The sequence below is a fragment of the Hypomesus transpacificus genome, unplaced genomic scaffold, assembly GCF_021917145.1.
Source record: "Hypomesus transpacificus isolate Combined female unplaced genomic scaffold, fHypTra1 scaffold_42, whole genome shotgun sequence".
NCBI lineage: Eukaryota > Metazoa > Chordata > Actinopteri > Osmeriformes > Osmeridae > Hypomesus > Hypomesus transpacificus.
In genome coordinates this window covers 2170005-2292928 of record NW_025813938.1, presented here as the reverse complement: position 1 = coordinate 2292928, position 122924 = coordinate 2170005, and the positions used below count along the sequence as shown (strand labels likewise).

The 122924-nt window shown below is 49.3% G+C and overlaps 12 protein-coding genes across 18 annotated transcripts in view; 8 read left to right on the top strand and 4 right to left on the bottom strand.

Annotated features, from left to right (window-relative positions):
* Positions 1-7643: 7643 nt before the first annotated feature.
* Positions 7644-11140, bottom strand: LOC124464894 (tetratricopeptide repeat protein 28-like). The gene is made up of 2 exons (XM_047016801.1): positions 10876-11140; positions 7644-8123 (listed from the first exon to the last, which is right to left on the bottom strand). Exons 1-2 carry the CDS (start codon positions 10903-10905, stop codon positions 7818-7820), a joined length of 336 nt encoding a protein of 111 aa, XP_046872757.1. The 5' UTR covers positions 10906-11140; the 3' UTR covers positions 7644-7817.
* Positions 11141-13258: 2118 nt separating this feature from the next.
* On the top strand, positions 13259-16803 carry LOC124464885 (L-serine dehydratase/L-threonine deaminase-like). Its single transcript, XM_047016789.1, has 8 exons — positions 13259-13322; positions 13915-14084; positions 14464-14503; positions 14701-14840; positions 15079-15170; positions 15551-15778; positions 15917-16041; positions 16152-16803. The coding sequence occupies exons 2-8, from the start codon at positions 13932-13934 to the stop codon at positions 16346-16348; spliced, it is 975 nt and encodes a 324-aa protein (XP_046872745.1). The 5' UTR covers positions 13259-13322; positions 13915-13931; the 3' UTR covers positions 16349-16803.
* A 1740-nt stretch (positions 16804-18543) lies between these two features.
* LOC124464777 (probable E3 ubiquitin-protein ligase HECTD4) lies at positions 18544-57301 on the bottom strand. Of its 2 annotated transcripts, none has more exons than XM_047016611.1 (75): positions 56618-57301; positions 54104-54642; positions 53239-53328; positions 52995-53122; positions 52564-52672; positions 52175-52313; positions 51578-51748; positions 51105-51297; positions 50794-50955; positions 50539-50652; positions 50281-50421; positions 49932-50167; positions 49459-49601; positions 49055-49125; positions 48838-48943; positions 48616-48736; positions 47875-48003; positions 47036-47160; positions 46741-46894; positions 46499-46599; positions 46178-46382; positions 45930-46049; positions 45325-45429; positions 44986-45149; positions 44440-44685; positions 44133-44325; positions 43729-43833; positions 43513-43601; positions 43257-43423; positions 42578-42713; positions 42332-42476; positions 41769-42082; positions 41169-41353; positions 40571-40724; positions 39932-40212; positions 39403-39592; positions 39047-39128; positions 38719-38921; positions 38370-38505; positions 38011-38193; positions 37570-37734; positions 36587-36756; positions 36130-36245; positions 35910-36013; positions 35520-35681; positions 35236-35384; positions 34737-34816; positions 34283-34446; positions 33946-34183; positions 33332-33468; positions 33106-33232; positions 32871-33008; positions 32405-32541; positions 31894-32054; positions 31537-31718; positions 31121-31326; positions 30792-30922; positions 30270-30475; positions 29889-30068; positions 28353-29728; positions 27952-28159; positions 27530-27753; positions 27157-27302; positions 26796-26893; positions 26439-26562; positions 24976-25166; positions 24417-24563; positions 24207-24326; positions 23938-24093; positions 23319-23422; positions 22786-23007; positions 22439-22605; positions 22112-22307; positions 21457-21679; positions 18544-20652 (listed from the first exon to the last, which is right to left on the bottom strand). In XM_047016611.1, exons 1-75 carry the CDS (start codon positions 56762-56764, stop codon positions 20516-20518), a joined length of 13314 nt encoding a protein of 4437 aa, XP_046872567.1. In that variant the 5' UTR covers positions 56765-57301; the 3' UTR covers positions 18544-20515. The 2 variants fall into 2 exon arrangements, with proteins under 2 accessions (XP_046872567.1, XP_046872568.1); XM_047016612.1 differs by having other exon boundaries at positions 47881-48003.
* A 1091-nt stretch (positions 57302-58392) lies between these two features.
* On the bottom strand, positions 58393-62026 carry LOC124464851. Of its 3 annotated transcripts, none has more exons than XM_047016729.1 (4): positions 61284-62026; positions 60891-61023; positions 60328-60462; positions 58393-59498 (listed from the first exon to the last, which is right to left on the bottom strand). In XM_047016729.1, exons 1-4 carry the CDS (start codon positions 61801-61803, stop codon positions 58589-58591), a joined length of 1698 nt encoding a protein of 565 aa, XP_046872685.1. In that variant the 5' UTR covers positions 61804-62026; the 3' UTR covers positions 58393-58588. The 3 variants fall into 3 exon arrangements, with proteins under 3 accessions (XP_046872685.1, XP_046872686.1, XP_046872687.1); XM_047016730.1 differs by having other exon boundaries at positions 60355-60462; XM_047016731.1 differs by having other exon boundaries at positions 59313-59498; positions 60387-60462.
* Positions 62027-64606: 2580 nt separating this feature from the next.
* Positions 64607-71486, bottom strand: LOC124464911 (rabphilin-3A-like). The gene is made up of 15 exons (XM_047016831.1): positions 71361-71486; positions 70915-71044; positions 70603-70686; positions 70204-70411; positions 69110-69292; positions 68534-68701; positions 67152-67231; positions 66928-67002; positions 66593-66702; positions 66100-66226; positions 65945-66001; positions 65347-65501; positions 65125-65206; positions 64918-65014; positions 64607-64795 (listed from the first exon to the last, which is right to left on the bottom strand). The coding sequence occupies exons 1-15, from the start codon at positions 71387-71389 to the stop codon at positions 64665-64667; spliced, it is 1716 nt and encodes a 571-aa protein (XP_046872787.1). The 5' UTR covers positions 71390-71486; the 3' UTR covers positions 64607-64664.
* Positions 71487-82334: 10848 nt separating this feature from the next.
* Positions 82335-88125, top strand: vps33a (VPS33A core subunit of CORVET and HOPS complexes). The gene is made up of 13 exons (XM_047016728.1): positions 82335-82446; positions 82673-82738; positions 82867-82994; positions 83130-83316; positions 83610-83726; positions 83854-84028; positions 84172-84365; positions 85166-85292; positions 85477-85544; positions 85693-85830; positions 86242-86379; positions 86591-86759; positions 87482-88125. The coding sequence occupies exons 1-13, from the start codon at positions 82345-82347 to the stop codon at positions 87673-87675; spliced, it is 1803 nt and encodes a 600-aa protein (XP_046872684.1). The 5' UTR covers positions 82335-82344; the 3' UTR covers positions 87676-88125.
* A 3989-nt stretch (positions 88126-92114) lies between these two features.
* Positions 92115-94423, top strand: LOC124464860 (transmembrane emp24 domain-containing protein 2-like). Of its 2 annotated transcripts, XM_047016741.1 has the most exons (5): positions 92122-92470; positions 92944-93136; positions 93318-93338; positions 93700-93807; positions 93903-94423. In XM_047016741.1, exons 1-5 carry the CDS (start codon positions 92291-92293, stop codon positions 94025-94027), a joined length of 627 nt encoding a protein of 208 aa, XP_046872697.1. In that variant the 5' UTR covers positions 92122-92290; the 3' UTR covers positions 94028-94423. The 2 variants fall into 2 exon arrangements, with proteins under 2 accessions (XP_046872698.1, XP_046872697.1); XM_047016742.1 differs by lacking the exon at positions 93318-93338 and having other exon boundaries at positions 92115-92470.
* Positions 94424-94930: 507 nt separating this feature from the next.
* On the top strand, positions 94931-97726 carry gtf2h3 (general transcription factor IIH, polypeptide 3). Its single transcript, XM_047016804.1, has 13 exons — positions 94931-95042; positions 95314-95393; positions 95504-95610; positions 95720-95862; positions 95998-96060; positions 96153-96182; positions 96276-96304; positions 96387-96461; positions 96768-96821; positions 96905-96973; positions 97077-97212; positions 97394-97430; positions 97521-97726. The coding sequence occupies exons 1-13, from the start codon at positions 95033-95035 to the stop codon at positions 97585-97587; spliced, it is 900 nt and encodes a 299-aa protein (XP_046872760.1). The 5' UTR covers positions 94931-95032; the 3' UTR covers positions 97588-97726.
* Positions 97727-97931: 205 nt separating this feature from the next.
* On the top strand, positions 97932-102075 carry LOC124464895 (rab5 GDP/GTP exchange factor-like). Of its 2 annotated transcripts, none has more exons than XM_047016802.1 (9): positions 97932-98097; positions 98645-98829; positions 98919-99049; positions 99203-99354; positions 99484-99553; positions 99736-99871; positions 100175-100269; positions 100562-100818; positions 100929-102075. In XM_047016802.1, the coding sequence occupies exons 2-9, from the start codon at positions 98666-98668 to the stop codon at positions 101364-101366; spliced, it is 1443 nt and encodes a 480-aa protein (XP_046872758.1). In that variant the 5' UTR covers positions 97932-98097; positions 98645-98665; the 3' UTR covers positions 101367-102075. The 2 variants fall into 2 exon arrangements, with proteins under 2 accessions (XP_046872758.1, XP_046872759.1); XM_047016803.1 differs by lacking the exon at positions 97932-98097 and adding an exon at positions 98123-98425.
* A 293-nt stretch (positions 102076-102368) lies between these two features.
* psmd9 (proteasome 26S subunit, non-ATPase 9) lies at positions 102369-104625 on the top strand. Its single transcript, XM_047016779.1, has 6 exons — positions 102369-102539; positions 103321-103420; positions 103543-103736; positions 104032-104133; positions 104212-104300; positions 104407-104625. The coding sequence occupies exons 1-6, from the start codon at positions 102414-102416 to the stop codon at positions 104432-104434; spliced, it is 639 nt and encodes a 212-aa protein (XP_046872735.1). The 5' UTR covers positions 102369-102413; the 3' UTR covers positions 104435-104625.
* An 861-nt stretch (positions 104626-105486) lies between these two features.
* Positions 105487-112141, top strand: cfap251 (cilia and flagella associated protein 251). The gene is made up of 20 exons (XM_047016780.1): positions 105487-106072; positions 106219-106359; positions 106540-106649; positions 106753-106861; positions 106947-107027; positions 107155-107232; positions 107327-107371; positions 107489-107691; positions 107811-107999; positions 108303-108553; positions 108792-108943; positions 109269-109442; positions 109719-109897; positions 110009-110123; positions 110251-110414; positions 110683-110773; positions 110864-111007; positions 111173-111404; positions 111511-111612; positions 111740-112141. The coding sequence occupies exons 1-20, from the start codon at positions 105821-105823 to the stop codon at positions 111883-111885; spliced, it is 2958 nt and encodes a 985-aa protein (XP_046872736.1). The 5' UTR covers positions 105487-105820; the 3' UTR covers positions 111886-112141.
* A 160-nt stretch (positions 112142-112301) lies between these two features.
* LOC124464874 (MLX interacting protein) overlaps positions 112302-122924 on the top strand; it is an 11600-nt gene continuing 977 nt past the window's right edge. Inside the window, exons 1-17 of one of the 2 annotated variants that reach the window (XM_047016773.1) lie at positions 112302-112950; positions 114493-114599; positions 114754-114839; positions 115053-115142; positions 115372-115407; positions 115905-116145; positions 116388-116477; positions 116667-116755; positions 117062-117848; positions 118353-118459; positions 118560-118659; positions 118887-118999; positions 119364-119471; positions 119561-119688; positions 120176-120299; positions 120675-120804; positions 121892-122924. The exon at positions 121892-122924 is cut by the window's right edge and continues 977 nt beyond it. In XM_047016773.1, coding sequence (XP_046872729.1) covers positions 112634-112950; positions 114493-114599; positions 114754-114839; positions 115053-115142; positions 115372-115407; positions 115905-116145; positions 116388-116477; positions 116667-116755; positions 117062-117848; positions 118353-118459; positions 118560-118659; positions 118887-118999; positions 119364-119471; positions 119561-119688; positions 120176-120299; positions 120675-120804; positions 121892-122013 — 2775 coding nt within the window. In that variant the 5' untranslated portion in view covers positions 112302-112633 and the 3' untranslated portion in view covers positions 122014-122924. Of the gene's footprint in view, positions 112951-114492; positions 114600-114753; positions 114840-115052; positions 115143-115365; positions 115408-115904; positions 116146-116387; positions 116478-116666; positions 116756-117061; positions 117849-118352; positions 118460-118559; positions 118660-118886; positions 119000-119363; positions 119472-119560; positions 119689-120175; positions 120300-120674; positions 120805-121891 lie in introns of both variants that reach the window. The other variant, XM_047016772.1, reaches the window with a different exon arrangement.

Sequence of the window (122924 nt, the reverse complement as noted above, 5' to 3'; positions counted from 1 at the left end):
TTCTCTCTGGGTTTTCCTGTGAGTCTTTTTTGAGTGTCTTAGGTTGGTCCAGGAGCAGTTTCGATGCGCATGATATGTGATATGTTTCATATGTGAGCATAACAGATTGCGTCAAGCCCTCTGTGACACGGCTTGTAAAAAGCGCTGTACAAATCAAATTTGATTTGATTTGACCTTCTCTACATCCACCGCCGCCCCCTCTCAGATGTCTTGCAGGGACCTTCGCAAGATCTCGGTTGAGGCGAGTCTTGGGCAGATGTCTGAATAATGCAAGACTGTTCAAACGTGGGTGGGACAGCTTTTCTAATAACCGAGGATAAGGCCGTTAAATAGAATTTTCTTCATAAAAAATGTGGTGATGGAGGGTGGGGACCAATTTGCGGTTTTCTAAAAGTGGGCGGGACAGGTCTAATGAAGCCCCTGGAATAATGGATGCCAGGAGACCAGACGATCCATTGTGCTGACTGTGACTGCTTATGTCTGCCACTGAAAGCTTTTCCTGTTTTCCAGGAAAAGAGAGGAAGAGAATTGGAGGAGGCATGTGAGTGTTGTCTGGATGTACCTCACCAGGGGGAGACTGCAAGTCTGTTTGCTGCCATCTGCAGTCAGAGACCATCCTCTTGTTGTCTTGATTCTCTCTCTCACACAGTCTCCCCCTGTCTCTCACACAGTCTCCCCCTCTCTCTCTCCCTCTCACTCCCTCAGTCTCGCCCTCAGTCTCTCCCTCAGTCTCCCTCTCTCTGTCTCTCTCTGTCTCTCTCTGTCTCTCTCTCTCTCAGTCTCTCTCTCTCTCACAGTCTCTATCTCTCTCTCTCTCTCACACAGTCTCTCTCTCACAGTCAATATTTCTCTCTCTGTGTCTCTCTCTGTCTCTCTCTCTCTCTGTCTCTCTCTCTCTCTCTCTCTCTCTGTCTCTCTCTCACAGGCACTCTCTCTCTCTGTCTCTCTGTCTCTCTCTCACAGGCACTCTCTCTTTCCCTCTCTCTACAAAACTCTTCTATTTCTCCACAGCCGGAATGACGACACCTCAGAGAGAACGACAGTAAGACTCACAGTTGTGATACCACAGTCGCCTCTCTCCGTTGGAGGGGCTATACGTTATAATTAATATCACACCCTAATTATGTCTTCAGGATGGGGACTGTATCTAGCGCGTGTCAAGCTAATTGCCTGACCACCTGAAAAATTAAAATGCCTTTGGTTGAGCACCAGAACCTGTCTCCATAACCATGAGATGCATTTGTCAGCCACACACACACACACGCACACACACACACACACGCACACACACACACACACACACACGCACACACACACACACACAAACACGCCACCTGCATTCCATGGTTCGTCAGCTAATATGTCTCCTGAGGCGTTTCCATTTGCTGTTATTGTGGCTGGTGTTTTTTTTTTTCTTTTCTATAAAACTCATTACAGAGAAGGAATTATAGGGGAAGTATCTGGGTCCTGTACAGAGACACTCAAACAGCTAATTATAATAACCTGACACAAGTGAGTTATTCAGCTGCCTCTAAACAAGGGAGGAGATCAGAGAGAGGCACTTAAGATGAATGGATTAGGCTGCAGGCTATTACACTGGGAGACGTCACAACAGAAGAGAAAGATCCTTCTTTTAGGCTGTTTGGCTTTCTTACGGACGCTTCTTCATATTCCCACACAGCCGTGATGGAGGAAGGAGGACCATGAGATTTGAATTTGAACAAACATGTCAGCGATTGCTAAGCATCCATCTTTAAACGTCTGTGGTAGCACGTTGCTAAGCTGCTTATGAAGTAATGATCTGTCATGAATCACACATTTCAGTGCATGGGAGTTAACTCTAATTACTGTCGAATATTGACCTTAAATGCTGGGCTCGCAATGGGAGAAAGTCACGGCTGAACTCAAGCATGATCGCGGCCAGGGTCTTAGTTGTAATTGAACGCAAGTGACACTTGGAAGTTTGCTTTAAATGAAATAATGACCTTCCAGGCGTCATTTAACGACACGTTCAGAAACACCAACACTCACTGGCATCCAACGGCGCAGCTCTCCGGAGTGACGTTGACACTGACGGCCGTCTCAACCCACACGCTGTCCACACAACTTAATCCTGGGTGTTTATGAAGGACAACTTTAAGGGGGAGAGAGTCAAGAGAGTTGAGAATGTGAATGCTTTGAGCCCCCTCCCCCTCTCCCTCTCCCCTCCTCTCCCCTCCTCTCCCCTCCTCTCCCCTCCCCTTCCCCCTCCCCCCCTCCCCCTCCCCCTCCCCCTCCCCCTCCCCCTCCCCCTCCCCCTCCCCCTCCCCCTCCCCCTCCCCCTCCCCCTCCCCCTCCCCCTCCCCCTCCCCCTCCCCCTCCCCTCCTTTCTCTGTCCAATAAAACATGAAAGTTCCCCAAAAAAACGACCTTAAAGGGAGAGTGTCTGCTCACATGTCCAGAGAAGGTGGCCTGCCACCTGGAAAAGGAGTTAGCTGCATCTCCTCCCCCCACCCCACCCCCAAATGCTGTTCCACTGAGCTCCACCCCTCCCCTGGTCTCAGTAACAGCTCTGCAGTACGAGAAGGGCTGGATAAACCTGGTTAAGAAGTGCCGCAGTAACCTTTGTTGTTGATTGGACAGCGCCAGTAGCTCAGTAAACACAAATCCATGCTGTCCAGACCTAACTGGACATCATCAGGGTGAGATCATCTCCCAGCTGAGCCTCCTACTGCAGCTCTCCCCTGGACAGCCCGACGTTGCAGCCAATCACAGCGGGAGGTCAGGAGAGAGGCCAGCCTCGTCCGTCCGCTCCTGTTACATCATCTGACACCAGGCTCCTGGTGGGCGTGGACACGCCCCCCGAACCGTCAAACACCACTGTGTTTTATTTCGTTCAGGCGTCGACCTTAAGTCCCGGTTTTCCAGCGTAAGTACCTCTATCTCTCACACACGGTGATGTAACCAGTCTGGTCGCTGACGACAAAAGCAGACAGGGATGTTGCCGATGCAAAGGTAGAGGAGGGGGAGGTGGAGGGGGAGGGGGGGGGAGGAGGAGGAGGAGGAGGGGGAGGAGAAGGGATTGGAAGCCATCGCCTACACACAAGGCTGATAAAACACAGCAGGGTGGAAGGGCCAAGATTTTAAACCCGAACGAGGAAGTTCTAGTCAATCTTCCAGCCGCTCGTCACGCCGTCACATGTTGATGTAGCTGATGAACGCCAGTCATGAGGTCGTCGATAACGTGAGGCTTCCATCTTGCATCCATCATCCACATGGCTGATGTAGCGTTGGAAGACTTTAAATTGCAGGCTTGGTGTGCGGTTGCAGTTTCAACTCGCCAACACACCCACGACAAGATTATTCTAATACTGGTTAACGTACACATCTAGCAGGACTGAAGTCTCCCTTCCCCAGGGAACAGCCAAGCTGGCTGTTCCATGTCGTTCCACACTGTTTCCAGACAGATAATTCCAGGTTTGTGCCCACTAGCGCCAGCCTTCCTGTAATTACATGTTATTCATTTGATTTGTTCATTAGTTCAATCCTTGGCTGGGTAGAGCCTAACTGGGACCCTCTTATTAGTGGTTCATGACTCTCTCTTTCACTCTCTCTCTCTTTTTTTCTGTCTTTCGCTCTCTCTCTCTCTCTCTCTCAATCTTTTCCCCCTCTCTCCCTCTCTCTCCCTCTATGTATGCTGGGTTCTGGAGCAAGGGGGAGGGTCGGGGGGGGGGAGAGAGGGATCAGAGTTCCAACTCCTGCCCTGGCACTGGCACAGGGAGCCAACATCCACTCTGGGAGAAAGACAGGAAATGACATCACGGTCTGACTTCCTTTTCATCCAAAAAAGAAGATTGGAAGCTTCCATTCGGATTTGTATTCACCATGAAGGCACTGTGTGTGTTAGGAACCACTGGGAGGAGCCACAAACAACCACAGATACAAAACCTTCTATGTTCTCTCCCTTTTTTCATACCTGGAAGGTAATTGGTTTTGCACCAATACATACAAAACAGAAATAGATACAAGACTATAAAAAAAAACACAAGCAGCCTACATAGGGCACATCAAACGAGGGAACAGTCGTCCCAAGTTGACGTTTCTAATCGTAGAGTTACATGAAAAAGTAAAGAGCTCACGTACAAACACAACGGACCGACAAGCTCCTCGACGCTCCACAGAATCAAACGCCCGAAGCCCGCAACATGTGACCTACCTACTGCTCCTGCTCTGTCCCAGTTTCCCCGGAGAAGAGAGATTGGAGTAGAGAGACTGGAGCAGGTCAACGCGGAGGGGGGAGATAAATATTTCAGTGTGGGAGGAGAAGCAGGGAGCCACAGAGGGCTGGAAGTCTGGCCCTGACATCTCAGGAGCTGTTCTTTATCCTCCTCACACGCCGAGATCAGATGAGAGCTGGTTTAACACGCTGTCACATCAGCACAGCTGGATTACACACAGGTGGGTCTCTCTCACATGAAAGCAGAGCGGAGTTTGCGTTGGGTGAGGGGTGAGAATTGAAGGGTGAGGGGTGAGGGATGAGGGTGGGTTGTGGGTTATGGGTGACAGGTGATGGGAGAGGGGTGAGGCAGTAGAATCAGGGCGGGTTCTCCCTCCCCTCACATTCCGCCTGGCAGCAACAGGCAGCAGAACCCCAGCACGAACACCACCACTGTGATGAAACAGCCTCCTGTATATTCCAGCCCACACCGACACACAAAACAAACAGCCCTAAAACCAGCTCCGCCTCCCAGCCCCCCCAGCTTGAGGGACAGGTGAACCAACACACACACACACAGGAGGACAGCTACTGTTACCACTGTAAGTCAAGGTAGGATTGAGTCCCGTGCGGGATCTGATTGCATCTTTGCTGGGCGGCAGAGTGGCAGCTCGTCACTGTGGACGGCAGCTCCGCCCGGCAGCCCCGCCTGCCTGAGGAGAATAAACAACCCTGACAAGAGGATCCCAATCTAAGACGCTGAGGGAAGGACCCCCTGACACAGGCTGCCAGCCTCCCTCGACTCCCTCCACATCCCCCCTCTTTTGCCAGACTCCCCTGTTCGCTCCTGGTCTTACCCAGCCTCCCCCTGCCTTCTCCAGCCTCCCTTTCCTGACCAGCCTCCCCCTAGCCTCCCCCCAGCCTCCCCTTCCTCCCCCAGCCTCCCCCTGCCTTCTCCAGCCTCCCTTTCCTGACCAGCCTCCCCCTAGCCTCCCCCCAGCCTCCCCTTCCTCCCCCAGCCTTCCCTTCCTCCCCCCAAAGTCTCTCCCTCTCCTCCCCCAGCCTCCCCCTGCCTTCTCCAGCCTCCCTTTCCTGACCAGCCTCCCCCTAGCCTCCCCCTAGCCTCCCCCCAGCCTCCCCTTCCTCCCCCAGCCTTCCCTTCCTCCCCCCAAAGTCTCCCCCTCTCCTCCCCTTCCTCCCCCTCCTCCCCCAGCCTCCCCCAGCCTCCCTGGGGGCTGGGCTCCCAGGCTTGTGAGCAGCAGCAGCAGCAGGGCAGAGAGCACGTGACCAGGCTGCTGTTGGTTTAACCTGTCACTGCAGCCTCTGAGGGCTGAGTGAGGGAGCAGATGGAGGAGAGGAGTGGGCAGGAGGCCAGATGTATCACCTGAGACACTCACACACACACACTCAGACACACACATGCATGAATACACACACATGCATACACACACACATGGATAATGGGTCAGTGAGTACAGCACTCCTTCACATCCAAAGATGTGGTGTTTACCTTTATAACTATACAAAACCTAGCTCAGTCTAAAACGGAAAGCAAGTGTTTGTGTGTGTGGATGTGCCTTGATTTCAATGCCAAGAAGTAAAGCCTTTTCTCAATCTCTCAGTCCCCCACACAGCCACGCAAGCATCCAGATCCTCACAGTTGTGTTGCGCTTGTCAGGCAGACGACAGCTCGCTCAGCGCTCGTGTCGGCCTCTCCTCCCTCGCACAGAGGCTGGAGCCTGACGCTGCCTGGGGTCATTACTGCACAGTTACTCTCTCCTTTACAGAGAGAGAGAAAAAGACTGACACATAAAGCAACAAAGAGAAAGGAAGAGAGAGAGAAATACACAAATCGAAAGCGAGAGAATCTGACAGGCAGAAAGAGGGAGAGAGCGAGGACAGAAAGACACAAAGAGTGAGTGAGTGAGTGAGTGAGTGAGTGAGTGAGAGAGAGAGAGAGAGAGAGAGAGAGAGACAGAGAGAGAGATAGAGAGAGAGAGAGAGAGAGAGAGAGAGAGAGAGAGAGAGAGCAGGAAAGAGAGAGAGAGAGAGAGAGAGAGAGAGAGAGAGAGAGAGGGAGTGAGACTTCCAGAGGCGAGGTAAAGCTGACAGATTAGACAGAAGTTCCTCTGCTCCCCCAGGCAACCGTTGCCGGGGTCTTCAGTGGGGGGGGGGGGGGGGGGGCCTGGCGGAGCGTAGGGCACCACAGCCCATCCTGTCAGTCTGACAGCCCCATCCAGAGCAGTGCTCATGGGGAGGCATGATTGATGATAAATATGTACTCACACAGGATCTAAATACCTGCATGGTCCACTGCGTTAATCCCACCCCCTCCCACTTCCTCCTCCCCCCTCCTCCCCCCTCCCCTCTCCTCCCCCCTCCTACCTCCTCCCCCCTCTTCCCCCCTTCTCCACCCTCCTCCCCCCTCTCCTTCATCAAACAGCCTGGCTTTGGAGATGGGATTGGGTGTGAGGGACTGTGTCTGAGCCGAACAATGCCCGATGGCTGCTTTAATAGTCCCAACAGGTGATGTGGAGACAGCGCTTAGGAAACAATCCACTCCTCATCAATACTCACTTTACAGATCTGTATTTCACTGATAACAAACTATCTTGTAAAGATGAAGAGATTGGAAATGATTTTCACCCAACTGAATCATTGTGTTTGCAAGTGCGCTAACATAAAGGCTGGGTTTCTTCGCCGTATTTCCACAACAGACTTGATTTATTTTTCTTCTTTCTATTCTCTACTAGAATTAAATATTGATTGCTACTTGGTGATCCGTGACAGGCATAGCACTGTATGACTGGCATATCACTTGACAGCAACACCTAGTAATTCCAGGCTTAAAACCTAGAATATCTAGTTGACAGTTACTCAAGCAGTTCTTGCAGTGAAAGCTTTATATATAATGGATGTCGGTATCTTACATGACCATCAATTCACCAAAAGCACAGTGCGGATGCCAATAGGATACACTCCCCTTGTGGTCTGCTGCACAGCAGGCGGTTTGACAAGACTGCCCTCTAGTGGTAACACAGGAGGGTGTAGAGATTCAACTGGTACAAGATAGCTATTACAATCATGAACAGATAAACGACAAATCCCAAACAAATACTCTTTGTACATTGAGACAAAAGACACTTGTGCACTGTGGAAGCATAGAGGCTAACCGGCTAATCAAAATAACAGTGTTGATCAAACTGTTTCATACGTTAAGACTGGAAACGAGCTAGGCTTGGATTAGCCTGGCCGTCACCTAATCAGGGATCACAAAGAGTTCATTGTACTGGCGTATCAAGGGAAGAAAAGAAAGTGATTTTGGCAAAGACTGTCGGCTACGACAGGCAGACCTCCTCAGTTTGTGCAGACGTATTAAACAAACGTTTCAGATGGATTGGGATTAGTCTTATTTACAATCCACAAACCACATGAGATGGTTCAATATTATGAAAATATTTAGGGTTATCATCAGAGCCTGTGTGAAACCCTAACCCTATGAGAGCCGTGCCTGAGGTGTATATCCAGAGTGGGCGTGTCCCAGTCTCCTCGCTCTCTGCCTGTACACTCCTGTGTGGGTCCTGGCTGTTTCGTCTCCTAGGTGTCAGGTGTGCTGTGCAGATCACCTTACCTTGGGCCACTTGGGGTTGAGCACGCGGGCTCTGGAGGCGTCGTCGAGCGCGGCCTGGTGGCGTCCCAGCTTGAGGAGGGCGGCGGAGCGGTTGCTGTAGAGGATGCAGTTCTGCGGGTCGGCCAGCAGGGCGTCGCTGTAGAGGCTCACGGCTCCCTGGAAGTCCCCTCGCTGGCACGCCTCGTGGCTCTGACGGACCTTGTCCATGAACTCGGCCTTGCTGAGCCCTCCGCCCGGCCCCTCCTCCGGCACGCGGCGCGGGGCTCGGCCCACCGTGCGAGAGCCGAAGATCGAAAACTGGGGGGGAAAGAGCAGACATACTCCCAGTCAGGTCGGTAGGAGTGGACATCTACCAGTAGTTTAATCAGTTAGGACAAGGACAGGGTGCCCCCAGGTTTGGATCTGCCCTCTGCACTTTGCTCCCCCTCTCTCTCTCTCTCTCTCTCACCCTCTCTCTCTCTCCCTCTCTCTCTCACCCTCTCACCCTCTCTCTCTCTCTCTCACCCTCTCTCTCTCTTTCTCTCTCGCTGCCTTTCCTGTCACACTTCAGTTAAACCGCCCAATAAAGCGTGACAAATGCCCACCCAAAAGACATCTTTAAAAACAAGGACACATTTTTACATAGGTAAATGATGACTCAATGTATTCCAGGATTAAAGCTGTAGACTTCATGGGTGAATGGTCAATGAGGACGTTTTGGGGCGGTTGACCAGAGCTGGCTACGCTGTGTTAAGCGTTAGAGTGTCCAAGTTTCCAGACTTCTATCTAAGAACGGGCTGGAAGAGCCTGTGTGGTCATCAGGCCCCGTCAGGCCCAGTCAGGCCCAGTCAGGCCCAGTCAGGCCCAGTCAGGCCCAGTCCTCTGTGCTCCAACACCTCCATAGAAACCAGACTGGAGCAGGGCAAAGCTAACATGACACTACAGGTGATTTAGTCTTACTTTCAACATGACACTGAGGGGGAACAGGCCTACTTTCAACATGACATTAGAGGTAGCATAGTCCTACTTTCAACATCACATTACAGGTGAAATAGCCATTCTATTACCATGACACTACAGGTGAAATAGTCCTACTGTCACCATGAAACTACAGGTGATTTAGCCATTGTGTCACCATGACACTACAGGTGAAATAGCCATTCTGACAGCATGACACTACAGGTGAAATAGCCATTCTGTCACCATGACAATACAGGTGAAATAGCCATTCTGTCACCATGACACTACAGGTGAAATAGCCATTCTGTCACCATGATACTACAGGTGAAATAGCCATTGTGTCACCATGACACTACAGGTGAAATAGCCATTCTGTCACCATGACACTACAGGTGAAATAGTCATTCTGTCACCATGACAATACAGGTGAAATAGCCATTCTGTCACCATGACAATACAGGTGAAATAGCCATTCTGTCACCATGACACTAAAGGTGAAATATCCATTCTGTCACCATGACACTACAGGTGAAATAGCCATTCTGTCACCATGACACTACAGGCGAAATAGCCATTCTGTCACCATGACACTACAGGTGAAATAGCCATTCTGTCACCATGACACTACAGGTGAAACAGCCATTCTGTCACCATGACTCAGTGTAATGTCCAGTGTGGGATTGTGGGCTGGTCACAGAATTCTACACCCTCTCATGCTGCACTCCACTGCTCATGAGCTCCCACAGGTCTGGGGATACCAGAACGATACAAGCTAGGGTGACCAGACGTCCTCTTTTACCCGGACATGTCCTCTTTTCAAGACCTAAAAAATGCATCAGGCAGGGATTCCAAAATCGTCCGGGTTTTTGCTTTGTTGGATATTCGTGTTTCTTTGGGTCTTTCATCAGCTATTACGCCCTTACAAGTTTCGGAAAGGGTATCTCCCTTACGTTCCACCTTCTTGCGTGACTCTGACTGTAGAGAGAACTGTCATTTTGATCAGATCTGGTCACCCTAACACAAGCTGATGCTGGTACTGAGGTCATCTAGGTTTCCTCTGGGCAGGGAGGGTGCATAGCAGCAGGAACCTGCTTCCTTGTGAGATTAGAGATGGGTTAGGATCTAACGGGACTCGAACCGAGGGGCAATCCCAAACTGAGATGTAGTTTGATGAAGGAGGAGGGAGTTGAGGGTGGGAATATCTCTGTGTTTACCAGTGTATTAGTGTTGAGAGCTTCTGGATGAGGGAGCTATCTGGTGTCATGATAGATGAGGCTAACAAGAAGCCCTCCACTGCGCTGTAAACCCTCACCTAACGATCTAACAACGGGATGGTAAGTAAAATGTAAATGTGTTGCAGCATGCTGTCCACTGTGTAAAATGACCTGTTTGTTTTGGTGTGGCACAGGGAAAGGAGGGGTGGAGAGAGAGGAAAAGAAACCGATAACATGTCCTGAGTCTCTATTGTATTGCGGTAGTGGTCTTGTAGACAATAACAAGAGGAAAAATTGAGGCCCACACGCACGCCTATGTACACATAAATGCGACGTACCCACAGCAGGTATAGGTTAACAAGCATAATTAGGGGTGTGAAAGTCTTTAAACGGGATCCCGGTGATGTTTGCTGAAACATCCTTTGAAAGTCGCAATTTTTTCACAACATAAAATCCTTAAATGTAAGTTTTAAAACACAGCGGGGGTGTTTACAAACATACTGCGAAAAAGTGGCCAAGCTACATAATCCCCAAAAATGTGACTTATATCACCGTTATAGTGTAGCGCACACTGTACTTAGTTACTTGGAACTATTTAGAGATCAGTGTTGTCGTATGAAGCCATTAAATTCAGTCAATACATATCTAAACTCATCCGGCATTCAATAACAAAGATAGCCAACCGCTACTTCAGTATGCACGACTGGAAAATCGATAGAAAGTTTACGAGACTGCGATGCTCTGCAACGTAACAGTGGGAGATATTCTGTGGTCAGTCGAAGAAAATAAATGACATATGTTGTTCAATTTACATCTTATTTTAAATAAATAGTTGGCTACATTAAATAAAATGATCATAAAATATGGAGGATCGTGTTAGTTCGTGATGTATTTACCTTTTCCTTTAAAGTTGCTTGCCTCTCCATCCTGTCTGTGTTGTATGCTACTCGGTTTTTGAAACGGGCTCTTTCATCCCGTTATAGACCAGCTTCATGGACACAGCCTAGTTTTCAACTCAAAACTCTTCAACTCTTTCTAAAAAACGGTGTTGATCAACTGCACGGGTGTCTACAAACCGTTCAAACGCAAGATCAGATGTGGTTTGTGTGCGTTGCACAAAGTTTTCTCAAGCACAGTGCGCCATATTGTCAGCCTTTTTCCTTTTTTTTTCCCCTTTCTCCAGTTGCCATAGCGGATTTCTACAGTCTGTAGCTTCTCTACAGAGACCGTATCTCAGGTTCCCATGCCTTAACCTAGTAGCCTAGTCCAACTCATTGGACCCGAATAAAGTCAAAATCGCCTAAAAGGATTTCGTATCCGGCTGAGCAAACTAAGTTCTTGTTTCGTCCAGTGAGAAGATGCCAAAGCTTTGAGGTGCAGCCAAACACAAATGTAATTGTGTTGTAAATAATATTAGGCTTTTACTACATTCAGTTACTACTAGCTGAATTCAAGTAGCCTATCCTAATCATTTGAAATCTACCGTGAAAAAAATAGGGTAACAAGTTGTTTAATAATATAATAAATGCTATAAATAAAACCAGGCACAGGTGATCGATCAGTCAGTTGTGGTTGTATCGTTTAGTCCTGAGGAACTTTTTTCCCCTGCAGACGCGATCACCTTTTCTGAATTTTGCGTCTGTAGGCCTATTAACCAGCAACTGTGTGGGCCAACATTAAATAAAACAGTACAGCATAGTAGACATAAAACGAGCATGTAGGTAGGCTGTCAGCAAACATTTTCGGTGAACTATCCCTTTAGAGTAGAATTCGTTCCACGTCTCCTCTTTTTGTTTAATTCGTATTTTGGCCACAAGAGGACGCTGTCTACCCTTTTTAACTCCTAAAGTAGTTTGCTGATGAGAAACGCTTATTGTTCTGTTGTCAGGGACTATCAATTTACCACCATTTAAGATAATTTAGGGAAACAAAAACAACAACAACATATTTAAGGATCTGCATAAAGTCCAATCCTTTTTTTTCAGAGAAGATTCAAACAAAGTGATTGTAACAAGCTGACTAGGCCAGAACGGGTTTGTTCTGTAGGCTAACAAAATTTAAACTATTATCCCACAATTTTATTCTGAGTTTGAGAGTGTGTTTAACTGTTTACAGAATAACGGTGATGCACTGTCTGGATCTCAGTGCACTATCCCAGGTTCTTCGAATTAGACTGAACGTCTGCCCTGTAGCAATGTAGTTCACTAACCTTCTTGACATAATGCCGGTTTTGAAAGTCATTATTGACTATGTGTAAAGGCCACCGACAGTGACCATGATCAGATCTATCAAGTAGTCTACGCATTTCATTGATTAGGCCTATTACAAAAAGAAAGTTGTACATTTTGTGGCCATCCATAATCCATATAGACCTATCTGTGAATATCTAATTATGTGAAAATCATGTCTGATGTCAGTTAATAATGGACTAATGTTCCCACTGTTTTTGAAAACGTCTTCAATTACCTTTTCTGGGACCCAAAGCCAGATATGTCAGGTTTAAGTCGTCAATCCGGATCTATCGAGTTCGAGCAGTCAACATGGCATTTGCCTGACCCTAGGATACTCGTCTGCCCCTGTCACCATTAAACCCGTCCGCTTTTGGTAGTCGCCTATCGGCTCCAAAATAGTACCGACTCTTTTGGTAATCCCCCGGTGTGCTATTCACCTCTTCAGCTGAAACCCGTCCCACTAGAGAACATCGTGAGAAATTGGCTGGTACATTGATTTTGAGATATAACGTCCGCTGTAACCCATATTGGAAAATATGCAGTGTCTCAAAAGTGTTTAAGGAGTCACTCAAACAATAATTCTCAATGTCAACGTCAAATCACAACAACAAAAAATGCTAACAAAAGCAAGCCTGGACATTTAAGATTTATATTTCAACAAAAGTCGACTAACGTTATTAAAAGTTTTAAAGTTTTTTGTTTTGTTTGCTTAACTGTTATTGATCGTATTTGTTAAAAAGTACAATAGATACTTAAATGTTTTCCTTCTTCTGCCTTTAAATTATACGCTGCTCTGACAAAAGGATCTGGTCGACCATAAGACCAGACAATCTCCGTTTCTGTTATGTAATACACTGTAACAGTGATAAACGGTCAGAGTGAAATTCCTTATTCGGTGACAGATGCGACTCCAGCTCTCATCCTCCACCTGTCAGGCGTGGTCTGACGACGGAGGAGTTCCCAACGCTGATTGGTTGAAGAGGTGGATTCCCAGTGACAAGCCCACGAGAGCAGATATATAATGATTCAAGATGTTGTCTAGAGAAAAGGACATTTTAACTGACTATTCGACTTACGAACCTCTCTATTGCTATTTCTACAAACCGGATCTGGTAAGATTGAATTTCAAGACACTTTACACAATTATATTTAAGGTTAAATAATTTACTTTATGCTACCTTATACTAACTTTACTTCAGTTATTATACTGGCTGTGAACTTTCTTTTTCTAATGCTATGTGATGTAAAAGTGTATAAGCATATGTATATGTAATGTAAGATCCTGCAATCAAAATGCAAATGCTACTAACTTGTTACAGTAGCACGTAGCACACGGCAGTAGTTAAACAAGTGTCACTAGACAGCAACAGTGGTTCCTAGCAATCAGTGGACCAGCGGGTCATCATTTACATTACATTTAGTTATTTAGCAAACACTCTTATCCAGAGTGACTTACAGTAAGTACAGGGACATTCCCCCCGAGGCAAATAGGGTGAAGTCCCTTGCCCAAGGACACAACGTCATTTGGCTCAGCCAGGAATCGAACTGGTGACCTTCAGATCACTAGCCCGATTCCCAAACCGCTCAGCCACCTGACTCCCTTCATCAGCAGTGTCACCTACCATGTTCATCACCAGTGAGAATTGACGTGAAAGCTAGTTGTTAAATGTGACGATTGACGAGTGTGTCTTGGGTGGCGTCCAGTAGGAGACGTCAGAGAGATGAAGACCCAGGAGACCCTCCACGTAGCCACACCGGCCAGGGAGAGCCTGGCCCTCACCAAGCTGGCAGGCACCTCCGTCTACCTGAAGCTGGATTCCTCCCAGCCCACCGGCTCCTTCAAGATCCGGGGCATCGGCCACCTTTGCAAGACCGTGAGTGTCAACGCTGTTCTCGATGAGTTCCTTCAGGCTCGGTTTGTACGGACTGGAGGAAGGGTGGAGGAGGGGTGGAGGAGGGGTGGAGGGGGAGATATGTCAAGTAAAATGGCCCGAGGATGTGATTTGGCTAGTCAGTTGTCCTAGGGCACTCAGCAGTTCTGGGGCACGAGGGAGGGGGTGAGAGGAAAGGGGGGGGGGGGGGGGGGGTTCTATGTGACACTGTGTGTTCCGACTGGTACCAGTTCAGACCAGTTTGAGGAAGTCTGGCTGTGTTGGCATGGCAATCTGGTGGCATGGGTCTGTTTCTGTAGTGCCCAGCGCTCGTGGAGTGGGGGACTTGAGTGAGTCATGTGCTCTTTGCTTTGTCTTTCAGTGGGCTGAAAGAGGCTGCGAAAGATTCGTCTGTTGTTCAGGTGAGCCAACCAATCAGAGTCTTCGGATTAGATAACAGCCACAGTACATGTAATGAGGATATTACGTAACCCTAAAAAAAAAAAGCCATAAATTGTAGAAAACATCATTTTCAAGCATGATTGTCACTGTTGTGTGTTAGGGCTCGACATGTGACTTTGGATGTTTTGTGACATTTCTTTACCCCCTCGTCTCACAGGTGGAAACGCTGGAATGGCAGCGGCCTATTCCGCCCGGAAACTAGGAGTACCTGCCACCATCGTGGTCCCCAGTGTCACCCCCAACGCCACGGTGGACAGGCTGAAGGATGAGGGCGCCAACGTCATCATCCATGGCAAGGTCAGAGATCCACATCACAGATTCACAGATACTGTATTAGGACAGCAGTTCGCCCATTGAACGATACAATACCGAGTGCATTACCTAACACTTCAGAAGTAGATAATACACAAGAGAGGGTACCTCAGGTTGATCAATTTTTATGAGTCAGGGAGCATTAATAATAAACATGAACCATAGGTGCATCTGAAACTGCTTGTTTTTTTCTTCCTAACAATGATTTATGTGCCCTTCCTAGGCGCTGAATGAGAGTATTGAGTATGGACAGCAGCTAGTGGCAAATAACCCTGCCTGGATCTTCATCTCTCCCTTCGACGACCCTCTAATCTGGTGAGTGGTTTAATCTGCCCTGATCATCACCGCCGCTCTGATAACGTGTTGTGTAGGAGATAACCGAGGCGAGATTTGAGACTTGTGTAAATCGCTTCCAGAGATCACTATATGTCCCAGCACAGGTTTATGGTTGGTGTCACAACCGTGTCTATAATTACACACATATCAGCTGAACACTGTAGTGAACATGAGGTGTGTTTTTTTTTTTATCAGAGCTGTTGTAAAAGATAGTTTTACAGCACATTGAGTCCTGTTTTTTGGTGACATAATTCATGCCAATAAAGTAGATTCACAGCGATTACGTTTTGCATTCTGGCTTCTTGAAAACTCACTTGTTGTGTGTCCGTGTGTGTGTGTGTGTGTGTGTGTGTGTGCAGGGAGGGTCACACTTCCCTGGTGGAGGAGTTGGAGTCGCAGCTGCAGGTGAAGCCGGGGGCGGTGGTGCTCTCCGTGGGGGGTGGGGGCCTCCTGAACGGGGTGGTGGAAGGCCTGCGTCGCGCCGGCTGGGAAGACGTCCCCATCGTCGCCATGGAGACCGTGGGCGCGCACAGCCTCAACGCTGCCATGAAGGCCGGGAAGCTGGTCACCCTGCCCGAGATCACCAGGTACGGATGTCATTAGAGATGCTCGGTCTTCGGTAACGTTTTTGACTTGGTTCTCGGACGTCCAACGGTATCATGGTTACTTAAGTTACGTTCTTTAATAATAATAATAATCTTCTTTTGTTGCTCCTTGCTCTGCAGTATCGCCACGACGTTGGGCCTCACGAGAGTGTCAGCGCAGACCCTGAAACTCGTCGGCGAGCACACGGTGTTCTCCGAGCTCGTGACAGACCAGGAGGCCGTGAAAGCCGTCGAACGCTTCGTCGGTGAGTGTCCCCGCGCACATCGCTCCCCCTTCTCCGCAGAAAGTCTCCCAGGTGTGACCGCGAAAAAACTACCCAGTGTCTGACCACTCGCTTCTTCTCTCCGTCCGCAGATGACGAGAAGATCCTGGTGGAGCCAGCGTGCGGTGCGGCCCTGGCGGCCGTGTACTGCGACATCGTCGGTCGCCTGCAGAAGGAGGGCAAGCTGGCGAAGGAACTGGGGCCTGTGGTGGTCGTGGTGTGCGGTGGCAACAACATCAGCATCGATCAGTTATGGAGGCTCAAGAAACAGCTGGGCATTTCTTCCTAGACGGTGGCCCGAACGACCTCATACTTCTGTATTTCAAACCGACACTCCATTCCGCTCTCGCGCCGGTGCTCCCACACAGCCAGGCCCAGCTACGCGCTGTCTGTGAAGGTCAGCGAGAGCAACGACAAACCCCAAATCATTCCAGACTTCACCCGCATGCGCCTCGACTTATGGTTGTCTCGCGGAGTCTTTGAAGGACTAACTGGATGAGGATTGTGTGAACCCTTGGCACGATCGAGGGATTGATCTGTCTAAATGTAGATACTGCTCTGGCAGTGGTTGTAGTTTTTTTTTAAAAATGATATCCTCTTGAATCATTATGGTGTAGGTAGAAAACCATATAGAGGTGTACAATTATTTGTTGGCATGTTCTATGTTGATGTAAAATATACTATTTGTTGCACTTTCTTCATCCACTTTTGTACTGTATTTAAGTTGAATAAATTATATTTCTTTTCCTGAATGTGCTGTCTGGAGAGCCAACTATCTTCTTCCACCCATCACAAACAGATGTACAGTACAGTAAAATAACAGTGGACACACTCAGCACCTGGGAACATTGTTCTGTTTTTCAAACAATAAAATACTACATAACCAAATCCAGAAGATATTAATGATAGATATTTATAGAATCTGTCATTTTCTGTATCCAAGTTATACTATTCCACACTGTTTGGACTGCTGACGGTTTGAGCACATTCAGCCTCAGCTGAGGCAACTTGATCTGGTAACAGGCTGTTAATAAAGAACTGGATACAGTCATATCATGCTGACCAGTGAGTACTTTCACTGTGCATAGAGGGTGCAGTAGGCCATCAAGAGAATATCTTCAACTAAGCCTTCAAGCTAATCATTGCTATTACAAAGGCACATCATTAAACTTTGCTAGTAGTTGGTTCAGATCTCTTAAACGATTACATTTAGAAGGTCATTCAACCATAAATCAGTTATTTAACCAGTGATATATTCTCCAGTCAGGGTGTTTCGAAATGAAGGCTGAATTAAAATATAATTGACCTTATGATTAAAGTTACGGATGACAGGAGATAAATTGAGGGTCCAACTCATTTTCATCTCTATCAGTTCAGTGCCAATTTCATACGACAAAGTAATTATCTCCCCACTGTTCTACATAATCTTCTGATCTATGACAGTGTAACAGCGTTCCTGTCTAAGCAGTCATCTGATAAAAACACAACCATTGAGCCATTCTTAGCTTTTATGGCACCATAACTCAGAAAATTCACATATGAATGATAACCGGTATCGATCCCATTTACAGTATAGAAGAACTCCTCAACCCAAAAGTGTTGCACATGTGTTTTAACCTTCAAACCCCTGAGTTTCCCCAGAGTTATCTGCAGTGTGAGATTGAGACAGGTCAACAACTTGCCTTGTTTCACAAACCCTATTCTATGTCCGAGCGAGAGTTACATAGTCATGTCAATAGATCAGAATGAGGGTGACACTGGAAGATGTACACATGTAAACACTTCCTGTTTTTTTAAAGCTCGACCGTGTGATTGGCTGTTTTTCGAGGGCTGCGACCCATGTCTGCGTCCTCATTGGTTATTAAAAGGGAGGCCGGTTAGGAGTCCCCCGTTTCAAGACACCCAACTCCACAGAGCCAGGGGGCCATACCATGACCAGGATGCCTCACACATCTGTTCCTCACAAGTCCGGTAAAAATGCAGTCTGGACTTGCTGTAAACATATATATAGATCACGCGAAGGAAGGTGCAATATGTGGGGAGGGGGTGTTGGTGTGTGTGTGTGGAGGGTGTGTGTGGGGAGGAGGGTGTGTGTGTGGGGAGGGGGTGTGTGGGGAGGAGGGTATGTGTGTGGGGAGGGAAGGTGGCAAGGGCTGAAATCCAGTTGAAACTGGTCAGGGCCAGCCAAGGCTGCTCCGTTAGGTGTCTGGTTAAACATTCCTGTCAGCTCTGACGCAACACGTCTAGAAGACGAAGCCTTACATAAAAAGCATGTCTGAGAGGAGAGGAATAACAGGCTTTCACAATCGTCAGAAAACCCAGACTCGCACAGCTTTTCTCTTAAGTGATGCCTGTAGCTGAACTTCTCTTTATTTCTAAGACAGATTACTTTAAACGGTGCTCGGGCGAGACGTCATCATGAAAGATGTCATCGCGTGGAGGGAGAGTAACAGAGACACTAAAATCCACACACTCACATCAAGCTTACATCAAGACATTGTTTTTTTAATTGTGACACAGAAATCATAAACGCCATCCGATTCTTTACTTCTGTATAATCAATTTTTAGATATCTGTGTTAAGTTTCCGATGTGGAGAAGTAAGACAGTCAAAGTTAAGTTAATGCAACCATAAATAATTGTCATAAATATCAAGTACATGTATATCACACATTTTCTCATGTACTCCTCTGTACGGATATGTCCTTTTTATGATCTCAGCTCCTTCCTTAGAGGTATGAATGGAGTGGTAGAACGTCCTTATTAGCAGCGGTAAAACCCTTTAAAAGAACCAAACCCAAACTAAATTGGCAAGCAATTCAACCATCTTAAATATTTCAGTAGCTTTCGTTGTGTTCGTCAAGTTCCCATCCAAGTAAAAATACTTTTTCACTTGTACAAGAAAATATGTTTCACCATGAGGAGAGACGAGAGTCATCTGAGTTACTGGTCACTTCAAATTTAGTAAAAAACAAACAAAAAAAACCCTCAACAAACAGGATATCCAGTTGAGAATATCACAGTTTGCCTGTTTCGTCATATTTTTCTTGGAAGAGTAGTGCAGAAGAAATGCAAAGAAAACGAATCGGGAGAAGCGAATCAGCAATAATAAAAAAAGGACAAAAAGATAAATGCCAAGAAATATAACAATGACCTATTTACAATTTTTTTGTAGAGTCTTTGCACAGCTATAACATTTTGGTTATGGGTAAAATAGACGAAAATATACTGCTGACGTCCTGCTCTGACAGAAGGTCAGCAGAAGCCCGAACTAAAGCGAATCCTCCGAGGTGAATGTTGACGGGTGTGAATGTGGAGGGGTAGGGGGTCATAGCACATTCAGTAGCAGAATCACTCAAGCTGAGCAGCTAGGGGGGGACACACCTCCCTCCCATTGCACGAAAGAAACACAGGTTTCGCAACCCAAACATATGAGCACAATAGATCTGGCAACCCAATAAGTCCCAAACCTGGCAACCAGGAAGAACTAGTCAGAGCTTCAAGTCAACCTCACCTTTCCATGCCGCCACAGCCACTAGGAAACTTAAAGAAAACTCAACTTCAAACTTTACTCAATAGATTAATATGACTTTTTACATGACTCACATACCCTCTTTATCGACTTGAATAAAATATATTCACTGTTTATATATATATATATATATGTATATATATATAGGCAGATAAGTTAGGTTTGTCTGTAAGCAGTCTTCACAGGCAGTAACTGCATAACTTCCTCCGCAGCGCTTGTTCATGTGGTTTGCTGCTGAGAGCAGCCCAGGCCAGGCCCAGGCCAGGCCCAGGTCAGGCCCAGGTCTGTCCCTGGAGGATATCACGTAAAGGGGAGCACTGAGGGATGCCAGTCCCCATGTAGGCTGCCCGTCCCTGGGAGGGAAGAGGCAGGAAGAGGTGGAAGCTTGTTCCAGGGCCTCCCTTGACAAAGAGAGGGAGGGAGGGATCAAGCCTGCTGGAAGGGGTATGTAGGTGGGAAAGGGGGGAACATGGAGGTGAAGAAGGATGAAGAGTTTCCTCTACAGACTATGTGCCCTGTCACCCCCCCACCCCACACCACCACCTCTGTCAGTAATGATGTTACTCCAGGACTCAGTGCAACCAGAACAGACATCGTCGTCAGTGTCAAGGCAAGAGGGGATCTGACCTCTGACCTCCCCTGAATTAAAATTAAGTCAAACGCACTCTTGAACAAAATGTCTCAAACCTCTTGCGATGTTATTTAAATATTGAAGTGCAAATACAATGAGGTGGGGGGGGCAGGGGGAGAGACAGAAATCAAGCAGCATCAAACTATAAAAACAGGGTAGAAACCCCTCTTCAGTGTGGTTCTGACAGAGTGTGGATGTGGTTGTAGGGGAAGTTGGACAACATGATGGGTAGGGGGGGGTGGGGGGGGTTAGCTGTGAGGTCACACAGAGGTGTTGTTTCCGACGGCGACGGGCCTAGCCGCTGAGCGGGTCCTCTCGGTAGTGGATAGCGTAGCGTAGCTTCTCCAACATGGCGTCCAGGGACGAGTACTGAGGAAGCTTCACCATGAACATGCAGGTCTCCACCCGGATGTAGCGCGAGTCTGGAGATCCTGTCCACGCAAGCACAGGGAGAGGGGGGAGGAGAGGATGAGGAGGAGGGGAGGAGGAGAGGAGGGGGAGGAGGCGGAGGAGGATGAGGAGGGGGAGGATGAGGGGGAGGAGGTGTAGGAGGAGGAGGGGGAGGAGGATGAGGAGGAAGGGAGGAGGAGAGGAGGATGAGGAGGGGGAGGAAGAGGAGAAACTCAAGTTAGAGCCAAGAAACTGGATTTAGCTCCCTTTCACTCTAATGAATGAGTGTAGGCAGTTTAAAACACCCTGTTGGGATGAGGTAATGTCTCGCTGAGGTAATAGCGCTGGATGTACGGGCGTCATCTCTTATCTGGAGTGCTTTTGGAAGCTATTCAGACGTTCTGTCAAGGTTGAGTGGGATTAGCAGCTGGATTACAGGTAAAACCTTCGACATGAGAAGTACTTTTAATCTGTTCTCCCCCCGTGGGATCACATCTGCCTCTACAGCCCAGCTTAGGATAAGGCCCCTCGCCTCCGGAGGGGAACATGATCGGGTTCACGGCTTCCTCTGAACCAAACCGCTGAGTACTGGAACTCGCTTGTCTCACTGTTTGAACTAATTTACAGACACAATAAAGGCCGGGGACACCCAAAAATAGAAACGAGGATGTTCAAAGTCTGTCTGGGGCAGAGACACTATGAGCCTGGACGATAATCACTATCAGACCTTCCTGTACCAACAGCCCAAAGAGGACATGGAGATAACAGGGATAAGATGTCTGTCACAAAACACACACAAATACAGAGGCGTGAATCGATGTTTTCGCCGTTTCCCTGTCCAGTACCTGCGGCACCATCCGGAGGGGCGATCTTCATGGGGTATGGGGGCACGTGAGCGGTGTCGGGCCCCCCGTCCTTGCAAGGGCAGGTGAAGGGGATGCGCTCCTGGTTGCAGGCGAACTTGATGAACTTGCAGAGCTCCTCCTGGGTGAAGGTCTCCAGCGCGGCCCAGAAGAACTCGATGTGCGGGTCAGTCTCCATCAGCCCCACCTGGTACATGGTGTGGGCCTGGGGAGGAACACTCAGGTCACTGGCTGAGCACACATGGACTAAATATCACGTCACTTGTTTTTTTGTTGTTTTTTTTCTATCAACAGATGGCTCAAAGGTTGTGTGTGGGTTGTTGGGAGGTGGGCAAGAAGTGGACCTTTTTTATGTATTTGAATACCGTAATTTTCAGACTATAAGCCGTGCCTTTTGTCCCATCTTTCGACCCTGTGGCTTATATAACGGTGCGGCTCATTTATGGATTATTACAGCTAACGGTTCATAAATGGGAGCTTCCTCAAGCAGCCATCTCTTTCCCGACAATCCCCTCTGTGCACAAACCCCTTACATGTGGTAATGAAACATTAAGACACCTGCAGCTTATGGGGGGGAGTCCCTGTACTTACTGTAAGTCGCTCTGGATAAAAGCGTCTGCTAAAAGACTAAATGTACCTTGAGGAACTCCAGGTTGATGGAGGGCAGGCCGCAGGTGCGCAGCTCGGCCTCCAGGGGGCTCAGCATGGTGAGGAGCTGCAGGGGGATGACGGAGGCCAGCCCCGCCCGCACCGCCCTGGTGCACTCCTGGTTCTCCAGCTCCCGCAGGCGCAGTGCCCTCACCGCCCGTGCGTACACGTCCTTGTTCTCCCAGCTGGACGGACGGACACACACACACACACACACACACACACACACAGTGTGAGGTGAGGAAGGGGGGTCGGGGCTGGTGAGGGAGGGAGACGGGGGGAGGGGGGTGGAGGGGGGAGGGGGGTCTGGGGGTACCTGACACAGAGGTGGCGTCCCCCCTGGCACAGCTCCACCTCGTCCCCGGTCATGGTGACGTAGGTGAAGGTGCAGCAGGGCCGGCTGGGCGAGTCCGGGCTCTCCCCAGAGTGCTGCTGGGACGAGATCTCCGCACACAGAGCCTCCAGCTCCGCCTCCTCGCTCACCTGAGGGGTCAGAGGACATACAGGGGGTCAGAGGGGCACCAGGAGGGTAAGGAGGGGGGGGGGGGGAGAGAGAGAGAAAGAAAGAGAGAAAGGAAGACATGCAGCAAAGACGTGATCCCTCCTCCAACAAAATATACACACGTCTCTCCGTCTGTGTGTGTGCAAGTGTGTGTGTCTCACATTCTCAAACTTCTTGACATAGTTGTAGGTGAGCAGGTCAGCCTCCTGCAGGTCCAGCTCAGGGTCCAGGGGCTCGGCCACCAGCCCCTTCCAGAAGGAGGTCAGGAGGTCCAGGGGCAGGGGCACGTCCGCCCGGATGGCGATGCCCAGCAATTGGCCGAAGAAGTGCAGCAGCTGCTCCTCGGCGTAGCTGATTGGACAAGGGGTCAGGATGTACTTCCCCTAGAAGAACACATTTACATTGTCATTTAGCAGACGCTCTTATCCAGAGCGACTTACAGTAAGTACAGGGACATTAGTAGGGTGAAGTGCCTTGCCCAAGGACACAATGTCATTTGACACGGCCAGGAATCGAACCCACAACCTTCTGATTAATAGTCCGACTCCCTAACCGCTCAGCCATCTGATCCCCACACTGGTGTCACCCAGGTGGATCATTGAGGACAGCTCGGTTTGTCTAGGTTCACGAAATCGAGGAGGTGGCGTCGAAATGACGCCGAGAAGAGTTCTGTGGGTGGAGCCCAGGCACGTACCTTGTTGCGATTGGTTGCAGCGCTGGGGCAGGGCAGCAGCAGGGAGAGGGCGGAGCTCTGCAGCTCCTTACACACCTGCCACAGGAAGTGTCTAAATGAGCCACCTGCGGAGAACCAGAGGAAGAACCAGAGATTAGCAGGTGACTTTCTGGACGCTGGCGTGGAGTGTCTGTGTAGCGGCTGGAGGTGAGAGGAGGAGGGCTGGAGGTGAGAGGAGGAGGAGGGCTGGAGGTGAGAGGAGGAGGAGGGCTGGAGGTGAGAGGAGGAGGGCTGGAGGTGAGAGGAGGAGGAGGGATGGAGGTGAGAGGAGGAGGAGGGCTGGAGGTGAGAGGAGGAGGAGGGCTGGAGGTGAGAGGAGGAGGAGGGCTGGAGGTGAGAGGAGGAGGAGGGCTGGAGGTGAGAGGAGGAGGAGGGCTGGAGGTGAGAGGAGGAGGGCTGGAGGTGAGAGGAGGAGGAGGGCTGGAGGTGAGAGGAGGAGGGCTGGAGGTGAGAGGAGGAGGAGGGCTGGAGGTGAGAGGAGGAGGGCTGGAGGTGAGAGGAGGAGGAGGGCTGGAGGTGAGAGGAGGAGGAGGGCTGGAGGTGAGAGGAGGAGGAGGGCTGGAGGCGGGCGGAGACTGACTGGTGCCGTGGACCTCCTCCCCGGTGAAGCGGATGTTGAAGGCGTAGGTGGGGTCTCCCCCGCTGGCCAGCTTCACACACAGCTGGGAGGAGGGCACGCAGGAGAGCTGGAGCGCAGCCTGGCAGAAGTAGGTGTTCTCTGGGGTGCGGATCTCCCCTGGGACACACAGAGAGAAACACACAGAAACAGACATTGTTAACGAGGCTGGCCTTGGGGGGTCTGGTGGCGTGGACGGTGTTGGGGGTGTGGCCTCGCTCCAGGTCGCTCACCTCCCACCATCTCCAGAGGGTCCAGGGTGATCTCAGGGGCGGCGTGGTCCACCGTGCGCTGCACCGTGGCGTTCAGAACACGGTTCATCACCGTCACCTTGGTGTCATAGAAGACCAGGCCTGTGGAGAGAGGGGAGGAGAGGTGAGATGGACTGCTGACCAGCGTCCTTCTCAACGAGGTAGATAAGAGCTGCAGTGTTGCCCTCTGACCTTTGGCTTCGGCCAGCAGGGCGGCGATGCTGTTCTGGTAGGTGTGCGTCTGCCTCAGCTCCACCAGGGGCAGGAAGAAGCTCTCCAGGGTGTTGTTGAGAGACTGCAGCAGGGCGAAGCGCAGACGCAGGCTCTCCACCGGCACGTCTGCACAGGAGGGCCCGGTCAGTACGCAGGCACTCACACTCACTCTCTCTACCATAGACACACTCTCTCTACCATAGACACACTCTCTCTACCCCACACACTCTCTCTAACCCACACACTCTCTCTAACCCACACACTCTCTCTAACCCACACACTCTCTCTACCCCACACACTCTCTCTACCCCACTCACTCTCTCACTCTCTCACTCTCTCTACCACAGACACACTCTCTTTACCCCACACACTCTCTCACTCTCTCACTCTCTCACTCTCTCACTCTCTCACTCTCTCACTCTCTCACTCTACCACAGACCCACACACTTTACCCCACACACTCTACCCCACACACACACACTGTACCCCCCACACACACACACACACTTTCTCTACCACACACACAAAGGTGACATACTGAGCAGGCAGGTGACGCGGGGGTCGGCGGCGTCGCTGGGCTCCAGGTAAACCTCGTGGGGGTGGAGGCGTGCGGGGGTGATGGCCAGGTGACGGCACAGCCTGTTGACGTACTGCACCAGAGCCACGTCCATCTCCAGGCTCCACTTCCTGCAGGCCTTCTGAGCGTGCCTGGTGTCTAGACAGGTACACCTGGACACACGCACAGGACACAGTTAACCCCTCCGTTGCCCTACAGGACACAATTAACCCCTTGTTCTCCTACAGGACACAGTTAACCCCTTGTTCTCCTACAGGACACAGTTAACCCGTCTGTTCCCCTACAGGACACAGTTAACCCCTTGTTCTCCTACAGGACACAGTTAACCCCTCTGTTCTCCTACAGGACACAGTTAACCCGTCTGTTCCCCTACAGGACACAGTTAACCCCTCTGTTCTCCTACAGGACACAGTTAACCCCTCTGTTCTCCTACAGGACACAGTTAACCCATCTGTTCCCCTACAGGACACAGTTAACCCCTCTGTTCTCCTACAGGACACAGTTAACCCCTCTGTTCTCCTACAGGACACAGTTAACCCCTCTGTTACCCTACAGGACACAGTTAACCCCTCTGTTCTCCTACAGGACACAGTTAACCCATCTGTTCCCCTACAGGACACAGTTAACCCCTCTGTTCTCCTACAGGACACAGTTAACCCCTCTGTCACCGTACAGGACACAGTTAACCCCTCTGTTACCCTACAGGACACAGTTAACCCCTCTGTTCTCCTACAGGACACAGTTAACCCCTCTGTCACCGTACAGGACACAGTTAACCCCTCTGTTACCCTACAGGACACAGTTAACCCCTCTGTTCTCCTACAGGACGATACACAGACAGCACCCTCCCACCCCGTGAACCATCTGCCCTCCACACAGACACCCCCCCACCCCTCACTCCCCAGCCCCCAGCCCCCCCCCCCCCGCTGCACTCCTTTGAACTTCATCTCGACCAACTGCCAAAACAAGTCCCTTACATCTATTACATGTTCACATGGTTTCATTCCTGACAGATCACTAAAACTCAGAGCACAAGAACCTGCTCAAAATATGATGTCCCAAGACTTGATGTGTGTAGTTGATGTTCTGGATATTATTGTAAACGTAAGCTAAGACAGTGTATGCTGACTGTACACTCCCCTGGTCTTGCATCATCATCAGTGGTCATGTCCAGAATCATGTTGCCATCTCACATATTCCACGTGTTCAGTCCCCACACGCGTGTTTAGCACTGTCATTTGCTGACATAAGGCGGGGTTTGACGTAACTGCACAAGGTGTTCCAGGCCCCGACTGTTTTGAACGCGCTGCAGTCGTGTGTGTGTGTGTGTGCTGCGTACACCGCTAGGAATGTTAACTGCTTCAAGCTGAGCGTGAGGGGAGCAGGAGGGGGGGGGGAGCAGGAGGGGGGGGGGGGGGGCTAACCTTTCAAAGTGGAGGTCATAACCACAGGCTAGAAGAGCCCTCCACATGCTACGGATGTCTTGCTTGGCGCGGTCGACAGCAAACTTGTGGAAGCCCTCCAGAGTGAGGTACTTCTCCTCTGGAACTGGGACAGTTAAGCAACATCAGGAAAGAAATTGTCAACTCTTTTTTTTTTTTACTGTGCCCTTTAATCATCCGTTTGTCTCTACTGTCTGTACTGATTGCGATTGGTTGTATGTCAATTTAACCGATCATGATCTTTAGACAGGTGCATATAAAGATACAGATTATTAAGGACACAGTCAACACACACACAGCACATATTGCTACAGGTATATAACAGCAGGAAGGGCTCACCTTCAGGCTTCTTGGCGGGAGACTTGTCTGTGTCCTCAGGTCTGGACTTCTCAGGAGACTTGGGCTTCAGGACGGTCTTCTTTTCACTCAGAGCCGTCCTGGGGAGACGCGAGCAAAACCTCACTTATCTCCTTATCTAAACACTTCCTGTTCTGCAGTTTTATCTGAGTAAATCCTCACATTTATTGGGGGCAGACAGAGATAACCGCAGTGATGAAAACAGGGACATTTCTATCTGATATCTCTATCTCGATTTTGGTGATCGTAAGCCTTTAAAGCAGGCTGTATCTGAAGTCAGCCGGCACTTAGCAATGGAATTTTTTCACTGATAAACCTGTCTGAATTCCTCTGATCAGATTACCTGACGCTGTTGAGCACAGACTTCTCCTTGGTGGGGGGCTTGGTGATGGTCCTCTTGGTGCTGACCACCTTGCCCTGGTGCTGCTCCTTGCCTGCCTTGCTGTACTTGTTCTTGTTGGGTTTGGGCGTCCCGTATTTACGGAGAATCTAGAAGAAACATTTGACGTTCGATAAAAACAGGGTTGAGAAGGTCTGGTCAGGTGAACCCCGAGGACCCGACACACACTACTGGACACTTTTGTTATTTTTTTTTAATATTTTTTTTCGAAACGTTCTTAAACATTTTTTTTAACTTGATTATCAATATATATATATATATATATATAATATCACAAAAAATAACTTTGGACACACACATACATGAAGAAAAGTACCTGTGTGAGCTGGTCTTCCAGAACCTTCTTAGGAGGCCTTACGTTGGTGAAGAAAGTGTGCAGCAGATTTCCGGGGGTCTGGGAGTTGATCTGCTCCTTGCTGAGGAAGATGTCCACCACCTTCAGGGGTTTGGCAGGAGTGAGACTCAGCATCTGCTCCGAGTGGACGCAGCTCTTGAAGATGTCCGTCAGAACGTCACGCGCCCCCGGAACCAGCTTGTCGCCTGGGCAACGTGGAACAGCTCCGTTTAGAACAGACGGCTCTCATCGATGTCATCATGTTTTCATTTGGTGGAATTATGAATGATCTATAATCATGATTATGTCATTGTTCATTTGTTTTTGGCAGACACTTTTACCCAAAGCGACGTACAGGGGGAGGATTTGAACCTGCAAACCCTCTTGATATGTGCCAAACCAACCTCTTATAGACTTGTCCAGGAAGTAGTCTTCGAGGGCAGAGCTTCCTTGAGTGTCGAACAGGCTTTGGTTGACGCTGGAGGCTGTCAGAAACTCCTCATTGGTCAGCTCCATCAGCTCCTCCTCCCCCTCCAGGCTGGACAAGCCAATCAGGTCGCTGCTGTTGAAAAGGCTGGCACGGATCTTCTCCACTTTTGCCCGCGAGCGAACCTAAGTTCAACACAAACTTGTATTTGAAATTTTGAATTTCCAAACTTTTTTTCCCCCCCAAACTTTCACAAAATATGTTTTCAACTTTCCTCCACCCCCAAAAAATTGAAACTTGTTTCCCCCGAATATATTTGAAACCTGAAATGTTATTTCCCCCCCCAATTTTTTTTTTCTTCAACTTGCTTCTACCCACCTCGATGACGGCGTAGCCCTTGATTGGTCGGGCCACGGTGGCGTTGCTGTCCAGAGAGGTGACGGTGTACATGGACCCCCCTTCCGACACGGAGGCCGTCTCCGTGCTCTCTGGGGCCTCTCCCAGGCTCCCCAGGCTGCCCAGGCTGCCCGTGCTGCACAGGGACGTGTCCAGGCTCTCCTGACTGGACACCGTGTGGGGGTCCTGGGGCTGGGAGGGGGGCTGGGGGCCCGCGCCCCCCAAGGCGGTTGCGGCAGCGGCGGGGTTGAGAGGCGGCACGGCGAGCAGCTCCTGGTCCACGCTGAGCTGGCTGGCCGTGCGGGAGACGCCCTGGGTGGAGCTGCAGAGGGACGTCTGGCTGGTGGAGGCTGATGCGCTGACGCTCATGGCCGGGGTGGCGCTGCTGGAGCTGTCTGGGCTCTCGGTGCCCCGGGTGGCGGGGGGGTCCGGGGGCACCTTGGGGTCCTGAGGGGTGGAGACCTTGGGCTTCCGGGGTTCCTCCTCCTGCAGGGGGATGAAGATCTCGTCCTTGAAGAGCCCCCCGTGGGCGTTACAGGCCCTGCGGATGGCGCTCCGCACCGCGCCCTCCTCCAGGTGGCTGGGGAGGCCAGACAGCACCAGGAGGCGTCCGTGGGCCGTGGGCCCCACCAGGGCCTGGTAGGCGTCGCTGACGGCGTCGCTGGTGACGCTCAGGCCCTGCGGGTCCTTGCTGGCCAGATGACGCAGGATCATCAGCAGGGTGAGGCCCCGGTGAAACCACAGCATGTCCTCGGGCTTGCCGCCCGCCATGTTGAGCAGGGCGCTGTCGCTCTCCGACGGCCGCGCCCCCGAGCCGCGCTTGCCGGACGCCGCGGCCGCCACCGCCGCCGCCCGCTCGCGCTTCATCTTGACCTTCTTGCGCTTGGACAGCAGGCTGGGGCTCTGGGGGGTCTGACCCGGGGAGGAGGACGAGGAGGAGGACGAGTCGCTGAGGTTGGGGGCGCTGGTGGAGGACAGCGCCCCCACCCCCGACCCGCCCACGCTGAGAGGGAGGGTCACCTCCGCCACGGCCAGGCACACCTCCATCAGGGCGTGGAAGTAGGTGGAGAAACGGCTCTGCTCCGCCCCCAGGGCTAAGGCCACGCCCCCGGAGGAGGCGGGGCCAGTCCCGGCCGACACCCAGCCCTGGGTCTCGCGGTCGTACAGCTTGCGTAGCTCCGTCTGCAGGGCCATGAGGACGGCCAGACAGGGGTTGAGCAGCAGGGCGATGGAGCTGGACAGGCCTGCTGGGCTCTTCCGCTGCTCCAGGTGGTGAATCTTCCGGAAGAGCTCGGCCAGCAGGTGGAAGGTGAGCTCCTTGATGCAGGGGGCCAGATCGGTGGTCCACAGTAAACCTCCTGGAGCAGGGAGGGAGAGGAGAAGGTGACTTGAATGTCAAGGAAAAGCAACAAAAAAAACACTTTCAGAAAGGACACAGACGGCTGTTTGGACCGTTCTGGGCGTGGTCAGGGCCCTGGGCGTGGCCCCGGGCGTGGCCCTGGGCGTGGCCCTGCCTACCTAGCAGCTCCACCACCTGCAGCAGCACGGACGAGGGCACCATGTCCAGCTCGTCCTCAGAGCGCTCGTCACTCTCCCCCTGCTTCCATGTCAGCAGCTGCTCAGCGAACGCCATGGCCAGGGGGAACTCCAGAGGGAGGGAGTGCAGCACCAGCACGGCCCCAGGAGGGGGAGACACACCTGAGAGGAGAGGGGAGGAGGGGAGAGGGAGGGAGGGAGAGGCAGAGAAGGGGGAGGAGAGGAGGAGACGGAAAGAGCGGGAGGGGAGAAGGAGATATAAAGAACCACATCTCCACAGTGCAAAAAACAATAATGCATCAAATACAAAAATGCTCCCGTCTGTTTGTATCCTGTCCAGTGACGATGATGATGTTCCCTCACCTAGCCTGATGTGGATCTTGTCAGTGGGGATGATGACTGAGGGGTACTGGTTGGTGGTGGGGGGCAGGGTGAGGCCCATGTTGGAGGGCGAGGCGTCCAGGGGGTAACACACCGCCTCCATCAGGTTGAGCTGGCCGTTCCTGCGCACCTTGTGACCCAGGCCGTACACCATGACCCTGGCCCACGGGGCCTTGTACAGGCTGGAGCTAACACAGAGAGGGGAGGGGGAGGGCTGGTCAGGGCCTGAGAGGTCACTGAGGTGTGAGTGTGAGTGAGAGTGAGAGAGAGAGAGTGAGAGAGAGTGAGAGAGAGTGAGAGAGAGTGAGAGAGATAGTGAGAGAGAGAGAGAGAGAGTGAGAGAGAGTGTGAGAGAGAGTGTGAGTGAGAGAGTGAGAGAGTGAGAGAGTGAGAGCCAGAGAGAGCCAGAGAGAGCCAGAGAGAGCCAGAGAGAGCCAGAGAGAGCCAGAGAGAGCCAGAGAGAGCCAGAGAGACAGCGACAACAGTAGTGCATGGCAGACTCACTCCTTGCGGCAGCCCAGCTGGCTTTCCTTGCAGGACACGATGACGAAGGCCGCTCCGGGGAAGTTCAAGTCCATGCTGACCTTGGACTCGGACACGGGGAACTCCTCCGAGGTGAACTGCTCAGGAGCGTTCTACAAGATGGACCACGACACGGACAAACTGAAAAACTCACTGCTCGTCGATCAAGAAGGTTCCTAGACTTGGCCGAGCCCAAAATATGTATAAAAAAAAAACTCAACTAAAAGACTGTTTAAAAGCGGCTAGTCGCGAGCTAGGTTAGTCGCGAGCTAGGCTAGTCGCGACCTAAGCTAGTAGCTAACGGCGCTAACCTGCAGGAAACAGCAGATGTGCTTGGTGAGCTCCAGCAGGCTGTCCTCCCCCTGGTGCAGGGCCCGGGTGATGGCCACCGTCAGCCACTCACGGATGGCCTGGGCGTTGCCCTGGTAGAACAGCTCGGTGGGGGAGCAGCTCTGGGCCTGCAGGTTGTGGAGGAGAGACTGGGCCAGCAGGATGGAGCTGGAGCTGATGGTGCCATCTGGAGGCCACATGAGGGTATGACAGTCAGGACGGCACAGAGGCAGAATCAAAATCTGGTTTTATTCGCCATGTAGGTTTACACAAACACGGAATTTACTGTGGCCAGAAGGTACAAACGATAAACAAATAAACATATACGGATCTTATTCTAAAAGTATAAAAGTACAGTAGTAGTTTTTTGGGGGGGATTCTGAGACACTGAACTCACTGGGAAGAGGCGGGGCTAGCAGCTGATTGGACAGGAGCTGCAGGTGCTCCAGGGTGATGTCCCGGATGGCGGGGATGTGGAAGAGCCTGGTGAAGGTGTGCGGGCTCTTGGGGGCGAAGATGTTGAGCAGCGCCATGCGGCAGTACAGCCGAGCCAGAGCACTCTCGCTGCGGAGGAGCTCCCTGAGGAACACACACAGGAGGGGCTGTAGCTGGCTCTGCTCAGAGGAGTGTGTGAGTGAGAGAAAGAGAGGCAGAGAGGGAGGCAGAGAGACAGACAGAGAGAGCGCGCGTCCACAAAGTGTGTGTTTGGGTATGTGTGTGAGAGAGTGTGTGTGTGTTCCCGCCTGCTCTGCACCTGTGTATCTGGATGTTGCTGCTGTCCAGGGACACCAGGCCGTTGGCTGCAGTTCTGCGGGAGCCAGCAGGGGGGCGCTCCAGGGTCTCCAGGGGGTACCAGTAGCGCACCAGCACCCCCTCACTCCGCAGGTACGTCTCCACCTGCACCAGCTCGTTCACCTGGAGACACACACAAAGACACACACACACACACACACAGGCACACACACACACACATAGGGGAAGGTCAGAGATCAACGACAGACAAATGATCTAACCTCTAAACCAGTGATCGGTCTCCAAACCTGGTCCTCAGTGGCCCACTGTCCTGCATGTTCTAGATGCTTCCATGCTTCCTGGTTCAAATGAACGGGTCATTATGAAGCTCAGGAGAAGCCCGGTAACTACTGGTACACCTGAACCAGGTGTGTTGGGAGCAGGGAAGCATCTATAACACGGAGGACAGTGAGGCCCTGAGGACCAGGGCTCTGGGCGAGCCCCTGGCTGGAGGCCCAGCCTCCTCCACTCACTGAGTCCACGTCCAGCACCACCCCGTGCAGGCCAAAGGTCTTCAGCATGCCCCGGATGGCAAACTTGGGCAGCGCCGTGCCCCCTGTGGTGCTGTTGGTGTTGTTGCTGTCGGGGCAGCGGATCACCACGGTCAAACCTTCACAGGGGAGAGAGGAGGAGACAACTGTGTTTTCAAATCCCTGAAGAGACAGTATGTCGTCCTGACTTATTGAACCCTTGTTAGAATTCTTATATATATTCTTGTATCCCAACTGTGCACATTGAGGATTCTCTAAGGTTTCTTCCATTTGTGTCCATGAGTTTCCCTGGGAGATCTTTCTTGTCTTATTTTAGTGTCTTAAGCTGGTTTAGGTGCAGTTCAACGGTCATATGTGAAGCCCTCAATCCTTGTAAAGGACTAGATAAATACACTGACTTCATTAGAGTGACTCAAGACCTGTGTAGTTAACAGGGTAATGAAGGTACCTTTTCGGACTTTGTCGATGGTGAACTTGTTGGCCTCGTCCTTGATGTCCTCGATGGTGGGGAGGTACAGGTCTCGAGGGATGCCCCCGTTCTCCTCGTACAGGAACTCCACCGTCTGCCGGGCGATGTCAACCATGCCTGGAGACACAGCACACCACGGACAGCTGTCACTCTCTGCCTGAGCAACACGCTTCCTGTCAGAGAGAGACGCTCCACGCTGGTCTCTCCTGCTCACCCAGCTGCAGGGCTCCCTTGATCTGGTCCAGACCGGACTTCCTCTCCGCCTCGTTCCTGAAGCGCCGACGGATGGTGGGGAACACCTTGGTCTCCCAGGCCTTCACCAGGAGGGCGTAGTGATCCTCCTACACACACACACACACACACACACGTTTAATCAACGGCACAGAGAATCCGTGGCGTTCCTTCAGAAGAACCACCTAAGCCACCACCCTCCTCGTTACCCTGGGAACGTCCTCGTCGTCGTCCTCGTCGCTCTCGTCGTCGGCGATAGGCGGGGGGTGGGGGTCGGGCCCCGAGGTCACCAGGTTGTCGTAGCTCAGCTCCACCTTGTACAGGCAGGACGAGTCACTGTTGTACTCTGTCCCGACGGGAGAGGACAGACAACAGAGCCAGTTCTTACAAACGTCCCCGACTGGGAGACACACACATACACAGGGGGGGTCAGGGGGTTACATGGGAGGGGTCAAGGGGGTTACACACACAGCGGACACAGAACAGAGCAGTGAAAGTAAACCCACCATGACACTAAACTGCCAGACTGACAAACGTAAAGAAGATGAAGTGTTGACTGTTCAGTGAAGCAGAGGTGTTCAACCCCCCTGCCCTGCATAATCTAGATGTTTACCACCGTGTTGGAGGAGGGAAACCTCTAGAACATGCAGGACAGTAGGGCCTGAGGACCAGGGTTGAAGACCAGGGCAGTGAGTGAAGTTGGTGTCGTGAACTAAAGGCTGTGAGGTAAGGCGTGATTGTGTGCGTGCGAGGTGAAGGAGTCAGGGGGGGGGGGGGGGGGGGGAGAAGAGAGAAAGATAAAAAAAAAATATATATAACGTACGTTGCTGGGCAACCGCTACAGCGGCGATCCGACAGGGAGGGCCGTGGGATCCGGAGTCGGACGCCACGCTGGCACCGGCGTCGTTGTCGCTGTCCGAGGCCATGGCGAAGGGGAGGGCCTCGAAGTTAGCGCTGATCTCCTCCGCCAGGTCGACGCAGAGGTCGGCGGCGTTGCGGTGGGCCTGGCCCTCGCCGTACGCAAACGGACGGCAGCCGAAGTTGGCGCGGATCTTGGTGTTCTGGAGAGGAAGAGGATACCAAATAAATGATGACGAGACTTTGTACGGCCCTTTCGTCGAGCAATGTGACAAGAGGGGCTTCTGGTAGGGGACGCCCACCTTCTTCTGGATGTGCACCAGGGGCCACATGCCCCCAGCCACGTCCTCCAGGAAGGGTCCCAGTCTCTGGCCACAGTAGGTGAAGTACACGCGCCCCTTGGGAGCCTGGCCGGGCGGAGGGGGCGTGCCCTCGGAACGCTGCCAGCCAATCCCGGCCACATCCCCTACGCAGAGGGAAAGGAAGAGGAGGGGCAGGTTGTTCAACACAGGAAGTTCTAAACAGGGAGTACGCAGGTAGCATTGGGGGGACAGCGTTGCTAGGGGGCGGAGTTAGGGGAGTCTGTCATAGGGGAACAGGAAGTGAGCGGGCCTATGACAGCGAGGCTGGAGGGAGTCTGTCATAGGGGAACAGGAAGTGAGCGGGCTTATGACAGTGAGGCTGGAGGGAGTCTGTCAGAGGGGAACAGGAAGTGAGCGGGCTTATGACAGCGAGGCTGGAGGGAGTCTGTCTCACCAGGCAGCAGGGACACGTCCAGTCTCACACTCTTCCACTGCAGGAGGCTGGAGCCATTATAGTGGACCGCCCTTCCGTTGCTGACAGGCACACAGGCACACAGACCGAGAGACAGACAGAAAAGGGCACAGGGAGGACGAGACGGAGGACAAACGGAGGAGAGAAGTTGAAAGGTCAGAACTCCAGCAGCCAGAATACAAGACCAGCCAGGAAACATTAGAGAGAGGAGAGAGAGAGAGGAGAGAGGAGAGAGAAGAGAGAAGAGAGGAGAGAGGAGAGAGAGAGAGAGAGAGAGAGAGAGAGAGAGAGAGAGAGAGAGAGAGAGAGAGAGAGAGAGAGAGAGAGAGAGAGGGGAGAGGGGAGAGGGGAGAGGGGAGGGGGAGAGGGGAGAGGGGAGAGGGGAGAGAGGAGAGAGGGGGAGAGGGGAGAGGGGAGAGAGGAGAGAGGAGAGAGAGAGAGAGAGAGAGCGTCTCTGAAGCTGGTGCTCTCAGGCTCCTACTTGTGGAACAGGCAGGTGCCCACAGGGTTGGTCCACGCCCCGTCTCTCTTCTCAGCATCGGTGGCGAAGCCAAAGGACACGATGGGGCCGCTGTCGTCCTCCGAGTCTCCGTAGGAGACAATCTCAATCTCCCAGTAGAAGGAGGGAGCCTGGGGGAGGAGGAGGAAGAGGGTGTTTCCCTTCAACTGAAATTCTCCAGCATCACTCTCATAAAAGGCCTATTGGGTACTTCCGAGCTGCCCCCCCCAGGTGTCCCCCCTCAGGTGCCCCCTCCAGGTGCCCACCTGCACAGGTAGAGGAGAGGTGGCGTAGATGAACGTTCCCCTGGGGAGGCCTCCTCCGGCGCTGGGGTCGGCCAGGAAGGTGACGGAGGTGAGGCGGGACGAGAACATGCAGGCTCTCACCGGGGGGAAGACCCGTGATGGGCACCAGGTGACCTCCTTGGGCTGGAGCAGGAGGGGACAGAGGGTTAGGAGGACTGGACTTCAGCCCTGGATCTCAGGCATCTCTGGTTCCTTCTCTTCTATGACTAACGGCTCGAGGTGGATGGATTGATGGATGGTGTGTGTGTGTGTGTGTGGATGGATGGATGGATGGATGGTGTGTGTGTGTGTGTGTGTGTGGATGGATGGAGGAGTGTTGGATCAGGGGTGAGGGCTGAGCAGTGAGCCTACCTGGCGTCGGTCGGTCTGGAGGGGCGGGGGAGGGGGGCGGGCACAGTCTCTGTACAGCATCCTCACCCTCTCACACTGGGCCTCCACCATGCCCAGACGCTCCCCTGCACCACACACACACACACAGTTATAGGGAGCTAACCCTCTCCCTCACACACACACTGTCAGAAAGGAACCTAGGGATGAAGCAGTCTAGATACAGTGCACTGGGTTCACTCACCTGGGCTGCACTCCTGGGCCACCAGGTTGAGGACCTCCACAGCAGCGGGGCACTGCTGGATGAACTCCTCACAAAACGAACTGTCCTCCAGCAGCTGTGCCATCACCAGACACGCCCTGCAAGGCAACACGCCTCGTAAACACTCCACATGACAGTCACATGACACTGGAAATACACATTCAGTCACATTTATCCATCAAACATCAACGCTCAGTTTCCAAGACATGGATTCATGATTTTTAACGGAGATCTTCAGTGACTTTCTCTCAGTTTAGGACTGGTCTTAAACTGGGGAAACCTCCCCTTAATCATACACACTTAGTGTATTGTAAACAAAATATGTGTAAACCACTGAGCTTTAAACAATGTCGAGTGACTATAGACAGAGTGGGGCCGAGTGGAGAGAGACCCAGGCCAGGCCTCGGCCAGGCTCTGCTGTTCTATGCTCTGCTGTCACCTGGTCCTGATCTCAGCCAGCAGGCGCACGGCGGCCATGACAGGGCTGGAGCCGTCTCCAGACGCAGGGAGGGAGGTGTGGATGGAGAGGCTGCCCTCCTGTGGCAGGAGCATGGACTGCACCGCCTGCACCACCTTCTCTGTGATGGACAGCTTGTAGAGGGGCAGGGCCTGGGAGGAGGAGAGGGGGGGGAGGAGAGAGAGAAAGGACACATCGAAAGGGGTGAGGGGGGTGGAGGTGAGGGGGGCGGAGGTGAGGAGGGTGGAGGTAAGGGGGGGAGGTGAGGGGGGTGGAGGTGAGGAAGGTGGAGGTAAGGGGGGTGGAGGTAAGGAGGGAGGAGGTGAGGGGGGTGGATGTGAGGGGGGTGGAGGTGAGAGGGTGGAGGTGAGGGGTTGGTGAGGGGGGTGGAGGTGAGGGGGGAGGTGAGGAAGGTGGCGGTGAGGGGGGTGGAGGTGAGGAGGGTGGAGGTGAGGAGGGTGGAGGTGAGGGGGGTGGAGGTGAGGGGGGTGTAGGTGAGGGGGGTGGAGGTGAGGAGGGTGGAGGTGAGGGGGGTGGAGGTGAGGAGGGTGGAGGTGAGGGGGGTGGAGGTGAGGGGGGTGGAGGTGAGGGGGGTGGAGGTGAGGAAGGTGGAGGTGAGGGGGGTGGAGGTGAGGAAGGTGGAGGTGAGGGGGGTGGAGGTGAGGGGGGTGGAGGTGAGGAGGGTGGAGGTGAGGAGGGTGTAGGTGAGGGGGGTGGAGGTGAGGGGGGTGGAGGTGAGGAGGGTGGAGGTGAGGGGGGTGGAGGTGAGGAGGGTGGAGGTGAGGGGGGTGGAGGTGAGGAGGGTGTAGGTGAGGGGGGTGGAGGTGAGGAGGGTGTAGGTGAGGAGGGTGGAGGTGAGGGGGGTGGAGGTGAGGAGGGTGGAGGTGAGGGGGGTGGAGGTGAGGAGGGTGGAGGTGAGGGGGGTGGAGGTGAGGGGGGTGGAGGTGAGGGGGCGGGCGCCTCACCTCAGAGCGAGGCGTGCAGAGGCGGGACACGGGCACCGTCAGGACGTCGGAGGACTTGCACGCCCTCCTGTACTCGCATGAGGGGAACTTCACCGTGGCGATGCCCTCCTGCTCGTTGATGGACAAGACCACGCCCACGCTGCCCAGCACGCCTTTCCCCACCACCTGGGGGCAGGAGAGAGGGATGGAGACACGATGACCCCGGGAGCTCAGGACCCAGGGCTGTGACACTGACCTTGTCACATGTTTACCAGAAAGACGCTAGCGGATAGCGGGTAGGCCTGGTGACAGGATTGCCCTCTTATTTATGCTATTTATACTTGAACTTATTTGCACCTGATCACTAGTTATTCATAATTATTTTATTATTAATCATGCATCCACCCACCCAAACCTTCATCCACCCCCCGCCCTCAGCCCCAGCCCCTCTCCCTGCCCCACCTGGACCTCGGAGCCGATCTTGATGGTCTCCTTGAAGCCCCCCAGGGCACAGAGTGCGGCCACGGCCTGCCTCCCGCTGGCCTGCAGCTTGGCCAGCTTCCTGCCGCTGCTGCAGCCTCCCTCCAGGATGCTGTCAGCGTAGCGACCCAACTGGGGGATGAACATCAGCGCCCGGGACAGCACCTGCACACACCCCGCAGGCTTAGCACACACACATCACCCCCACCCCCCCCCTCCAGCTGCTGGACAGCACCTGCACCCCCCCCCCCCCTCACACACACGCCACCTCCTCATCATCACTACTATACTCCCCCCCCCCCCCCCCCCCAGCTGCTGGACAGCATACTGTGTGCTGGTACCTTCTCGGCAGTGCTGGTCCAGATCTGGGCCGTGTTGGACTCGGGGGCGGTGAGAAGGCTGTGCAGCAGGGCGATGACCTCAGCGGCCATGCTATTGGCCACGTGACCACTGATGAAGGGCCTGATTGGGTCAGATCTGAGCAGGGGGCGGAGAGAGAGAGAAGCCATTGGTCCGAACCACTGCCTCTAATCTGATTGGCTTTGACTAACTAGAGACGGTTTGGTTAGACTATGATACAGTCCTACTTGATTTGGGCCTTGATTGCTCTTTGAGAGACAGAGAGAGACAGAGACAGAGAGACAGAGTGAGACAGAGAGAGAGAGACAGAGAGAGTGTGTGTTGGGTTACCTGGCGAGGTCAGAGTTCCTGTCTCGACACACGGCAGTCTGCGCCGTCTTCTTCTTGTCCCCGGTGGAGACGCCTCCGGCAGCCTCCTGGGCCAGGGCCTCCACAGGAGGACCCACGCTCACGATCAGCCCAGACTGGGCCCACTTGTTAGCCTTCCTCAGGGCAGCAGACGCCTCCTCCGTGATCACCTCACAGCAGCCGCTCTGAGGGGGGATGAAGAGGGAGGGAGGTCAACAGGTCTACCAGGAAGGATCCCGAGCAGGCTGGTGCTATGGAGAGATGACTGTGTGACCAAACCCTAACCCTTCACACTGAGTCTGGTCCTGACCTTGGTCATGTCTCGGTCCATCTTCACCACCTTCTCCATGTTGGCCCCCGTGCCCAGCCGGAAGGGCCGTCCCTCCGAGCTGCTGCAGGTCACACACACACACAGGATGCTACTCACTGCACTGGGCTATGTGGTACAGGAGATACTGGTGTAGCTGAGGTGTTACGCTGGTCCAGCCCTGCAGGGGGCGGTGAGGGGGCAGTGAGGGGCAGTGAGGGGGCGGTGAGGGGGCGGTGAGGGGGCGGTGAGGGGGCGGTGAGGGGGCGGTGAGGGGCCGGTGAGGGGGCGGTGAGGGGGCGGTGAGGGGGCGGTGAGGGGGCGGTGAGGGGCCGGTGAGGGGGCGGTGAGGGGCCTACCTGAGCAGAGGCTGCAGGACCTCGTGCGAGGACTGGTCCTCCCTCTTGTGGATGAAGATGGACAGCTTGCCGTCCACGGCCTCGCCCTCCTCCCCTGCCTCCCTGTCCCCCTTCAGGGAGCCCTTGGGGCTGGAGCGGGACAGGCTGGTGTCGGGCTCCGACGAGCTGGGGGACAGCAGGGTCTGGCAGCCTGACAGACACACACACACACACACACACGTTTAACAAACACCAACTACCAGGGACAAGCCTCCTGAGTATATTGAGTCTCCAAGCATCAAACATTATTTCTTTTTATGACAAAACACAGGTTATGAGCATTTACACCTGGCATGGCCACAGCACACGCAACACTTTCCCCACGCTTGAAGGCACTTTGAGTCTCAAGTTTCTGGTTTAGCCGCATCCTGACTAACACACAGACGGCTTTAACAACCAACCAGCAGACACCTCCAGACAGGGCAGGGGTACAGGGGAGGTACGAGGGGGGCCCTGACAGAGTGGAAAGCCCCGCCCCCTCCATGCCTACCTGGCACCACGTAGTCAGCCAGCTTGGCCAGCAGCAGGGAGGCGATGCGGGAGGCGGGGTCGCTAGCGTCCTGCTGCTCGGCGTCCAGGGCGTTGACGGAGTAGCTCCAGGAGGGCAGCGCCACGTTCCCGCAGTCCTCCACGCTCATCAGAGGCAGCGCGGCGCGGCACAGCTGCAGGATGATGAGCACCAGCTTGGGGGAGGGCCGCTGGTCCAGCAGCAGAGACAGCAGTTTGGACACACAGGCCGGCTGGCTCAGGATGGCCTTGCCGATGTGGCTCCTGGAGGAGTGGGGGATACGGAAACACGGAAGTGAGGATGGGGAGGTCCCAGGGCGTGTGGGGGCCAGGTGGTGTGGAGGTGTGGGGGCCAGGTGGTGTGGGGGCCAGGTGGTGTGGGGGCCAGGTGGTGTGGGGGCCAGGTGGTGTGGGGGCCAGGTGGTGTGGGGGCAAGGTGGTGTGGGGGCAAGGTGGTGTGGGGGCCAGGTGGTGTGGGGGCCAGGTGGTGTGGAGGTGTGGGGGCCAGGTGGTGTGGGGGCCAGGTGGTGTGGTGTGGAGGACAGGTGGTGTGGAGGTGTGGGGGTGTGGAGGTGTGGAAGTGTGGGGGCCAGGTGGTGTGGAGGTGTGGAGGTGCGCTCACCTGGACAGGTCGTTGAGCAGGCTCAGGACGTCCTGCAGGGCGTCGTTACCCGCCGCCTGGTTACCACAGCACTCAGTGGCTCGCGCCAGGTGATTGGTCAACAGGCTGGACACCTGTCGCGCCAACCCAGAATGCACTGCGTCCGTGGAGCCACCTTGGGAGAGGAGAGACACAAAAAGCTAAACCTGTCAGTCTTTTTGAGGATTTGAATTCAATGGACGCATGTTCTCAGAACCTTATCGTCATCTGGGATCTAAGTTCCTTGCTTGTCTGAACTCGACCTGAACCTCCCTCAGCGTTACCTCCAGCACCTGTCCTGCATCCTGCTGCCTCTCTCGCTAGACCTATAAAACATGCTCGTTTGAGAGAACACACATGGCATGTAGGTATTCTCAAAAGAAAAAAAATACACCAAACGATCATAACGATCATAAAAACACAAATTCTAATACCTCTTACCTCTCATTACCCATCTGAGAAACCTAATAAGCCTACTACTCTAGCCACGGCCTCCAAAAGACCAAAACAACACATACAAAAGTAGAACGGTCTCCGGAAGAGGAGGAGAGATGAGGTGAGCGCCCCCCCCATGGCGTACCTTCCACCTTCTCCCACTCGATGCAGCGGTTGGCCAGCACCTGGAAGGCTGCCCAGGCCATGGCTGCCACCTTCTGCTTCCTGCTCTGCTTCTCGTTGGAGCCGCTCTCCTTCTGACTGCTCAGGCTGCACAGGCGGTCCATCAGCTGCACCAGGCCGCTCCGTACCAGGCACTGCTCCTCACTCCTGGAGGGGAGGGGGGGGGGGGGGGGGGTGTGGGGGTCATGGGAAGAAAGGTGGGGTTATCCCTGGGGAGCTGGCGTGTGTGTGTCGTCCTCAGGTGAAACCTCAGAGATGCTGTCCTTCTCGGTTAACGTTGCCATACTGTAGGTTAAATAGTTACATTTTCTGATATCTTTACTTACATTTACATTTATTCATTTAGCAGACCCTCTTATCCAGAGTGACTCAAAGTAAGTACAGGGACATTCCCCCCGAGGCAAGTAGGGTGAAGTGCCTTGCCCAAGGACACAACGTCATTTTGCACAGCCGGGAATCGAACCGGCGACCTTCTGATCACTAGCCCGATTCCCTAACCGCTCAGCCACCTGACTCCCCCCCACTACTTGTGTGCAAAGTTATGGCTAGCCTGTGTTCCTACCTGGTGTAGGGGATGGTGCAGAGCATGCCGATGCTGTTGGCACAAGCTATGGGGTAGCGGGCGCACAGAGACACGACCGACGTCATGGTCTCCCCGAAGGAATCCTGGACCTGCTCCACCATCCCCCCGCAGGTCAGCTCGTCCATCCTGGGCCCCCCCTGCAGCACCATGGTGACGGGGCCCACCAGGTGCGTGACCCCGCCCACCCTGACGGCAGCAGTGAGCAGCTGCCTCATGTGGACCAGAGCCTGCTTCCTGGTGCTGCCACGCCTCCACCGCGTCTGGGCCGCAGACAGGAAGCTGCTGCTGGACACCTGGGGGGAGGAACTTGGTTAGCTCCTCTCTGTGAGAGAGTGCGAGAGTGCGAGAGTGCGAGAGTGAGAGTGAGAGTGAGTGTGAGTGTGAGAGTGAGTGTGAGTGTGAGTGTGAGAGTGAGAGTGAGAGAGAGTGAGAGAGTGAGAGAGAGAGAGAGAGAGAGAGAGAGAGACAGACACAGTGTGTGTGTGTATGTGTGTTTGAGAGTGAGAGAGAGAGACAGACACAGTGTGTGTGTGTGTGCTTACAGCCTGATCGGGCATGGTCCCTATGAAGGCGAACAGCTGTCCCAGCAGCACGCTGTAGGTGGGCTTGTCCCGGCTGTCCTCCACAGTCAGAGACTGCAGCAGGGTGAAGGAGCTGCTCCTGTGGCTGCTGGGGTGGTGGCGCCTCCTAGGGGACAGGAGGACTGCGTTACATTCAGCCCACTCAGGTCAGCACTCACAAGGACGGCTGGCTGGCTGGCGTGAAAGCGCCTGGTCTGGGGGACGAACCTCTGGGCGGCATGGGTGAACTCCAGGTCCTGACTGGCGATCATCTCCAGGTCGGAGGGGGCAGACATGCTGCGCAGGAACACGGGCTGCTTCGCCATGGGAACCATGGTCTTGGTGTCGGACACCGACGTGCAGGCTGAAACGACACGGGAGGGCTGGAGTCAGAGATCTCTGGAGGGCAGGGAGACTGTGGCTACAGGAGGGGGGGAGGGGCGGAGGAGAGGGTGGAGGAGGGGCGGAGGAGAGGGTGGAGGGGGGGCGGAGGAGAGGGTGGAGGAGGGGGGGGGGGGGGGGCAGAGGAGAGGGTGGAAGAGGGGGCGGAGGAGAGGGTGGAGGAGGGGGGGGGGGGCAGAGGAGAGGGTGGAAGAGGGGGCGGAGGAGAGGGTGGAGGAGGGGGGGGGGCGGAGGAGAGGGTGGAGGAGGGGGGGGGGGGGGGGGCGGAGGAGAGGGTGGAGGAGGGGGGGGGCGGAGGAGAGGGTGGAGGAGGGGCGGAGGAGAGGGTGGAGGGGGGGCGGAGGAGAGGGTGGAGGGGGGGCGGAGGAGAGGGTGGAGGGGGGGGCGGAGGAGAGGGTGGAGGAGGGGGGGGGGGGGGCAGAGGAGAGGGTGGAAGAGGGGGCGGAGGAGAGGGTGGAGGAGGGGGGGGGCGGAGGAGAGGGTGGAGGAGGGGGGGGGGGCATACCTGGCGTGCCGGCCGGGGTGGTGGTGAGGCTGCGGCAGTGGGGGGCGATGGTGACGTGGAGCAGCAGCTCGGTGCGGTTCATCAGACTCTTCACCAGGGCTTTGGTCTTGGCCAGCGGGGCGGCGCTCTTGACGTGCATCGAGTTCACTTCCTGGAAGAACTTCTCCCTGGAAAGGGGGGAGACAGAGAGGGTCATGGGTGGAAAGATTTAACGGGGCTGAGATATCCTTCTCCTTCTTGTCTTCCATGGTGTTACCGTAGGGAGAGGACTACGTTCTCCAGATCGCTGCAGTCCAGAGGAACCTCCTTCAGCGAGCACAGCAACTCCAGCTCCTTCATCTTGTTCTGGTTAACACACACACACACACACAGAGCCTGGAGTGAGTCCAACTGGGCAGCACGCATCAGGGTGTGCTGAGAGGAGGAGGGTGTGTCTGGGATGTGTGGGGGGGCGAGGGGGGTGGAAGGTCACCTCGTAGAAGTGGTAGTCGTGGAAGAAGGGAGCGTTGTTCTCCAGCTTCCCCTGCTGGGCCTCGTCCACTTCGTTCTGCCACTTCTGCTCCAGCTCGGCTACACTCTGGGGGGGAGGGGGGAGGGACACAGAGAGCGAGAAGGAGAGAGAGGGAGATGGAGAGAGAGGGAGACGGAGAGAGAGGGAGACGGAGAGAGAGGGAGACGGAGAGAGGGAGACGGAGAGAGAGGGAGAGGGAGACGGAGAGAGAGGGAGACGGAGAGAGAGGGAGACGGAGAGAGAGGTAGACGGAAAGAGAGGGAGACGGAGAGAAAGAGAGCGGGTGAAGAGAGGGAGGGGCACAAATTGGGCAAAACTATTCCACATCCACGTACACCAACTAAAAACCTTAAGCCACCCCATACCTGCAGCTGTCGCTCCATGGCGTTGATCTTCTTGAAGGTCTCAGCCATGATCTTACACAGCAGGTCGTGTTCCTCTACATGCTCCTCCCGGTACTGGAAGTTGACCAGCGACTGCAGCGCATCCAGCAGCGCCAAGTGTTTAATCACACACGACACGATGACCTCCTCCATGACGTCAGGCCGGATCACCTCCCTAGGAAGGAGGGGAAGAGAGAAGGAGGGAGGGAGTCAAAAGTAATACTGTGAACGGAATCAATAAACAAAGGCCCAAAATATATCTTATTCAAAAAAAACGTCTTGTTCTTACTTGATGCTGGGCCGGAACTGCGGCCTGGCCCGTCCAGACACCTCCCTCAGCCGGCCCATGATGCCCGGCGGCAGACGTATGCGGGGCAGGTCGAAGTATGCCCCGGGCATGAGGCCTGGAGGGGGGATGAGCATGTCACTGGGGTAGGTGAACTCCCGGTCCTCCTCGATGGTCAGGGGGAGAGGAGAAGGGCTGGGGGTCAGGGCTGGGGAGATGGCCCCGTTGGCCTCTACCTGCCACTGGCACCTGGGGAGGAGAGATGGGGGCTGTGAGGTCCAGGGCTATTTTCCCAGGTAAAGGTCTTAAAGGCTTATTTTAACTGCAGGGGGGGAGCTGTCAATGTACAGACCTGTGCACAAGTCTTAGGCAGATATGATCAATTAGAAAGCAAAAATGATTTGGGAAATACTGAAGTTAAAAAGACTAAACAAACATTTTCAGAAATCAAAACAAAAATAAGACAATATTCAGGTGTAAAAAAATCTTGGGCGGTTAAGACTTCTGCACGGTACTGCACTTCCTGTCTCCTGTGTTTGGCCGCGTCACCTCTGGAGCAGCTTGGAGCAGAGCAGGTCCTGGCAGGCCTCTTCTTCTCTGGTCACCTCAGGTCCGTTGTACAGGATGCGGAGCATGGAGCAGGCCAGCACGGACAGACCCAGCGCCAGGTCGGCCAGGAAGGGAAGACCTCCAGACACATCCTCAGATGACTCCTGGACGAGGACAACAAAGTGTGTGTGAGTGTGCGTGTGTGGTGTGTGAGAGTGTGTGACAGTGTGTGTGTGTGTGTGTGTGTGTGTGTGTGTGTGTGTGCGTGTGTGGTGTGTGTGTGTGTGTGTGTGGTGTGTGAGAGTGTGTGACAGTGTGTGTGTGTTTGGGACAGGCCACCTGAGCTCTGACGGTGCAGGAAAACCCCCACATGGCTTTATCAGGAGTGTTGTGTTCTCTTCCGCTCCGCATCTCGAAGGAGAAGGTCACCGTGTCGCCTTCCACCTTTAACAAAACACAAGGTCAAACTTCAACACAACACACAAGGTCACACTTCAACACAACACACAAGGTCACACATCAACACAACACACAAGGTCAAACTTCAACACAACACACAAGGTCACACTTCAACACAACACACAAGGTCACACTTCAACACAACACACAAGGTCAAACTTCAACACAACACACAAGGTCACACTTCAACACAACACACAAGGTCAAACTTCAACACAACACACAAGGTCACACTTCAACACAACACACAAGGTCACACTTCAACACAACACACAAGATCACACTTCCGTCACACAGAGAGAGAGAGACATAGTTTTATAGTGACAGTACAGACAGACAGGAAACGTAGGGAGAGAGAGGGGAGGACATGTAGCAAAGGGATTCGAAACCAGGCCTCTGCGGTAAGGCCTCGCCCACGAGGTACGCTGGTCCATTGAGCCCTCGTCTCCTATGGCTGTGGTGTGTGACGAGGGTCTGTGTCTCACCTTGACCAGGTCTTTGGGCCAGCCGGTCCCCAGGACGCTGCGGCTGCCGTAGCCCAGAGTGTTCCCTCCATACTCCGTCACCTTGCGGCTGTTGGTGTTGGGGCCGGCGTAGATTACCAACTGAAAACAGTGGAGAGGAATGTTTTTGTTCAAATATAAACATTTAGACAAAACATAGAAACATAACATGTCATATTACACTTTTTTTAATTTATAAAAGCACGTGGTATCGTCTGAGGCGACGCTACCTTGTCGTAGTCGTACTGGGAGGAGCAGCGAGAGTCGAAGCGCAGGTACAGACAGCGGGCTCCGGGGATGTGAACAGTCTCTTTGAACTTGTAGTTGTCTCTCACCGGGTGGACCGTCTCCACAGTCTTCCCAGCAGCCCACGGGGCGGGGATCTTCAGCCCCGTCAGGAACCCCGGCTCCTCACGCTCCTCCAGGATGCGGAAGCTGGGATTTAGAAATGAAAACAAACAGATCTGGTAAGGTTTGAGATCGTTTGCTTGGTAAATGTGTGCGGGCGTGTTGATAGAGTTTCCGGTGGAGCGTCCGCCAGGTGTCCTTACCTGTCGTCAGCAGAAGAGTCCTTCACTCCAGTGGTCGGCGGCCCCCCCACAGGACAGCCCTCACTGAAGAGGGGAGACTGGGTCTTCAGAAGCAGGGCAGTCTAGGAACACAACCAGGACAACAACAACAACATAATCACTTCGTAATCCCGTCCAAACCGCCACGTTCACACATCAATCGCTTGTCGCAAGGGCGTCTTCCGACCCAGACCAGGTGAGCGACAGCCAGACGGCGCTCTCACCTGGCTGGTGTAGAGGACCAGCTGAACCAACTGGGGCATGAGGGCGTCGGCCAGGGTGAGGGTCTGCAGGTTGGGGTGCATGAGGGAGGTCAGCAGCACAGGCAGCAGGTGACCCAACATGGTGGCCTTGGTCACCTGCTCCAAGCCTTTCAGCCTGGGGGGGGGGAGCACCACAAAACAACAAGGTCAAACATACATCGCGTTTGTGTTTATTTAGCGCTGTCCGTGCAGGGATTTGAACCTGTAACCTCTTTATCTAAAAGGCAAATGCTCTGACCACTACAGCTGGGCTCACCTGGTCTCTCTGTCGGTGATGTCACTGTTGATGAGGGCGGTGGTGACCTGCTGAAGGGTCTCCAGCACCTCATCGCAGCCCACCAGGATCTTGGTGGCCAGGGACAAGATGCTGGTCTGCAGCTCCTGGGAAGATCGCAGAGAAACAGCACGCTTCCGTAACAGCGCCTTCTGGTTGCCAACTGTGTTTAGCTAGCAGGGTTTAAGCTAGCAGGGTTTAAACTAGCAGGGTTTAAGCTAGCAGGGTTTAAGCTAGCAGGGTTTAAGCTAGCAGGGTTTAAGCTAGCAGGGTTTAAGCTAGCAGGGTTTAGCTAGCAGGGTTTAGCTAGCAGGGTTTAGCTAGCAGGGTTTAGCTAGCAGGGTTTAGCTAGCAGGGTTTAGCTAGCAGGGTTTAGCTAGCAGGGTCTAGCTAGCAGGGTCTAGCTAGCAGGGTTTAACAAGCAGGGTTTAGCTAGCAGGGTTTAGCTTAGCTAATATTTGAAAAGTATCGAGTATTAGATCTAAACTGCAAATGGATTCAAACGCTTTGCCGCGTCATGCTGAAGCATTGCTACTTTGATTAGCTATTTCATCCACTCTTCACACAGAGAGAGATACACAGAGAGAGAGATACACAGAGAGAGATACAGAGAGAGAGAGAGAAACAGAGTGAGACACAGACAGACCAACAAGAGAGATACAGAGAGAGAGAGAGAGAGACACAGAGATAGAGAGAGATACAGAGAGAGAGAGAGACACAGAGATAGAGAGAGATACAGAGAGAGAGACACACAGAGATAGAGAGATACAGAGAGAGAGAGAGACACAGAGGTAGAGGGGTATTTAAATGGGGGTGTTTACCTGTACCTTCATTGTTTCCCCCTGTAGGGAGCTGTCGCTGTCGTCGCTGTCGTCAGGGCGGATCAGGACCGTGTTGCTAAGGAGGTGGTTCTGAACCGCCATGAGGTACCGCAGACTGGGGGAGGCCACCTAGGTGCAGGGCGAGGGCAACACAGACAGTACGTATTCATATAGCGGTCGGGTGTAATGTATTCATTTAGCAAGCAGAGATAATGTATTCACTTAGCAGACAGGCATGTGTTCATTTAGCAGTCACTTTGTATCTATAACGACCTGGGTGGCAGGGGTTTGAACCTGGGATCTTGACCTGACGTCAAATGCTCTAACCACCTAAGCGTTACCCATTCCTTTATGCTAATGTACCTGCTGTTACCACGACAGTCAAGGCCAGCTAACCGGACGGCGACGCCAGAGTGGATGAGAACGAGCCGAACAATATATCGCTGTGTTATATTGTTTTTATTGTTGCTTGTTTTTCCACAGGTACACTTGTACTTATAGCGGTCCCTGTTGTTTCATTGGAACTTGTTTAACTTATGGTTCTTCCCTTTGGCACTTATTTTGGTTGTTCACAATATGTGCTTCCTGTTTTGGCTACTCGCAATGTTTTGGGGCTATCTTGTTGTTATTATCAGTGATCTACGCACTTTGTAAAGCTCTCTCTTGGAAGTCGCTTTGGATAAAAGCGTCTGCTAAATGAATAAATGTAAATGAAGGCCGCTGTTGATCGGAATCACGTACGGGCACAGTGGAGAGAAGCTTCTGGAAGTCGTCCCTGGCGACGGTCTGACACTTAGTAACGAGGAGGCAGGATTCCCTGACGACCGTCTTCAGGATGCAGTGCAGCAGCTCGTCGCTCAGTCTGGACAGAGAGGACGGAGGAAGGGGTGCTGTAGTCCAGGATTAACACCCACGTCAAGGTAAATCGCATGTACACTTTGGAGGCGAAGTGCTCAGCTCTACCTGTCGTGGTCGTCGTCCTCACTCCCGAAGCGGTTCTTCTGCAGCTGGTCTGCTAGGTTAGTGAGGATGACGTCTCGAAGCTTGGATAGACCACAGCTCCTCTCACCTAACACACACACACACAGCATGTTTGTTTTAGTTTTATAAACACTTCATCAACAGTTCATGAACTGGGTGTACGCTCTGTGAGGTGTGATTCTGTGTAAACACTTCTCACCTTCTGTCAGGACCAGTTTCAGAAGCTTGTTCAGTTCAGACTCGCCCTGGTACAAGATGTTCAGCCCCGAGCTTCAGAAAGGGGGGCACAGACGTAGATAAAACAGATTAGACACACTTCAGAGAAGACTGGACATTACTGTGGCCTCATGATGACTCTAACAGATAGATATATACCACGTAGAAATCCTGTGTGGTGTATCAACGTGGAATATATCTATGTGTGGTATATCTATGTGGAATATATCTACGTGTGGTATATCTACGTGTGGTATATCTATGTGTGGTATATCTACGTGTGGTATATCTACGTGTGGTATATCTACGTGTGGTATATCTACGTGTGGTATATCTACGTGTGATATATCTACGTGTGATATATCTACGTGTGGTATATCTATTTACCTGATAGCCAAGCAAACTTCTCCCTGTATCTCTGCTCCTATCTGGTCCACCGGGGCCATGAGCAGCTGCCATAGCAACAGGCCCGCTCGCCTCACCGTGTCCCGGTTCTGCTCAGACTGGGGGTTGAAGAACCTGAACACCACCTGAGGACATGGGGAGGAACGCCCGTCAAGCCCCGCCCACATTCTCCATGCTCCAGTAAGTCTCCGTGAGAAGCACTCCCTGAAAGACCATCACCCCTCCAAGAAACACCATCATCCCTCCTGAAACCCCATCATCCCTCTCCAAAACACCATCATCCCTCCCAAAAACACCATCATCTCTCCCAGAAACACCGCACGCCCTCCCGGAAACACCATCATCCCTCCCTGAAACACCATCACCCCTCCCAGAAACACCGCCCACCCTCCCCGAAACACCATCACCCCCACCTGAAACACCATCACCCCTCCCAGAAACACCATCACCCCCACCTGAAACACCACCAGGATGCAGTGGATGATGCAGGTGTCCCCGTTGACCATGGCCTTCTCCATGATGTCGCAGATGCTGCTGAAGTGGCGGGCCTCGATGGGGTGCTGCTTGCCCAGCAGGGTTCCCAGGGGCAGGTTGCAGCTGCTGGCGGCCAGCAGGTTGAGCTGGTGGATGCACATGGCGCCCACGTGGTGGAGCAGCTGGTTGATCACATCGCCCGTGCCCACAGTCTCCTCTGCAGAGAGCCGCGGGGAGGAGAGAGACAGGCCTTCAGGTTTCACCCAAACCAGGAGAGGCTGGGATTGGATATTGTTTATGGTTGCTGTTGTTGTTGTGGTTGTCGGGTACCTTTGGGTTCTTTGATGACGTGGCTGACGCCAAGCCGGTGGCACACGTGATGGAAGGCCTGGTTGCCAGGGTTACACCACTGGTCCATGTAGTCGTTGGAGCAGGTCCAGATCAGGTTGTTAAGGGCATCGTAGCAGGCGCCTAGCCAACACAAACCAAACAGACAAATGTCAGAACTTAAAGGACGCTGTAATTTAATATAAAAGATAAAAAGCAACATATGTGGAGAGCCAGAGGGAGTGTTGAGTGGGATCTCACCCAGCCCAGCTACCTGGGCCCCCCTGCCCAGAGAGCTCCCAGGAGCGTCCACCAGGTCAGCCCGGCTACTGAACTGTCCATCCGCCAGGCTGAACACCAGGCTGGAGGCTAGGACTGGCCAGAGAGGAGGAGGGAGGGGGAATGGTCAGCACACACACACACACACAACTGAAAGCAAGGCAGCGAAGCTCGGAACACGCCGGAAAGATACCGGTTTTAACGAAAACGTTTGGATTAAGTGCGAGAGGTTCGTACTCTTGAGGGACGAGAGGCCGCTGGTGCCGCCGAAGAGGGAGCGCGTAGCGGAGCTGCCGGACACGCCGGGCGGACACGCCAGCATCACCAGGGACGTGCCGCACACGTACATGGGGGTCTTCCTCAGGGTCTTCAGGGGGAGCCCACAGCTGGTGTTGACGGCTATGAGGGACAAGCACACACACACACATCAACACACCGGAGCGAATGGCGATGAGAATGCCTGCAATATTGACACCGGGGGCGTAGCCAGAAATGTATTTTATTAAAAAAATGAATGTTCCAAAGCAGGGCTGTGGGTGGGTGTTTACCAGACTGCTCCTCCTTGACGGTGTTGGTGATGGCGGAGCCGGTGAGGGCGGCCAGCGTGGCGGAGTGCGAGGCGCGGAAGCGGGACATGCGGCTCAGCAGCAGCTCGTTCAGACACTTGGAAGACTCTCCCTCTTTCCTGGCCAGGATCACTCGCTCCTGCAGGACGCTAGCCACACACAGCCCTGTCTCTGTCTGCAGGGAGGGGGAGAGAGGGGCGTGAGACAGAGAGAGAGAGTGAGAGAGAGAAAGAGAGAGAGACAGAGAGAGACAGAGAGAGAGACAGAGAGAGACAGAGAGAGAGAGAGAGACAGAGAGAGACAGAGAGAGAGACAGAGAGAGACAGAGAGAGACAGAGAGAGACAGAGAGAGACAGAGAGAGAGAGAGAGAGAGAGAGAGAGACAGAGACACAGAGAGAGAACCAGGGGAAAGGCAAGGCCCCACAGCAGACCCAGGGAAGGGAAGCCTGCTCACCGACAGCTGAAAGACATCCATGAAGACCGAGTGGCCTTTCTGGGTCTTCTCGTTGAGGCTGGCTGGAGACCAGACCCAGTACAGGCAGGTTCCATCGGAGCACAAGTGCAGGGTGCTCATGCTGCTACCTACAGGGAAGTGATGGGCTGGCATGGGCACAATCTGGCACACCTGGGGAGGGCAGAGAACACAGGCTGTAGGGCGTGGAGCAGTAGAATGCCCTCTATGGGGTACTGAGACTCACACTGCCCATGAGGCAGGGAGGCAGGGGTTTGGGTTCAAAGGTCACCTGGAGGTGGGGGGTTTTGGGTCAGGGTGAGGGGGTGCCTGGAGGCTGAGGGGGTCAGGGTCAGGGTGTACCTGGAGGGTGAGGGGGTCAGGGTTCAAGGGTGAGGAGGTACCTTGAGGGTGAGGAGGTGAGGGTGTACCTGGAGGGTGAAGGGGGTCAGGGATGGAGGGTGAGGGGGTACCTGGAGGGTGAAGGGGTCAGGGGGTACCTGGAGGGTGAAGGAGTCAGGGGGTACCTGGAGGGTGAAGGGGTCAGGTTCAAGGGTGAGGGGGTACCTGGAGGGTGAGGGGGTCAGGGTCAGGGGGTACCTGGAGGGTGAAGGGGTCCAGGACCTGGCACAACTGATGAGACTTGGCATCAAAGGAGGCAGGCCGGTGGAGGAGACGCCCGCTGCTGAACACCACCCAGCCTGGCTCCAGCTCCTCATTCCTACAGTAGACAAACCCCCTGCACGCACACACACACACACACACACTGCTGTCACCTGGAGTCAACACTCCCTTCAGAGACCCCGACAGTCATGGATATATCAGAGAGCCGGCTGGGGGGGTCAGTGAGCAGAGGACGGGAGGGTTGTGAGTCCACGGGGAGATGTGAGGGGTGGGGGGGGGGCGGGGTATTTATAGAGCAGCCTCCCCCCCCTCCTCCTCCTCTCTCTGAGTGCTGCAGATGCAGCACAGGCAGGGTGTCATGTTACCTCAGTGTTCCGTGCAGACCAGAGCCCAGCTTGCTGATCCCCCTCCCAAAGGAGTTGGTGGTGTAGAGATACAGGCCATCTGTGGCCAGGCAGCGGCCCAGGTCTGTGTCTGCAACACAGGCACAGGGGAGGTGAGCATGGCGCACACAAGGAGGAAGAGGAGGACAGGGAAAGCTTTCAGAACATTCTCGTCAATCAAACGTCATCTGCCAAATGGGCTGTGTTGTGTCTGGCACGCGAGGGGGGGGGGGGGGGGGGGGGGGGGGGGGGGGGGCAGTTTAGAGGGCAGATCAAACATAGACATCCTTGCCTTCAGCTACGTGAGATTTTTAAGGACCGCGGGGACACTTAAAGGACTGGCAGACAATTGGGTTGATCTGAGATGCTTTGCTCCACTGGTTCCCACACCCACACCCTGACAGGGGACAGACCTTTGCTCTCTGCTCCTCCAGCGGTGGTATCGGGCATGGGCAGCATGTCCTCGAAGCCCCAGGACACGCTGTGTTTCCCCCCCAGCAGGCAGGAGGGAGAGCCTGGGCCTCCCTCCAGCACCAGGAGTCTGGAGGAACAGGGCACACCGTTACAGTTTGGGCTGGGTCACGTTAGCACTGTTTATAGTCCCAAGAGCCTGCCTGACCCACTGACATGAGCAGAGTACCTGTTAACCTAGCCTACCTGTAAAGCACGTCAGCCACAGGAAGTTGGCCTAAATCGGACTGTTTCTGTAGCAGGTGAACGGTGTGGATGAAGGTTTTTAGGGACCCCCTGGAAACACAAATAAAAACTCTCAGGGGATGTTTAAACCATGGAACCTTTTCTCTGGTTGAAGTGTTAAGGCCAGGAGATGTGAAGCTCCCCGCTGCATCGATTCACATGGATGTTTCATCAGCATTCACTGCATCGTGTCTCTCTGACAAAGCACAATGCATGGGCTTGGGGTATCGACTCAATAGGACTGAGGACTCAGCCATGAAGGACTGCCTGACTCTCCACAACAGAATATAAAACCTCCTCACAACGAGGTGAAGGTTCATCAACGAGAGAGAAAGAGAAAAATGGACAGTCATCGTGCACGCTTGACCCTATCCCAACAGCAACAAAACAGGGGAGAGAAGGAGAGAGGGGGAGAGAGGGAGAGAGACAGAGAAAGGGGGCATAGTTCTTTACCTCACCACCACTGGCGGTGAAATGTAAAAGCCCCAGAACTGGACGGTTCCCTGAAACAAAGGGCTCCTGCTCTACAGAGGCCACACAAAGCTGCGGAGGGTTCTGGTTTTGACAAGTCCAGCTCCGTTGTCACCACCAGAAGCAAGGCTCCAGTCAAGAGTGAGAAACACGGCTAGAAATGGCGTCTGTAAGCAAGGCAACCGTAACAACAAGAGTAGGCGAGGTGTCATGCGAAGCTTCACGATTTACCGCTTCATCGAGAAAACCTGTCCCACTTGAAACCCCCCCCCCTCACACACACACACACACCTGGATCTGAGAGTGTTTTCACTTTAGCTCTACTCAGGTTGAAACAGTTAAGACGTGGTCTCACCTGGCACAAGCGAGCGCAACCAGGGCCGCAGCTGCGTTCTCCCTCTGCCTGGGTGGATGGAGGGTCTGGCCCTGGGTCTGGCCCTGACCCTGGCCCTCCTCCAGCCAGGAGCATAGCAACCCCTCCAGGCCGTTGAGGCAGTCTGCCGGCTCCTTGCTGAGGCTGAGAGGCTGGCAGTCCCTCAGGCAGGACAGCAGCACCTCGGCCGTCACCCCGCAGAGGGCGGGGTCGCTGCGCGTCTGCGACTGCAGCAGGGGGAACACCAGCAGCAGGCCCACGCGGGAGGTGAAGGGTGCCTGCTCGGGCTGCTGGAGCAGGCCCTGGCGCTTGAGGAGGGCCAGGGCCTCCTCGTCTGCCCCCCCGGCCCCCTCGCGTTCCTGCTGCTCCTCCAGGGCCAGCTGCCGCTGCGCCCCCCACAGGCCTCGCAGCGCGTTGAGCCGGTACTCCAGGAGGCGAGCGTACGCATTGCTCTGGTTTCCGCAGACGGCGCGGAGACGCTCGGCGAGCTCGGCCGGGTTCTTGGTCTCGAACGTGAGGATCTGGAGGACGGAACACACACACACACAGGAGAGGGTGGGTCACACGGGCGTCAGACACGACGGACTCTTGAGGTCTGCAGGTTAACGACCAGCCCAGCAGAAAGGCTTCACGTTCCCTGTATGTGTAATCGTCAGTTATCTTTCAGTGTGATCTGGACAACTCCAAACTCAATTTAGCAACAGAGACAGAGCACTGAGGCACTCAGAGATCGTGTGCAGCTAAATCAAATATGGAGGACTAGAGAGTTGCATTATCATTCTATCACATTAAAGAAATGGTAGGCTAGGATACATTTTCATGTGAAAGCTCTCCTTCTCCTTGATTCACGTTACTGACGCAGAATATATACGAGGTTATACTTCATAACAATACAAATTACTCAAGTAATGCACAAGTGCATTTGAATTACAACTGTAGAAGCATTACACCAATAATGGCTATGGCAGTGGACCATGGCGTTGTGTCTAGAGCCGAAAGGATAGAACAATGAGCATCCTCTGCACTTAGGCAACAATTCAGGTATTGATTACAGAGTGGAGCCCAAGACTCTTGGACTGGGAAGAATCCATTACACCGTTAAGCGGGCACATTTTGTATCGATTTCATTTCAGATATAATACTAACGTTACGGTAACATTCATTAATTGAAGGCTGGGATTGTGCACCAGCTCTCTCCACCTTGCTCTGCAGAAGTACTGCTGCTCCACGTGGATAAAAATAGTCCAAACACCCATGGCCTGATGGGATACTGGATGACCTAATGAATATTTAAGGTGGGATGCACTGAAGATTCATCTATCATACAGACTATATCCTGGTTTACACCCACCAATAAAATTGTATGTCCCACATCAATATGGCCAGATATTACCCAAGAGACACCGCCCTAATGGGCTTAATAGCTCTAACCTTAAGAAACCAGAGAAGAGTGGTTTGAGGGTGACAGGGAAATGTTGTGCTTTCTAAACCACAACAGCAAATGCAACTTACTGCTACTCTAACAAGGTAGCTAATAACACAGAGACAACCCTGTGATTCCCTCGTTACTGTTTAACTCAATGAATGGTATTGAAACGGTAAAAAGCAAGAACAGAGTGGGAGTTCACTGACACTGTGGAAATACTCGAGTTACAATTCACCTTCTTGCAGCGTGCAGTTTCATGACCCGATTGTGAAAGTTCTTCCTCTCACTGCCTGCTTACTTACCATGATCATCCATAGATCTCAAATGACCAAATCTATTTAAGTTCAGGCCAAATGTCCCTTGAATTATATCACTCCGATCCATGCCCTCAATGCAGCTTGCGTTTCTACAGAAAATGTGTGAAGTCGGCTATTTACTTTAGTAAACAACCCCAAACATAATTCAAGTAAACACATAATGTCTGGGGAAATTGCCCTAACAGAAGATGCTGGCCCACCCCATGCTAACTTAATTGACATGTCATCCTGTTGTTTAGGCAGCTACAACTGAGACAGGTTGCTTATGCTGCTAAACTAGCTACAGTCATGGGGTTAGGCTTGTTGTATATCGCTGTTGTAAACCATTAGATAAGTCCATCTGATTAAGTCTACAGTAACGTCAGAGAGCTGGGCTATCGAGCTAGTTAGAGACTCCATTATCTCGGCTGTTTACTGATATTATTGTTGATTAACAAGCTGGCTGTTTATGTCTACCTAGCTAATCAAGTCTGCTGACATAAACCAAAACAGAACCACCTACAATAATGACACTCCGTTTGAGAGACACTGTAAAGATAAATAATGATTAAGATTGTTAGCTACACCGGTACCGTTAGGCTGTGTAAGCTTGCCCGGTGTCGGTCACTGTGCTGAACTTCAGCTAGCTAGTGCTAGCTACTGTAGCAGGCTAAGCTAGCCGCCTTGGCTTTAGCCGAGCTAGCTAGCTAGCAGACCACTACACATGCTAAACATATCCTACACTTTGCAACCGTTTGTGCGTTGTTGACCCACCTCCTGCTCGGTATCACCCTGCTCCGACACCCCAATTTCACTGGGCAGTTCAGCCAGATCCGTGACCCGAATCAGTCCATCGTGAAGGAAGATTGTTTCTTCCTTCACTGAGAGCCACTGGGACGAATCCACGACCCCGGAGCCCATCTCTCTCTCCTCCGAGAAAAATACCAGAGAGGTTGCACATTAAAAATTCAATATACGAAATGACAGAAACGCCCTTGCACGCCAGCTGCCTGCTAGCTAACGTTACCCAAAAGACATTCTGTTGCCTCCGACGACACTGAAAATGTCCGAAAATGTGTGTCTTGTTGGCTAGTTGCTTGTTACGAGTAAGCTACCAAGCCTCAGCTGATCCTGTCTGGTGTTGACAGGCAAGCTAACTGGAGGCAGGTTCTCTAGCACCAGCAGCTAGCAGAATCTAGCTAGCTCTAACGCCGTTACGTTGGCTATCGTCTTTTAGATCGGAGTGGGCGTGACACTGGCTGTAAACTCGTTAACACTGCTGTTTTCGTAAATGACCGTCTTTCCCAGCAGATGACACTGAGATAGCAGCACGAAATATTGTAAAAATGAGTAAAATACGGCTCCGTAGATGGTGCAACCTCTTAATACCAGTGGCTGGACAAGATAATGGGAACCCCACAGCTGTCAGTGAGACGCCATGTTTCCAAGGCCAACTGTTCCCGGCATGCAATGCGCTCCAAGGTAGATGCATAATAAAATGATATGAAATTGTTGCTATGCATTATTAACTGTCATTCAAATTGTATCAGAGTCTTATCAGACTTGCACACAAATATGAAAACACAGCTGGTTTTATTACGAGTTTATCTTTTTCAAATATCACTGAGACAGTTGTGCGGATGTTGGATCTGAAGGGCCCACTTGGTTCACTCATTTAACAGTGAAGGAGCGAAAGCGCCACCTAGTGATCATTTAAGGAACGCTTATGCCAATATCCAGGCAAATTACTGTAACTTTTTAAAACTTTTATTAATTCATTAATTAATTAATTAATGTATTTATTTATTTATTTATTGTAAAAAGTAAGATTGGCCATGAAGTCCGTTATCCACCAGGTCAATATACTTGCATCAATTTTTTATAAATATTTACATTTGTTTACAATTACACTCCAAAATCTCCAAGCATGTAAGAAGGAACTTTGATAATACATCAATACGAGTTACCAGAAAAATAAATGATTCAATGCAAGTGCATTACAAGGTTAAAAACATTTTATTAACGGTTTTATTAATACCTGGTGACCATACACCCCTAAAGTATATGTGCTATTTATCTCTGTCTTCCATTCATAGGGCCTACAAATGAAATAAGCTTGATGTCGAGCAGGTGTTCAGGATGAGTGCTTGCCTCTGTAGATGTACACATACCAGCTGGGGTCAAGATGGTGTTAACTTCCCCTGATGCCAAACAGCAGCTTTTGTCGCTGCAGGTGGGTGCCTATCTTACTTGTCATGTCATGCCTTTTTCACCACTAAAAGTTCACCTTGAAAGCCAAGCTCAAGCACTCAATTTGTCAATAAAATCTGAAAAGCAGTGATTACGAGAGACTGCATGCTACTTTATAGATGAGAGAGAGACAGAAAGAGAGAGACAGAAAGAGAGAGAGAGAGACAGAGAGAGAGACAGAGACAGAGAGAGAGACAGAGACAGAGACAGAGACAGAGAGAGAGACAGAGACAGAGACAGAGAGAGAGACAGAGAGACAGAGACACAGAGAGAGACAGAGAGACAGACAGAGAGACAGAGACAGACAGAGAGACAGAGACAGACAGAGACAGAGAGACAGAGAGACAGAGAGACAGAGAGACAGAGAGAGAGAACTGTACTGCTTCTGTTAAGACATCCTGACTCTACCTGGCTTCATTAACTCCAGGGGTCTGTCTTCTCCCTGGGTGAAGACAAGTTCGTTGTTTGGAGAGGTTCTCCAAACCCAACAGGAAATTATGCTGTTTGTATCTGAGGCTTGGTCCAGGTCTTCGAGGAGGGGACGGTCTCAGTATGGTTTTTCCTCCATAGCGTAAAAGAGGTCTTCTTAGGTGGGGATGATGTGGTGTAAGGTGAGGGGATGATAATCTGAGTTGATGCTCTCCTCTTAGTGAAGGCTAATACTGTTGCGTACGTTGACAGTTGGACGGTTGGCAGTTGGGGGGGGGTGTCCTCTAAACAAGCTTTGCGGCGTGGCTGAAAGCTGTCTCCTCGCGGTGGGGCTCTGGGTCCACATCGATGACGTTTCCAGAAACCCTTTGTCCGTTTGTGGCTTTTGGGGTTTGAAACTGTGGTTGTTGTGGTGGTAGTTGATTGGCGTGTGGATTTTAACAATGGAAGCGCTGTTGTTAGCGTTGCAGTGCCTGCCTGCTTTTTAGTCTGCGTAGCCGCCTGTGGCCTGGTTTGCCCTGACCGTGAAGGGACGGTTTTGGATTCAGTTCTAGGCACCTTCTTTTTCTTGCCCTTTCTAGCCGTTTTGGCCATGTCCGTCTTCTTGTGTGTGGGGGAAACAACTCCCCGGGTAGTGAATGTGTTTTCATCAGCTCTCATCCATGTTGAGGGCTCTGCGGTCTGGGTCACGCGTGTCTGGAGCGCGCTGCTTCGAGTCGGGGGAGTTTTCCGTCTCCTTTCACTTTTTTTCCTTTTTTTTGGTCTGTGCCGGGAGGAGTCTCCTCGCGGCGAGACGCAGCGTCCAGAAGGGCCCTTCAGCTTCGGCCTCTTAAGGAGCTTCCTGTCTCGGGAGGAAGAAGCACCTTCTGCGACTGCGGGCTGGTGGGAGGCGGCTTGTTGATCTGGGATTTGGGTGATGTTGAAAGGGGAGGGCTTTTTGAAGACGGCGTATGGGGCCACCTTGGTTAGCTTGCACCTAAGCAGAGTAGAAGTAAACAAGTTAGACAAGCCGGGGCCTCCACACCTAGAGAGAGAGAGAGCTTTCATAAGATAAGCCATGCCTTGTTCGCTCTGTTTTCTATAATCGTTTTGTAAATATTGACTGTTTTCTTAAATTTGGAACGTTCTATGAATATTTGCAGTTTCTGTTTTGGACATGTATACATGCAATATATACTAATATGCATATTGGTTTTAATATGCAGTAATACCTCAATACCATAATGCTGTACGTTCCCCAAGCCAAATACACAAACCTTTACTGTGTTCAGGTTTTTTTTTATGGTTATCATTCACAGTAAATTCTCCATGCTTTCATTAATAACCAGCTTGTGCTGGTTATCACTATATCTGTCACACACAAAGCCAATCTATCAAAAGAGAAACAGAGATATTCTCAACACCCCATTAATGTGCCAGAGAGAAGGAGGAAGTCGTCACTAATCAGAACGGCATCATTGTGGAATCAGAGAAGGGGTGTGGTTCTATTGCCCAGGGCAACAGTAAAAGAGCAGTTAAAGATCTGGCTTAGACTCAGACATGTCATCACAAGCTGCTCATTTAGGACTGTTGTGAAAACTCTGCTGTTATCTAGTTTGTATCTGTGTGCAGTGCGTCAGTATGAGGTCTATCTTGTTTTACAGAACCGCACTGGCACAGATTGTCACTAATCCCATCAACAAATGTCTCCTGCCAATTTCGATATTTCAAGTTACTGTGGTGATGACTTTTCACGTCTATACATTTTGCATGCACAAATGCACCCTTGCGCTCGATTCAAACGGACCCGACAGTGAGCCACTCACATTCCCCACCAGTTCAGCTCCACACACCGTCTTTTCTGGGTGAGCTCAAAGCAGGGTACCTTGAGGATGTTGAAGAAGCTGTAGCCCACCATGTTGGAGATGGTGTCGTTCACTCTCCCAAGGCACTGACGGAAACTGAGGGCAAGGACACTCTGGTCAGATCATGTGAAGACACCGGGTGTGTGCGCAGTGAAAACGGTGCCCAGTGTGATGATTTCTAAGGACAGGATTTGACTTGAAAGAAGTGACTTGGACTCAAGGGATGTTGTTGTCTGCAATGACTGAATCAAATCATCGGATGATGTCAACATTAGATATCATGGGGCAACGATTCAAACATCCCTGAAATCAAAACACTTGACTGAAGGCAGATGTGCTAAGGACATACACCACACCTTAGAAATATCATAAAAGTCACTCATACTTCAACGGTCTAAACTCTCATTAACTCAGCTGACTTTTTGCCATTTGGCTGGAGGGGGAAGGCCAGTGGATGATGGTGGAGATCTCGAGATCTGGGTCATGGATGGAATGGAATGCCACGTGGTTATGTTCAGACTCACCTGTGGTCACATTCACAGTGTGAGACAGTGTAGAAGTTGGTGTTGAACACTCCGTAGTTTACCGTGAAGGCGTGAATGGTGTTTCTGCAGTGGTCGTGATTGCGGCAGCAATGGTCTACTCGCTCAAACATTCCTGTTGGAGAAAAATCGTGGAGAATAATGTACTTTGTTTTATTTGTTACATTTCGTGATTTTCATTACACAAGAAAATGTGTCAACTATGAAAGGATAACACTTGCATGGAGAGTTTCAAAGTCAGCTATTTACACCGAATAGATTTGTTACATGCATTTCACGCATGGTCCCTTAAGTTAATCATCTTAATTTCCATATGCCTAATCCTTATTTTGCCAATACCCTTAGATGAGCATTGCAGTTATGATATGTACTCACCCAACTGTTCATAACCACTAGCTTTGCTTCCTCTGCCACACCACAGCGTGCCTGGGAATACCCAAGCGCGTTTCTTACGGTATTTTATTTCCACATTATTGCGATGCTGAGATCGGTCACTTATTGGAAAGTTCAATCCGACTGTTGGATTCAACTCGCAAGGGCCGTCCTGATCCAACAACAAGCTGAAATTAAAACTGAATTCCACGTGGCTCTCCAAGTGTTCGGTGCAATGAGATAAATACGTTCCAGCAACTACTGGATTGTTATCGATCGCACATTCTAAAAGCTGCCTGTTCTCTAAAGACCATACACTCGTATATGTAAGAAAGGAATAGCTTCCATCCATGGCATTTCGTAAGAATGTGAGGCGCGTGTGTCCTTCTTCAGTGGAGTTCGTCCGGAGGCAAAAGTATGAATTGTCTGAATGTGATTCTGTCAAAATCCTAACTGCGAGCGCATTTGAGAAACCGATCAAAGACCAGGCAAAGGCCCAATGGGAAATAAATCGTATTTGCATATCCGACAAGGAGATAAAAAAAAAAACTCAAAAAGTAAATAACCAAATAAGGACGAATTAAGCAAGGATCCCAATAACACTTAATTCAATCTGGAAAAATGTGCGCAGATGCAAGCATTATTGCCCAATGACAGCAACATGTATAGCTAAGGTATGAGTCTATATGGTTCTGAACCAACTGCAGGTTCCACTCACAGGTAGGCCTGCAAATGAAAAACGTTTGATGAGAAATATGATCCTCTCACCAGGTAGAGTGCAGGCTCCGCAGTGGGTCTGGCAACACCCTTGCTCGTAAATACGAAACAACTCATTAGTGTTTTGGAAAGTGTTTTTTCAGTCTCTTTGGGGTGATTTTTACGTAATTGTTTTTCTCGCTGATTGCAAGGGTGACTGTAGCCTACTTCTTCACATTAAGATTATCAATTTGCATCTTGCATCTAAGAGTTATGAAGCCATGCTTGCGTGTCGATCTGACCCAATCTTATGCATTTGCATACAATAGCTGCTTTAAACAATAATCCAGTAGCTTGCCTCGTGGCACTTTGAAGAACGTCATTTGACCGAATTGTTCGAGAGGCAGGTTGAATCATATCCTGAAATAAACCTCAAAAAAGGCTGCAGACACGAGATAACGGTCACACACATTTAGCAGTTTCAATAGGCTTTAATTGATATGTGTAAACTCCTTGTAAAATCTTTACATGCAAATTAAATTGCAAACATCCATATATATTTATAAGCCTATCTCCAGTGCATGCACTAGCTATTTACAAATACACTGATAAAGTCAACAAATCATTCCATTAAATAGACTTCTACATAAAGAAGACAACCGTGTTTTCATTAGGATCAAATTTACTGCTCAAAGAAAGAGAATAAACTAATGTCAGTTTAAGACCACCTGGTGACGTACATAGGTCGACATAGCAGGTTACCAGGGCGACTAGTGCATGAGGCAACAAATGGGAGTCTAGCCTGCCGCCACTGGGGGGCAGAGAGGGTGTTAACACGAAGAAAAACGCGATGAGAAACTGGAGGAAAGATTCCTCCCCCAAAAAGAAATTATTCTCCATGTACAGTCAGTTATGTATGCCCGTAAGGGAAAATAACATTTGTGTAAATTTGTGTCCGTTGAACACATTTAGGCGTGTGAATCGTGTGCACTCCTTATCACCTGAAGTAAGGCCCAGAACATGACCTTAGTATGCAGGCAGCTACATAACTGTATATTGTCGTAAACAATTCTTATCCCGATATTCATGCAGCATAAATAAGTTGATGGTGTGGTCTTAGTGGAAAAAGATCTCAAGGGGATTAATTGTAAACATTTAATAGCTTTTAGTGTCTTAAAAATTCAATGTATATTTATATATCTCTCTCTATATATATATTAACCACATAACATCTCATGCATAGGTGTTCTATTTGGGAAACTTGCAACAGCTGTATAAACTGAGGTCATTCCATTGTATAATGTGTGCTTTCCTTGAATCACGGTAAATTGGTCAATAGCCAGGTGCCAAGCTTGAGGGACTGGTGCAGCGAAAAAACAAGTGGGTGGCAGGAGGAGAGGTCCCTGTGTTCGGGACAGGGGGGACGCACAGGTACGATAAACACAGCCATTCTGGGACTGCTCCAGGCACAGCTAACAGGTCACAAGCACAGTGCATGCAAGTGAAGCAGCACATGACTCATGACTCAGGCCTATCCCCTTGTCTTGGTAGTGAGTGCGTTTGTATAGGCGAGAGCCACAGGTTTGTCCGTGTCGCATTCAGTAGAAAACAAATCTGCGATAGAAGACCTGTCTCAGCACTTGCATGGTGGGGTGCGGGCCCGAACACAGACTGCACGAGAGAAAGGAAACTAGTTCTCACCTCAGCCCTACACGTTAAGAACGCAACAGCTAAAAACAAATCTACATGGAAGATAACATTTTTATGTGCAGTCTTTCACGCCACTAACAACACTGTCCCACAACCTCTACAACTTGAATAATTAGGCAAAGAACATAAATCAACCTTTCATATGTGCTAGTAATTAAATCATTTAAAGTGAACTTGAACTTCATAATTAACAACATACTTATACAGTTGGCTACCTTTTTTACTATTTATTTTTTGCTTGTAACTGATAACAATGATGGCTTGATAGTCTTTTCTTACTCAAGCAATGCATCAGCATGTAAACATTTGATCCTCATACGGACATGGCCCTGCCCAGGGCTCGGTAAACTGTTTTGAAAGTGCAGCTGTGTGTCTTTAGTGTTTTGTCTGCCTGTGCATGCTCTTACAAGTGATGATAACACTGCTGGGTGTCGTTTGACAAGAAATAAAGGATTTAATCAGTAGATCTAAATAAAACCGACACTCCTAATGAAACTGACTGAGTGTGGTTGCGATTGTAGAACGTCCAAATATTGCTTTTTCTTGATCTGAGCCACTGCATTCCAAAATGTTAGTTTAGATGTGTCAACTTCAATATGTAATATCACTGACAGGCATGATTGCCTCATTGTTTATTCCACGTCACTTGTCACAATTTTCCTTAATCTCTTTTAGTTTTTTTGTGTTTGTTTTGCCTTCAACAGATTTAAGCTTACATTGACAAGTGCCAACAGGGAGTGGTTTTTGAAGCAGTGATCTAAAGTGTGTGATGTTTTGCCTGCCATGGACTCCCATGGACAGCCACAGTAAGTCTCAGTTAAGGGAGGATGATCAGAAAGGTAAACCAAGCATCGCAGGGGAGGAATATTGGAATGGGGCGTGTGTTCAGCTACGGTGCAGACACGACCATCGACAGGGGGAGGACAGTTGGGTTGAGAGAGGGGCAGAACTAAAGGTAAGAAGGCTCGTTTGGGGAGATTAGTCGCTGGAGACGTGGTTCTCGTTCAGCAGAGTGTGCCAGCGCTCAATCTTTTTGTCCTTGTTCTTCAGGCACTCGTACCAGTGCTTCAGCCTCTCTCCCTTAGCGGTGATGCCCAGCTGGCAACCTCCTGTAGAGGGAGGGAGAGGCAGGAGAGAGACATGAACCAGAGGGAGAGAAGAGACATGAACCAGAGGGAGAACGCCAACAGTTCACCACAACATGTAATCCAAATCCATATGCAGGACTTACCAATGTAATCATTGGACTTCCCTATGTCATAGTCCCACACAGAGATATCTAGAGTCTTCTTGGCCAGCTCGCCGTGTTTGATGTCATAACCAAACTCCTGTAATGCAATAAAATCAAAACAAATACTTAATCGAATGACTTCAGAGAGCCGCGGTGAACATCATATTTATGTTTTTTACCACGACAATAAACATGAGAACAACCGACCTCGTTGAACTCTGGGTTTAGTGTCTTTTTCTTGATCTGAGTCTTGTTCTTGGCCTTCTTCCCCATATCAGGTCTCAAGCATCTAAAACACACAGAACAAGTCGTCGTTCTACGCTTAGAGCTCAAAGAGGGTTCCGAACGTTCTGAACACTTGTCTTGACGTCAATCGGAACGTTCCGTTCCGGTGAGGACCGTCCGGCGCTCGGCGGGAACCAGACTCACATTTTGACGAACGGGTCGGAGTAGCCGTTGGCGTCCATGGCGGCCAGGTGGACGCAGCGCACCACCCCCACCAGCAGGCGGCTCTGCTGGGTGCTGTACATCAGGGAGATAAGGACCCGGCCGCGCTCCTCAGCCTCCGCACTGTCCTTCCCAGGCTGGGGGGGGAGGGGGAGGGAGAGGGAGAGGGAGAGGGAGAGGGAGAGGGAGAGGGAGAGGGAGAGGGAGAGGGAGAGGGAGAGGGAGAGGGAGAGGGAGAGGGAGAGGGAGAAGGGGAGGGGGAGACTGTGAGTACTGGTGGAGGGGGTTGATGGTGTGTGTGCATGTGTAAGACAGTGTGTGCGTGTGTGTGTCTGGCAGGAAGGAAGAGAAAGTGTGTGTGTCTGGCAGGGAAGAGGTGAAAGTGTAAGTGTGTGTGTGTGTGTGTAATAGTTTGCGCGGGTGTATGTGTGTTTGTCAGAGTGTGTGTGTGTATATATATGTCAGAGTGTGTGTGTGTGTATATTTCAGAGTGTGTGTATGTCAGAGTGTGTGTGTGTATAAGGTTCTCCCCTCATCACACAGGCAGTGTACATGCCCTGACGTGTTGTGGCTGCATTACCTCATCCTCATAAAGTGAGATGCCTCTCGCTGCTCCTGCACTTGCGGTCTTCTTCGTCTGTGGAATGCAGAACATGTGACCTCAGGCCAACCGACCAGCCTAGCAGCTAACGGTGAAATACCTAACCTGGGAATGACCCATCGTGGGGTACTCACAGGAACCACTCTCTCCAGACAAACGCTGAAGTTCTTCTTCTGGTTCATCTTCAGTTTCTTCAGAGCCACTCTGGTTTCTCCGATGAACTCGTTGTGTCCAAACTTGTCCTCGTCACACACAGAGAGCCTGCGAGACAAAGTCTCATCAATCACTTCACAAGGTGATGCTGACAGAAGCAGTTATTATAAATACAAACGACAGCTGCATGAACACACATACAAAATCCTCAGTGGAACGAATTGTATAATTGGGTAGTGTTTGGTGACAAGGGGTTTGGAGAGTCAGATGGCTGAGCGGTGAGGGAGTCGGGCTAGTAATCAGAAGGTTGCCGGATCGATTCCCCGCCATGCAAAATGACGTTGTGTCCTTGGGCAAGGCACTTCACCCTACTTGCCTCGGGGGGAATGTCCCTGTACTTACTGTAAGTCACTCTGGATAAGAGCGTCTGCTAAATGACTAAATGTAAATGTTTGTCTTCCCACAATGCATCACCTGAGAGTTTTGCGCTGCATGTCCTCCTCCGTGAGGCCGTGATAGACCAGGGTTTCGTTCCAGGCCGGGTTGCGGGTGTTTCTCAGAGTCTTGGTGCGTAGTTTGTTAGACTGCGGGGCATACGAGTTAATCAGAATACACACATACACACACACACACACACACACACACAGACAGACAGACATCAAGATAGGTATGACGAAATGTGTAATATTTTTCCACCACAAGGTGGCAGACTTGAGCCTGCTTCAGTCCCACACCGCACACACACACACGTCAGTTCTAGAACCACACTACACGCGTGCTAAACAATGAAAACAAGAGTAAATATCCACCTTGCTGGCCCCTGGCAGCAGATGCAGCTTGACGTAAGGGTCGGCCAGCCCGTTAGAGTCCATCGGCTTCAGTCCCTGAGGAGAGAAGCAGAGAGGTGTTAGCCTGCATGTCAGGCTGGCAGCTGGGATAGGCGAGGGAGTCCCTTTACAGGCCGTGGTAACAGCTTCCTAACACACGTCACTTCAGTGGAAGCGTGTTCCCTGACGGTGTCGAGGGAGTGTACCTTTCCTCGGAGTATGCTGCAGTGGAGGCTGTTGCTCTCTTGTTCGTAGAGCAGGCTGAATTCCAGGGCTCCCAGCGTAGCTGAAACAGACCTGGAGTCAGTAACGCCTCGGGTTTAGTCGACCATAAAGTCATCTCGATATTGATATCGACTGTGTGCCTTCAATGAGACAGATACACTGGCAGTACATCATACACGTGGAGAAAAAAAGAATTTTCAGAAATCAAAAAAAAAAAAAATATATATAGAAATTTCCAGACAAAAACAAGAACAACCGAAGATTACATTTATAAAAGGTTTCGCAGTGAAATGACACTTTCAAACAGACGTTTAATAAGCGTCGAGCTGCTACATGAAAGAGCCTGACAGTCTACGCTCCAAACAAGGCCATCTAGTAAGAGGGAGAGGGAGAGGGAGAGGGAGAGGGAGAGGGAGAGGGAGAGGGAGAGGGAGAGGGAGAGGGAGAGGGAGAGGGAGAGGGAGAGGGAGGGAGAGGGAGAGGGAGAGGGAGAGGGAGAGGGAGAGGGAGAGGAGAGAGGGAGAGGGAGAGGGAGAGGGGGAGGGGGAGGGGGAGGGGGAGGGGGAGGGGGAGGGAGAGGGAGAGGGAGAGGAAAGATCCAGAAAGCGGAGTTATTGAGACCAGCTGGCACTAGAGCTGTGACTGCCCTCTCTTCTCCAACTTCTCCAACTCCATGGAGATCTGGCACAATGAAGACAGGTGCTATTTCTGACATTCCCTCTCTTCTCCAACTTCTCCAACTCCATGGAGATCTGGCACAATGAAGACAGGTGCTATTTCTGACATTTACCATCAAACACAAGGGAACAACTTCAACCAGGGGGGAAATCTAGACTCGGTCAGTGTGTCTGTTGAATCTCAGATAATATGTTCCCCGCGTTGAATTCCCCAGACCCCTAGGAAGTCAAATGATTACCCCGTTTCTCCAGGGAGAGGAGAAGGGGCCAGAGCTGGAAGCACAAAACATGACGTATGACCGACACGACACCGCTCCCATCGCTCAGCCAGAACAAACACCCAAAAAACGGATGTCTCTATTGACTACACATCCTCTCAACCGGCAAAGCAATGATTCACATGCTTGGATCCAGTGTTTGATCGGGATCGTTTATCATCGGCATCTCAGGCTGCTGGGTTTATACCGTCAAGATACCTGCCGTGGCCATTACCTTCACACTCCTCAAGTGCTGAACGGTAATACCAGGCTCACTGACTCACCACGACTGACACTCTCTACCTGCCTGTACTGTCACACTTCAATAAGAAAAACTGTCCAATAAAGCATGTCAAACTCAAAGGAATTTAATTCAACGAATATAATAAATGATATATCTTCATGAAAAGAGAGGTGAGGTCGACTGACTGGTTTCATCCGAGTCGTAGCTGTTGGCCTCGTCCTCCTCCTCCCCTGTGGGGGACTGCTGCCGAGCCGCAGGGGGGTTTTGAACCGCAGGCTGCCTCCTCTCCTCCCAGGCTGCAGGGGGCGCCCTCTGCTCTGATGAGGCAGTGCTGGTGGAGTATCCTCCTGCCTCTGAAGGAGGAACACAGGTGTGTCAGTAGGCCTGGACTAGGACCTGGATTCAGAAGCCTATTGGTCACGTTCCTGGGTTGATATTGTTACAGTAAGGTTGCTTTGCTGTAAAATAGTGCCTTCTTTAGTAGTTTGGTACTGTGGTCTTCAGCCCTGGTCCTCAGGGTCCACTGTCCTGTACGTTTTAGATGTTTCCCTGCTCCATCTCAGCTGGTTCAGATGATTGGGCCATTAACTAGCTCTGCAGAAACCTGATAACCACCCATTAAATTTGTCCCTGAGGACCAGGGTTAAGGACTACTGGAGTTGCACACACTGGAGATAACGTTGTATGTAATGTGGCTGTGAAAGATCAAATGTCTAGTCTTTCAGCTAGTGCCGCAAAACCAGTTTCAGGCGTGGCCTCACCGTTCTGGGCGGCCGGCGTCGCGGCCTGAGGTCTGGAGCTCTGAACCGGCATCGTTTTCTTCAGCACCGCTGGGCTGCTCTGAGCCCCGCCCTCGGCAGCCCCGGCCCCGCCCGGCGCCACGCTCACCTGGGCTGGTTTGACGGCCACAGGTGGGTACCCAGCACGGCTCTGGGGCTCCGGTCCTGCAACGCACACATGGACACACACACACACACACGTATGAACACACATCACTTCCTGTCTCCACCGCTGTGGAATCAGTCCCCAGTCTCTCTGAATCCTTTTGATGTTGCAGCTTTTGCGTTGACCTACATAGGAGTACGCCGAGACAGGCAACCTTGATAACTTTACACAGCCCGTCTGTGATAAGGCTAACATACGTCACTGGTAACTTTATCTAGTGCAAACAGAGGTATCTCTCTCAGAAGTCAAAACCCCATGAATAGAGCCCACCAGGTCCCAGAATGCACCTCACCCTGCCTAACCATGCCCCCTGGTCCTTGACTCTGAAGCAGTTGGCTTCCATTTTGTGAGCTAGATTAATGCTTGGAAGACACACAAACCAGCAACAGAAAAGGTGCTGATTTTCTCAAACGAGACGGAGGAATGAGGACAGCGTTCAAGCCGAGAGGTATGCTGACATTTAGTGAAGATCTTAGCTGCACTGCGAGGATCTGCCAGTGGACGCGACGGAGCGGACAGAAAACTGACTCGACTCATTTTCTCCCTCTCCCTTTCCCTCTCCCTTTTTCTCTCCTCTCTCACACACACACACACACTCTCCTTCTCTCTCTCCTCTCACACACACACACACACACCCTCTCCCTCTCTCTCTCCTCTCTCACACACACACACCCTCTCCCTCTCTCTCTCCTCTCTCACACACACACCCCCTCTCCCTCTCCCTCTCTCTCTCTCTCTCTCTCTCTCACTCTCTCTCTCACTCTCTCTCCTCTCTCACACCCCCTAACCCTCCATGTGAGCCCTACTCTCTGCCCCAACCATCTGTAGTCTCATAACAACAGACCAAAGTCACATGTCTACTGTGTTACATGACAGGATCCATGAGCTGTGCTTGCAGTGGGCTTCCCACCTGGGGCCTGGGGCTGGGTCTTGGCCTGGGTCTTGGCCTGGGTCTTGGCCTGGGTCTTGGCCTGGGTCTGGGGCTTAGGGACCGGTGGGGTCTGGGCGCCTGCTGCCTGCTGGGCACTTGCTTCTCTGGACTTGGATATGGGCATGGGTGAGGGCAGGAACTGCTTGGGGAAGCCTTTGAAGAACCAGGCTCCAGAGCGTTTCCACACCTACAGAAACACATTCAAATGAATACAAGAAAAAAAGAAAAAGAAACTTTTATAAACTGGTAGTTTTCCTGACAACCATCTCCAGATAAATACTGGCTATGCTATGACCAACTAGGAATCACACACACACACACATACACACACATAGCACCCAGGTGTTGATAACCCCAGTCCCTCAGACCCCTTCCCACCTCTCGCTGTTCGCTGCAGATCTTGCAGAGCCACACGGGGCGAGGCCGGCCAGCGCTCTGCACCCCACACTTAGTACACATGTGCTGTTGGACAGGAAAAGAAATGAGTTCTCATTATTGTGAACCAGCAATTACCCCATGACCCCGTCTAAACGTCAGCATATTCATTTAGTAGCAGGGCGCTTATCCAAAGAAAAGCGCAAGGGTGGGAGAAGAAGGAAGGAAGGGAGGGAAGGGTTTGAACCTGCGACCTCTCGATGGGAGGTCAGAATGCTCTAACCACCGTGCTAGAGCGGCAGCTTGAGGAGGTACCTTTTTGCAGTCCTCACAGACCACTGAGCTGACCCCCGGTTGGCCCAGCTGCTCTCCGCACAGCAGGCAGCGGGACACGCCGTCACCACACACCGTCTTCTTCATGTCGTCCAGACGGTTCACCAGGCGCCTGCGGCGGACGGGGGGGGGGGACACAGCACACACACACACACAGAGACACAAAGACAGACACAGAGACACACAGAGACAGACACACACCCACACAGACACACACAGACACAAACACACACCCGTCGTTGTTGAAAGCCAGCCAGGCTGGGTCATATATATTTATTTCATCGCCTGTCATCATCACATCAGATCATTCCCAAAGAACCCAGCTGCAGGACTGGAGCACCAGGGGGTGTCTCTCGTGAGACTAGCCCGGCCAAAGCTCCCGATCTGGGGTCCGGCCCAGACCGAACCCCCCCCCCCTCCCCCCTCACCCAATCCTCTCTTGCTCCATGGCCTCCATCTTCTCAGCCCGGGCGATCACATTGTTGATGATCTCCTTCTCCTCGTTTGTCAGATCGGGACCTGGACCAGGGCCTGGCTGCGTGGTCCAGTTGCCCCTGACAACCACAAAAAGTGGAAGGGGGGGGGACAATCTTGAGGGTCTGTCTGCTACCCAGAATGCATTTTTCCTGATAAGGCCCACAGTCCCACATGCGGTGTGAATACGTGCACATTTGTACAAACCACCACAGAACAAGGCACATTGCAGAGTGAGATTGGGAGAGTGTAGGAGAAGAACATGATGTAATGGCCTACTGAACATTGCGCAACCCCCATATAATCGGGCGACCACACAAACTCACAATCACACATGCATGTGCGCACATTTACACCCACAATCGCACCCTCCCAACACTCAATCCCCTTAACAAAAGGTAGCTGTGTACAATGCAGGCTGGTGTGAAGGGGAGGGGAGGGAGATAAATAGAGATAGTCTCCACACTTACTGCTCCTTATCGCTGTGGCGCAGGACGTAAATCGGAGGGAGCAGACAGGAGAGGAGAACAGAGGTTAGAGGGAGGAGAGGAGAGGAAGGGGTTAGAGGGGAGGAGAGGAGGGGTTAGAGGGAGGAGAGGAGAGGAAGGGGTTAGAGGGGAGGAGAGGAGGGGTTAGAGGGAGGAGAGGAGAGGAAGGGGTTAGAGGGGAGGAGAGGAGGGGTTAGAGGGAGGAGAGGAGAGGAAGGGGTTAGAGGGAGGAGAGGAGAGGAGGGGTTAGAGGGAGGAGAGGAGAGGAGGGGTTAGAGGGAGGAGAGGAGAGGAAGGGGTTAGAGGGGAGGAGAGGAGGGGTTAGAGGGAGGAGAGGAGAGGAGGGGTTAGAGGGAGGGGAGGAGAGGAGAGGAAGGGGTTGGAGGGAGGGGAGGAGAGGAGAGGAGAGGAAGGGGTTGGAGGGAGGAGAGGAAGGGGTTAGCGTCGGAGAGCAGCAGCTGTGCCCTAGCCTGCGCTGCCCTGCTGTGCTTACTTGGCGTGCATGCTCGTCTGCCTGTCGCTGGCCGTCCAGCGCTCGGAGCTACCGCCCATCACCGTGTCCGTCATGGCTGCCGCACTCTGGAGGTGGACGCACACACACACCCACAAGCACACACACACAGACACGCGTACACACACACACACACACACACACAGACACAGTATATTATTTACACACACACACACAGTATATTATCTATACACGCATGTACAGTTTACGTGTTAACAGTTTTTTGTAAGACTGTTGCTCCTCCTTTCCCCCCCCCCCCGCCAGCTATAATAATATAATTTATATTTTTTTTTAAATTCTGATCACTCCTTTATGTACTCCACTAAGTAAAAATGACTACTAATACTGGCTTGTTTATCCGGCGACTGTTTCACAGCCTACTACAACACCTAAATCCTTGCACGGAAGCATAAATGTCTCCATTCAATTGACTGTGAAATTTTTCATCCATTTTAATGTCAAGTGCTTATGCAGCACTGACTTCAGCATGAATACTGCCCACTCTCTCATCAGCAAAGTCCTCCGTGCTGAGTTTGTGGGCCAAGATTGTGCCAGCCTCAAATTGGCTACGAGACAAGACGCACTTAAACTAATTAACGCCAGCAACTAATATGAACGCAGAAGACAGTCAACAAGCACAAGTGAAATGAACAACAATGGAAAAACATCACTTTGGATGAACTGTCAAATGATGATCATCCGTGTAAAGACAGAACGTCAGGTCTGTTATCATGACGCGGGGTTCTGATGCAACCTCAGAGCAATTCAAAAGAAAGACTGACAAAACGACAACAGAAAGGGAAAAGAGAAGTACCTGTGGCCGTATCTGCTGACTGTGCGTGAGGGTGAAGGTACGCTTGATTCGGTTCTCGGCTGCCCACCGTCAGGGGATGTGTGGTCCAGACCCGGGCCACAGCAGGGTGGGGGAGAGAGGCCAGCAGACTACAAACAGAAGACGATTCTCCTCTCCGTGTTTCACCAACTCTTCAGTCTGAATCGCAGACGAGAGTAGAAAAATGAGACGTGAACTGATGGTGAGAGAGAGAGAGAGAGAGAGAGAGAGAGAGAGAGAGAGAGAGAGAGAGAGAGAGAGAGAGAGAGAGAGAGAGAGTGGTATGAAGAGAAGGGGAGGGAGAAAAAGAAAGCGTAAGGAAAGCGGAAAAAAAAGAAAATCAATATATCTCATTTGTCTCCCTGATTGCTGTAAGCGATCACTCCATAGAGCTCCACGACAGCACTGCAGAAGATAGCAGAGAGGAGGCTTCCTGCATTGGCCTGAGGGGACGTATTAGCAGTGTACACATGCCATGCCCTGAGCCTCACAAACACACAGCTCTCTCCTTCGCTGCACAAAATGAATCATCTCGTCTTGCGTTCAGGATAGCTCTACTGAAGAGGTAGATGGGAGACACATGCAGGAAACACAGAGACTGTCTGCTCCCCCACCAGTTGACATCTAGCTATGCTGCCATGGCCTCGTGCTGGCTGGTGTGATGCTTCGGGCTGACTGAAAGGGGGTGTAGGAGGGTTGGGGGGGGGGGGGGGGCGGTGGTCATTAGCCGAGACGTTAATTCAATTCGTTCTTTGAGGGAAATGAAGTCAACGCCTAGGGCTTGGTTATCGTGCACAGCTCCTCGCCTTGATCCACTTGTGGGCACCGCTGAACGTGCGTCACATCTATGACCGGTTGGGTGCTGCCGTCAGTCTGAAACCCTGTTTAATTCACAGACACGATGACTCAGTTAGGTTGACGAGACGACCTGAAGAGGAGCTGGAGTTTTTATTAAATGTCACGAAACCTGTCTGAGGGCGGTGGTGGTTTTTGTTTTGTTTTCGAGTGGACTGTGTTGTCTGAGAAGACCACCACACACACACACATTTACATTTAGCAGAGACTGTTATACAAAGCAACTTAGTAAGTACAGGGACATTCCCCCCTGAGGCAAGTAGGGTGAAGTGCCTTGCCCGGGGACACAACGTCATTCGGCACGGCCGTGAATCGAACCGGCAACCTTCTGATTGGTAGCTCGATTCCCTAACCACTCAGCCATCTGACCCGACCACACACCGACCATGATGATCCCAGTGAGGGAGGACGGAGGACGAGGAAGACGGCGGGAGGTGAAGAGGAGAGGAGGAGGGAGGATACGAGAGGAAACAGAGGAGTCCTGGCATCGATTCACGTTGTCATCGCCATCATCCCTCACTCGCACTGCAGGAAGTACTCAGTGTAGCTTTTCACATGGGGGAGTGGAAGACCAATTTAGAAACCTGCGACTCACTCAAGGGCTTAACAGGATAGTCAATACCTACATCTACATCAGGATTCCACACACTAATCCTCTTTTCTCACCAGCTGTATTATTATACGTTTCTCAGGTTTTATCACTGGCCGATAATATAGAGATCCATTCATAAGGGAGGTAGTTATATTATTACTTGCATTGACAGATTTGGAGACCCTAGCCGTCATTTGCATGCAAAATGAATTTGCTTTCCACACACTGCCTGGTGCACTTGTTCACTGTGTTACTTAGGCTTGATTTGAAACAGTGCTCTAACCTTCAGAAGTACATATTTATTTCCGTTAAAATCCAATAAACTTGAATTGGAAGCATGCATCTTGGACCCACAATCGCCCCCCTGAAAAAATGATTTCCATGGTGTAAAGAAGGTCCAATATTCTGAAGACGGTGAGGTTGGCTGAGCAAGAGCAGGAAGCATTGATGCTGGATTGATCTAGTGGGGGATCATGTACTGAAAGGAGAGGAACCAGGAGGGGGGAGGGCCCAGGAGGGGGGAGGGCCCAGGAGGGGGAGGAACCAGGCGGGGGGAGGGCCCAGGAGGGGGGAGGGCCCAGGAGGGGGGAGGGCCCAGGAGGGGGGAGGGGGGAGGGGGGAGGAACCAGGAGGGGGGAGGGCCCAGGAGGGGGGGAGGGGGGAGGAACCAGGAGGGGGGAGGAACCAGGCGGGGGGAGGGCCACAGATAAGAATGGCTGACTCCCAGGGGATACATTTCTTTGAACAATGGCTAGATTTAAACAATTTTCCCAACTGACCTTGCAAATGCCTCTGTGTGTATATATCACCTGCATTCACCTAGCTGGCAGCCAGAACCACACTAAAAGAATCGTTTGCTTTCAAACAGTTCTAGGTTCAGAACAAATGGAACAAGCTTGCTTCATCTGCCTTCGTGATTTGGACACTTTTCTGGGAGCGTAAAAAAGCTTTCCTTTGTTCTCAAACATTGTTGAGGGGGAACAAGTGAAGTGCTTCTGGAGATGGCTCGTCTTGTGTGTAACCTACAGTTCAGACGAGAAAGAGAACACAGCATAGCTGAAACACAAAACCCTTCTGACACTATTGTCTCAGAGGACTGACTGTCATTTCAGTTGTTCTCGGTCCACAATGCAGATGGTTACGTCTAACCTTGCTTGTCAGATGGTTTGTTACAAATATCCATCTAAGTAGTCATTCGTAGATACAGTTTGGAAGAGGGCAGGCACTTTCAGAAAATACTTGGCAGGAGTTTCGATGAACCATCTGTCTATCACAGTCCATCACGGGCTAATTTCAACCATGCTGCCAGAAGTTCTTTACAGGACGCTAATTGGCCTGAACGACTGTAGTTTGGGCACAAACAGATAACTTGGAGCTTAGCAAGATGGATTCTTGGTTGGTGTGGATCTCATGAGTCCAGCTGTCTCACCAGGTCAGGCTAAAACCCCCCTCCACGCACACCTTTTTCGAAGATTCCACAAAGCAATTCAGAGCAATTCCCCTGCCTCCTCTGCAACAGAGGAGGACATTTCTAAAGTGGGTTAATGAAATTCTGAGATCAATGCTAACTCCCACGATTGCTTTCACTTTAATTAATCATTCATCAGGACGGTATTTCCTGTTGTTTAGTCCATAAACTGACAGAACTTCACATGTCTCGACTCCATCTAAAACCTGGTTTGGTTTCTTCTGAAGTCATCGCACTCCCAAAGACATTGATTGTTCATGTCCTTAGTAGGAGCTGCACTGTTCCGCTCGAATCCAGCAACCTTACTTAAATGCCTTCATTTGAAATCAATCCAAGTTGTACAGCCCTCGTTACAAGCCATGTCACACAGAGAGTTTTACAGAGGCTCAGAGATCAGCACCTATAACCAACCGAAACCCCTCATTTATTTAAATGTGTGCCCTTTTTTTCCCCAAGACTGTATCCTTCACACACTGTAGTCTAACTGCAAAATAGCAATTTCTTTTTGATATGGGTGTTTGGTTGAGATTAGAGTGAAAGTGTTCATACGAATGCCTATAAATTGGAAAAATGGCTTGTTGCCAGTTCTCTGTTAACAGTGTTTCTAGGTTTTACAGCTGGCAGATTGGCACAGTCAGGCCAGGGCGGGAGAGAGGGGTTTCATCGATCCGGGGCAGAGCCCAGTCACAAACCTGTCTGTAGCCGAGCCCTCGATAGAATCATTACACACCCGCCGGCCATGCTCCCCTCTTGTTATTTACATTATTTATGGCACAAATGACGGGTTTCTGTGAAACTCTCTAAAAAACAAATCTTTCTCAAACCGCATATCAGCTGATCCACCGTTCAATCACAGTGGGGTTTTTTTCACTTTGACCGAGGATGATGCGAACCGGAGGATACTGCCACCTGGAAACGCAATCTCTCTGTGCGGAGGCCGCTCAAACGCTTCCGTCCAGCACGGTGCTGGGCTGGGGTGGAGGAAGGCTCGCTGGTGGTGGTGGGGGGGGTGGAGGGAGGAGGGAGGGGGGCGACCAATGGCAGTCATCCGAGCATGCCTCCATCCCTCCATCCCTCAGAAGTGGAAGGCGAGATGGCGAGATAAAAACCCTTGGGGGCTTGGAGTTGGACGTGACTGCAAAGCACTGCGCCACTGTAGCCCTACACTGCAGGGGGAAACATCGCTCAGCATTTCTTAATTATTTACAACCCCCCCCCCCCCCATTCCCATCCCTCCCGCCCCCTCACCCCCCCCCCCCGCCCCGCGCCCGCCCCCCACTCCTCACTCTTGGAGCAGGTTCTCCTGTCTCATCTTTTAGGCCTTACTGGGCACTTTTGGTTACTCATTACTCTATCTGCAAGCTTCTGGAAATTATGTGTCTAATCACGTACGGAGGACTGGAGAGAGAGGGGGGAGGGGGGAGCCTGACAGGATTTGGGGTGGGGGGGGGGGGAGTGACAGCTTCAGCTGCGACTGCAGGTAAACCTTTTGGCAAGTTTTGTGTGTAAGATGGAGAGCATCTGTATGTGTGTGTGTGTGCGTGTGTGTGCAGGTGTATGTATACGAGTGTGTGTGTGTTAGTGTGTGTGGGATGGGGGGGGGGGGAGAGAGGGGGGGTTAAAAGTCACTGACATTAATAACTTAGCCCTGTTTTCAGTCATAAAAACAGAGAAGCCAGAAACCATCTGTGTGGCCATCTGGGAGAATCGGGAGGCACTTCCCCCCTCCTGCCCAGCCCCACTTCCTCCTGCCCGGCCCCACCTCCTCCTGCCCTGCCCCGCCTCCTCCTGCCCTGCCCCGCCTCCTCCTGCCCAGACCCACCTCCTCCTGCCAGGCCCCACCTCCTCCTGCCAGGCCTCACCTCCTCCTGCCCTGCCCCGCCTCCTCCTGGCCAGCCACACCTCCTCCTGCCAGGCCTCACCTCCTCCTGGCCAGCCACACCTCCTCCTGCCCGGCCTGGCTCCAGGGCTTGCCCTGGCCCTCTAACAAAACAGGAAAGACCCGCCTGTGACCAACAAGCCCTCGTGCTGTTGCTACCCTGCTGCCATGGCAACCTCATCCAAACGTACAGAACAGGGACGAGACTGGAAGGGAGCTTTGACTCACAGGCGTAGAAGTGCTTGGAAACACACTCGCACAAGCGCCACAAAAAGCACACACACACACACACACATAAACCCGGTCTTAACTGCAGTCTCATCATTCAAACGTCTTAAACGCCTCTCCTGTGTTCTCTGCATCTTACGCCACTGCCGTCGCGGCGGAAACCCCAGGACAGTTGTTGTCGAGCCCGTCGACGATACGGGTTTTCATCTCCCCCCCCGGCTAATGTGCACGAACGAGCGTCTTCGGCACGTCGCTAATCGTGAAGGCGTGAAGAGTCGGGATGTGGCTGCCTCTCAGTGTGAGACTCCAGGGCTCTCTCTCTGCACGTCACCTGGTGACTCATACCCCCCCCCCTCACCCTGCAGGTGAGAACAAGGATGCTGGGGCTGCTGTGACCAGTCCCCCCCCCACCACCGCAACCCCCCCCCCCCCCTCCCTCCCCCCCCCCCGATATCCTTTACGTCTTCCTTTCATCTCAGAGAGACCCAAACCGTTAGATGTCGGACAGTAAGTCAGACCACTCAACCACTACAGACTCAATAGCCCCTGCTCATACCGAGAGCCAAAGTCCATGACACACAGCTATCGATCCATTCTGATAGATTGGGGATGCGCATCCATGGTCATAAACACAGGGAGAAATATTATATTTCCTGTTTTGTTTTTTTCCTTGTTGTTTTGGTTGATTCCTTCCAGATCATTGTGGTGAATGAGATACGAACTAAGCTGCTGAACACCAGTCTGGTGAATCTGGCACACTTCAACCGCGGGCTATCCGACGCTACCTCAGGCTCTGCCAGATAACTAGAGGAAACCAGCACACCAGGGTTGTTTCACAGATCCTGTGTTTGCAAACAACCATCTCCATCCTAAAAACAGACCGTCTTTAGCTTGGCTGTTAGGGTGAGACCAGCGAGAAGAGAGAGACGAGAGCTTGGTGTTGAGTTGTGCTCTGGAGGCAGGAGAGACTGTTAGCCGTGTTTCCCTACGTAGACTGGGGTGCATGGGCGTATGTAGCCTTGGAGCCCCCCCAAATGTTTAATTAAACCCTACCAAAAATTATTATAATAAAAAAAGATGTATATTAATAATTTTCGTCTTCATATTTTAAATCTAAATGTGTTAATTTCTCTTCCTAAAACCCACTAGAGGAAACTATTTAAAAGGATATTTTCAAAAATTTCTACTGGGGGAACATGCTCCTAGTTTTGCTGGGTCACAGGAAAAATAATAGGTTTTATCTATGGGCTTAGCCCCTCCAAAAGTGGGAACCTAGATTTGCCCCTGCTGGGGGCATGAGGGCACATCTCAGGATATTGACCATAACACAGCAACATTGTGATGTTTTGATATTACCCTGTCTGTGCTGTGAAGATTCACATCCAGACACATGGTCTAACACGGTCTGACATGTCAGGTGGCAGAGCGGTTAGGGAATCTGGCTAGTAATCTGAAGTTTGCCAGTTCGATTCCCGGCTGTGCCAAATGATGTTGTGTCCTTGGGCAAGGTACTTAACCTCGGGGGGAATGTCCCTGTACTTACTGTAAGTCGCCCTGGATAAGAGCGTCTGCTAAATGACTAAATGTAATGTAAATGTCTTAGGCTTCTTCTCAATGTGCATTCTACACAACACAGGAGTCATGAATCTATACCGGTTGTGTCCATGGAAACAAGGAGACCGGAGGAAGAACATCAGGTTGATTAAACGTTGAATGTCTGCCATGTGAATGTGTCTAATTACAGGGCAAAAAAAATACATGAAATGAAACGTGCTTTTGTGTTCCAAGCAAATAGGGACTAAGCCTTTACGTGCGCGCACAGTGGTAAAAACCATGCCTTCATCTAGAAACATTTCCCGCAGTCCTAGAAATTGCATAAAATAAGAACCAGGAAGAGTCCCTTAGGGGCTAAGGCATGGGAGGAAAGGGGGGGAGGCGGATGAAAACAAACCAACGCTACAGAAACATGGGGACATCTACCCTGTATCCTCCAGCCCTAAATTATGCAGTTATGCATGCAGAGCACTTATCTAGCTCTTTCTATATATTTATTTTCCCACATCTCCTCCACAAATTCCCATCTTTTCCCTTACTGGCTACATTCATGTAGTGAGTGATCGTGGAGGATCATTTTGGGCTCCCTTCACCCCTGTCTTCACAAACAGACCACATTCTGTCCTCCATCATCACCCCCTCTCTCGTTTTCCTTCTCTGCACCAGCAGAAGCATACTGGGAGAGGCTGAGAGCGTGAGCATGCAAGGGTGGCGTCCAATCACTACAGTGGCTTCTCCTTCTCGTGCGAGAGGAGGCAGCTGCAGATATTGCAGAGCATTCATTCAGTCTTATCTCCCCTCCCCCGTTTAATCCCCCTGCCTCAGGTCTACGGAAGTGTCGGAGAGGGGGAAAAGCGCTTTTTTTCCCCCTTTTTTTTCTTGCCGAAGCAGCTCACTACACTACTACTGGAGTGGGTGGGTCCATGATTGTTTCTGGTATTCGCCTGGTTGTGGTTGAGTAGACCTCAGATTCAGGCGTCAACAGACTTGATAACAACGGGTAAATGGGAGAGAATCTACCCGGACTAAGAATCCATCAGTAGAGAAATCGGGTGGAGGGGGGGGGGGGGGGGGGGGGGGGGGGTTGAAGTTGTTCCTCTAATATTCTGCAGCAACGCCCTGAGACCACAGCATCTCCCATCAGGGCTGCGCAGTCAAGGCCTGCCAATAGTCTTACTTGGTAAGGCACGTAAAACAGCGGGTTTGCCATCACCAGCGTTCAATATTTTTGTAATGGACTACCAGACTCGTAATGAATACGTTATATATAGACCAATGAACAACACGCTGGCTTGGATTGGTAAACCTGTAATGTCAGTCTAAATTTAGCAGGGCATACATGGATGTCAGCAGCCTTGGAATTGTACTGCATGCATTCAATTAACGCTGATGGCATTACCAGGCAGATGATTGAACGTAGGCTGATCTCTTCACTTGACATAGCTGCTTGTGTGTGTGGATCCAACTGGCAGCCACCGCCTTGCATGCAAGTTATGGAGCTATTCTTTACGTTTGAGTGACGGCCCACAATAATAGAATGTCATCATTCTAATTAATTAGGCTAATGAAAATGCCTAATTAAAATGTTAGTTTCTTGTTGTAAAAGGTTTATTCTTTAAAGAAAAAAATCGCATATTCTCACGTGTGTCAATACAATGCTGCATTCGTTAAAGGCTTGCGTTTCACAATTAACCACTGACAAGCTGCGATAGGCTAATATCTACGATACTAAAACAAATGCTCTCATAATAAAGGCGGTGGATAATCAGAAGCCAAACCTACCTGGAATTCCAGCCGCTCTCGAAGGAACCTGGCAGAGAATGATGCGGTCTTAAAAAAAAAAAAAAAAGAATTGCACTGCACTTAACAAACCACAAACCGGCCCATTGCGCACCAGAACTCTATCACAGAACCCCGTTTTTGTCCAGTGTTCAGTAGCTGTAGCCTATTTCATTGAACCGCACATACTTTCCACTGATCTTCACGCAGCGCTCTGCGCTTGATTCTCATCCCCTCCTTCGCAGAGAATGACAAGCCCTTGTTACCCGGGGAAGGAGACCCTACACCCTCGGAGAAGTTCCATCGATGCCCAGGTGCCTTTCATCACCTGGTTCAAATTATTTGTTCCTGTATCGTTTTTATTTCCAACTGTAAAATTCACTGACACTAATCAACATTCTATTCGTCAATATTTCCAGTCAACGGTTAAGGCTTTCTTCTAGTATCTTGAGAGATTTAGGTAATATTTGTCTTATATCTCTGCAAAATGTTGCCATACATCTGTAAAAAATAAATAAAAAATAAGTATAACAAATATAGCAGCTTGGCATTTTTTTTCATTCAAATTATATTTTTTTTACTCAAGAAAACGAATGAAACAGCCCATGCCACTCACCCATCTTAAAGGGACTTCGCGGCTTGGTGGAAAGATGGCGTCATCTAACGGAGAGCATGTTCATTACATCAACAGGTTTGTTTTGAATGGTCACATGACAGCCAGTCATCTGACTAGCCATTCTGCCACAGCAAAAATGGCAGCGCACTTATCTTATGGCAGAGTAAACCTTAACATTTTAAGAGAAGCCGCGCGGAAGGAGCTTCGTGAGTTTTTGGACAAGTGTGCGGGAAGCAAGGTGAGGCGCTTGTGCTTCGCTATCCCGCTACAATTAAATCATAAACCGTGGTCTTGGCATTCAACGCAAACAGTATCTGAGCCTGGCGAAGTCTGCCAAGCTAAGAATATACAGTGTTCTGTCATACTCAGTCTGAATAGTTACAAGTTGTATTCATTTTGGACACATAATAATCACTGTCCTGGCTCTATATATGATGCTGCTAATAATGAGGTTTGTTCAACAGGCAATTGTGTGGGATGAGTATTTGACTGGACCATTTGGCTTGATAGCACAATATTCATTGCTTAAGGTAAGATTGGCAAGGGTGTGGCCACCAAATCATACGGCATTATTAGCCTGCGTGCAAAATGGCGATTATTTCATGTAACCATTACTGGATGATATAAGACTGTAATCTCTGTTTTCTCTGTTTTATAGGAACATGAGGTGGAAAAGATGTTCACTCTCAAAGCAGGCCGTCTTCCTGCATCGGATGTCAAAAACATCATCTTTTTTGTCCGTCCAAGACTTGAGCTGATGGACATAATTGCAGAGAACATAGCCAGGTATGTTTAGCTAGGTCTCACTGCAGACAAACAATGTGTAGTTGTTGTAATATAGGCTACGCAGGGTGGAGGGGGTTGAGATGAGTTTTAAGGTGTTTTGCTAGCTGTAACAAGACCTCGCGTGTGTCCGTGCAGCGAGGACAAAATGCATCCTCCGCGAGACTTCCACATCCTGTTTGTTCCCCGGCGGAGCATGCTCTGTGAGCAGAGGCTGAAGGAGCAGGGAGTGCTTGGGTCCTTCATCAACATCGACGAGTACATCCTGGATCTCATTCCCTACGACGGAGACTTGCTCTCCATGGAGTCTGAGGGTGCTTTCAGGGTATGTCTGTTAAACCAACAGCTGGGTACACTGGGGGTCAGTTGGCTGAGCGGCTAGGGAGTCGAGCTGTTAATCAGAAGGTTGCCAGTTCGATTCCCGGCGCGGCCAAATGACGTTGTGTCCTTGGGCAAGGCACTTCACCCTACTTGCCTCGGGGGGAAAGTCCCTGTACCCTACTGTAAGTTGCTCTGGATAAGAGCGTCTGCTAAATGACTAAATGTAATGTAAATGTACACATGCTGAAGTGACTGCCGGAAAAACTCACTCTCCCACAATGCCCCTGTCTCGACAAGGAGTGTTACCTGGAGAGCGACCAGACTAGCCTGTATCACACCGCCAAGGGCCTCATGACACTCCAGGCTTTATACGGGACCATACCCCAGATCTATGGGAAAGGGGAGTGTGCAAGAGTGAGTAGGAGAGCGAACAGCAACTTTAGTTTTTTAAATCAAGATTTGTTTGTTTTTCCGCAGTAATATCACAACGCGTATTCGTTGAAACCCCTCCCTAATTTTTGTGGTTACACGTGATTTGCAGCACGTGGCCAACATGATGCTGCGGATGAAGAGGGAGTTTGCAGGCAGCCAGACCCAGATCCTGCCCGTGTTCGACACCCTGCTGCTTCTGGACCGCAACGTGGACCTGCTCACTCCCCTGGCCACACAGCTGACCTACGAGGGCCTCATCGACGAGGTCTACGGCATCACCAACGGTGAGAGCGGGGAAAGTGTGGTGTGTTACGTTAGCCACGGCCGCACCAGCTTTTTGCATGCGTGTTTTGTCTTAAAATGTGTGGTTCGTCCCTACGTACAGCAGGTCAGCTCATGTTTAACGCGTGAATCGTGTCAAGTGCAGGTTACGTCAAGTTGCCACCTGAGAAGTTTGCCCAGAGGAAGCAGGGGGAGGGGGGCAAGGATCTGCCCACGGAGCCCAAGAAGATGCAGCTGAACTCTGCCGAGGAGTTGTACGCTGAGATCCGCGACAAGAACTTCAACGCCGTGGGAGCGGCCCTCAGCAAGAAGGCCAAGATCATCTCCGCAGCCTTCGAGGTCGGCCTCGTCCCTCTTCCTGTTCCCCCCCTAACCGCTATCCAACCCTGTTCAAGTTCAATTCTTTATTTGTCAGGTACACAGAACAACACAAGGTTAGACTGGGCACTGAAATTCTTAAGACAAGACAACGCAAGCACCTGGCATAACATAACATATAAGTACACGGAACACAATTTACATGAATGCTGAGCTTAAATAAGTGAAACTTTCTAAATATACAGATAGCAATAAATATCGACTATACTAACCCTAATACTAAAACTACCTAAATTACAGATAACAATAGATAGTACACTATACTTAACCTAAATGCACAAAAAACCTGTTTCAACCCTATAACCTATTCTAACCTAAGTGAAGTACAGTACAATGCTTGCAACCGTCGCCCCCCTGTAGCCTTAATAGAGAGCGTTCTTGATGTTGTTCGCTCGTGGTGAAGGTCGCCCACTGGATCGGGATTGATCTGGCTTTTAAAACATGATACCCATCTGTGATAAGATCCTAATGGATCGATCCTGGCATTAACGGACGCCACTGATTTAAATCTAAACTCTGGCGATATCTTTTTACAGATATCAACACCACAGCCATCTAACCAATTACAAATTATTTGATATTCAATACTTGTTTGAGCTTTTTATGTACAATCCAATTAGTGTAGGTGCGAGCAAGGCGATAATTTGACTAAGGCTATTTCTCCCTTGGGTGTTGTAGTGCAGTTGTCCAAACCTGTCTGAAATCAGATTTAATTCTCAGACTAATTTGAATAATGACGATTTCATTGGTTCGTTCCTCAGGAGCGTCACAATGCCAAAACAGTGGGGGAGATCAAGCAGTTTGTGTCCCAGCTGCCTCACATGCAAGCAGCCCGGAGTTCACTGGCCAATCACACCTCCATCGCTGAGCTCATCAAGGACATCACCAGTATGAAACACATCTCTCCCAATTTAAAGTTGTCATTCAATTTGATCAAACTCTTACCTTGAAATGCCCACAATCTCATCGTGATAAAACATATATATATTTTTTATTAATTTTTTTACTAGAATGTGACTTGTCTTTCACACAGAAGAACACAGATATATGTTTACATTTGTATCCATTCTAGCTTCTGAGGCCTTCTTCGATAACCTGACAGTGGAGCAGGAATTCATGACAGGCGTCGAAACAGACAAGGTACATCCTGTTTTTCATCCTCACTCTGAAAGTAGCATAGATGCACGTATGTAACCTGTCGTTAACCTGCATTACCTTAGTAATAACAATATGCAGAAGGTTTAGAGTAAGCTGTTTTTCCCTTATTCTATTGTCTTAACACGTACAGGTCAACACATACATAGAGGACTGCATAGCCCAGAAAGACCCTCTCATTAAGATCCTGCGTCTGGTGTGCATGCAGTCTGTCTGCAACAACGGCCTGAAACAGAAGATTCTGGACCACTACAAGAAGGAGATCCTACAGGTAGAACCACGCTTTGGTTCTTGCGTTAGAACCACCACACTGTTGGGGGTCCCCCGGTAGCTCACTGGGTAGAACCCAACCACACGGGCCCACGTGCAGGGGCCCTGGTTCGATTCTGTCTCTGTCCATTTCTGTCTCTCTCTCTGTGTCTGTCACTCTCTCTCTGTCTGTCTCTCTGTCTCTGTCTCTCTATCTGCCTCTCTGTCTGAGACAGAGAGACCTCTCTCTCTCTGTCTTCTCTCTCTCTGTCTCGGTCTCTCTCCCCGTATCCCCTTATCTGTAACTGTGTCTGTCCAACACAGCCCTAAACGGCCCAAAATACATCTCGAAATGAAATTGTACGGCGATGTTGACAAGCACCACGTTATTGTCCTCGCACGATAGCTGAATGTCCTTTTCTCCTTTGACCAGACGTACGGGTACGAACACATGCTCACGCTCAACAACCTGGAGAAGACAGGCCTTCTGAAGCCTCAGACCAACAGCAGGAACAACTACCCCACCATCAGGAAGACCCTGAAGCTCTGGATGGAAGATGCCAACGAACAGGTGAGACTGTGACGGAGGAGATAGGAATGTAAGGGTGGGACAGATGTTGTTTGTTGTGGAGGATGGAGGGAGAGGGGGGCGGACAAGGCCCATCATTGTTGATTTGTACTTGTTTTATTATATCTCAGTTAAATCATCAATATAGTCAATAACAATATAGATTAATTCAGTATACATATTATAGTCATTATTGTTGTCGTTTCCCCCCCAGAACCCCAACGACATATCCTACGTGTACAGTGGTTACGCCCCCCTCAGTATTCGGCTGACCCAGTTGTTGGCGCGGCCCGGCTGGCGTAGCATCGAAGAGGTTCTGAAGATGCTCCCCGGACCGCACTTTGAGGAACGACAGCAGCTCCCCGCTGGGCTGCACAAGAAACGTGAGCTGGGGGGCGCTGGCAGAACACGATTTATTTTGTAAAAGTGTAGAAATAATATGCTATGATTATGTTTGTGTTGCCCACGATAATGAAATGTAGGGCTATTTGGATTGACGTGTATGTGTCAGGTTGGCTGAATGGTCAGCTGATCTGTGTTGGGGAGATAAGATGCGGCTTTGTTCCTGATGTGTCAGTCGTCTTAGAGCAGCAGGTGATTCATTGTACGCTGGAAAACTAAAGAACATGGATATGGGTCCGTGTGGTTCAACAGAGCAAGGTTGGGAAAGGCCGGATGGAGGCTGTGTAGCGTCTAATGGCTGGATACTGTGGGGGAAAAGGACTCGGGCTTCTGAGTTTGTCTGATGTCAGATGTTATGATTCAGGTTGTTTTGAAATACGTAAGATCAGGTTCGGACCGGCCAGCGGGAGATTTCCCGAACGGCCGGTCAAACAGCCGAGGCATAATACAAAAAAAAATATATACATATATATACAATAATAATACACGGTTGTGGGCCGGTCTGCTTTTCAAAGCCCTGTGCCGTTTTTCAGTCCCAGTCCAGACTTGGTAAGAAAGACGATTGCGTTTGAGACCGTCTTTTGTCATTCAACGTTTGTCTTTCTCCATCGGTTAATTACAACTGTGAGCTGGCTTGTTTGTACTTGTTTGGGCTCTGGGAAGGTGATAATGAACAACACAACATCCATGTACCGTCCCTCAGGCCAGCAGGGAGAGAACAGGACCACCTTGGTGTTCTTCCTCGGAGGGGTGACCTACGCTGAGATCGCAGCCTTGCGCTTCCTGTCCCAGATGGAGGACAGCGGCACAGAGTATATCATAGCAACCACCAAGCTCATCAACGGCACCAGCTGGATCAAATCCCTCATGGATCGGCCCGAAGCCCAGACCCCCTGACCCCCTGACCCGGTCATGAGAACAGATGCACAGCTGCACACATGAAACAGTCCCACTGAAACACCTGGGCTTTGATTCACTTCTCCCCAGGTGTCAGGTTGAAATCTCAAACCGTCAGCAGGATCAAGAGCGAACTATGTGTCCTAACATCATAACATAACGTATAATAACATAACCTCAGACATGTGTCCTGCGTCTGTTTTGTATCATGTTATCATGTTATGCACATTTATGACATTATTTAAAAAATACCATTGAAGACAGTGAAACTATAGGTCTGTAATTATTTTTGTCTCATTACAGTTAAATACAGTTACTGAGTTTTTGTGTCATTACAGTAAGATTTTGTTATGCACAATTGCTTATCTTGTTTTATAATTGTTTTCTTATGTTTATTTTCATTTCTCTGCATCTTAAAAAAAATATTATTGTAAATAAAATGCACAGTAAATATGATCACCTTCTGAGCTATTCTCTTGTATAAAACCTTTGTTAACGCACATTCGTTCGATGAACTAAATGAGGCCGAGTAAAGAGGGGGAATAGGAGAGCGAGTCTTCAGCTGTCCGGTTCTCCAGAGAACCAATTAGCCCCATAACAGCCCTCCCGATCAGCCGATAATGGCTCTCTGCAGTCTGGTTCTTACCCAATAACAGAACATCATTTGACAGCGGAGGACGCTGATTGAATTAGGAAGCCATTTGCTCCATCTTCCGGTAAGGATAAAAGCGTTCGAGTTAGGAGTTTGGCTTTCTTCGGTCTAATCAATGGCTGCAGACAGCAGGCTACCAGCGGGACACACACATCTAATGACAGGAACCGGCAGGTTTAGTGTAACCTTGGACAGGACTAAATTTACACAGAAGAAATAGGCAAACACAAAAAGTATATTCAACTTTTGGGAAATTTGGTATTTAGGCTATTTATCTTGTGTGTGATGGTAAAATTATTTTGTCAAGACGCCACGGTATAGCATTTTACAGGTAATTGAGAATTTCCTGTTTTTGGTAAGCAGGTGGAATATGTGGCTTGACAGACCACAATCCAAGGGTTTCCCCACTCTTGTAATCAGCGCTGTTGCTCTTCGTAGGTGGAGTGTAAACACCGTCCACTTGTAGATTTCCACCGGCTGAATACAGACGCCTTAAGCTGAACTGCAAGTTGAAAAGACTAACAACAAGAGGGCAAGTTTTACAATTTATTATGGAAGTGTAGAAAACATATGTATGAATTATCTTTAAGTAACTTACAATAATGAAATGTAATTGGCTATTTGTATCAAAAAATATGTCCGTCATTTAATGTTTGCCAGTGCTGCACAGCATGGCATACTGTTTATGCTTGATTATACGTATTCTAAATGCAAGTGTTCATGTCGAGCCGTGTATTGTTAGTAATCGTAAATCATTTACAAGCAAACCATTTGCATATGAATAATTAATCAATCACTGATGGCATTGCTAATAGCTGCTTTGTTGTTGTTGTGTGTGTGACAGAGTGAGAGAGAGAGTGTGTGTGTGTGTGTGTGTGCGTGTGTGTGTGCGTGTGTGCGTGTGTGTGTGTGTGTGTGTGTGAGAGAGAGAGAGAGACACTGAGACTGAGAGACTGAGAGAGAGAGACTGAGAGAGAGAGACTGAGAGAGAGAGACTGAGAGAGAGAAAAGGGGAGACATTTTAGTTTTAAACAAACTTTTCGTGATATAATTACAGAACGCCAAAGACAAACTCCTTAACAATATGGGACACCTGGTAAACAACAGGAATCATCGGAGAGTGACAATAACCGAGCCGGTTACCGAGGACATCAGTTGGAACACAGAGCCCTTGCTCATCATCCGCTTCCTTAGAACCTTCAAGGAAGTTCTCAAATTCGTTCTCTTTAGTTATACTGTATTGTTCGGTGGGTTACTTATTGCTCGCTGGACCACGTATTGTGTGGTGGGCATGAGGAAATGGGGATTGTAGGCGATGTGCACATTACCTGCCAACATCTACAGCTTAATATAGCGTATTTTTAATGTATTAATACAGTAGCCTACGCACAAATGTATCGAACAAATGGGCCTACTGTGTTTAGTGAATAGCCTTCTGCATAATCAATAAAAGGTTGACGTGTTTGTGTCTCTTGTTGTAATCTGCTGCTAAAGGGGAACATGCAACAAAAGGAAGTGACCGTCAAATTACAGTCTAGTCCAGAGTTCATCCTAGCATCCTTGAAAAATATCATCATACAATTAATACAAGTTTAATTACCCTTAACGGCAATTGGAGTATTCTGCGTTGATATGTATGCCTATTATCATTTTTTTCTTTAACTAAACTCTGAAAAAGAAAATGGAAAAGAAAATAACATTGTTATACTTGTTAACATATTTCCCTATTCCCCCTGTGTTCTCAGTGTAAAGTGTAAAAAACTGAATTATAGATGAAACTTGTTATACAAAATGATCACAGTAACATACACCAGCATCACTGTATTATTTTATATATGGCCAGACTGTAATATACAGGGGGTCGAACCACTTTCCTCGGGCCTCCAGGGAAATCTGTTCCACTTGTGTTCTTAGTGTAAAAGATGATATATACATTTCCAGGGAAATTTGTTTCCCCTGTGTTCTCAGAGTAAAAGACTGATGTATAGATGAAACTTGTTATACATAATGATCACAGTAACATACAGTGCCCTCCAAAAGTATTGGAACAGTGAGGCAAATTCCTTTATTTTTGCTGTAGACTGAAAACATTTGGGCTTGACATCAAATAATGAACGTGAGACCAGAGATCAACGTTTCAGCTTTTATTTCCAGGTATTTACATCAGGATCTGATGCACAACTAAGAAAATATCACATTTTGTTTGAATCCACCCATTTGTCATGTGAGCAAAAGTATTGGAACAGATATACTTAAAACATATTTAAGTGAATAAGACTTAATATTTAGTTGCAAATCCTTTGCTTTCAATAACTGCAGCAAGTCTGTGACCCATTGACGTCACCAAACTTTTGCATTCTTCCTTTTTGATGCTTTCCCAGGCTTTCACTGCAGCCTCTTTCAGTTGTTGTTTGTTTTGTGGGGTTCCTCCCTTCAGTCTCCTCTTAAGCAGGTAAAATGCATGCTCTATAGGGTTTAAGTCTGGAGATTGACTTGGCCAGTCTAATACCTTCCATTTCTTGCCCCTGATGAACTCCTTTGTTGTTTTGGCAGTGTGTTTTGGGTCGTTATCTTGCTGCATGATGAAGGCTCTGCCAATCAGTTTGGTTGCATCTTTCCTTAAATTGGCAGACAAAATGTTTCTGTAGACTTCCGAGGTCATTTTGCTGCTGCCATCATGTGTTACATCCTCAATGAAGATTAATGAGCCCGTCCCAGAAGAAGCCATGCAAGCCCAAGCCATGACATTACCTCCACCGTGTTTCACAGATGAGCTTGTGTGTTTGGGATCATGAGCAGTTCCTTTCTTTCTCCAAACTTTAGCCTTTCCATCACTTTGGTAAAAGTTAATCTTTGTCTCATCAGTCCATAAAACTTTGTCCCAGAATTTTTGAGGTTCATCTCTGTACTTTTTGGCAATTTCCAGCCTGGCCTTCCTATTCTTCTTGCTAATGAGTGGTTTGCATCTTCTGGTGTAGCCCTTGTACTTTTGTTCATGAAGTCTTCTGCGAACAGTAGATAGTGATGCCTTCACTCCTGCCATCTGGAGGTTGTTGCTGATCTCACTAACAGTTGTTTTAGGGTCTTTCTTTACAGCTCTCACAATGTTTCTGTCATCAACTGCTGATGTTTTCCTTGGTCTACCTGTTCGACGTCTGTTACTTAGTACACCAGTAGTTTTCTTCTTCTTCAGGACATTCCAAATGGTTGTACTGGCTATGGCCAATGTTTCTGCAATGGCTCTGATTGATTTTCCATCTTCTCTAAGACTCACAATTGCTTGTTTTTCACCCAAAGACAGCGCTCTGGTTTTCATGTTGTTTTCACCTCTGAATACAGTCTGCATAGACAAAACCTATCTTACCCAATCTGAACCTGAGTGTAGACATTCAGTGGTATTTATTGATTGAATAATGTATGTAATAGGACACACCTGGGCAACAAAACACACCTGTCAGTCACATGTTCCAATACTTTTGCTCACGTGACAAATGGGTGGGTTCGAACAAAAAGGTGATATTTTCTAATTTGTGCATCAGATCCTGATGTAAATACCTGGAAATAAAAGCTGAAACGTTGATCTCTGGTTTCAAATTCATCGTTTGATGTCAAGCCCAAATGTTTTCAGTCTACAGCAAAAATAAAGGAATTGGCCTCACTGTTCCAATACTTTTGGAGGGCACTGTACATCTCCAGCATCACTGAATTGCTTTATAAATGGCCACATTGTAATATACAGGGGGGAACCACTTTCCTCAGGGGGAACGGGAACTGAATTCTCCGGAACACCGGAATCTATCCACCGGAAATTCTTGCTTGGACCGTAGGAAATGAGTTAATACACTGATGTCTGTGTTGGCTGCCTAATGCAGTGTCCAGGCTCGCAACAAGGAGTCTGTTCATCTTGAGCGTTTTTAGTAGTTTTATTTCTTTCTTAGCTTGTACATATGGTAAAGAACCACCATGTTTGTTCTCCCGGAAATTATGGTGCTTTTAGCTATGCTGTCCGTCAAAGCTTCGGGTTACTTTGTAAACATAGATGCACATGCTGAAGAGTGCTTTTTTGAACGGGTTAACTCTGGCACCAAGATGGGTCTCATGTTTGAAGTAGCTGAAGGAGGTTTTCTTGATATTGATGTGGAGGTAAGGGTCATGCTATGCTACACGATCCTAAACTTGAGTTCCGTCTTCCAGTCTAATGGCAGTGTTGCATCGTAAGAAGTGTTGACATAAAACAGCTGTTACAGCTAGCTGACTATAGCAACAAGATTGCGTTTATAGCTGCTAGTAAGTCAACGTTAGTTTCTCATTCTAAACTTAAAAACACACACGTTGGACTCACTATACTGTATACAGAAATCTGCTAACTAGATACTATTCTTATCTTGAGGCTATCTTTGCTAACCATTTCCAACAATTAACTAAACCGAGATTGAAGCATGGTATAACTGATTATGGTCAAAGATAAACGCTAGACCCCCGTTTCAGTCTTTGATTTCTCGTGCTGATAACTACTAAAGATTCAGTGTTACACGTCAAATAATACACCCTGTTGGTAGTATGTGCAATTCTGATACTAAAGAGAAAATAAACGGCTGATATTTGTACAATCTAAGATTACAGGTCCAGATGGAAAACAGCTTTACAAAGGAGACCGAGAATCTAGTGGAAAGTATTCCGTTGCTGCCCACATGGATGGCATATACAAGTTCTGCTTCAGCAATAAGATGTCCACCATGACGCCCAAAATCGTCATGTTTACCATTGACACTGGAGAGGCCCCCAAGGGTGATGGCATGGAGACAGAAGGTAGGCCGCCACCTTGAGGACAAGACTATTAAGCTGCGGTTCGCTAAACTGAAGGCTTTTAGCTGTGGCTGTATTTTCGGTTTGAGAACCTCTCTCTCTCTTTTCCTCTTCTCAAAACAGTTTTCCTTTGTGTTCCTTGTACTGTATAAGTCTCCCCACTCTCACTCTGTTCCCTCATCAGGTGGTGGTGACACATGGGACGGTAGGTGAACAGAACTGCATGGGATTAGAGACCGTTTTTTAGCATTCTGGATGGTGTTTCCAAAGTGTAGACCGTTGTACTGGTGGACATGGCTGACCAAATGTAGCTCCAGAGTTTAGTTGCATAGTTCTGCAAGTTTAGCTTATTTGGTTGTTTGCCTGAGTTGCTAGGATTTCTGGTGTTTTGGTTTTTGATCGAATAGACACTAACCGGCTGCTCGGTAATGCTGGAATTTTCAAATGCCCTTTTCCTCAGCCATAAGTGCTGGCTTCAGAGAGTGGTTTTAGTATTATGTTTAGTATATTATGGGATGTTCACGGACATATTGTTAATTGTAGTCATTTTCTTTTTTTGCCCGCAGTTCATCAAAACAAGTTGGAGGACATGATCAACGAGATGGCAGTTTCCATGACGGCGGTGAAGCACGAACAGGAGTACATGGAGGTCAGGGAGAGGATACACAGAGCAAGTAAGGCCTACACTGCAAAGAGTTTTGTTTTGTCAGTTGCGTCACGTGTAAAATAATAAGTCTTTTGATAATACTTGTGTGTTTTCCCCCCACAGTCAATGACAACACAAACAGTCGTGTGGTTCTGTGGTCTTTCTTTGAAGCTCTTGTACTGGTAGCCATGACCCTTGGACAGATATACTACCTGAAAAGATTTTTCGAAGTACGAAGAGTTGTTTAAAGCATGGATTTTTTTTTCTTCACATTTTAAGTCCAAAGCGATTGTCAGTCACTGTCAACTACCTTGCAGCAATGTTGGGATTGAGCAACCAAGCAAGCATGGACTCCTTAGATGCTGATACCAGTACTGTTGAGGATTGATTGATTGCTGATCTTCAAAGGTTTATTACATGCCACAAATCCAAACGCCTAAAGACAGAAGGATGGCGTTTTCTCTGTTAACTTGTTGACTGAGTGAACGTTGTGGTAGACTGAGAATGATGTTTGATGATGAATTAATTATCCTTTAAATTAAGTTATAGTACATTCATTGTTTTGTTCATTAAGTTAATATTCAGTTTGCACTAGATGTGTTTTGGGGGGACTGACAATGTACCAATAAATCTTTCTTAACATCTCCCATGTCAGTCAATGGTTGTTCAGAACACAGTACAAATACGTGCAATGGGTATGTTCCCGTTATTAGAGTAAAGTGTGGGTGAAATGTATTATTCAAGCTTTCCAGCACTGAGCTTGAATTTCTAGAGAAAATAGATTGTAAATGTGGATTTACAAATCTATGAACCAGTTCTATTGGTGACAATAAAAGTGAACGTTTTCTCGTTTAACTTTCATTATATAACACCCAGTACTGTCTTGATCCTGTTGACTCTTTCAAACATTACAATCACAGATAGAAACCCACATTTGTGGCAGTTTTTAAGAATGGGTTAAATTAAATATTATACACCTAGTACTTTCAACCGTGCAGTAAAAAGTCAAGCGTTAGCTAATGGTGAAGTTTTCTTGTTTTTTTAAAAGACTACACTTTATGGATGCAACATTTTCACGTTGATTTCGTTTCTTTCTAGAAAGAGTTGCGTCAGCGTTTACAGTCGACCAAGCTATGCCAAGTTCTCATCAGTGGACAAAGCGCCGTCTCTTTTTGATGACGTCGCATCTTATTCTACCGTGAATGCTCGTCTGTCAGGCTGTTTAGTGTTGTGACTGAAAGTTTGCAGAAGCGATGGCATCGGGTATGGAGTGATAATTAAAATGATTATCACCTAAAGTATAGTGAATAAATGTCTACTAATCAGCTAGAGTGCTCTGAATTAGCTGGTTAATAGCTATTAGAAAGGCATGCGATGTTTAGCTAGCTAGCAGTCTGACAAAGCTAGCCACTTGATACTGCAGCAGCTCTTGTACAAGCTTGCTATGAAAACTGTTGATTTGTTTTACTATCCACCCCGCACATGCTCTAGATAAGCAGTAATGCATCTTTTGTAATATATTTAATTATTGCAGAGGACGAGGTTATTCTTCTGGTCATTGTTGTGGATGTAAACCCGTTATGGTGGGGCCAGCAAGCCCAAAAAGATCCAGAGGTAATTTGTGCAATTATTAGCCTACCACTGCACGAGCATATCATTATGTGTTATAAACATACTGTGTGTGCTTATTTGAGACTCAAATCGTGACTGATTTCTGTTTTCAGTTTACTTTGTCGAAGTGTCTGGATGCTGTCATGGTGATGGGCAACTCGCACTTGGTTATGACCAGGACAAACAAGTTAGCCATAATTGCAAGCCATTGTCAGGAGAGGTAACTTAACTCAACTACTAAAATTTAAATGCGTATCAGGAGTGAGTTCTTGTCTTTCTCAAATGAGTAATTACTGTTTATGTTTTCCCTTCTATGTTACCTGCCTTAGTCACTTTCTGTACCCCAGCAAACATTGGAAAATTGGGGAGGGCTCGGGTGACGTACAGTCCGCGAGTGGGGATGGAAAGTACGAACTCCTGTCAGTTGCCAATGATTTTATTGCTGACGAAATCAAGAATCTCATGTCAAGAAGTAAGAGTATTGAGTGAATCTATTCCGTTCGATAATACTTGGTCAAAGTATTTGCCTTACTGCTCCCTAGAAAAGGTATTGTCACATGTCTTTTTCAAACCCTGTTGGATAATTTTATTGATCTCTGTTTTTTAGCTGAAGTGAAGGGCCACCAGACAGATACTTTATTAGCGGGCTCATTAGCCAAAGCTCTGTGCTGTATCCTTTTAATTTAAATTACGGAGTACATTAGATAGTGTGAAAATATACTATAACTGCAGTCTGTTATTTCTTCAACTTTCAAAATGCAGATATTCACAGAGTCACAAAGGATCTTGAAGGTACATTGTCAAAATAGCACACACTAGTCCTAAATTGTGATTTTTATTTATTTAATCAGTATTTATCCTTTGAAATATTTCCCCTATTTACAGCTGGACAAGAAATAAAATCAAGGATATTGGTGAGTTAACATGTGCTTGTTAGGGAATTAACACACATGATGTTTTTGCATCAAATAACTTATTGATATATTTACCAAACAGGTCATCAAAGCAGCAGAGGACTGTGCTCGGCAGTATATGAACTTCATGAATGTGATCTTTGCTGCACAGAGACAGGTAATATAATCTTTATCAAACTCCATTAAAAACCTCTAGATTCGATATCACATCTCTTCACAACCACAAAACGTTCTCTTGTTTCATTTCGTCACCATCCATGATCCACTCTAAACCAATCTTTCATGTAACCTTCTAATCACGTCCTCATAATCTTTCACATGCATTTCCTAAAAATAAAATAACATTTGCGAATAACCTTGTATACCATACATTGATCCAGGTTACCAACTAGGTCACTAGCCCCTCCCCGGACCCCCACAATAAGCGTTGGGAAAAGATGTTCTTATGCTCTGTTTATTTCAGAATATCCTTATAGACGCCTGTGTTTTGGACTCCGAATCCGGTCTTCTTCAACAGGTACTATTTAAAATATCCCTCTTTTCCTTTGAATGTCCAATTTATATCCTCTTCATTAAGTTAATCTCCATTTGTGGCCTCAGGCTTGTGACATAACTGGGGGACTGTATCTAAAGATACCACAGAAGATTGGCCTGGCACAATACCTTTTGGTGAGACTGATGTATACAAGAAGAAGGCTTAACCTTTACCTATTAATTAATAGCAACACCAATAATGATGATTATACTTTGAAACTGAATGTTTTCTTGACAGTGGGTATTTCTGCCAGACGTGGAGCAGCGCTCCCAGCTGGTTCTTCCTCCACCTGTACGTGTGGATTACAGAGCAGCTTGCTTTTGCCACAGAAACCTCATAGAGATTGGTTATGTCTGCTCAGTGTGTTTGTCAAGTAAGTTTGTCAGACCTACAACTGAATATAACTTTCATAAATGACAACATTTAATGAATTGGATACCTTTAGATAGCTTGATGGTTAGCTGTATTGATCCCATTAAGAAGTGTTTGTAGATAAAATGATGGACGGGCGGAGAATAGGGATATCTTATAACAATCCTCTCATTTTCTTGAAGTATTCTGCAACTTCAGTCCCATCTGCACCACTTGCGAGTGAGTATTACAAACAGTGTTACACGCCATGCATCATGACACATGTTGCTGACGTGCTAACTCATCCTGAAACACTTGTTTTGCTTGTAGGACTGCATTTAAGATCCCGCTGCCACATATGGTGAAAGCAAAGAAGAAGAAGCTGAAACCAACCTGATGTGGAATGAATATAATAACAGAATTGTTGTAATTCAAAGGTTTCAAACGTTTTACAAAATTTGTTTATTCCGATGTTTGTGCCTGGTTTTGATACTTGTAAATAGCGTTTTCTATCAATAAATTGTTTTGATATTTGGGTTTAGCACTGGCTCATTAACCGATCTGAATTTTACCATCGAATTTGACAAGCCTGAATTTCTGAACCTTTAATTTTGGGATTTGATTTAATATTCTTATTTTAATTTCAAAGGGAATTCAAAACAAACAAATATGGTGTTTTTTACATTTCATTAATTGGCTTTTACAATTCAAAACATTGTCACTGATCTGCCTCCATACTGCTGTACAAAGGATTAAAAGCATGATTAAAACCACCCATTGACACTGTCAATAACTTCGTGCATGTTCAAACGTAAACTCTGTAATCTCCGCGTTGGAACTTTTTCCGGTGTCATCGACCGATTCAAGGAACAGCTGAGCAACGCAGACGGTTGAAAACATAGTCCAGGTCAAGCAAATTTTGCTATATTAACAAGTACTGGACGGGACGTGGTTTATTTACATGTACATTACAGTGGCTAAAATATGTTTGAATGTATGGATATTCATGTTCGTCGTTTGGCTTGTGCTGACACAGTAGTTCAGATGCCGTGGCGTTAGCTAGGCTACAAACAGTGGTAGTTAGCAAGCAAGCTAGTTGGTTAGGGTCACTTTGCCTACAAGTTAAGAGACTTTAAAAGGTTTTATCTTACTAGCTAGTGTTACGTAGCCTAACTCAGCTTTGTAGAGCTAGCTAGCTGGGTGCGCCTTCGGGAGTTGGTCGTCTTTTGTATTTTGTAAGTTATTGATACAGTTTATTAGTTTATAACGCGCTCGTCGTCCAGTATTGTAACAAGGAAGGCCTGGAGGGGTTTAGCTTTTATCATGCCATGGTCACAAGAGTAACCTCTACGTCAACAAAAATTAGTCTTAATTAATGTAGCACATGGCGTCACGAATTTTTTTTGGTATGAGTTCTGATAGTTTTTTTGCTTATGTGTTTGTTTTGTCAACAGGTGGTGAGTGACAGATCAGCTATGATGGGGGATAAGCAGCGAGGAATCCGAGTCACTCAAGCGGAACTACTCTGCAAGGATGCCTGTGGTTACTATGGAAATCCTGCATGGCAAGGGTTTTGCTCTAAATGCTGGAGAGCACAGAACCGAACAGAAGAAACAAAAAAACATGACAGTGGACAAAGGTTTGAAGTCCTTTTATTGTATCATCAAGTCTTACAAGGTACTAAACCTGTTCATTTGACAGATTTTTCATCTTCCTCCACTTTTGCAGCCCCGACAGCGACCGAGGATCTTCTCTTACCTTCTCAAAGTTTGAGGAGAAGAAGAGCATCGAGAAGGGCCGTCGAGTTAACACAATGCGGAGGCTCTTCTGGGGCGGGCAATCCCCTTCAAAGCCCCAAGGTAGTGTAGTGCACGTGGCCTTGTTCATTATGACTCCCTACGGCAAACAATGACAACAGATGTCTTACGCTTCTTCACGCAGTCCATCATCGCACTGCAGTCAGTGAAACTCAAACGTTTTTAAATGGGTTCCTGTCTGTCTTTTTCTTCCAGAGTCCTCCGAGTGCCAGGCTGCAGCCTTGAAAGACTTCCGGAGCCTGGAGCCTGGGGACTTCACCACCTTTCTGAAGCTGCTTCGGAAACCCACCTCCCAGGGCCTGCAGTCTCGTTGTACAGCCTTCCTCAACACTGTCGAGGCTTACCATGTAATCACTTTCACGGTTTATTAGCCCCTGAGACTTCCACGTCCTCTAAAGCAGTGGTTTACGTATGGAGAGATCGTGTTGTTTACTCCCTTCTGTTTAGCCTCTCAGTCCCTCAAATGTCTCTTTCAGGAACTACCTGTGCAGAAGCAGTCTGACCTTGTGCAAGATTTTTACCAGAGCATCACTGAGTATTTCCACAGTGAGTATGACTTACATTTATGCATTTAGCAGACGCTTTTATCCAAAGCGACTTCCAAGAGAGAGCCGGGACAGACTGATTGTGAAGTGAATTCTTGCGACATTTAAATGAATGCAGATGTAACTTTATTGACACTGTATTAGACCGGATTAGAACTTTTTGTTTATGACATATCTTGGCAGGTCTTTCTGAGACTCAGGTCTCTCAGATGATGGAACACATAGAGAAGCTCATCATGACCCGCCTTCACAAATGGGTCTTCTGCCATGACAGCTGTGACGACGAACAGAAAGATTTGGCGCTCCAGAGAAGAATACGGTAATATTCATGTATTCTTTTATTAGATTATAAATACCAAAATGTAATTTAAGTGGGCCTGTTGGTTTCTACAGCACTATAAAAGTTTTAGACATCCAAGATTAACATACATACATTTAGATACATTCATATTGTCTCAATATAATTTTTTTAATCTTTATTTGTCAGTATGAAAGTGCAATGTTGAACACTGTTGTTTTAATATTTTCATTTCATGATTTATTCAAGCATTTTCACTTCAACACTTATAAAGGCTGAAAAAAAGTAATGTTTAAATATCGTTTAAAATGGAACCTCTGGCAGGTCCTTCAACTGGATAACCCCCCAGATGTTGAGGGTGCCATTTCCTGATCACAAAGCTGAGATTACCAGAGATCCTTTCCTGCCTGCCATAACAGGTAACTGACATCACAAACCTCACCTCTTACTGAGGTAACAACATTCTTTGTCTTTCTATTTCCTCGTTCAGGCTTTGTTCAAGTTCAAGTCTTTTATTTGTCAGATGCACAGAACAACACAAGGTTAGACTGGGCACTGAAATTATTAAGACAAGACAACGCAAGCACCTGGCATAACATAACATATAAGTACATGGAAAGTACTTTGTGTTAGAACCAACCTTTTAATTGTGTGTTGATTTCTTTTATTTTTATTTTATACTTGAAATGTCACCACCACCACCACCACCAGCCATAATTGAGATGGATGCCAAGCGAGCGCCGCAGGACAAGTTGTTGTGCGTGTCCAAGTGCAGCCAGAACATCTTCCAGGCTCTCTCCAGCTCCAACAGCGAGCCGGCCAATGCTGACGACTTTCTGTCGGGTCTGATCTACGTGGTGCTGAAGGCTAACCCGCCCCGACTTCACTCCAACATGCAGTACGTCATCCGCTTCGGGCTGCCTCACAGCTTGATGGCAGGCGAGAGTGGTTACTACTTCACCAATTTGGTAAATTAATTAATAAAAACATTCATTTACAGTCCCAGATAAAATCGGTTTATCGTTATCTGTGCGGTAGGCATTAAGTATTGCTTAATCTCCCTTTTCCTTTACTGTAGTCTTGTGCCGTGGCCTTCATTGAGAAGTTGGACGGACCAGCACTCAATCTCAGTCCAGCGGAGTTCGAGGGGTACATGCAGGATCGCCGCGCGTCCTCGGTGTTCCTGGGAGCCAGCGAGAGGCGCCGGGTCTCCCGAGAGACGCAGGACCAACTGGAGGATCTGAGGGGCCGGCAGGAAAGGGTGACCCAGGGAGTGGACGCTCTCAGGGAACAGCTACAGCAGTGGGTGCAGTCTGTTGAGGAGCAGGTGGATGCAGCAACAAGCCAGGCTTCTCTGGCTCACAAAGAAATCACAGCCCAGTTGGAGATGAAACAGAGCGAGCTTGTCTCGGCCCAGCCGGAAGCAGGGAAGGAGGATGGCGAAGGCCTGTATGTGCTCAAGCTCGCGGTTCCAGAAACTAAGAAGCACAGTTCAACGACAGATACGGACTGTTAATCATTCATCCTGGTCCTGAAGCCCTCCAGGTCGATGGAAGGTGTTTTTCAGGAATAAAAAGTGGCAAGCGAATGCCGTCAAGGTACTAAATAGCAGCACAGATGTTTTCTGAAGCATGGCAACATTCCTCAATGCCAAGTTTGCACATTAGAAACAAACCCTAGACTAAATCCTCAGTACTCTTGTTGGGATATTCTGCAGCCTCTGATTGGGTTTCACAGGTCGCACAGAGCTGCTAAACTGTTTACACATATACTTGAGCTTGTTCAGGTTTAGAAATGTTATTTACATTGAATGTTTGCACATAGATTGTCTCAATACATGCAACACATTTATATTGTCTTATTGAAGGAAATTTTAACTTGAAGGATATTTTATGATGTTAAATATTCAAGTTAATTGTTAAGCAATATTTTTGAAGAAAATTAAGGCATTTGAGTAGCTGCAAATATTTGAATAAATATTTCTTGCTCTAATGACTTGTATAAGCTAAATAATTAAGTGCCTTCGAGTGTGGTAATAAATTATAATAGAATAATGTGAATAAAACCATGTACATTTTATCTCTGATGCAAGTGGAGGACCAAAGGTGGAGAGGATTTTGTGCTTAATGCTACCTGTTACTTTGTACCACTTAATCTCGGTTGAAAAGACACAAACACAACTGTGACCTTTCTGTTCCATGTGGTAATAAAAGTATTACAAAACTATCAACGATAAAGTGTGTGACTGACATGTTTTCAAGTGTTGAAAAAGATTGCCCGTTTGTAGAAACTGCATGTTGTATTATTTTGTGTTTGCTCAGTGTATAATGGAAGATAAATTGATTACGTGAATGAGAACAGGCAATTGCCAATGTGGCCGTTGGAGAGCAGATAAAAATTCAAAACAGCTGCGTCGTTGAGAATCAGCAGTTCGACAACAGTGTGCTTTACATTCTAGCACTTCCGATTTAAATCCCTCATTCGCCCATTTTACACCGCGGTGTAGCAAACTACTATTGGCCCATTCTGGCATTCGTAGTTGTTTTCATTGGCTTCAGAAGCTATGAAGATGACAGAGGAAAACAACATGGGACATTCTACAATAACAGTAGAAGATGTTCAAACTCTTGTTAAAAAGAAAGACGAAATTGAAGAGCAAATTAAAGCCTACTACGACGTTTTGGAAGATGTAAGATGTTATTTTTCCGTCATGATTTGGTCATATGAAACAAGCTTGGTTGAGAACTAGCTAATAGCTAGCTAGGCTAGTAATATGAACTAGACCATGTTAAGCTTTAACATTAGCTAGTATCTAAATATCAGTAAGTGCCTATGTCAATATATTTAGCTCTAGTTCTAAATCTAATTCCGTAGGTCTTTTTCACAGATAGGCTAGCAATAGTGGAGGACAGCGAGGACGGATTTAGAGCTTCATAGATCATTGAGTCAGGGGCGGATCTAGAGATTTTCATTCGGGGTGGAAATGGGGTGGCAGAAGGAAGTTGTTGGGTGGCCTCCTGGAGGCGAATCAAACCCAAATTAGGGGGTACAGTACTCCCTATGGTAAATGATTAGGCTAGAACATTGTAGTTTTAATTAAACAGTAACATTAATATTATTTACTGAAATGTTCTGTAATGTACAAATAATATTTATCCATGGGAAGATTGAGGTTCATGTTGTTTAATTGTAACTTGTTTCACTACATGCTCTTATGGTTTTTTCACAATGTATGCTTCAGGTTTTGGCTACCCACAATGTTTGGGGCTATCTCGTTGTCATGATCAGAGACCTATGCACTTTTGTAAAGCCTTCTCTTGGAAGTCGCTTTGGATAAAAGCGTCTGCTAAATGCATAAAAAATAAAAATAAATGGGGTGGCAGCTGCCACCCCTTGCCACCCCTTAGATCCGCCACTTCAACGAGTATCATGGGAAATGTGTTAACAAAGCATTTTACGTCTATTGACAGCAAGGTGTTGGCACGGAGGGCCCTCTGGTTGATGAGGAGGGATTCCCACGCGCAGATGTCAATGTGTACCAGATCAGAACCGCACGTCACAGTATTTCTTGTAAGAATGCTGTATTGCAGGATTTTGTAAAATGCTTAATAACCGCTACCAATGGTTCCATTCTGCCTGGGGGACGTATCTAACTCACTTCCGGCCCTCTCCACTGTATGCTTGTGTGACAGGTCTGCAAAATGACCACAAGGCCATTATGGTGGAGATTGAAGAGGCGCTGCACAAGCTGCACTCTCGAGAGAAGGCCAAGCGCAAGCAGGACGAGGCGGAGGCCGACCCTGAGGTCATGGAGCAAGAAGTCTCTCTGCCCCCTCCCTTCGCCCGCGTGGATGCTGTCACGCAAGGCTCGCCTGCCTGTCGAGCTGTGAGTCTTTATCGTGTAGGAAGTCAGGTGGCTGAGCGGTGAGGGAGTCGGGCTAGTAATCTGAAGGTTGCTGGTTCGATTCCCGGCCGTGCCAAATTATGTTGTGTCCTTGGGCAAGGCACTTCACCCTACTTGCCTCGGGGGGAATGTCCCCTGTACTTACTGTAAGTCGCTCTGGATAAGAGCGTCTGCTAAACGACTAAATGTAAATGTGTGACCTGTAACGGCTCATGTTATGGTCGATCATTCGGCTTTAGCCTGTCAAAGTGACGCTGTGTGTTCTTTTCTTCTGAAGGGCCTGAGTCTCGGTGATGAAATCATTGAGTTTGGCTCCGTTAACACGGGAAATTTCCAGAACCTCCAGAATATTGCCTCTGTGGTACAGCACAGTGAAGGGGTATGGTGCCTTTTGAGACTTAATTTTTAATTTTGAGGAGGGTCTGACAGTTCTGACATGAGCTTACTTGTTTTGCAGAAACCATTACGTGTTGCAGTGATTAGAAATGGACAGCGAACTCAGATAAGCCTCACCCCACAGCATTGGTCAGGCAGGGGCCTACTGGGGTACGTGGTACTATGCTAACACTCATGGTTTTCTTATGGACTACTGTATTGATTTTACATGCTGTGGTTTAGCACGCGTTAACACCTGCATCCCGTTTTCCAACAGATGCAACATAGTACCCATCCAGAGATGAAGATTGACCAGCACGATCATGTCACTTTATCACTAGGTGGATAACACTTTCATGGAATTGTTTATATAACATAGCCTCTATACAAGCAATTTGCAAATTTCAGTTGGGTTTCTTAGACGCATTGCTAAATATTACATATTTGTTAAGAGTTGTTTTCACTGATAAAAAAAATAAACACAGTATGAAGTTGATGTTGGTAGTGGTGTGCTCTTAATTTCACCATTAGCATTATATTGAAGTCACAACACATTTGCCAAAAATAAAAGGTTTAATACAAAAATAACTTTGTGATCTTGAATTATAAAACTGGTGTTGCACTGAAAGCTGAATTATTTTAAAGAATTATTTTAATGAATTTTTGAGAATAATTTTTGAGATGCTTCCCAGGTGTTTCCCAGCCCTGGTGCTGCCCAGGTGCTTCCCAGGTGTATAACTAAATATATTTATTTAATACTGAGCTCCCGCGCAATCACTACACTGTCCTCTTATCAGTCCAAACTTGAATAACAAAACACGTATGAAGAAACGTGTGTTTAGGCCTAACTACTACGCTTTTTTCCAAATTAGGCCTATAATCACTGAAATACTGCGGGGACGCCCATGCAGTATGGGGCAGTCTGCATGATGGAACTGCTGGCACTGCTGCCCCTAACTCAATGGCCGAATCAGGAGAGAAAGAATATTCAGGGACCATAATGACTTACTGGCCCATGATAATGACTGGCTAATGAGCCGATTTAGATTCTGTATGGATGAGATCTGTGTCTCCAGGCAGGCCATAAAAAAGCACGACAATATTAAAGTGTTGACTTGGTTTTATTAGCACGACGTCGGATGGATGTAACATATTTATGTTTACGCCGTTCGCGTAGAGACGATGTTCTTTGCCCTCCATTGTCTACCACGCACGGGCAGACGAAGTGCAGCAGCGCCCTCTGCTGTCACAGTTTCTGATGGGTCACAGCTTTCGGTGCAACACCTGTCAAGGGAACAAGTGTGAAACGCAGAGGATAGCTCGCCCCTCCCTCGATCATGGTATCTAGGCAACAGGAAACTCAGTTTCTGAATTCGGTCTTAATTTCATGCATGTGTATCTCAAATTGCTAGCTGGTTACTTTCGCAGCTTTCTTAATCGCACTGATATTTTTTTCAGTGGACGGAAATAGAACATTTCACTTGTTGCAGTGCTGGTCAGCTAGTCTACTGATAGTAGTACTGTAGTTAGCGGTAGCTAGCTTCCCCTAGTTAGCTTACTACTGAGTAGTGGCACTAGTAGTGCAACTCTGCTTTTCTTGTAGACCATACTAATTTCTTCTACATAAAGTGGGTCCGGAGTCTGGAACCATCAATTTCCTACTGATCTGTAAGTGCAGTGTGCGGTGAAAAATGTCGAAAGCTGGAACCGAGAGCCCACGGGAGATGCAGCAAGGCGCTAATGAGACGGAAAGCGATGATGGAAATGACCTTGGCCACGAAGAGGAGAGGGAAAGTTCAGATGACACAAGTGTGAATGAAGAACATGGCACAGATGACCGGTCTATAACGACTGGAGATTCATCAATATCTCAAGTGTACACTTCCAACTGTAGGACATTAATACCGAAGCAGAAGTCCTCCAGTGTTAAAACACACGCATTGGTAAATACATCATCAAACTTATCAAAAACGTAATGACTATGTCTTCTGTTGTACCCAGTTTCCAAATCGAAAAAGTACACACAAAAAATCTATTTTGTTGAAAGGGGAACAAGAGACAAATCGTTGTAAATTCTGTATATTTACAGACTCTGGACTGGGTGTTTGGGATGAGCCATGCCCTTCCTGTCTTCAGTCTTCAGGATCAGGACCAACTAGTGATCTTGTATGGGGGAGCCAATGTTGCAGTTATGTATGATCACACCTCAAACTCCCAGCATCTCCTCCAGGTAGGCTACAGTAACAAAACTCTGTGTTTTGGAAACATCCAGATATTCACTACAAAAGTTTCACCAGCTACCGAAGTGTATAAAACAATACTAGGTGTACAAAGTTTATCCAGCGTTGTTACAACCAATAGTTTTGATTCGTATTACACAGGGGCAAACATTTTTTATCTCTCTCCAAAGGGTCACCGAAGCCCCATTTCGTGTTTGTGTGTAAGCGAAGACAGACGCTGGCTTGTGACCGCAGACCAAGGAAAGGAAAGTCTGGTGATCGTATGGGACTCCTATTCTGGGTAGACTTGTATTTATTAGGCGTGATTACAAAGGATTAGAGCGTTGTGAGTTATTATGAAGCTGACAGCGCAAGAAAAAATTAAATATTCCACTCAATCCTAGGATACCTGTGCGTACATTGTTTGACTGTCACCCTGAAGGGGGTGTCGCAACGTTGGCGCTGTCGAAAGATTCAAAACACTTGGTGACTGTTGGGGCTGGAGCGGTTCAGGTAAGATATTCAGTTATGGGCCACGACAGGTGGCCACTCAACACTAGATCAATTAGTCTGAGTCGTTTTTTTATTCTCTCCGCAGCGAGTCTGCGTTTGGGACTGGACCAATGAGACGGAGGATCCATTGTGCGTCTCTGAACTCGAACCAGAGCACGGAGTTCAGGTAACTTCGAAAATGGGCAAAACCGCCTTCGCTTCACATACTGTTACATATGTTATTAAAGGAGATTTGATCAATGAATGACACGCATTAACAGCCGTTACATGAACTGCTTTCAATATCTCCTCAGAATCATATTCTTTTCAACCCAAATGACAGCACAGAGCTGCTAAGCAACAGTGAGAGCCAAGTCCTATTTTACACCAGGGTAAATTGCATAGTTCAATCTGTATATCTTTGTCAATAAATACAGTACAGTCTTATCTGTTTGGTCACAACTTTTCTTCTTCTTCTTCTTCTAGAACAATGAGATCTTAAGTTATGTAGCCCCCAAGCTACAGGACAGGGTAAGGATATAGATGCCGTAAAACTCCACTCCAATAATGTCAATGAGCTTTCAACCTTCTGCTTTAATGCCCGTTTACTTCACATAATCATTTGAGATTCGACTTCCCACCCCAAAGACGTTCAACAAGGTTGTGGGTGAGCTAAGCCAGTCTGTGTTCCACTGGAAAGGGCTTCAGGCTTTGTCAGCCACCTTGATTGGCAACCTGGTTCTGTGGGACATGGTCCAAGCTTCTTCTACCAGCAGAGCCCTCATCAGGAAACCCATCAAACTGTTCCCTCTCCAGGAAGCTGGCATCACGGTGCTCACTCTGACTGACAGGTGAATTCCCATTCCCTGGGCAAGTCCTGCCCCCTCATCAATGCGGTGTCTCTATCTACCGTTTGTGTACAGATGCTTATTCATAGAGATTTTGTGCTATGTGTCTTTTATTCCTTTAGCTTCATTGTGACAGGAGACTTTCTGGGCCATGTGAAATTCTATGATGAGAACTTCAAACTCTTAAGCTGGTACAGTGAATTCAAACTGGACCCCATCAAATCCATCTCCTTCTCCAGGGAGCCTTCTCCCATCTGCAGCCAGGGATATCAGGAAGACTGCACAATGGAGGCCAAGCCCTTTGTCGTCCGGTGAGAGATTGTTGTTGTATCAGTACTGTATGTTTACCCCAGCCCCTGTATAAATCATAGTTCAAACAGATCTTTTACATTTACATTTAGTAGACGCTCTTATCAAGAGCGACTTATAGTAAGTACAGGGACATTGCCCCCGAGGCAAGTAGGGTGAAGTGCTTTTCCCAAGGACATTTGGCACGGCGGGGAATCGATCCAGCAACTTTCTGATTACCAGCCCGACTCCCTCACCGCTCAGCCATCTGACTCCTTTTAATCCTCTTCCCCTCGCTAACCCTGCACCTCCTCTCTCACCTGTAGGAACTTTGTTCTGTCCACCATCAGCTCGACGGTGGTACATGTGAATGCAAACAGCGCAGAGTCTCAAACGCTGATACAAGAGCATTGCAAGCCACTGTATGCTTTGGCGTGTCATCCTAAGATACCGATCCTGGCAATGGGGAGCCACGGCGGCGTCCTCAAAGTGTGGGACTACGAACAGAAGATGGCCCGATGCAGCAGGGTCTTCGAGGAAGAGAAGCAGATACAGGTCATGACCTTTGACCCTCAAGGTTAGCTTGCATGGAAAAGTACCAGTATGCTTACCATAACTTATAACGATCGTTTTTTGTTGTTATGTATTGATACTGGTGCTATCAAAAAAAGGATTAGACAAAGGTTTAGAGTTAGTAAAACTAAAACTAAGAAAAATGTAACCCAAATGTTGAATATATTTCCAAGCTGTTTACTTGAACAACTGTGTCCGTCACTAATTAAAAAGAAAGATTACGTGGTGTTGTTTTCTGACAGGATTTTACTTGGCTGTTGGCTTTGCTAATGGTGCTGTCCATGTGCTGGATGTGTGCACTCTGCAAAGTGAAGAAGAGGACCGTTTGAAATACAGCCAAGACTGTATCACTCACATCACTTTCTCTACAGATTCCCTCTACTTGGCCACAGCGGTGAGCAAACCAAACAGGGGTTAGACATGTTATTGTTGCACTGTAGTTAAGCTCTGCTGTATGTTGCTCTGTGCCTGGCAATATACAGCCCGTTCCTTGACTGACCACCAAAATACCGTTTAAACGATGCCCTTCAAATCCATTATTTGCTGCAGTATTTTCTAAAAGTATTTTTTTTTGTATGTCTCTGATAAAAGCTTGAGATAAACGAATACAATGTAAATGTAATGAATAGTATAATGGCTTATTTCTCTCTGTTTATTCAAGCTATTGAAAGAGATTCACTCGTCTATAATCTTTCTTCCCCCACTTCTCCCACTCTCAGGATGCAGGCAAGGCAGTGATGGTGTTCCGCTCGAATATCGACGAGAGCTTGCAGCGCTGGAAGTACATAGGGAGGCACCACTCCCACTACAAGCCCATTAAGGATCTCCTCTTTGGGGAGTACCTGGACAGCACCCAGCCTAGGCTGCTTTCCCTGGGCATGGATCACAGACTGGTGAGCCTCCCACACGGTCAGATCAAAAGGAGTTTCTGGGTTACTCATGCAGCGGTATTGGTGTCATTCTCTCTCACATTTACATTTGCATTTAGTCATTTAGCAGACGCTCTCAACCAGAAAGACTTACAGTAAGTACAGGGACATTTCCTCGAGGCAAGTAGGGTGAAGTGCCTTGCCCAAGGACACAATATAAATTTGCACGGCCGGGAATCGTCAACCTTCTGATTATCAGCCCGATTCCATAACCACTCAACCATCTGACCCCCGCCCTAGGTGGAGTACGACTTGGAAAATGATGAGGAGCTGTCGATCCTGAGCTCTGAGCGCATCGAGCAGAGCGCCGTGCCTACCTGCATGACCTGGTACCCTCCACTGACCACAGAGAACTTCCTCCTCACCGCCTCAGACCTCTACAAGATGAAGCTTTTCAACAGCACAACCAAGATGTGCAGGTCAGGGATCGTGATGGCTTGGTGCTTGGACGTGTCGTATCGCTCGAGTCCCACTGGGGGGGGAAAAACTGCTCATTTGTGACTGTTCACCCTGTTGGTTTTCTGTTCCAGAAAGACACTTCTTGGTCCTAGATACGGGTCTCCTGTAGAGAAGATGCTGGTTCTTCCCATCTCTAAGGATCACGATTCTAAAGTTCGTCACATGGCTTACATCACCAAAGACAAGGTTGGAGACTGAAATACCAAACCTTTCAAGTCCAGGCTTTAACCCGTAGCCAACAACAACAACAACAACAGAAAAAGAACAGAATCTGAAACATTCAGAATCGGTGTTGTTCTGTTTTTTCTAAAAGGTGGGTGTCCAGATCCTGCCTCTTGATGGGAACCCCCACAAGTCCTCTGCTGTGCTCTGCCACCCAACAGGAGCGTCTGCTCTGGCCTGCTCCCACGACGGACGATTCGTTTTCACTGCTGGGGGGTCTGACTGCTCCGTGCTGTCCTGGGAAATCAGCCTTACGTAGGGACTCCACTCAGTACATTAGTACATTTAGCAGATGCTCTAATCCAGAGTGACTTACAGTAAGTACAGGGACATTCTCAAGTGCCTTGACCAAGGACACAACGTCATTTGGCACGGCCAGGAATCGAACCAACAACCTTCTGATTAATAGCCCGTCTCTCTAACCACTCAGCCATCTGACACCCAGTAACTCAGTAGTGTCAAGTCTGACTAGGAGACTGTTGTTTGCACTGCGGAGCAGCTTCTGAATCCTTGTCTTCTTCAGGGCTTTGGAGGCTGCTGCAGCCCTGGGGGGGAAAGACCTGACGCCCTTCTACAGTCTCCTGGAGGGAGGGAGAGATGGTGCGCTCTTTCACGTACGTACAGCGAGGATGACTGCAAATCCGACGGTGGATAATATGCATCTTCACATTCTGATTGTTTTTTTTGTGTGTTTTCCTCTCCAGGAAATGGAGGATTTCTTTTATTACTGTCAGCTGCGTAACCAAGGCATTGATTCAATGGAAACAAGACAGGTTTCAGCCCGGATCCCCTTAGCTGAGGTGTCCTTTGTCATGAGGGCTTTAGGCTTCTTCCCCACGGAGCAAGAGGTACATGTGTTGAAACTAGAAACAAATCCGTCTTTGACCCTTTTTAGCATTCCTCTTTAGCTCGGCAACTCAATATGTTTATAGCTGACTAAATGACTTATGTTTTTTTGGGGTTAAATTCAGAGCTAAATTCTTAAACTAACATCTTACCGACTCTTTCTCCAGCTGGAGGACATGCAGAACGAGGTAAAGTTCAGCCGGTATGCTGAGACTGGTAAATATGTGACTGACATAGACCTAGAGGAGTTCATCAAGCTCTACGTCAACCATCGGCCAGCGTTTGGGATCTCCAAAGAGGAGCTTCAAGGTGCATTTGATATTCTAAGTTCCCCGTACGCGACGGACGGGGAACCGACAATCAACCGGGACGAGCTGTTGGAGGTTCTTCAAGCCAGGGGTGTGTTTAATAACTGTTCTGTATGTGAGTGTGATGGGTGTCTGTAACTGGTGTTACATTATTAAAAACGCAGTAGTGATACGTCAGATATCTCTCCTCGTGTCAGGGGAACACATGACGGAGGAGGAGCTTGTTGGGTGTTTCAGCACGCTGGTGGGTCTCAATCCTGAAGGAGGGAGATCAGAGACGGGAACTTTGGAGTGTGAGGGTGAGTGTTCCTCCGCTGAACGTGATGATTTACTGAACATTAAAATTTGTATTCAATTTTAAATGTATTGTGTCAAATGTAATGATGAGAAACTGCCTATCATGTATGTTGGTTTGCATGCCGACAGATTCAGAACACACACTGGAGCGCGAGATCCCAGAAGAGATATCCATGAAAACATTGTCAATAGATATCCTCGGATTCCCCCTATCTATTAGAGATGAACTTCCTGCATCTCAAGAGAACATTTTGTCAGGGTCTGAGGTTTTATAGAATGGGCTTCAAGTAAGGTTTCTTTAGTTTGTGTCCATATCTTTGAATCATTCAACAGAGATGCTATATTGCTTTAATAAAAGTGTGACCAAATAAATTAAGGAACTAACAAGGCAAAATGTTTACTGAAGAATAATAAATAATTAACTAAAGTGATGTGTTATGAATAACTGCCCCTTGTTACGGTGAATACAGTACAACACAGTTTGTTACAGCGTCTTTACCCTCAAATATTGAAATAAACAATATAGATCTGTATCGTGTATGTGACATGCTTTGAGCGTAAACGACTATCATTTATAAAGTCTGCAGGAGTCATTCAGTTCTGCTTTGTGCTTTAGCTAACAATTTCAGGATAGTTATTTTCAGCAGAGGGTGGTGCTGTGGCTGCAGCCAATCATTCTTGAGTTGACGGAGCAACTGCAGAGTAGCAGGTCTTACCGTAGAATCAACTCCTTAGCGAACACTTTCGTCAGCTGGTAGTCAGCTAGCTAGCAAGCCTGCTAGTTAGCAAAACAAGTTTAGCAAGCTTATCAACTACAAAGCCAGATAACGAATAACAAGCATGAGTAGTTTGAGAACTCGATGCATTAGTTAACCAGCTAACTTGGTAGTTTATTTGCTGGTAGTATTTGTGTTATTCCAAATACTTGTACCACTGATAGATAGGCTAGATAGCTACGTTGCTATCGTTAGCTGCTGCGCTGGAGACAACTGTTTTGGTTACTTAATTAGCTAGCTAGCAGTAATGGCTAACAGAGAACCACGACGACAATATCGCCGTACCCCGGCGAGTATCAAGCAGGAACAAGACGATGACTCGGACGCAGAGGAATCCCAATTGGGATTTAAGAAGTCCGATGGACGTGAATCACAGATCATCCACAGTGGTCACTTCATGGTGTCTTCACCACACATTGAACATCCACCAAAAAAGGGCTACGACTTTGACACAGTGAACAAGCAGACCTGTCAAACTTATCACTTTGGGAAGACAAGTACATCACATCTATCAATAGATGCGTCGTTGACTAAACTGTTCGAGTGCATGACACTTGCATACAGGTATTTTTTTTCTAAAATTAGCTTGTATACCTCTACGACTACGTACCTAACTTTCAATGAGTTGGACGACCTGGCTAGGTCTAGCTTATTGTTAGCTCGTTACCATGAAGTTTCTGCTACCAATCATATAAAATGCTCTAGCTAATGTTGAGCAACTTGCATTTTATATTATGCATAATTCACCGTGATCATCTTAATCACGACTTTATTCAACGGTTCCTCCGAGTTTAGGATAGTGAAAGTGATATGATAGCTCGCTACACTCTATGATTGGATATGGGTGCAGCTTGCAGTCACGAGTCTCAAGTTTCAGGCATCTTGCTCAATACTCAGGGAATGCCGGAGACGATCCATTATAAAGACCCCCACTAAAAAGACCATCACTAACACGACCCCCCCTTTTCCGTATTTTACTTGTGCAAGTCTTGTGCAATGTTGTGGGGGGGAATTAAGACAGCTGCTAGGAGAAACTCAATCTTACATTGTGTGTGCGCAACAGGGAAAGGGCTATTATTAGGGCATAAAAGGCTTTTGCACATTGCTCAAAGGCCCTAACTTAAGTACCCAGGTTGTTGTTTGTGTGAGAATGAAAAACATAAATGGAAAAAAAATGTGTGCAACGATTTACTGATCATTTCAGTGCAACTTAAAAAACTGGTTGATTGGTATGAGCAGATTGTCTGTGGTATCTTGCTTTTCCTTTGTTTTGATCTAGGAAGCGTTAATCTTCCAACTGCTCCCTATGGACTTGTCTGTTCAGTGTTGGGGTTCCGTCTGGAAAGTCCTTTAATGCACCATCAGTGACGTCAGTCTATCATCCAGCCATAGGCGCCGATTTATGTTTTCCTCCGAGGGTGCTCACGGGCGCACGCTGTGATTGGTGGATAGGATATGGAGTAGGGGACTGACAGCGACAAAACCAATCACACTATGACAAACGCTCCACTTAGCACCAACTGCAATGTTTAATTTTAACTGAATGTAGCCTGGCAGTCCGGCACACGTGGGTGCTCAGTATTTTCCGATTTCCTTTTCAGACCTGAGATATCAATCGAATCGTTTGTTTTTATAGTAACCTCATCAACCTCAGACTCATCACATCAGCCTTCATATACAACGTATAGTACCACGAAAAAAAAGACAAATAAAATCTGGTGAGGAGTGGGCGATTCCACAGGCTTACAGCTACACAGTATGGCTACATTCAGTGGCGCCCCCAGGAATTTTGGGCCTCTATTAGTTTTTAAATTTTTTGGGGCCCCTGTCATTCAGGGGCCCTTGGAATTGTCCTAAATTTCCCCCTCTATACGGCGTCCCTGGCTTCATTACCATGGAGGCAATCAAAAATATTTGCACACACTACCGACCGGTTTAGTGTACCGATAGGTGAATGAACACAACGTCTGCTGGTTCCAACATTTCTAGCAGTGCAGAACTCAAACGCTGCTCACAACACAACTAGCACTGTAACCCCCCCCCCCCCAAATAAGTAAATACATTAATATTATGTTCATAATTCCTGATGCTTCCTCTCCTTTTCAGTGGCAAGTTAGTGTCCCCTAAATGGAAGAACTTCAAAGGGCTAAAGTTGCTATGGAGGGACAAAATCCGACTCAACAACGCTATTTGGAGGGCCTGGTATATGCAATGTAAGAGTTTCGTACACATCCGGTGTTTCTCTAAACATTGAAAGCGTACCTGAAGGAAGATGGACATGCATGTGACTTTGAGCAAGGTTGGAACAGAGGGAGGTTCCTGTCTCCTAACTGCAACTCTCAATTATTTTCCCCCCCGATCTTACAGATGTGGAAAAAAGGGAAAACCCAGTGTGCCATTTTGTGACTCCTTTAGATGGGAACATAGACATGGAGGATAACCGCCCAGCCGAGGTAACATCAGACCGGGCCGTCATCCACTTCTCTTCATCCCATGGATAATGTTCGAGCTTCCTTTCAAGAGAAGCCTTATTGCTGATTACCTCTCTCTTGTTCTCTCTCTTGTTCTCTCTCTTGTTCTCTCTTGTTCTCTCTCTCTCTCTCTCTCTCTCTCTCTCACTCTTGTTGTTGCGTTACCCGGCTGTCCCTTCCCTCTACTCTCCACAGGCGATAGCCACGGAGGGGAAGTACTGGAAGAGAAGAATTGAAATAGTCATCAGAGAGTATCACAAATGGAGGACTTACTTCAAAAAGAGGGTATCTTAGAATCAGATTGTGATGCTGTATTTTTTGACGTCTTTTTTTTTAATTTCATAATGCACCACTCACATGACTTGTTTAATTTGTTTTATTAAGCATTCATTTCAGACTTTAATGTAATATAGCTAATAAGATAATTGGCTTGATTATCCAATTGAGTACAGTCGTTTGCTGTGCTTAATTCTCACATGTAAAAACATTGATTTGCGGTTTGTCACAGTTACAGAAGCACAAAGATGATGATCTGTCAAGCCTTCTCAAGGTATATACTACAATATCTGAATATTCTTAGTTTCCATTAGCATACATGCATCTTATGGACATACGGGTACAGTTTCCCAGACATGGATTAGGCCTAGTCCTAAAGTAAGAGAGAAATTCTATGATGATCTTCATTGAAAACGTGTTTAGTGTTTACTAGGCTTATTCATGCCTGAATGTGGTGAACAGTATTAGTTTTGGTCTGCTCTGGGTGTCTATTCTGGGTGTTTTGACTTATGTGCGGTAGCATCTTGCTGATCAAATCTGCAAGATATGTTTGGAGGCATGTGTCTTGTTGCACAGACTAACTTAACCAAGCAAAATATTTTTGATCATAACAATGGGGATGAATAGCTGATACAGAGATTTGGATGTGTTCTTTTAACAATTTTTTATTTTATTTTTAACAACCAGATTTCATCTGCTGAATTAGTGTGTGAATCTTGCATGCTCTCGATACTGACTGGCAGGCTTGTGTTGCATTTCTAACCCTCCAAGGGTCCGGAGGAGCAGTTTTCCCTGTTTGGGGAAGTCTTTCCAGACACCCTCCGTGTCTCCTTTTGGCAGGACGAGGAGCTGGCGGGGCGTCGCATCGCTCGCAGGGGCCGCGACTCTCCCATCCCCATGGAGATGGACTCCCTGTTCGACATGGACGTACTGATGTCTGAGTTCTCAGACACACTCTTCTCAACGCTGGCCTCGCACCAGCCCATAGGCTGGCCCAACCCCAGGGAGATCGGTGAGGAGGGCGCGTCATCAAGCTCAGCCTCTTAGATCACTAAGACACACCAATACACCTGGCTCAAATAAACGGGTCCTTATCTAGCTCTGCAGAAGCCTGGTAATGATCCATCCACCCCATCAGTTTGGATAAAACCATCTCCCAAATGAATACACGAAATGAACACTTGTATCATTCTCCCGTCTATAGACACTCCCTGGTCTGTTGTCACTCTGACATGGGTCCTCTGTTGTCCTCAGCCCATGCAGGAAACGCAGACATGATCCAGCCAGGACTCATCCCCTTACAGCCCAACCTGGACTTCATGGACTCCTTCGAGCCGCTCCAGGGTAACCGCAGGGGGCCCACAGGGGGACACAGCAACATAACACCTCCCCCCACGTTTGTTTCACCAGGACCCTGGAGCACTGTGTCGTTGTCACTCTGCTGCTCTTAATGCAGCCAGTAGCACGTGTGACGGTTGCCACGGTAGCGTGTGTTTTTACTAATCGGTGACTAACCCCGCGACTTTCTTCCAGACTTATTTCACCGCCAGCCTGTGTTATACTCCGCTTCCCTCACTGCTCAGTCTGTCTCTGCTGTCCCCAGTAGCAGCTGTCAGACACAGGTAAACCCCATGCCTCACAACCTTAACACACACACACACACACGCACACCCTTAACACACACCCTTAACACACACACACACACGCACACCCTTAACACACACACACAAACCCTTAACACACACACACATGCACACCCTTAACACACACACACACGCACACCCTTAACACACACAGCCCTAACACTGTCTAGAGGAACAGGTATAGCTCAGTGGCAGTGAGGCCTTCTGACCACAGATCAAGTAGGTGGTGCCACACTGCTTCTCGTCCTCTAGCTAATCTGTGTGTGTCTCTTCTCATGACTTCAGGCTCAGCTCCTCCCCTCCATGCACCTGTCGACTGATCTGGGCCCCCCCCCAGACCCCCTGTCCCTCTCCTCCCCCCTGTCCCTCCCCTCCCCCCTGCCCCTCACCTCCAGCATGCCTGTTCAGGCCAGCGGGACTTCTGGATGCCCTGCCTACATGCACGATTACCTGCCCCTGTTCCCAGGTCCCATAGGCCCCAGGGCTCCAGCGGTCTCCCCTCTCAACCAGACCGCCCCCCGTCCCCCCCTGCCCCCGGCCAGCCGTCTGGAAGAGACCCCGTCCCAGACGGTCATCACACACACAGCCTCCCCCTCCCCCAGTGTCTCGCCCAGAGACTCCGCCCCCTCCTTCAGTGTCCCGCCCAGAGACTCCGCCCTCTCCTTCAGTGACCCGCCCAGAGATTCCGCCCCCTCCTTCTGTGTCCAGCCTAGAGACTCCGCTCCCTCCTTCAGTGTCCCGCCCAGAGATTCCACCTCCTCCTTCAGTGTCCCGCCCAGAGACTCCGCCCCCTCCTTCAGTGTCCCGCCCAGAGACTCCGCCCCCTCCTTCAGTGTCCCGCCCAGAGACTCCGCCCCGTCCTTCAGCCACGCCCCAGACTTCTGCTCCCCCTCCAGCCACGCTCCTCCCCTCCAGCCCCAGGGTCCCTCGCCGCCCCCGCTCCGCCAGCACCCCCAGACTTTTGCCCTGCCCAAACCAATCCACCCCTCCAACTCCAGCAAAAAAACACGCCACGTACAGAGGATCGTTCCGGCCAATCCTCTCCCCTCCTCCTCACACCTCATCCTGACAGGTTAGTCCACTTTCACCTCTCTCCACACGGTGGCGCCGATACCTGTCTTCAATTCCTCTCAAGGGCTGCTACGACTGCTGACTGAGAACTTGAGTTATTTAATAAGGAAATACTCACGTGCGCAGAAGTAATGTTCTTGTTAGCTCTACCAGCCTCATGTAACCCAGCACCCCTCCCTGTCCTCCCTGCCCCCCTGTCCTCCCTGTCCTCCCTGCCCCCCTGTCCTCCCTGCCCCCCTGTCCTCCCTGCCCCCCTGTCCCCCCTGTCCCCCCTGTCCTCCCTGTCCTCCCTGTCCCCCCTGTCCTCCCTGTCCCCCCTGTCCTCCCTGTCCCCCTGTCCTCCCTGCCCCCCTGTCCCCCCTGCCCCCCTGTCCTCCCTGCCCCCTGTCCCCCCTGCCCCCCTGTCCTCCCTGCCCCCCTGTCCCCCTGTCCTCCCTGGTCCCCCCTGTCCTCCCTGCCCCCCTGTCCTCCCTGCCCCCTGTCCCCTGTCCCCCCTGCCCATCAGCTCCTTTCCCAGGGCACACTGGAGCAGTGCTGGTCACCCAGAGCCCCCTGAAGCCAGATGCGGTGCCCTCCAACATGGTCCTGGCCGGCCCGCCCAGCCTGGCACCGGTAGGAGCCCACCTGGCCTAACTCTCCTGTGGTTGGGGCCCTGAGCCCAGTAGGAGAGCTCGATGGTAACACTGTGTGTCCTGGTCTCTCTCTCTGTCAGTCTCAAGGGTTCCACATCCTGCCCCAAACTCACAAGGCTCAGCAGCTCATCGTGCCTAAAGAGGAGACCAGGCACAAGACTACAGCGCCCTCAGGAGCTGGTGAGATGATCTTTCCCTCTCTCTCTGTCCTTCTCTCCGTCTCTCTCTTTCTTTCTCTGTCTCTCTCTCTTCTCTCTCTCTTTTTCCTCTCTCTCTTTCTCTCCTTCTCTCTCTGTCCCGTTCTCTTTCTCCTCTCTCCTCTCTCTCTCTCCTCTCTCTCTCTCTCTCTAGCCTTTCAAAGTAACAACAGAGTCTAGTGTGGTACTTTGACGTGTGGTGTGTTTCAGCACTGGACGGGCTGGGCTCGGGCCAGGGCTCCCCCTGTGGCTCGGAGCAGGCCCCCAGCCCCCAGTCCCCCCTCAGCAGCACGGCAGCTCTCTCCAAGAACGAGTCCAACCAGGTGGGTGTGTGTGTGTGTGTGTGTGTGTCAGTATGCATGTGTAACAGTCTGTCTATCTAGCAGTCACATTCTTAATGGAGGGATAATACTTAGAACAGATTGAATATTATGAAAAATGATTTATGAATAATTTGTTTACATATTAATAATAAATTCAGTTCCAATTCAGTATGATAAATGGTCAACAGTCAGCCAATGTCAAAGCTGTATTTAAGCAAAACAGGGTCTATATCCCCCCAAAAACGTATGTAAGTTTGAACACAAAAGAACAAGGGTCAGCAATGCCTGCTTGGGTGTGTCTGCGCTCGCCCTGAAAAACGTTTCGGCACTTCGTCCTCGTCATCCTTCCCACCTTCTGCCCCAGAGTCGCCGAGGGACCCACATCTCCACTGAGCAGAAGAGACGCTTCAACATCAACATTGGCTTCAAGACGCTCTGCAACATGGTTCCCTCCCTCAAGTCCCAGTCAAACGTAAACCCAGACCTCTGTTCCTCGATCCTCGTCGTTGTGAAGGTGCAGGGGACAGCGGTGACCCTCTCTCCTCTGTGTCGTGTCTCCAGATCAGCAACGCAGCCACGCTGCAGAAGACTGTGGAGTATGTGGGAAAGCTACAGCAGGACAGACAACACCTGCAGGAAGAGACCAAGAGGCTCCGCGAGGAGATCGAGGAACTCAATGCTTCCATAAAGTAGAAACACGACTGTCACTGTATGAAGGACACCTGTGTCTCCTGTTAGTGGAGACCTGAGGGGGAGACAGAGAGGAGAGACCTGAGGGGGAGACAAGAGAGGAGAGACCTGAGGGGGAGACAGAGAGGAGAGACCTGAGGGAGAGACCTGAGGGAGAGACCTGAGGGGGAGACCTGAGGGGGAGACAGAGAAGAGAGACCTGAGGGGGAGACAGAGAGGAGAGACCTGAGGGGGAGACAGAGAGGAGAGACCTGAGGGGGAGACAGAGAGGAGAGACCTGAGGGGGAGACCTGAGGGGGAGACAGAGAAGAGAGACCTGAGGGGGAGACAGAGAGGAGAGATCTGAGGGGGAGACAGAGAGGAGAGACGTGTATAGAGAGCTAAGGCAGATCTGGTAACGTTTATGTCTGTCTAAATCTTGGCCTCTCCTTTCTCTCTCCCTCACCCCCACCCCCTCTCTCCATCATCCAATCACGTGTCTCGCAGCACGTGCCAGGAGCAGTTGCCCGCTACAGGAGTGCCCATAACACGACACCGCTTCGACCACATGAGGGAGAAGTTTGACGAGTATGTGAAGAGTCGCACGCTTCAGAACTGGAAGTTCTGGATTGTATCCTTAAAAAAAAAACTACTTTGTTGAGTTTTGTGTTTTCCTTAAATCTTTATTTTAACCTGGTAAGCACACAGGGGCCCAGGGGCCTATATTACAGTCGCAAACAAGCTTCTTAAAGTCAAAACGTTAATGTGTACTGATGCAAGTTTCTACTAAATTCTGATTGTATGATTAGATGCCCCATGCCAAAACAGTTTCATGCTGTTTGAGTTAAAAGACAACTTTAGGCACAGGGGAAAAAAACATAAAATTCCAAACCAGTCATCAAAGGGTATCTACGCTATGTAGGGCTCTGAGGACTTGAGCTGATCATCAGATTGCATCTGTTTAACCTCCACTTCATGAATTTGACCTTTGACCCACTTGTCACAGTTCAGCATCATCATCAAGCCCCTGTTTGAGTCGTTCAACGGCTCGGTCTCCATCACCAGCAAGGGGGAGCTATGTGAGAGCACCCTACAGTGGCTGGAACGACACTGCTCTCTACCCGTGCTGAGGCCCAGTGAGTAGCAGTCACGCTAACACAGCCTCTCTCCACCCTGGTCCTCTGGACCCACTGCCCTGCTTGATTGAGATGTTTCCCTGCTTCAACACACCCGAGTCAAAAGAATGATCGTTATCAGACTTCTGCTGAGTTTCCTGACAACCCGTTTATTTGAACCCCAGAGGCATTGGGGATTTATTTCACGCTAGAGAAAGTTGAATCATGGTTCCATAACGAATCTTGGGTTCTCCAGTATCTTTAGATCGCTGAAAGTCACTTCTTCCTCCTTTTGTTATCGTGTTGTCTCTTCCTGTGCTTGCGTCTCGCCGGTCAGAGGATGTGATGACAGGGGGAGGGGTGGAAAAGTCACATGTCTTATCGCCAGGGCTGGATCCAGTGGGGTGCATTGACGGGAACTTATTTTTTGAGGGGGCACAGCATTCCATTGGGGGGGGGGGGGGGGGGGGGGGGGGGGGGGGGGGGGGGGGCAAATGGAATGCTGTGCCCCCTCTCAAAATAATTGGGTTATAAAGTATAAAGAAGAAATACTGGCATTGGCTATAAATTAAATATCAAGGTGTCTGCACTTTCTTGCCGTATATGCAGTTCTGCTCTTATTTTGATTCTCATAAATGCTTTGTAAATGCGTGCCCGTCCTCCCTTGTGAGGGTAAAATGCCAAGTCTGCCAGTCCTTAAGCTTCCTGTCACCAAGGACCCTGAGCTTGCATTACACTCCAGCTTCTCAATCAGGAACTCCTAACCCTTGTTTAATTATTTAGTACAGTGGTTCTCAACCCTGGTCCTCGGGGACACCTGTCCTGCATGTTTGAGATGTTTCTTGGCTCCAACACACCTGATTCAAATGCATATTCTTTACCAGGCTTCTAAAGTGCTAGATAACAATCCATTCATTTGAATCGGGTGTGTTGGAGCAGGAAAACATCTAAAACATGCAGGACCGGGGGGGGTCCCTGAGGACCAGGATTGACAAACACTGATAAGTGAACAGGAAGTTATGCAAGTCGAGTTAGCTAGTATGCTAGTGGGTATGGACGGCGTGAAGTAACGGTTCATGTCTTACTGTTTCTTTGTTTGGTTTTACAGCGGTGCTCGGGACCCTCAGGCAGCTTAGCACCAGTACCTCCATCCTCACCGACCCGGCCTTGCTACCCGAGGAAGCCAGACAAGCTGTTGCAAACTCCCACAACAGTTCTGGAGACTCCTAGCTGCTTAGTCAAGCGGGCGAGCTCATCACAAATTACTCTCACTTCACGTCCAAATCGACCCTTCAAAAAAACACTTTGAAAAAACGTCGAAAAATAAGACCTCACCAGCTGGCCTTTGGAGTAAAGTTCCAAAGAGATTACTCCAGTCTTCCTCTCAGTCTAGATTTTCATCGCACACAGAAAAAAGCACAAGATTTCTGCCTTATTCTCACTGAAGGATTTTATTCCTTCACATTGGCTAGGGTGTCAATAACGTTAATCTTTGAAAATGTCAAAGTCATATTTTCAAAGAATATGTGAAATGTGCATGCAGAAAAAGGTTTGAATCTCTGCAAAAGCATCCTCTGCTGTCAGGGGCAACCGAGTGACGTATGATGCCAATCACAGTCAGCTGTTCAGGGTTTTTAGTTCAAATTAGATTCTTACCGTGATGTTTTTATGGTTTGTTTTATGTGAGGTAGAAATAGTTTAAAGAAAGAAAGAAAAGCTATCTTAAAAAGGGAAAACAAAAGAATAAGTTTACTTTTTGTTGACGAACGACGTGCACGGGAGACGCGGATCTTACCGTGAAACCGAGTGAAAAACGTTTCCGAGCTTGAAGGATTATTGTAAAGTGTTTTTCTCTTGTGTTCGTCGCATTGTGGAGCTCAACCACATGCACGTGTGCCAGTCCTGGTGCTGTAAAACCCTGTTCCCGAAGTGTTCCAGCCAGATGGAGGCAGCGTGCGTGGAACGTTGAAGCTACTCTTGCGTCTTTTCATGTGCTGGGCTGTTCCAGCGCTACTGAACTCTTCAGGGGTCAATCGGAGAGACACCACGCCTTGACAGGATGGTCTGCCAGACTGGACTGATAAAATACAAACTTCTCTACCTGTCAGTGATGTGGCAGTGGAAATATAACCATACAAAAC

Bases quoted from the DNA above. Each gene is read 5' to 3' on its own strand.
- LOC124464895 (XM_047016802.1), top strand. From the start codon at position 98,666: ATGATGGGGGATAAGCAGCGAGGAATCCGAGTCACTCAAGCGGAACTA. The intron at 98,830-98,918 runs GTTTGAAGTCCT...CCACTTTTGCAG, and splicing joins AAACATGACAGTGGACAAAG to CCCCGACAGCGACCGAGGAT. The intron at 100,270-100,561 runs GTAACTGACATC...CACCACCACCAG, and splicing joins TTTCCTGCCTGCCATAACAG to CCATAATTGAGATGGATGCC.
- LOC124464894 (XM_047016801.1), bottom strand. From the start codon at position 10,905: ATGGAGAGGCAAGCAACTTTAAAGGAAAAG. The intron at 8,124-10,875 runs GTAAATACATCA...TTTCCCCCCCAG, and splicing joins AAGCAACTTTAAAGGAAAAG to TTTTCGATCTTCGGCTCTCG.
- LOC124464885 (XM_047016789.1), top strand. From the start codon at position 13,932: ATGAAGACCCAGGAGACCCTCCACGTAGCCACACCGGCCAGGGAGAGC. The intron at 14,841-15,078 runs GTCAGAGATCCA...TGCCCTTCCTAG, and splicing joins ACGTCATCATCCATGGCAAG to GCGCTGAATGAGAGTATTGA. The intron at 15,779-15,916 runs GTACGGATGTCA...CTTGCTCTGCAG, and splicing joins ACCCTGCCCGAGATCACCAG to TATCGCCACGACGTTGGGCC.
- LOC124464777 (XM_047016611.1), bottom strand. From the start codon at position 56,764: ATGGGCTCCGGGGTCGTGGATTCGTCCCAGTGGCTCTCAGTGAAGGAA. The intron at 51,749-52,174 runs GTACCCCCTGAC...TGCCCTCCCCAG, and splicing joins TGGACCCCTTCACCCTCCAG to GTGTGCCAGATTGTGCCCAT. The intron at 46,600-46,740 runs GTGAGAGCGCCG...TTGTGTTCCTAG, and splicing joins TGGTCCTCTACACCAGCCAG to ACTGCCCTGCTTCTGAAGAC.
- gtf2h3 (XM_047016804.1), top strand. The intron at 95,394-95,503 runs GTAATTTGTGCA...TTCTGTTTTCAG, and splicing joins AAGCCCAAAAAGATCCAGAG to TTTACTTTGTCGAAGTGTCT. The intron at 96,822-96,904 runs GTACTATTTAAA...TTGTGGCCTCAG, and splicing joins AATCCGGTCTTCTTCAACAG to GCTTGTGACATAACTGGGGG.
- psmd9 (XM_047016779.1), top strand. From the start codon at position 102,414: ATGAAGATGACAGAGGAAAACAACATGGGACATTCTACAATAACAGTA. The intron at 102,540-103,320 runs GTAAGATGTTAT...GTCTATTGACAG, and splicing joins ACTACGACGTTTTGGAAGAT to CAAGGTGTTGGCACGGAGGG. The intron at 103,737-104,031 runs GTGAGTCTTTAT...TTTCTTCTGAAG, and splicing joins GCTCGCCTGCCTGTCGAGCT to GGCCTGAGTCTCGGTGATGA.
- LOC124464911 (XM_047016831.1), bottom strand. From the start codon at position 71,389: ATGGAGGCCATGGAGCAAGAGAGGATTGG. The intron at 71,045-71,360 runs GTGAGGGGGGAG...CGTCCGCCGCAG, and splicing joins ATGGAGCAAGAGAGGATTGG to GCGCCTGGTGAACCGTCTGG. The intron at 66,002-66,099 runs GTGAGTACCCCA...TGCATTCCACAG, and splicing joins GTCTGGAGAGAGTGGTTCCT to ACGAAGAAGACCGCAAGTGC.
- cfap251 (XM_047016780.1), top strand. From the start codon at position 105,821: ATGTCGAAAGCTGGAACCGAGAGCCCACGGGAGATGCAGCAAGGCGCT. The intron at 110,124-110,250 runs GTTGGAGACTGA...TTTTTCTAAAAG, and splicing joins CTTACATCACCAAAGACAAG to GTGGGTGTCCAGATCCTGCC. The intron at 111,613-111,739 runs GTGAGTGTTCCT...GCATGCCGACAG, and splicing joins GGGAACTTTGGAGTGTGAGG to ATTCAGAACACACACTGGAG.
- vps33a (XM_047016728.1), top strand. From the start codon at position 82,345: ATGGCAGCGCACTTATCTTATGGCAGAGTAAACCTTAACATTTTAAGA. The intron at 84,029-84,171 runs GTGAGAGCGGGG...TGTCAAGTGCAG, and splicing joins GGTCTACGGCATCACCAACG to GTTACGTCAAGTTGCCACCT. The intron at 85,545-85,692 runs GTACATCCTGTT...TAACACGTACAG, and splicing joins CAGGCGTCGAAACAGACAAG to GTCAACACATACATAGAGGA.
- LOC124464851 (XM_047016729.1), bottom strand. From the start codon at position 61,803: ATGCAAATACGATTTATTTCCCATTGGGCCTTTGCCTGGTCTTTGATC. The intron at 61,024-61,283 runs GTGAGTACATAT...TTTCTCCAACAG, and splicing joins TAGTGGTTATGAACAGTTGG to GAATGTTTGAGCGAGTAGAC. The intron at 60,463-60,890 runs GTGAGTCTGAAC...CCTTGCCCTCAG, and splicing joins CACTGTGAATGTGACCACAG to TTTCCGTCAGTGCCTTGGGA.
- LOC124464860 (XM_047016741.1), top strand. From the start codon at position 92,291: ATGTTTGTTCTCCCGGAAATTATGGTGCTTTTAGCTATGCTGTCCGTC. The intron at 92,471-92,943 runs GTAAGGGTCATG...GTACAATCTAAG, and splicing joins TTCTTGATATTGATGTGGAG to ATTACAGGTCCAGATGGAAA. The intron at 93,339-93,699 runs GTAGGTGAACAG...TTTTGCCCGCAG, and splicing joins TGGTGGTGACACATGGGACG to TTCATCAAAACAAGTTGGAG.